At 38.7% G+C, this 144,179-nt stretch overlaps 2 protein-coding genes across 11 annotated transcripts; one reads left to right on the forward strand and one right to left on the reverse strand.

Annotated features, from left to right (window-relative positions):
* The first annotated feature begins 3,188 nt into the window (after positions 1-3,188).
* CUL1 (cullin 1) lies at positions 3,189-55,616 on the forward strand. Its single transcript, XM_039715026.1, has 22 exons — positions 3,189-3,306; positions 18,447-18,739; positions 30,941-31,115; positions 31,794-31,961; positions 32,989-33,039; positions 33,980-34,070; positions 34,783-34,946; positions 38,208-38,370; positions 41,940-42,070; positions 44,729-44,836; positions 44,936-45,042; positions 46,186-46,234; positions 46,624-46,755; positions 47,295-47,412; positions 48,406-48,482; positions 49,251-49,382; positions 50,208-50,300; positions 51,464-51,511; positions 51,603-51,685; positions 53,142-53,247; positions 53,976-54,089; positions 54,987-55,616. The coding sequence occupies exons 2-22, from the start codon at positions 18,600-18,602 to the stop codon at positions 55,065-55,067; spliced, it is 2,331 nt and encodes a 776-aa protein (XP_039570960.1). The 5' UTR covers positions 3,189-3,306; positions 18,447-18,599; the 3' UTR covers positions 55,068-55,616.
* A 1,937-nt stretch (positions 55,617-57,553) lies between these two features.
* On the reverse strand, positions 57,554-108,663 carry EZH2 (enhancer of zeste 2 polycomb repressive complex 2 subunit). Of its 10 annotated transcripts, XM_039715045.1 has the most exons (21): positions 106,325-106,953; positions 92,508-92,578; positions 86,472-86,595; positions 85,852-85,980; positions 82,951-83,067; positions 81,468-81,606; positions 79,131-79,274; positions 78,475-78,577; positions 77,722-77,885; positions 71,116-71,207; positions 69,940-70,180; positions 69,334-69,503; positions 68,859-68,953; positions 63,277-63,317; positions 61,999-62,124; positions 61,460-61,638; positions 60,496-60,591; positions 59,794-59,875; positions 58,838-58,918; positions 58,640-58,724; positions 57,554-57,884 (listed from the first exon to the last, which is right to left on the reverse strand). In XM_039715045.1, exons 3-21 carry the CDS (start codon positions 86,586-86,588, stop codon positions 57,824-57,826), a joined length of 2,262 nt encoding a protein of 753 aa, XP_039570979.1. In that variant the 5' UTR covers positions 86,589-86,595; positions 92,508-92,578; positions 106,325-106,953; the 3' UTR covers positions 57,554-57,823. The 10 variants fall into 10 exon arrangements, with proteins under 10 accessions (XP_039570979.1, XP_039570978.1, XP_039570977.1 ...); XM_039715044.1 differs by lacking the exons at positions 92,508-92,578; positions 106,325-106,953 and adding an exon at positions 107,989-108,663; XM_039715043.1 differs by lacking the exons at positions 92,508-92,578; positions 106,325-106,953 and having other exon boundaries at positions 81,486-81,606; positions 85,879-85,980.
* Positions 108,664-144,179: the final 35,516 nt, after the last annotated feature.

Here is a 144,179-nt window from a genome sequence, read left to right on the forward strand (position 1 = left end):
GTCTTTGAATGACTCAGGCTTTCCTTCTTTGCTGAGGGAGCTACCTACTTAAACTGACAGCAAGCATTGTCATGATAATTTTCTTGCTTAGTGTATGCTGATTCACTGCTGATGCAACAAGTGTGAGACCTTCAAGTTATTTTGAAAACAGGCCCCTCTCAGCAGCACCACAAATTCATTTTAGTAAAAAAAAAGACTGGATTTCTCTCATGAAGTCTGTCTGAAGAAGCCAGAAGAAATTCTGGCTGCCTCAGTCTCTAGGGGAAGCTTCTCTACTTTCATGCAAAGTATATAAATTCCATTGGAAAATTTAAAATGCATGAGCCATCCTGCTATGAGTAATTTGGTAATAGGTATTTTGGCATTCAATTCCCTGCATTCAGTTCCCTTTTCTCTCTGTGATCACTTACCCTGCTGCTGGAATTCTTTCAATGGATGTATGAAGGAGCCATGTTACGCACCATGTCCGAATTGTCTAGTGAACCTTTTTCTATGGCCTACCTTTTCAGAGTGTCAACTCAGCTACTACTACCATGAATGAAATCAGAGAACTGTGCCTTGCCTCTATAAAGTGAGCACAAATCATAATGCAGCCCTGGGGAAAATGATAAACAAATTTCAATACTCCAAACTGTCAAATCTCATGCTTGTACCGCAGTTCATCACAAAAGCTAAAAAAAAAAATAAAATATATACAGTTTAGTGCAAGATGGTGCCAATTCAGGTCTTTCTTCTCCCCTTAGTTTGCTCCCTTCCTGTCATTTCTCTTTCACCTTTCTTGCTATCTATAGCTCCCTTGCCCCCTTGTTTTAGGCTTTAAAACAATGATGCCTTTATCTCTTGCAAAGAGAATTGCTTAAAATACAGCACCAAGACCTAACTTTCCAAGACTGAAAAATCAGTCCTTATTTTTCATGATCAGACCACCCTCCTTTGGATTTGGTTCCTGTTCCCCAGACTATTTGGTTTGCCCTCACTGTCCCAATCTTTAACAAACCAGGCAGAACTAGCCACGCTGATGCCAACCCACACAGTCTTCTACTACAACTCACGTATGTCAGCAAACCAGAGATTTAGTCATGCCCACGAATGGTATTTGCAAAATATACCTACATAGGCAAAATATAAGCGTCGTGATGCCACCCAGCTGACTGAGACAGTGTCCCTGCTACACATTAAACCAGTTCCTCAGACAGTGCTCCTTAGTCAGCACTGTCTCATTGGAAGAGCTTTGTCACTGACTTTGCTTGTGTCCACTTCAGTAGGCTGGGCCATGGGAAGGCATTATTATACAGGGAAGTAATTTTTCCAGCACCAACATGACTAAGGACCATTAGCTTTGAGAAGGCAAATTTTCAGAAAAGGTGAACAGCTGGTAGAACCAGAATGCAAGTGAAGCATTTTGCAAAGAAAATAAATCTTCTGTTTCTTCCTACTGCTTCCCCATTTCTCTTTCCTTTCCCAGGAAGCTACTGAATTTCATGGGTTTAACTCTTGATACTAGTATAAAAGATAAGTGCTTTTTAAAACATCTTTTACAAACCTTGTTTTTTTTCTTCACAACACTGCTCCAGCAATATAATTCCAATGTTCAGGAACAAATAAGACAGAACTGACTCCAAAATACCAATTTTCTGAAACCCGTCCTAATTTTAGTATGATTTTGTATCATCAGTTTCATACTCTTAGAAAGAAAATATAACTGCCCCACTTCCAATACACATAATAGTGATTTATTTGATTTATAGCAAATTTGCTAGGAGGTTTGTTTTAGTATCATACATTAAAGTTATCTACAGTAGGTAGTTCTGCTTTAATTTGTTTGCAGATTGCAAACAGGTTCATGTAACTCCATATCCCTCAATAAGTCAGATCAAATACCGTCACACATCTTCCAAGCAGCTCACAGCTGAACAATGTAATTTCTTTTCTCTCAATTTCTACCCTCTTCTTCTCTCTGCAGTGTTGTTTCCAAGTTGTCTTCTTACTACTCTGAAACTCACAATTACAGAAATATTTCTACACTCTTACAAAAGCCACACTTCAATCAAAGTTTTCAAGGCAATGTTCATGCACTTAGAGGCATTTCTGAAGTGAATAATTCAGAGGAGCTTCACCGTTTGGTTTAACACTTGCTTGACAAAGACACACTGTTAACTCACAGCTGTACCATCCATTCAGACTCCCAGACTTAGTGTGGTGTCATTCAATGTGTACAGAACACTTTAGAAATCTGTGTTTCTCATACATACAGAAGCAGCTGCTTACCTATGGATGGAGGAAAGTCTTATCATGTCAACCTGAAATACATGGAATCATAGAATGTTAAGGGTTTGGAATGGACCCTTAAAGATCATCTAGTCCTAACACCCCCAGTCATGTGCAGGGATACTTCCTTGACCTTAAACACTGCCACGGTTGGGGCGTCCACAACCTCCCTGGACAACCTTATTCCCTTGTTCCAGCACCTCACCACCCTCACAGTAAAGAGCTTCTTCCAAATATCTAACTTAGAATTCCTTTTGTTGAATTGTACCTATTACTCTATGTCTTATCACTACTGTTCCTGACAAAGAGCCCCTCTCCAGCTTCCCTCCAGGATTCTTCAGATAGTGGAAGGTTGCTGAGGTCTCCACACAACCTTCTCTTCTCCAGGCTGAACAGCCGCAGCTTTCTCAGCCTGTGTTCATGGGAGAGGTGTTCCAGCCCTTTTACCAGCTTCGAGGCCTCCTTTTGGCTTGCTCCAACTGCATGTGCTTCTTGTCCTGGGGACACCAGAACTGTACACAGCACTCCAGCTGGGGTCTCACCAGAGAAGGAGAGGGGCAGAATTACCTCCCTCACCCTGCTGCCCCAATGCTGCTTTTGATGCAGCCCAAGCTCGATTGGCTTTTTGGCTTGTGAGTACACACTTGCCGGCTCATGTTGAGTTTTCCAACAACCATCACTTCCAAGTCTTTCAGCTCATCCTTCAGCTCTTGTGGCACTGGACTAACGTGGGGAGGGGTCGGAGCAACGACCCCTCGGGCAGGGCCGGGCCTGGCAGCCAAGGAGATGGCGGTCGGCCGGCCTCCCCCGCCGAGCAGCTCATGCGGGCGGGCAGGCTCCGCCGGAGGCCGAGGCCGAGGCCCAGCCCCACCGGGCCCTGCCGGCGCGGGCAGCCGCAGCCCCGGTTCCCCCGCCCGNGACGCCTCCGCGATCCCCGGGCCGCGCCGGGGGGAGGCGGCGGCGGCGGCGGATCCGGGCCCGGCGGAGGCGGAAGGGGCGGGCGGACGTGGCCCTGACTCTGCGGGACGCGCGATGCTGGTGAGTGCAGGGAGGCCGCGGCGTTGTGTCGCAGCGAGGCCTGGCCCAGCCTGGCCCGGCCCGGCAGGACGCGAAGGCGGCGGCGCGGGGCCCGGCACTGAGTCACGCCGCGGGGAACGGGGGAAGGGGCGGTCGGGCCCGGCCCGCCCGCCCGCCTTTCTTCTCCCGGGCGCGCTCCCGGCCCCGGAGCGCGGGGGCGGCGGTGGTGGCTGCCCGGCCCGCTCGTGGATCCGGCCCCGGAGCCGCGGGCCGGGCCGGAGCGGGGAGGCCGCGAGCTGCGCACTCAGAACGCATCGCCCCCGTCGGGGTGCGGGAGCGCCCCGCTGGCTGCCCCGGCCCCGCAGGGTCTGCCCGGCCGCCGGGGGCTGCCCGCTCCCTCCCTCCGTCCCCGGCCTTCCCCCGTGACCGCGGCCCCGCATGGCCAGGGCGCCTCGGTGGCTGCCCCAGCCTTCCGTCCCGCCCCGGCGGCTCTCAGACCTCGGGCCCGTCCTCCCGCAGCCCTCGCTGTGCCCTCCTCGGCCCCGGGACTGCCCACCTCAGCCATCCCGGGCCCTGCTCCTCCCATGCCTCTGCCCTCTTTTTATCCTATGAGCTTTTATCCGTAACCTCACCGGACACTGTTTTGGGGAGTTCACCTGCTCTCTGTCCCTGTGCTGCTTCCTTTCACTCTGTTCATCCCAGCAATGCCCATAGCCCTAGTGATACTCAGGTCAGTCTGGGAGCTTTTTGGTTGTACCTAGAGACATTCCTTAGTGCTCTCAGTACCATTGTGGCTGGGGGATTTTTGCCACAGTTCATCTTGGTCGACTTCTCTAGGTTTCTCTTGCTCTCAAGGAGTGTGCGCCAGGCTTCCCCTTGTTGCCATCTACTGTTGTGGTCTTACCAGAGAAGGTGCCCCCGTAACCTTTTGTTTGTCTGTTTGTATACTTATTGTCTCTATCCAGATGACTAGTCTTGCATTTTTTGTTACAAATAACCAGCTCATTTATTTCCCAGTAACTTTGTCACTGCAAACTAAGTGTGTCCTGATTGGGATCCTTTCCCCACCCTTCTTGTTTCCTGTTGAAGTAATATTCCAGTACTGCCATTACCTCTCTGTTACCTTTCCTCTTCCAGTTTTCTTCTGCCCAGTAACCATTTCCTTCTTCATGTTTTTTTGCCCTTCTGATCTTACTTTCCTGTCATTAAAATCTTCCTTGTCATCTCACCTCTTTTCTTTGCACATACTCCTTTCCTCTGTAGATTCATATGCTGTCTCCCCCACTTTGTATTTAAATCCTCTAGTTATGCCTCTGAGGAGAAAGGAATTTTACCTTATGTTATCTGAATACTTGTGTTCTGTTTCAGCTGGCATAGAGTAAAACACTGAAAGGGTAGAGATTAATTACTTGTTTTACCTTATTTTGTTTTTATTTTTTACTGACTTTTTCAGCAACTTTTCTCTTGGTGTATATGTTCATATATAATCACTTACCTCAGCCCTAATACAGACACGTGCCCTGATGCTACTCTGGGAGAAAAAATTCTCTATTGGAAATCCTTTTGGCGGGACTGGGAGGAATAGTCCATGGGGGCCAGAAATACCTGGTGGCTGCAGAGCTTGAGTTTGGCCAAATAATGTTTGTAATACAATATTGTGAATTGGTTCTTAGTTGAAATGGAGTGTATTTGGGATGCCTCCTTTTTAGGGAAGTAGCAAGATACTGTACAGGTACCATGGTACAGAGTTTTTACTCACAATGAACTGCTGTAATGTTGTGTGTTGATGATCACGTGTCTGTGTGGCATCGGCACTTTGTGTTTCTGATGGTGACTTCACCAGAAAGAAGTCTTTTCCATCTGCTCTGTAGCTTCTTGTTTTCAGTATTTGTTGTTCAGCTTCTTATTTTGTGTTTGTCTTAGTTGCTTTGGTTCTTAAGATGTGGTCATGAGCTGTCTGTGAAGTGTAACCAATGTTTGAGATGCAGTTTAAACACTGGACACACTTGTCCCATGGAGGTGTGGTGAGCACATTTAATCTCAGGATTAATTTGTACACCTAACTCTAGAATCCCAGTTCAGTGTCTTGCATTAACAACGTCTCTGGAGGAAACTTTCCATTGCTTATCCAGGGATCATATAGAAGACAGTCTTAGTTTGGCCTCCTAAACTAGGCATGTGAGTTTTGCTCTTTGGCTAACAAAATAGTGGTGGTGGTTTAGCAAAATGATTCTTCTTCCACTTTGCTCCTTTGGATGCTGGTTTGAATTGACTTTAAAACTTGGGCCTGTTGCTCAATCAGTTGGCATGAGAAAATCACATTGCTTTGTTGCTTTATTAAATAACCTAAATTCATTTGAGGTAAATGGATGCACACCCTTATTTGGGTACTGCTTTGGGGCTGCCTCTTTTTTAATTTAGCTTATTTGTAGTCTTGGTGCAAGCTCTTGGATTTTAGATATACTATTATGAAAACAATACCGAGTCCTTAGAGAAAGTTCTCAGATACTAAGCTTAAGAAGTGTTATCCTACAACCTGTGTGTTAACATCTCAGAGTACTGCTTTTCATCACTTGTGGTTCTTAGATAGTGCCTAGTTTTGTGTAGTTACAATTATTTCAGTAGGGCCTAACTTAATGATGAGTCATATCCCAGGTGCCAGTGGTTGCATGAATTGGAAATGCCTGGAATCTTCTCTCTTGCCACTGAAGTTTGATTTTTTTTTTAATTAATCAAAAACCCCACAAAATTGCAGTGAATGAAACAGCTTTAAAGATGTTCCACTTGCCCTTACACTACTCTCAACACCAAAAATTTGTATTATGAACATGAAGTGAGGGATTTCCTAGTAAGAGGTCAGTGTGTTACCAACTCTGCTGTTATATTTCCTGTGATGTCCAACAGGGTCTCTCTCTGTGCATCAGAAGGACAGCAGGGCAGATGTCCCACTTGGATGGGATATCAGGAGGATATAGCAGGCAGTTATAGCAGCCTGCAGCTTGGTGCAGTCTTCCTGCTGCACAGACCTGGAAGAAAGGAGAGTATGGAAAACTTGGCCTTGGAAGTTCTGCATGTGCTTTAGGAATGCATGATCTCATTTTGAATAGCATACTTAGGTGCTAGCACGTTTTTTAGGTAAGAGTACACTATTAGGAAAGTTTTAATTAACTGTATTTTTCAAGTTTATCTCCATATACGAAGTGGTTGTTGGAACCAACATTTAGAGGCCTGGTTACAAATTATAATCTATTCAGCATGCAATAACAAACAGCTATTTGGTTTGGTTTGCTATGGAGACCTCTGAGTTTCCCTTGCTTGATAAAGGAGAATTTTCAGTAAGAAAATATAATTATTGCAAAATTATGGAGGCATGTTTAGCTTGTCTACATGAGTAACTTACTGTTTTATTGTAAGAGTTGTAGGTTTTTCAGTAGAAGAACTACTAGGACAAGAACAGATTGGCTGTTCATGTTCCTACAGCACTGCAGTCCAGACCTGTTACAGACATGATTAAATGACTTGGTAATAAAATTGCTCTGAGCTGATGTGCCTTGCTATAGTGCTGTAACTTGTAGCCTTTAATGTAACCACAGGTTTAAACACTCCTTGTGTTATTCCAGCTTCTGTAAAGAGCACTGCTTTAGGAAATTGTCTGTGTCCCAGTGGGTAGTTCTCTGTCAGTTTTCTCTTTACCCACAGAACCTCTGATGTCACAAGAGAGAATCTCTTCCTGTTGCTGCCTTACCTCTTCTTGTAAATGATACAACTCAAAATCAAATACATTTTTTTTTTTAGTTAAACCAACTATTGATTACATTCCACTTTATTTAATGTAGTGTTTTTCAACCTCTTATTTATTTATGAATCTTAGAAAAATGAATGAAGGCTACTGTGAAAATAGGAAAATAGTAATTATATTTGGTACATGTGGGAATGGGTGTAGAGTCATATGTAAATTTTTGCCAGAGTGGTGTCTCTTTCTCTCCAAAATTTCACTACTTTCTTTGCCAGTAGTATCCTGAACTTGTAAAAAGAAGCAGGTGATTCTCACTCTCTGTTCTCTTCTCTGGTGACTCATACCTGGAGCATTGCACCCAGCTCTGTGGCATCCAACACAAGAAAGACATGCAGTTATTGGAGAAGGTCCAGGGAGGGCTGCAGAAGTTATCAGAGTGATGGAACACCTTTCCTATAGCTGAGGGAGTTGGGGTTGTTCAGCCTGGAGAAGAGAAGGTTCCAGGGTGACCTTACTGAGGCTTTCATTCAGTGTATAAAGAAGGGGGATTATGAGAAAGATGGAGACTTTTTGCAAAGGCCTCTAGTGGCAGGACAAAGGACAGAAATTTTAAATGGAAATAGGGTAGATTTAAATTGGTTACAAGGAAGGAATTCTTTGCTTTGGTGGGTGGTGAGGCATTGGAACAGGTTAACCAGAGAAGTTGTGGATGCCCCATTTCTGGCAGTGTTGAAGGCCAGGTTGGATGGGACTTTGAGCATCCTGATCTAGTGCAAGATGTTTGTCTGTGGCAGAGGGGATGTTACTAGGTGATGTTTAAAGGTGCCTTTCAACCCAAACCCTTTTATGGTTCTCGAATAAACAGTGTAACTTCCATGTGATGTTCTTCCAAAATCTCAGGGAAAAAATTACCTCATTTTCTTCCACTTTGGAATGTTCTGGTTTTGGAATCAAAGGGGTCCCTGCTTTAGTTTGGTCTAGTGAATACAAGGCTGCTTGACAGCAGGACTAAGAATAAAGCATTAAGAAAATACCTTTTCTTTTATATCTTTGTAGTTATGTGCTAGATTTGAATATCAGTTCAATACCATTGACTTCTGTTTTTCTTTAAATTAGAAGTACCTAAAGTTGATATAAAATTCTCCTTGTCTTTGGATTTCATTAGATTTGCTCTAGTTTATGTTGCTGTATGTCTCAAGCTTGGTGTTATTGTGCAGAAGAAATGGATATGTGTAGGATGGTCGGGATCATGGTGGTGGAAAGTTTCTGCAGTGCAGAGAGCTCCTCGTTCTGCTCTGATAATGTACTTAGCTTTTGAAGAGATGCACATGCTTCTCCTATTTTATTAGAGCCTGGTGACTTTGCTACTGGGACCCAGATGTATTTGATTCGTTAATATACAAGGTAGGAAAAAAAGTGAAGTGTTTAAATTTGAAGAAGGGAGCTGGCTACAAAAATTTGGGTTATTAGTAAGGTAATTTCAGCCATAGCTGAAGTCAGAAACTTCTTATATTTTTAATATGCACTTAATGTAACTTGGCTTTTTGTTCCTCTGTGTTTCAGGTTGGACAATATCTTAAAGTGGATTACAGTTCAGAACTAAGGCTGGTGGTGTGACCTGAGTTCACCCTGTTTTGCTCTGTAATTTAAACTTAATTTCTTATGTAAATTTGCAAGATCTAGTCTCACAGGCGGTGGAGACTGTCACTTGGCAGTTTTATCTAAAGTTTGGAGGACTGAATTAGGGAAAAAAAAGAGAATTTTAGGAAATAGTTCATCATTTTCAAGCTGTTAGTCTTTTCATCTTGCTTTTCATGGTAATAATTTTCATGGGTAAATGCTCTGCTTGCTTCTGGGTAGCTAAAAGATGGACTTTTCACTGTACAATTGAAAATGCTTTTTTAGAATGTTTGGGGTTTTTTTTAAGAAAACAGACTTTTCTCTTACTCTCTTTTTTTTTTTCAGGGATAACTTTGAAGAAGCTTTGTTATTTCTGAAAGTGTGCCTGTGCTAGGATGCTGTCACTAATAGTAATTGTATAAAATCAAAGTTTATATCCTTAAGTAGTTAAATTGATTTCGTTAGTTTCTAATGCAGGCTTAGCTTTAAAACTTAATGGTGCAAGCTTAATCAAAAAGAAGGAGGATTTAAATGTGGCTGTTAGGGATGTGTGGCAATTTTAACTTTTACAAAATTAAGTTAAATTGTTTCACTTCTATACCAAGGGTGCCTGTTGCAGTCATTAGAGATCAAAACTGATTAATAATTTGCTGAAAATTATACTAAATTTAAGGAGAACTAACTTTTTGTGAGGTATAAATTCTTTGCTGTAAGTTAAGGCTGCTAGAATTCAGACTTTATAGTTGAACCAGAAGAATTACATACAAATCCCCTTCTAGATTTTAATGAGAAAGTTCTCATTCTTTTTTGGCCTGACTGTAGTTAGGCATCTGGAATGAAATATATGAGAGGTGTACTGTTCATTGCCAACAGTGTTTACAGCATTACACCACAGTAAGAATCAATTTCACTAGCACATATATCCATGCACATAATGGAGGCACGATTTTAAAGGAAAATAAAAAAATAAAGAGGGAGCAGCTTTCACAGGTTGTGATTTTGTCACATGCAGGAAATGAATGTAACTGCAACAGTTCTTGATTTATCCATTATTTGTCACTTCAGAATGAAACATTAATATGAAGGTGATGGTGGGAGGAAACTCTTCAGTATTTAAGCTGTGCTCTTGTAGTACATTCAAATGTCTGCAAATATCAGACTTTTTGCAAGATTAATCAGTGTGACCATCATCTTTATTTATAAATTGAAGTGTCAAACTGGATTGCCTTGATCAGTTGAGCTCTTGCACAAATAACAAGAGGGAAGAAGTTGTAAAATTAACAAGCTGTTGGGAAGAGATTCCAGGCAGAATTGGTTTTTGCTTGTTAGTGACGTGTTAATGGTTTTTTTAAAAGTTATTGGTAAGAATTGCTGCCTTCCAAGAGCATGGAAAAACTCTGTGTGGAAATATTATTGCAGGTGAAAATTCCTGTTTGCGTCTTTAACAAGGCAGTGTGAAAGTGCATGTTGTGGTGCATTGAGTGCTGTTATAATGTTGGGAGATTTGTGTTAGGGTTCAGAGGCTTGCCCTGGATGTTCTGGCAGAGGGCATGCTGTGTCTGAAGCAAACTGTGAGATGACACTGTTTTCTTGGTAGAGATCAGTAGGATTATGATGTTTTAGCTTATTAAGTTGGATTTAGTTGAAGTTTTGATGTCTGCTATGGTCTTTTGGGGAAACAGTTATGAGTAAGAATTGTCCTTGCAGGATCATTAAGGTCTCTGAACTGGCCCAAGGTATTATAGAGTTTCCAGCCCTTCTGTTTTTTCTGTCTGAATTGCATTGAATTTAATTCCCTGATGCTGTTGTTTTGGTTTTGTGGGGTTTTTTGGGGTGGTGCTTGGTTGGGGGGTTTTTTGTGGGTTTTTTGGGGAGTTTTTTTTGCCCCTTTCTAAGGAAACAAGGCATATTACTCTGTCTTCTGCTTGACAGAAGAACGTTGGGTATCTAGCAATTTTCATGGCTTGTCCTCCCTCATTTTCCTTTTCTGCATCTTCTTGACTGATTCAAGAAGTGCATCTTCATGTGCATTATCCTTCATTATTTATGTTTCTTTGGGTTTCATTGGGCTTTGTTTAGTCTTTCCCTTTCTTGTTTGTTTTGGTTTTTGTTGGGTTTATGCAGGTTGTATTGTATATATGATTTAAGCCAGAGAGAAAGTGGGAATGCTCGAGGCTCTTTATCTTATTGTGGTGGTTTGACCCTGGTTGCATGCCAGGTATCCACCAAAGCCCCACCATCACTCCCCTCAAGTAGACAGAGGAGGAAAAATACAATGAAAGGCTCATGAGTTGAGATAGGGAGAGGGACAGATCTCTCATTCGTTACTGTCATGGGCAAAACAGACTGGTCTTGGGCAAATTAATTGAATTTATTGTTAATCAAAATCAGAGCAAGTTAATGAAAAGTAAAACAAATTTTTAAAACACCTTCTCCCAACCTCTCTCTCCTTCTTGGGCTCTACCTCCTCCCCACCAGCAGCACAGGGAGACAGGGTCTGAGGTATGGTGAGTTCACCACAGGCTGTTTCTACCACTGCTCAGGGAGAAGAGTCCTTCCCCTGCTCTGACATGGGAACTTCCCACGAGGGACAGTTCTCCATAAACTTATCTTGCATCAGTCCTTCCCATGGGCTACAGCTCTTCATGGACTGCTTTGAAGTGCTTCTCTTTCCACAGGGTGCAGTCCTTCAGGCACAGCCTGCTCCAGCATGGGTTCCCCACAGAGTCATAAGTCCTGCCAGGAAACCTGCTCCAGCATGGGCTCCTCTCCCCATGGGTCTGCAGGGCCATCCAGGAGCCTGCTCCAGCATGGGATTCCCGTGGGATCACAGCCTCCTTTCAGGCATCCTCCTGCTCTGATATGGGGCTCCTCCATGGGCTGCAGGTGGAAATTTGCCCCTCTGTGGACTTCAGTGGGCTGTGAGTGGGAATCTGCATCCCTGTGGTGCTCTGTGGGCTGCAGAGGCATGGTTGTTTCACCATGGTCTTCACAGGCTGCAGGGGAATCTCCACTCTGGTGCCTTGTCCTCCACTGACCTTGGTGTCTGCAGAGTTTCTCTCACATATTCTCATTCCTGTCTTCTCTGAGTGCAATTACATCTGTGCAGTAATTTATTTTCCTTTTTAATATGTGCTCACAGAGATGTTACTGCCATATCTGGTTGGCACAGCCTTGGCCACTGGTAGATCCATCCTGGAGTTGGCTGGCATTGTCTTTCTTGGACTTGGGGGGAGCTGCAGCCAGATTCTTACAGAAGTCACCCCTGTAGCCCCCCCTGCCACTATCAAAAGCTGCCACACAAACCCAGGACACTTCTGTAAAACTTTCTCCCTTCTCTTCAGTGCACCCATATCTTGACTTGATTCTTTTTGGTTTTTTCCTAATCTGCAGCATTCCTTTTTGCAAGGTGTAAAAGCTGAGTGTTTGAAGAAGCTATGAAGCACATTAACTGCAGGCTCAGTTAAAAAATACTATAGGGTCTGTGTCCTGTTTTTGACACAGGAATGTGCAAGACCTTGGGTATTAGAAAGGACATTTCAGTTTAGGAACAATCTACAAACTTTCTACTTAAGGATCATTTCATCAACAGCAAAGTGAACTCTCTGAAGATGGCCAAGCAAAACTTGAAATGTTTTACCTATGTAGTACTTAAGGATGTAGTCCCTTGCACTGTTTTCCACATTGATGTTGATGCAGTAAAACAACCATAAAACTTATTGTTTGTGGGATTCTAAATATTGACCAGTTTACTTTGGCTGGAGTTGCAAAAAGGAGAGTTTGCTTGAGTAGAATACAACAGCAAACCTTGTTGAGTCTAGATCTAGCCTTTGTTCATGAGGCAGCCTGTATGTGTTGGAGTATGGTTTGGTTTTTTTTGTATTAGCTGTGGCATTATTGTCGGGAGATACCTGTCAAAAGCTGCTGGAATTGTTTGTTCAAGGAAGACAAAGGTAGAGCTGTAAGGAAGAAATAAAGACTGTTAAAGAGCTGGTAAAAGAATAAGCAAAGAGAAAAAGTGGCACACTCCAAGTTTCTGGGTTTTATTCTGGTTAATAGCTACTGATATTTTAGAAAAATACTTGTATTCAGGCATACAGATAAACCACATGAGTCTAAAAGGCTTTTAGTGAAGACAATAATGGATAATTTAAGTAAATAAGAAAAGTGTGAAAACTGCAATTTCAAGTTACTTACATATATTGTGTTTAAATTTGAATGTAAAATTGAATTTTAGAGTCTTTCTAGCTGTGAAGAACATGTCCAGGCTTTATTTGTTCAGCTGGCAACTGTATGGTTGGCACATGAAGTAATGTAGGAGTGTATTAATTACAGTGCTTTAGATATCATTGATCAGAGCTGTAAAACACAGAGGAGGGGGCGTGGAGAGAACATTGGATCCCAAAATGAAGTCATCGTTAGGGAGGTACGGTATTAACCACCCAAAATTTACACCAAATTTACAAAACTTGGTCTTAAATTACTGCCAAAATACACATGCTTGCTGCTGCATTTTTTTTAAATGCTGCACAGAATTTTTTACCACCCAAAGACAACTTTTGGAAGGGAGGAATGCATGCATACATCTCTGCCTTTTCTCATAATGAACTGAATTTAACTCCCTTGAAAATGAGATGAGCTAAAGCTTTTCACACTACAGGTAGCTCAGTGTTTTATAATAATACAGAGGAACTGAACCTTGTAATTTTTGTCATTTGTCTCTTAAATAGCTTTATTGAAAAAGGAGAAAAAATTCTAGTATTTCTCTTCTGGTATCAATTTCTAGAATAACCATTTTTTACAATAGTTGTGTCATTTTGCTGGGGCACAGCAAAATGTCTGCTATAGGCAGATTCTGCAGATGTTTATTAATTACACATTTGTAGCATGTGAAGTGCTAAGGACATTATGCCTGTTCCTAGTCTTGCTTTAAGAATTGTCATGTGAAGTGCATAAATTGTCTACCTAGCTCATAGCCTTTATATTTAGTGGCCTAAAATAATTCTGGACAGAAATGTGAGTGCTATATAATGTTGCATGCAGGACCATGGCTCAGCTAAGCAATGTTACAGTGTAGAGCTCATAATGCTAACATATCAGCTGAAGTCAAGATACTTCAGAAACTTCATAATGCTGAAGGTTTTTGAACTTATTTTTAGTGACATTTGTTCCACCATAGCTTGTTAGTGAAACTTGCTTCTCTTCCCAGATGGGTTTGGGTTTAGTATGATTAAATCCGGTCACTTAAACTCAGGCTATTAGACATGACAAGAATATTTTCCTCACGTTTGAAATTAGACAAGAGATAAACTAAGTCTAGAGGTTGTGCCTCTTTATGGCATCTTTAAAACAGTGCTGAGCTCTTGCGTCAGCTGAGAAACCTTGCTCTGAACCTTTAAGTTCTTACCGTGCAAGAAGCTGATAAGTTCAAATTCTGTCTGTAATTACTGAAGTAAACTATCTTGAAGTATGTAATTTAGAAATAAGGGGTTATGGGAGAACAACAGGTGATGCACAGGCCTTGGAGCTGTAAAGCTGAAAGTTGTATTGTGTTAGGATGTAAAAATTAGGTATTTGCTGTAGCAGATGGCTTGGGATGCTGAAAATCTGGTGGGGGCCTATTACGTTTTTTAGATAAAAGCTGGGTTAACTTTCACGTTTTCCTGGCGGTCTCTTCCCACATGCACATCATTTTCCAGAGAGGTGGGATATCTTAAAAAATACTCTTTATTATTAGATTATCAACAAAAACAAGCCCAGTATTTTCTAATACAGTGTGTTTCTTTGCAATGTTTATCTATCGTGGTGTGTGTCCCCAAGTAATGAAAAAGAGGGAGTAACATTTCTTTCAACTCTTTGAAGGCTGTTTTAAAGTTTTGGCAGAAGTGTTACTTCCTTTTGTTTGGACTGTTTTAATTGCAGTACTTGAGTGCAGGGTTGAAAGATTGGCAGGCATTGACCACTATCATCCTGCTGCATCAAATTGTGCATATATTGTCTGGAAACTGCAAGGGTGATATTTCTCATGCAAATACAGCTGCTCCTGAAGCTATAATGAAGTTTGGGTTCTCTGATCCAAAGCTGCAGAGTGGGTGTTGCAACTCAGGCAGCTGATTTTATCCTTGAAGCAGGTCAGCAGCAAGTCTGATCTGTTTGGGCAAGAAAACGCAGCAATGGTCAGTTCAAGACCAGCCTGTGCATAGTCCTGCCAAGAGCACTTTGCAAGGGAGAGAGCTCACTGGTTTAAAGCTCATGAATTAATGGTGAGGTTTTAATTCAGGCAGTTGCACACAGTCTGGGCACTGAGAAATCTGGCTTAGGAACTCTTCTCCCTCTTTTTAGCAGTTGGGATGTTGGATGAAGAGATGCAGTGTAACTGCTGCAGACTTGATTTGACCTTTGGGAATTGTTTGCAGAGTAAAGAGTTTTTTGTGTGTGAATCAGAATAATAGCACTTTTCACGTGAAGTAGAATATCATATATTTGTGTATAATAACAACTGTGCCAAGTAACAAAGCCTTGTGTTACCTCTGCTCTTTCTATAAATTTAATACTATAGTTTAACCACTAAGTACTGGTCGTTCTTCTCATAAGTATGCTTTTGTAGTAAAGTATTCTTACATATTGAAATTTTATTCTTGTTAAAGTAATATACTAATAATTACCTTTCTGTTTTTCTGGACGTGAATAAATCTGGAAGAAATTGATAGTGACTTACAGAATTATTCATTTATTGCTCTATTTTCTGATTAATGTTCAGTAGTAATTAACTGGAAGAAGTAAATTTTTTGAGTCTAGGAAGTTAGCAAAATGGTACTGTCATTCTGTATTCATGTGTTTAATTGCAAAATTCAAATTGAATGCCAGCCAAAGGATAGTGAGGTAGCGTCAATTGCAGTGGAATTATGACTTATAAATAATATTTTTATATAGTAGACTGCATGTGAAAAAAACCCAAAATTAAGGTTTTTTCATAGCGTTCTTAATAGCTACAACCTGAGTTAAAAACAGCCGTTTACATGAGGGGAAAGGAAGGGTGAATGAGGAACACCTTGAGTTGAAAAGATTCTGGGACTAGGTAGTATTCATAGATGCACCAGGGTACATAAAAAGTAGGAAATGTTTAATTAGAGAGGAGAGGTAAATATTTCTATCATCGCAGAGGGGGAAACGCAACATCTGCTGGTTATGCTTTCTGCTAGCTAGCAAGGGGTTGGCCTTTTGTTAGTAGCTCTTATAGAGCAATTAAGTATTTTGTGTTAGGTACACCAAAATGTGTTTTACACAAATGCACTCTAACCCTAGGCTGTTTGCTACTGGCAGATTAATAAGCAAGTGACAGTCAGTTATTTCTTGCACGCACAGCAGTGGTCGTGGTGTTGTAGATTCAGAACCGTGTCTTCTTTAGTAGCAGATGTAAGAAATCAAAGTGTTTCGGCTCTCCTGGATTGTAGACATGGAATTAATTTTCTTGCTTTTGTTGCGATACTGACTTAGGATCACAGTCCACAGCTGTGGGTGTGTAACACGTGCCGCGCTGCTGCACAGAGCATTTCCAACAGTGGAGGTGAATGGCCACTCGTGAACCTTTGTTCTTCCTGGCTTTTGTTGCTCAGTCCTGAAAGTCCATCATCAGTAGTACTGCAGCAGGTTCAGTTTCCATAAATTAAAGAAGTTAAATACAAGCAAGGTATGATCTAGATTGCACTTCAGCATTGTAATGCATGATTGTCATGTGTCTTTAATAACTAGCTTGCTGTAATTAGAGAAACAAAAATGGCAGGGTTGAATTTTAGGTGTGTGTTTTCTGAGATGTACATTGGTTGAATTCTTGCTTTTCCACCTAATCTTCTGAGTAACTGTTTCACCTGTAAAAAAGAAAATTAGTTATGTAATCAGTTGTATGTCAGATTGTATTGAGACAATACTTGTTGCTGAGACTCACGTAATGAAAAATACTTCTTGATGTTTTTACTTAGAGCTGGAGATTTAAATGCGTATGGGTGATGGGAAAGCAAAGGACTGTAAGGAATGGTAATTTCTGTTACTTTAGTAAGATAGTCATTGACTGAAAAGAATGAAAAAATGTTTCTATCTCAGCTGGTCTTTTTAGCGTCCAGGAGAAAAGGCAGAAGAGAGCTTCAGATAACTGAGTGGCAGTCGGGGAGGGTATAAGAGAATACTTAATTTTCAGAACTCTGTGAAACCTGGAGTGGAACATGGAATATCCTAGAAGTGGCTGTGACTAAGTACCTATGACTTAACAGTAGGTCCTGAAAGAATATATTTTATTTTCTGCTGCTCAGAGATCAACAACAAATAATAGGATTTATTTGGTCTCAGCCTATACTATTCTTGAAATTACAGGAGGGTTCATATGAGCCTTGGATGAATGACAGACTTGTCATAAAGCTGTGTTGTCTGTAGAAGAATGGAAAGCCATAAAGTTGCACTGTGGTTTGAGTATTCCGGTCAGTGAGCTCTAGGGTGCAGAATGACAGAGTGGTTTGGGCTGGAAAGGATCATCTAGTCTAGTCTTGGACAGGGACATTTTCAATTAGTTCAGGTTGCTCAAAGTTCCTTTCAGCATGGCCTTAAACACTGCCAGCACCAGGCATCCACAACTTTTCTGGGCAACCTGTTCCAGTGTCTTACTACCACCCTCACAGTAAAGAATTTCCTCCTTATATCCACTCTGAACCTACCCGCTGTTAATTTAAAACCATTGACCCTTTTCCTGTAACTACAGTTACTAGTAGAAGTTTTTCTCCATCTTTCTGATAAGGTCCCTAAATGAATGGAAAGACTCCAGTAAGATTAAGTTGGTCCTAACTTAGTACAGCCCTCTTATTTGTGTGCTAATTTTTTACAGTGTCATTTTCTGATAGGTTCTTAATTTTGTTGCTTTGGAGGATAAGACATGTTAAAATTGCAAACATATTTTTATGGACTTGTGTAAAAATCAGTCTTCTCTGCTTGATGTTTTCAGTGGACCTTTCAGGTGAATGTGTTTCTTCACCATAATATCACAAGGCTGAATTGGTAGCCATGCTTTCACTATGTCCCAAAATTTGTGCACTTAAAACTCATGGGAGTACTGTATTTTCTTACTTTCTGATTGCTTCATTCACAATTCATTCAATATTTATTCTGTGTACTCCTATTAGTAGTTCTTTCTTCCCATTATTGACTGTATGTTCTCTTGCTGGTAAAATGACATTGAAGAAAGTGGTGTTCTTCTTCATAGCAAAGAAATTAATGTAAGCATATGCTTGCCAGATAGAAAAATTCTCTGCTACCAAAATGCCTTGGCCTTTCAGGTTGCCTGTAATAGTACAAGTTTGGAAGAGTTATTGATAACTGAAGAAAAAGTTATTTGTAATATCTTCTGGTTAATCTTTGACATCCATAAGGATGTTTATTAAACAATGAGCTACCACAGAACCCAGAGCTGATCAGAAGTTTTGGAGTTGTACTGTTGAATGGGAAGGAACTATTTACACTTGCCGGTAAATAGTGTCTGCTGCTTGGAAAGTTTTCTACTGTTATGTTTTGTTGTTAGCATTACAGTTTTGTTGTCACCTGCACTGATCTAAGTACCTACAGCCTTTGGATAGCTCTGGGTACTGTCTCATTTTGTGGTGAATTGCTAAATTATGTTCCTTGGTTTTGGTATTTCACATCTTAAGATGGATTTCTCATCTGTGTAAACAACAATATTTCAATTAAATAATAAATTTTGTATCTTTAGTGTGGATAAATTTAGACTGTTGTATAACATGTATATTTTCTTTTCCTATTGCAGGTTATCCTCCTGGGAAACATCACTTTTTGTGTGTAAAGAATATCGTGCTGAGTTGCAGCAGCTGAGTTTAGAATGTTACTTGACTTGTGATTCTGATGGAGGAATAACAAGAGCTCAGGCTGCTGCACTGGAAGACTTTACAGGAAATACAAAATGTCATCAAATAGGAGTCAGAACCCGCATGGACTTAAACAGATTGGTCTTGACCAGATATGGGATGACCTAAGAGCTGGAATTCAACAGGTTTACACCAGACAAAGTATGGCGAAATCCAGATACATGGAACTCTACACGTATCCTAGTGCCTATGATAGCTGGTGCTCTCACTGCTGGTAGATTAGAGATAGCTTTTTAGTTTTTTAGACAGAAAATTGCTCCATAACTATTTCACTTAATGGCTTTTAAGAATGCATGGTTTTGTTGTGAAAATTGGCCTTTACTATTTAATATTGCTGGCAAATCAGGAACATTTTCTGTTGTCTGGAAAACTGGCTTCCATAATTATTAAGGCTACCTCTGTATTTCAGGTTTGATTACTGTTATCTTTAATAGAGCACATGTTTAAAGCGATTTTATAATAGGTTGAATTTTGAGTCCACAGTGCACATGAAGAAAACAGAAATTCCTCCTCTTTTTTTTTCTGTTAGTCTCTGGCATTATGCTTCAGGTCTTACTGATAATCATGTCCAGTTACCTGGAAATTTTTCAATTGTCATTCTCTATGTAATACTTTACTCTTGACTTGTGTAATTTTCCAGCTGGAGTGAGAATATCTCCAGTGGATTTTGCTTTAATTCCTAGCTTGTACTGGAGAGTTATTTTCCAGCATCTCTGGAAAATACATTCTGGGTGCTGTTATAAGATGTTGGAAAGGGGTTAGCCTCCTTGTTTGAATGCACTGAGGTACTGTTTGGAAGATTATAGGAAACTTGTTTCCATCAGGTAGTGTATAACGATTTTTTAAAACTAATTTGTAGGAGAATTGTGTCTCTTGTATTATGGCTTCGGTGTTTGACTTTAGGTCTTCATTTAGAAAGGAAATTCTTTTTTATTTCACCTATAAGGTGCCATGTAAATGGATTCAATGACCTTTGTTTTGCATCTTTTGTTCTGTCTTGAGTCTTGTAACCTTGTATTGCTCAGTAAAGTCAGCACTGCTTAAAAAGGTGATGGTCTACACACTTTGCTGTACATATGATAGACATGATAACTAAATACATTTTGTATCATTAAGTAGTTCTGCTGCTTTTCTCTATCAGTATTTAGAGTTGGGTTTTTTAGTGAAGTCATTATTCTGAACTAATATCTGTAGCTGTTGTTGGCACTGATTTGGAATTGCAGCATATAAAATTTTAGTGTGTATTAATTTGTTTGAAAGGACAGAGCTTCAAGGCTATAAACCAGTCAATTCTGTGGTTCCCTGGACTTTCTAAGGAGATAGAAAACTTTTTCTGTGCATATAATCTTAGCATCAATGTGTAATCTTTTCTATCTGTGCCTGCAGAATCTGTGCTCCAGGCTGTGGTGGGAGAAGTCCCAAGCAGCCTGCTGAGTGTTTCTAGGATACTTCTTTAATAGCAACAGGAAGATGGAATAACATTTGTTTAGGGTCAGTACTTTTCCTAAGATTTAAAATTAGTGTTTTCTTCCAGCACTAGGTTCAACATTGGTTTTGACTCAGTGAAACAAGTCTGTAGAAGTTGAATGTCTGATAGAAATTTGACATGCAGTAGAAGCTCTGAGTTTTTTCTTCTGAGTGCCTTTAATATATTCTTGTTCATGAGGTCTGTTAAGCAGGGCAGCTGAAGACTAAGTACTGATTATAGTGGTAATGGTTAAACACTGGCTTTTTCCCTCTCCTGATGTTCTCAAAGATGCTCAGAATGAAGCTGTAAAAGGGATATGCTGTCTATTAGTTACTCATTTCCTCCTTGTTTCTGCTTTGAGGAGTTGTTGGTACAAAAATAAGGATTGTTTTTGTTAATTTCTTGAGTGAGTTAATTTAGGTAATTTTGGTGGCCAGCTTGGACTTTTTGTCCAAGTTTTTGGACTTTTAATAAAATAGTTCGCTAACTCAGAAAATTTGATAGTGATTAGGCTGAGTATTTAATCTCCTATGAAGATAGCAATGGATTTTGCATCCTATACCAAGTACCCGTGTTCAAAAGTTGTGCTTAAAAGATTACATCCCTTTCAAAGCAGTAACTGTAACATATTTGCCCAGTTCTTGTGTACAGCAAGTCTTGTAGTCTGGTAGGTTTTTATTTCAGGAAGCTTTGCTTATCAACCAGCTTAGTTTGGAAAGCAGAACAGCTGCAGATGCGTTTCAGTTGCAGCTGTAATTGGTCTGAAGATCAGCTGTACTGACAAGAATGTCTTGACAATTGACAGTTTAGTCTTTCCTCATCCTCTTTTGTCCTCTTTCTCTCTTTCCCCATCCACCCCCTTTTTTTTTTCTTGTTAGGATATTGCTCCTGAAGTGGATTTCATTTCATCCCTCTAATTTATAAGAGGAGAACTGTGCATATAAGCAAACTTACCTTCAGTCATATATCTGCTATCAATTTTTCAATCAAAATTGATTGGAAATGTAGAAGATTTTGTTGTGTCTTGGTCAAGTCCCTCTGGAAAAGAATTGGAATAGTTATGCAATTCAAGCAGTTCAGACCTCTGTCACACCTGCACTTGTTTTCTCTGTTCAGAGGTTCTCTTTGTGAAACAGTAATTTCAGTCTCTTGAGTACAGGCTGGAGCCTGTGCTTAAGGTGGGTTTTTTCCCCTTCATTTCAGTGGGAGCAGAAACAAGATGATTCCAGGAGTTTTCTAGATCTGAGATTATTGAAGAGGTGAATGAGAAATTTTGTTTCTGAATGGTGGTTACGAAGTTCCTCATCCATACTTCTTGTAATTTGGATTTATTTGTGCTTTTAACTGCAAGGTACATTTTTTGGTGAGATCAGATGATCGTGTATTTCCTTCTTATGTGGTTTGTTGTTTTGGTATTTCATTTTTGTCCCCCACATGTGAGATTCTTGAAAATGAAATGTAGATATTTTTCTGTTCCTTACCCAGATATTATGTAATTTTTAGTATTGAATTGCCTAGTTGTTCCTATAACAGTAATTAACATCATCTGACAACCAGTATTACCAGCTAGCTCAGAATTGCATGCCAAACATTGACTTTCTTCCAAGAAGAGAAAAAGCAATAAAATTAACTAGATTTCTAGGAACAGACCTAACAGTACTACTAATATTGTGATGGAAGAGCCTATTCACCCTGTTTTCCATTTAGTGATTATTAGTTTGGAGGCTGTGATCCACAGGACTCGTTTGTAAAATCGGTGTTTAGGGGTATATGTATACAGAACATCTCCTGGTGGCATTTAGTCTGTTTGGAGGAAACTTCAATTAGTCTGTCCAAGAGAGAGCTGTACGTTTGTATAGCCAAAAATCTCTGGTTTGAATTGTTGGTTGAAAACATATTACTTGGTTTACTAGAATTATTCTTACTCAACTTATTTATACTGCTGTAGGCCACTTTTCTTTATAGCCACCTCTTCTTAACTCCATTTGGCAGTAATAAAGTATTCATACATCCTGGGCTATTTTCTTTGCTTTTGGCAGAAAATGATGTCCAGTTTTCAAACTAATTGTTTGGTGAGCCTGCAATTTATTTTCGTCAAACCTCATGGTACGAGAGGATGAAGTGGGGTTTGCTGGACATTTCTATTGAAACTCAGTGGAGAGAATAAAAGGGGTTTGTTACTGTTCTTTTTTCATGTATCTTAAGATTCTCAGGCCAAGTACTAAAATGTCAGAAAACTTTGCTGCACTGTATCAAAGTAGTGTAATTTTCTACGGTGACTTAGACAAAGAGCTGAATAACTTTGCTAAAATACTTCACTTTTTTTTAGAAGCACACATCAACAATTTTCAGGTAGCATTAGTGAAGAAAGATTAGTAGTGTCCTTATATCTGTTGTATGTGTGCATTCTTTGAAATGCCAAAATTTTGACAAATTCATGCTTTCACTGCCCTGATTTACAAAACATAACCTGAGAAGCATTTTTAGAGATTCTTTTAAACAATCTAGTTAATATATGCCCATACAGAACAGATTAATCTTTTTGACCAAATTTAATATTTAAAGAAAATTTGAGAAAAACTAATTTAAAGAGTCCAGTTGCTGTTCATTTATAACAAATGAGATTTATATCTGCATGAGGATATCTTAAAATGTTGTCACTGATAAAAAGAGTTTATAATACTGTGAAATGTATGATGTGTTTGTTTAATGAAGATAGAAATTGTAGTGTTCAGGTTGGCTTACAAGGTCTTTCAAATGCTATATACATAAAAATTAAACTATTGATTTCAACAGGTTCCTAGAATATATTTGAGTAGTTGATTGGTATCATTATCATATAGGTCTTATGTGGAAATTTGAAGAAAATGAATTAATTTATTATGACTTAAAATTTGCTCAAGTCTTATACCAGTAAGTTGGATCTTACAAATCTGTTTTGTACATTATTCCATTATTAGCCATCATTAGTAAATATTTTCAAAATAATTGCTTGAAGTTTGTCAAGGATAGGTAAAGGCTATGCTGTTCTGTCACAATTCATTATTTTATGAAAAATCCTTTATTATTGTGATTCAGTTCTGTTCACTTACTTTAACAAAGCGGTGGCTACTGAATAACCATTGAATCAAATGTAAGTAATTGTATATCAGAAAAGGTTCTTGCAATAATTTTATAAAATGGGAAATTTTTTCCCTCACATATGAGCAAGTGGTACAGGAAAATACTGTGTTGAGCATTAAATAAAGTGTAGTATGCTTGCACTTCAAAAATACCCGATGACTCAGGATAATCTATCCGTTTATAAAATAGAAAGTCTAAATATATTTAACTTTTTTTTCCCCTCTGAGTAGATTCAGCACCAGTACTATATGTTGACCAAGCAAAACCATGAAACCCTTTTCCTAGCATACTTTGCCAAGATCTTTTGTAGTTGCTTCTATTGCAATCTTTTTTCCTTGTTGAATTTCTGTATTTTAGTAGGATTTTAGATCAGCAGATGCATATTAAAACTGTGAAAATATTTGATTTTCTAATCACATGAATCTGTTGTTACCAGGCAGCATGGTATGTTCTTGGTTTTTTTCTTTCTGAACAGATTATTATGCTCTTTCTATGCAGAAAAGATACTGAGGTGTTAGGGCATGCACTTACTTACAGCTCAGACACTGTTCCATTTTCTCTTAAGATTCTATCACTCTAAACCATCCTTTTCACTTCAATGTCAAATTGCTTAAGGTCACTTTGGATACATCAAGGCAGCCTCTTCTGTCTGCTAGTATTAGTCCTGCATGTATGCAATATCCTATTTCATAGGACTTCTCAAGTTCCAGTTAGTGCTTGTGTGAAACATGAAGGCAGAGGTAAATGTATTTGTTGACATGTTTCAAGGATACATAACAGACCTTTTCTTGTGTGGAAAGGTACATATAATTGTATGCATTTGTGTGTATTTACAAAGATTGCATCTTCAGTTTGAAAGAAGGGCAGAATATGTTTATATTTGTGCAATCATTTCTTTTCTTTATGCACTCTTCCACAATGATTGCTTGCTGTTCTACTTGCTTTTTATAGTAACCAATAATATTCTGTTCAGAACCAACCTCTGTCAATGCAAAGAAAGAAATTTAAAAGCAGCCTCAGTTATGGCGGTTCTTACACTCCCTGGCATAAAGAGTGTACACTTTGTTTATGCATTTAGCTTTGAAATTTTGTTTTCCTTGTAACTCAGTGCTTCTCTGTGATACACTTGAGTTTATGTTGTAGAGAGAGAAACAAGTTATCTGTTAGTGTTCAGATGGCTTTTGCTGAAAGTGTCTCTGATCTCAGACTTGTAGAAACGTGTTTGAGCTGAGTTATGCCTGGATTTTCATAGCAGCTGCATGGCTGATGCTGTAATAGCTTCTCAATCTCTTGCCTCAGTCCTTCCCCAGCTAAAATGGTTTGTCTAAAATGGAGTGTTTTAGGGGAGCAGTTGTATCAAATCTAAAGACTTAAATGTATCAATGTATCAAAATGTATCAATTGAAACTTAATTACAAGTGGTGAATGTGTGGGTTTGGGTACAGGCTCTTAATTTTGTTTGTTTGCTTTCTCTGAATTGCTTTGTGGGGTTAACCCTTACTTACTGGATGATGAGCAGAACGTAGATAAAACCTCTTGCTGATACCTCCCTGAAAAGAATGAAGGTTTCTGAGGTGTTTTACTGCTGCTCCTCACAAAGCTAAAGTTCAAAGCTCTTGTTCTGAAAAGTAATTAGGTTTTTACAAACTTATAATTTCAGAAACTCATGCAAAATTCCTTCATCCGTTTCACTCACAAATCATTAAAGTCATGTAGGCATGTCCACTTCTCTTAACATCTTCTCTTATGTCTAGGGTAATCCAACCCCAGCATTTGGATTTCAGCATCACTTCAATGGCTTTAATTTTGAAGAAAATATGTAACTATGTTCTTTAGCAAATATAATAAGCTGTGTTGTTTGTATTAGAAGTGATTCTACAGTAATACAAAGCTTCTGTAACCTTCCCTAGAAATTTTCCTATCAGTGTTTGCAGTAATTCTCTATATTATGTTCTTGCATGCCTTTGGTGTAATCTAGAAAAATACAGATTTGTGACAAAAGTGGAACTAATCTCAATTTAGTCCTACAGGCCAGCTACTGAGCCTGAAGTTAATTACTGCTTAAGGTCTGTGAAATAGCAAATTTGTGCCTAAAACTGATCTTTATAATAAAGAGACTAGAAGTAATGAAAGAAATTGTAATTGGACAGTTGTTTGGCTTGAGTTATTGTGGGCATCTCTGTGCTGTAGTTTTCTGCTGTGTTCTGTTAATTCTGCTTCCCTTTCAGTTCCTTTGATTTTACATACCTGTTCCTCACACTGACTTCTTCCAGTTATGTTAATTTTTCATAGCAAAATGAAAGAACTCTGGAGACCTGGCTGTGCTGTTGAAAGGTGAATCAGTTATGACCGCAGAACTGTTTTCATCTAAAAATTAAGACTTATGCAAAACTGAATAATTTCTACTCATCATTGTAGAGTCTGAATGCTTTCTTGTTGTGTGTTGAATTACACAACTGATAGTTTTTCTTATGTAATTTTGGTTTGCAGTTGCTTCCACAGGAAAAAACTCTGTATGGAGTACTTTGGTACTTTTCGAGGGCAGAGGGTAGATTAGAGTTGACCATGGCATGCTCAAGCTTGTGTTTTGTTGGCATACTTGCTCAGAAAATGTATGCAGTGCTGCTGAAAGAGCCTGTTTCACTTCCCCAGTGAGGGCACAGAAGTTCAGATCTGCTCTGGGGCCAGGGACCCTGGTTGTAGTGTTGGTTACTTCCCCAGGCCTCATGACAACTGCCATGCTACTGGAAACCAGGTGGCAAGTAAGCTCTCCAGCTGGATTGTGTGTTAGGAACATTTCCTCCAGTGGAAGTGATCTTATACAAGGCCATAAATCCCTTGGGGTGTGGCAGCATGGGATTTTTTTTTTCTGCTGACTATCTTCAGAAAGGGAGCCAAGGCTGTCAAAAGTAGTGTAAATTATATTGGAAACAGAGGTGGTAAAATTAATTTGGCTATTTTTTTATTTTGAAGACTTCTTGAGGAAAAGAAAGTTCCAAAAAGGACTTTTCATCTTGAATTATTTTATAAACTTTCTTGCAGTTTTCTGCTTCAAATTTATTTTAGACAAGTAAATTAAATTTCTCCTTCACTGTAGGGAAGGTGTAGAGGTTAGATGAGATTGATCTTGATCTCTTCCTCTTGTAGGTGGTTTGTCTGCTGGGCCAAATCTGAAGTTCAGCAGCCCGAAGCTTGGGGATCAGCACGGCTTCACTCTGGTTCAAACTTTTCTATTGATGAATTAACTTTTCTGCTTGTTATGGTATGCAAATTCTGTATTGCTATACAGAATTGTGCAAACACCCCCAAAAATGTTTCCTGGTAGCTGTTTGCTTATGTATATAGCTTCCAGCATACCATGCATTGAGGGATTTATTTTGCTTTCTGTAACTAGGAATTCTTTTCATAGCATTCCCCTTGTGATTCTCAGATGGACTGTCATACACTTTGTTGTAAGCAGCGCAAATCTGATTTTGTTTTGAATATGTCAGTCTTTCTGTCAGTTGCTGGCTCTAGCAGATGGGGGGACAGGTTGTAAACAAAGTGTGAGAGAGCATGCTTACTGCAGAGTATGTCAAAGTGTTACACTTGCAAACTATTGTTTGACTTGTGTGGAACAGTGAAACTAGAGCACTTTGATCAAAAGTGCTGTCTTGGACCCTTTGGCTAGCAAATCTCAAGCCAGAATTAAAGGTAAAGGTGAATATTACTAGAATTACTTTCTTGCAGCTCTGAGGTAATTACTGTCAGGCATGGACAAAAGGTCTCAGTCTGTGTTTACTTTACAATGAATCCTGGGTTTAATAGTAAAATGTATGGGGTAAGAAAAAGGCTTACATCTTCTAATCTTGGCCTTTTATTTTTCTGAAGGTGGTTGTGATTGTTTGTAGAGATTAATAGATTGTTTTAGTCAGGCAGTACTCTCAAAACTGCAAGAATTACGCTTCATCTGGACAGTTCTATTTTCAGGCTTACTCAAAGTCACTTGGGATAAGAGAGGGGAAGAAGGAGGCAAGACTGTCAAGGGGATATTTATGAATCAGCCCTTTCCTAGTATCTCGACGGAGAGTCTTTCCATAAACAATTTAGAGAAATTTATATATTAGCTATTCAAAAATTAACCTGTTGGGTAAACCTGCTTTTCTTGTTTGTGGCAAGAAAGTAAGTTGCATATCTAGAGGAAAATGATTGTGCTGTGTCTTATTCTACACTTTAACAGAGAATTCTGAAATCAAACTGTAGATAGTAAAAGTAGCAACAGTGCCAGGGAATTTGAACAAACAAATGACTAGGAGGTGGAAGAAATCATTGATGTCCAGGAAATTAGTGTCTAATAGAGATAAGAGGCTGAGTAAAAGTTCAGTTGCTTCAATTCAGTGCAAATGAAGTCTTTGTTATTGGTTGACATCATGGGAAATGTACTTACTTGGCATTTGGATCAGGTAACAGATAAGAAATAAATGTAGGCTGTATATTTTCAAAAAGAGTTAATCTTGGGCAAATACTTCTTTGCACAGAATGCAATGACTTTCTAAACAAGCATGTAAATATAGACTGTGAGTAGGCTTTCCATGCAGTTTGATGTGGAGACCCTGTGCCTTGTTCCTGGTGGAATGCAGGATCATTAAATCCAGTTTAAGGATATGTTTTGTCTATGAAGTGTTTTATAAAATGAATTACAGGGAAGTTAACTGAATATTTTGAGACTATTTTCTTCTTGAGCTTTACTACTTAGGAGCAAATCTTATGACGACTGTAAATTATAATGACTGTAATGCATCATGTATTTGTGGTTTATAATTCTCCACGTAATTATTTGTGCTGATGTCTTGCCATTTTATTGTGCTGGACTTTGGAAGGGAAAGATAAATCAAGTCTCTGCAATATATTAATTTCCTAGTTCATGGTGTGCTGTGGAGGAAATCTGTCTAGTGGTTAAAGCTGGGTCCACATGTGTTGAGGGATAAAGTACTGGAATGGTCTTCCAGGGGAGGTGGTGGAGTCACCATTCCTGGAGGTGTTTAAAAAAAAATTGGATGTGGCACTCGGTGTCATGGTTTAGTTGAGGTGTTAGGGCGTGGGTTGGACGCAATGATCATGACGGTCTCTTCCAACCTAGTGATTCTGTGAAAACGCAAAGTCAAATTAAACATTAATTTGGATTGGTTAATACAATGTTTTCTAACAAGGATGTGACTCAAAAGTCTGTCCCTGGACTTTCAGTAGAAGAGTAAATGCTCAGTAGCTTCATTCCTTTTGGCTGATTGTTGATTGTGTGAGTCATTAGGGTGATTTTTATTGTCAGATCTGAGTTTTCATTGAGTTCAATTTAGGTGATACGTAGCTAGTTTATTTTTCTTGCTTGTGGAATGCAGCTTCTTTAAGGATGCCTTCTTATTTGAAGTGTTTGGGACAGTGGGACTTCCACTTACAACTTTGGAAGAATTCTGAATATTTGAGATTTTTAGATCGAAAACAGAATGTGTTCTTGAAATGTTACATTAACAGTTAAAGCAAGTCTTCCAGGCTGTAGTAGTATAAGAGGAAAAAATATTGCTGCTGCTTGCTAGGGTCATCTGCTGCATCTCTGATACCTGGCTTTAAGATGTAAAAAGCAGACTTCCTATCCTGGGGCAATTCTGAGACTTTTCAGGTAGAGAGCAGTGAAGTTGCAACAAGAGCTCTAAAGGTAATCAAGAGACTTCAGGGACTTGGTATGACTGGTTAAGAGATCAGAAGCTGAAGTAATTTTCACACCTTTCTCTTTCTAGTTCCAAGGAATGATGAAGGAATAAACAGGAAGAGCTGGCAGATCAATACTTGGCTCTGAGCCTGGTGTCAGTGGCAAATTTTTTTATTATTATTATTATTAGTGCTATGTTTATATGACATCAGGCCTGCTGGTGACAGACATGCTACACCTGTCTCAAAAAGGGAAAAGTCTTTGCAGATGCTAGAGTTACGAGGTCTTCTGGAGAGAGCTTTAATTGAGATTGGAAAAGGAGAAGGGATAAATCCAGGGGAGCATGCCAGTGTTTGAGGGATGGTGTGCTGGTGAGGTCCTTCAGTCTGATATTTCAGTGGAGATATCAGGCGATGGAGATCCATGTGGTGGCAAAGAAGAAAGGGTCGCTGTGTTACAAACCACAGAATTGCCTGGTCACATAGGAATTAGGGCTTATAGCCAAAAAAAAGGTGGTGGGATCAACAGCCCAAGCAGGTGCATTTGTATGAACACATGCAGCAAGGTAGCAAGCAGGCTGCCAGTCACAAGCCTTCTTCCAAGGGCTCAGTGCTGGAGCCAGTTCTGTTGAGCAGTGACTGAGACAAGGGGATCAAGTGCACCTCAGTGATTTGGCAGAGGACGCCAAGTTGGCTGAGGGTGCTGATCTGCTGGAGTGTGGGTAGGCTCTGCAGAGGAGTCCAAAGAAGCAGGACAAGTGAGCTGAGGCCCATGGTATGAAGTTCAGCAAGGCCAAGTGCTGGATCCTGCACTTCAACCACAACAACCCCAGGCAGTGCTGCAGGCTGGGGGAAGAGTGGCTGGAAAGCTGCCCCATGGAAAAAGACCAGGGGGTAATGTTTGACAGCTGTCTGAACATGAGCCAGTGTGTGCCCAGGTGGCCAAGAAGGCCAGTGGCATCCTGGCCTGTATCAGCAATAGTGTGGCCAGCAGGACCAGGGCAGTGATGGTCCTGCTATAATTAGCACCTCAAATCCCGTGTCCAGTTCTGGCCTTGTCACAACAGGAAAGACTTTGAGGGGCTGGAGTGTGTCCAGAGAAGGGCATGGAGTACAAGCCTGATGAGGAGAGGCTGAGGGAGCTAGGACTGTTTAGCCTGGAGAAAAGGCAGCTCAGGGGTGACCTCATTGCTCTCTACAACTACCTGAGAGGAGTCTGTAGCAAGGTGAGAGTCATCCCCTTCTCCCATGTAATAAGCAGCAGGACAAGAGGAAATGGCCCTAAGTTGCATCAGAGGAGATGTAGGTTGGATATTAGGAAAACTTTCTTTACTGTAAGTGTTGTCCTGCATTGGAATGTTGTGCCCAGGTAGGTGGTGGAATCAATGTCTCTGGAAGAATTTAAAAGACCCTTAGGGTAGTTAGGGAGATGGTTTAGTGGTGGACTTGGTGGTGCTATATTAATGGTTGGACTCATCTTAGAAGTCTTTTCTGATCTAAAAAATTCATGACTATGATTTTACACTAAAATTTTGGGACTAATTTGTCTAAAATTGGGTGTTAGTGAATCTCATCTTATGGTGTGCATTTAAATGTGTGTGTCTCACCATTACTGCTTTCCAGGTTTGTCCTGTGTGCCAATCTTAAGTGGCCAAATCTTTTATAAAGTATTCTCTTGTGTTTTCAACTACTGAATGTTGCCTGAGGCTAGTACTGAAACTTCTTTCAGTTCAAATTAAAGCTTATGTATTTGTAGAAAACCAATAAAATAGGTCAAATAAATTCCATTTAAATAATCTTATCTGCAAATTCCACTGCTTTGTTTTCATGATGGTTTTGTTAAGTAAACATCAAATAAATTTAATGTTGGGGTCAGTACTTGCAGTGCTCAGTCTGACACAATTTTACTGCAGATAATTCTGCTGAAAATTACTTAATTTTCTTAGCTGTGATTTGATTTGATGTGGGCTAGTGCATCTTGTAATGCATTATGTTTAAGTCATTCACAGTTGTATAAATAATAGCTTATTGAAATTAGCATTGTTTTTCATTGTATTTTTAATGTCTTATGGTGGCAAATGTATTCCTTAACTTTCCTGTCAGTCATGTTTATAACTACTGTACCAGTGTACACCAGTCTAATCAAGCACGGGGAGCTGGAGTACCTCCTTCTAAATCGAAAAAGGGCCAGACACCTGGAGGTGCTCAGTTTGTTGGCTTGGAATTGTACAAACGGCTAAAAGAATTTCTGAAGAACTACTTGACTAATCTCCTTAAGGTAAGATGGGGTATGAGATTAATCTGCACTTGTAGTAACATAAACTGGGGTGAGAAGAAAAGCTGTATCAATAAGCCTAGAGGTTTTGCAGCCACTGGAAGTAAACTGAATGATCTTAAAAGGTGCTTTTGTCTCCATAGCCATTAAAATGTTTTGTTGGCTTTCCCTCAGACATAGATCAGTCCCTAAGCTTGTACCTCTGAGCTGCTTTTCCTCTTCAAGCCGAAACAACATTCTTGTGTTTTATAGAAGTAATGTTACATGACATCTTAAGCTGTCCTGTATTTGAGCAAGAATAGCTAGACTTTCCAAGCAATTAACCAGCATATTAGGAATGCTGAAAAAATGGATGCCTGTCATATTGAAAATGCCTGACGGTAGCCTTTATTTTTTTTAATAAATAAACTACTAATAGAGATGGATGTTGTCTTGCATCCAGAGGGACAGGGATGTCTTCTGGAGCTTTATCTGTGCTATGCATTTTTTCCAGCCTTTTAATTTCAAAATCTCATACTTCGTGCTTTACTAATGTAGATCTAAATGTATTATCAGTGTGTTTTCTGTAAATACCATTTGTGTAAATGGTGTAGGTTTATTGCACAGTCAGTTTTTACACTCTGATACGTCTTGGTTTTACCTCAAAATTGCACAACAGTACTGGCAAACTTGTAATTTCAGGATGGTGAAGATTTGATGGATGAGAGTGTGCTGAAATTCTACACTCAACAGTGGGAAGATTATAGGTTTTCAAGCAAAGTATTGAATGGGATATGTGCCTACCTCAATCGACATTGGGTTCGTCGTGAGTGCGATGAAGGTCGTAAAGGAATATATGAAATTTATTCAGTAAGTAGCTTTTTGAAGTGAGTGATTTGTCCATTCCATCTGCCATGTTTGCATTATCATTCTGTAGATCACTCCTTGAATCTTGTAGGAGGTTCATAGACATTTTGTAGAAGTGGCATTCTCCCTCCTTACCCTACTCCTACCTCAGTATATTTGTAAAAATTCCAAGGGTCTAAGTCTGTGAGATGTTTAATGTGCCTTTCATGTTTTGGGACTTCAGCAGTAGACTATTGAGGGTTGTCTGAATATTTGCTGCTTAGTGGTATCTGTGTGCCTCGGAGTGGTCTTGTCATCCCACTTACAATTCAGCCAAGCATTTCAAACACCAAATAAAGCAGTAAATAATATTTTTTTTCTGACTTCAATACATTTCTACAAATTTTTTAGCATCCAAGCTGCTAAGATTCAGACAACATTTGGTTTGTAGCACAAATTATTTTGGTGCAGTTCTGAAAGACTGATATGATAATTTTTTTTGTAACGTGAAGTAATATAAATAAGAACTTAACAGTACTTCTGTATTCCAGATAACTAAAAGGGTTTTTTTTTTAATAAGGGATAATTATTGTCCTTACTGCTGAAGCATTAGGAAAGTGCTGTGCTGTTTTTCTGCTTCACTAGAATAATTCTGCATATGGTAGAAAAACAGTTGGTATCCTTAGTTCCCTTCCTCTTGACTTTAGTAGCCTAATGCTAAGGGACTATGTCAGCTTGGAAACTGCCAACAAAAAAAAGCTGTGTGTTTTCAAAGTCACTCCAAGTGGGTTTTGTTAGTTTCCAGAGCTGGCAGTGGATCCCCTGGTAGAAAAAGAAACAACTTAGTAAAGGTAGTGGTAAACCCAGTTGTAATTTTAATGTGAAACAATCTCATTGCTTGAGAAATGTGTGCGCCAAAATATAGTTTTAGAAGTTCTCATTAGTTTGCATACTACATCAGCTTTCCTTAAAGGGAGTTACCCTACATGTATATGTGTATATATAAATATTTTCTTTATTCCATCTTTCTTCTCCCTTCTTTTACTTCTAGCTTGCCTTGGTGACCTGGAGAGACTGCTTATTCAGGCCATTAAATAAGCAGGTATATATATGTATAGTATTGATATATTACAACTATAGTGTTATTTTATAGGGTTAATTTCATATATTGTAAGTAACTGCTTCAAGGAGCCTGGGGGGCATGGGGGCATTCACAGACCTGGAAAATAAAATGAAGCCTTCTGCTTCTCCTGTGTGATATTTTAAAAAAGACATGTGTTTGAAGGAATAAGCCTTTTTGTGTGTGACTGAACCTTGATACCAAGACTGTTCTGTTATCTCTCTGCTGAGAGGACCGTTGGCTTTTTTTTAAAAAGCTAAGGGGACTTGAAGTGCAATTTCAGTGGTTACTAAGCTAAGCAGGAGTACAGGCTGATGACAGTCATGTCTTAAGGTTTGGGAGTCAAGACTGGCTGAGAACAGATAGGAACAGGCCAGGATTTTGGTCTCTCCTAATGTTACTGTAAGTTGTTACATTTACACTGATGCCTGGGAGACTCAGGTCAAAGCCAAATGTTTAAAATGAGTGAATCAGCACAATATAAAACAAGGCATTCCATCACAATTTATAGGTACATGTGTAGGTTGATTTCACTTCTTACCAGTACTTCACGATGAAGTAGTTGCAGCAGATTATTTGTCCAAAGAACAGGTGGTTAGCTCAGGTCTTGCTACAGTGTTTTGTATTTCAGGTATAAAAAAAGAGAAGTTTGGCTTTGAAAGTGTTTTTTTAAAATTAAAGAAAAGAAAAATACTTCAATACCCATATACACCTTACCACTAATCAGACTGTAATTATGTTGTATGAATTAAAGGAGTATCATTCTCTGTATGAACTTTATATGTTCAGATCTCCTTAAATGTTGTTCTCAAGGTGCCTGACTTTTCTTGAATATGGAAATACACTCATAATTAAGTATGGTACTTGATCTACCAGCTGCTTTCTCTGTGCTTGACTTAACTTTTAATCCCTGTTTTCTAAGGTAACAAATGCAGTGTTGAAATTGATTGAAAAGGAAAGAAATGGTGAAACTATCAATACAAGGCTGATCAGTGGAGTTGTACAATCCTATGGTAAATGTGATTTCTTTAAGATTCTGTTACTTTCTTGAAAATAAATAAATTTATATACCCTATCAGAGCCCAGAAGTAGCACCCCACCTCCTTATATGTCCAGTAAAGATTTTTTTCAGTAATGTAAATGCAGTTCTGCATTGTTTAACTTCACATTTTATTGACATTTTATACAATAACAGATGATTTTACTGTATTTGTGAAACTTGAGAGTGCAACTGATAGACAAGAGTGTTCATCAGTTACAAATAAGTTATTAAGGAGCTAAATCGGGAAGTGGGGAAGGATGGTAGTTTGCATAGCAGAGTGGGGTTGCTTTTTCCCTTTTGTGTAATATTCAGAGCATTGCCATCCAAATTACTGACTAGTTTCATTAATAAAAGCAAAACCATATAATCTGGAACTCCTAAGAAGAAAAAATGAAAGGAGAATTTGAACTACCATTTGAGAAACTGAAGTTTTCCAAATCCCGTAATCCTACATTTAAGAAATGTATCTAAAAATGTAGTTGACATTAGTAGTATCTTGTGCTGATATTTTGAAAATGCAAAATCAATGTACTTTTTTTAAAGTGGTGCTGATGCAGTCCCAATTGATTGCTTTCATCTAAGTTAGAAGGAGTGTCATTGTTTATTTGCAGGAGATGACTTCATAAAAACCAGGTTTTTTATTTCTTGGTCTTTTTTGTTTGGTTGTATTTTTTTTCCTTTAGTGGAGCTGGGGCTGAATGAAGATGATGCATTTGCAAAAGGACCTACACTAACTGTCTATAAAGAATCCTTTGAATCTCAGTTTCTTGCTGACACAGAGAGATTTTATACACGAGAAAGTACTGAATTCTTGCAACAGAACCCAGTCACAGAATACATGAAGAAGGTAAATTACTTAATCTGCTTTGTGATTCTTGTTTTTGTGGATACCAGTTTTTTTAGAGACAAAGAAATATAAATTCTAGGCTTTTATTATCAGTTTCTTGAAATGATGGTTATTTTACAGAAACAGCTGGTTTTCCCTGTAGTGATTTGTTCTGTGTTTATCTGGTCTGAAGTTTGTCGCCTTACCACATTTCAGTGAGTACAGTGAAAGTATGGAACTTTCTGAACAGTTAAAACAGAAGATTAAGTTAAAATAAATTCAGATTTTTTTTAGACATCAAGACACCAAAACAATAATTTTGCTTTAATACCACAAGTTTACCATTCCCATACAAGGAACGGTGTGTTGTTGACACATTTATTGAGGTACCTTCCTGAGCAAGCTGGCTAAGGAAATACATCTCTAATTAGCTCTACTTCTCTTAGAATATTTTAGTGTCATGAACCCCTACGAAGTACTTCTCATCAACAGAGGCCAGATTTAAATTCTTAACTTGTCTCTAGTTTTGGGGATCCCAGACAGGGTAACTAAGGGCAAGGAGGATAAACACTGGCTATTTCTGGTCTGGTTATTAGGTCAGTCTTACTGACCCGGTAGTAGATAGGTCATCATCCACCTTGGACAAGTGCTGCTTCATATGTTTTATTCACAGTACTTTTCTTCACTTTCTGAATTGCTGCTTGTTTATTCCCTTTCAGCTTAGTTAAAGAATAAGAGAATTTTCAAGTATGTAATGTACAGATACACATCCCTCCCTGCAGTTTTCTTTGTGTAATGCTTTTTACCTCAGAACATATCCTTTCTTAACTCCTGGAATTAAAGTCGATGAATTACCCAGAAAGAAAAGAGGAAGATTGGAGGGGAAGTCCTAGAAATAACACAGTAAAAGGAATTGTATCTCTAGTAGTTTCCCAGTAATTACCAGACCAACCTATGTTTACTTTTCTGTTGTTGAATTAATTATTTTTTGCTATTTCCCTTTCAAGTTCGTGTTTTAACTTTCATCCTAATGTATGTATAAAGAGAAAGTAAGGAAATTTCAGTCATTCAGGACCTGAATGACTGGCTCATCCAGACTTCCTTGGTACAGGACAGTAAGAAGCTGTCTGAAGGTCATTGCTATTTCAAGAACTAGAGATTACAAGCAAGTAGAAATAACTGATTAGTCCCCAAACAATCCTCAAGGCTTCAGAAATCCACAAAACAGCAACTTGCTTTGCTTGAAGCTGATGTCGAGGATGAAAGCACATACAAAGTTAGCAGACAGCAGGGAAATGTTCAGCAGGAAAATGTGTAGCCTTATGTATCTGTTCAAATTAATGTATTAGGGATGTATACAAGCCATTTGGGCTCTCTTGGCATCTCCTTACACACTAGTGGCTGGAAGATCTTACAAGTAATCTGATGGAAGCATGAACTGTGAAGGGAGTAATCTGCTGTTAGTACACTTACTTGACATTCTCACTGGAGCACTGTACTTTGAGTTCTGTCTGGCAATAAATAGCATTGCAAAACAAAAAGAAACCTTGGAGTACCCTAGGGCACACCAGCATAGCATGACTGTTACCATGTTCAGTAGAATTGTGGTAGTGTGTTGTAGAACAGTCAATGAAATCTTAACTAGAGCTAGGATTTGTGTATGTAGTTATACAGGCAGACTTACTGAGTTTAGAAAGATTGTGAATTTTTCTTCTCAGGCTAGAACTCATGAGTAAAGCTGGCATAGCGTGATGTGCTGTAGGGAAAAAGGTCAGTATTTCTTAAGACTGTTCCTTGAAATATAGTCTTACACTGAACTTTTCATCTTTATATTTGAAACAAGTGAAGATACTCTTGTGTGAACTAATTAGTTTTCCCTTGTTTCTGAAATATGACTTTAAAAGGAAAATGGAGCTGTAAGAACACCAAATAAAACAGAGTGTAAGGAAACGTGAACTTAGAGTAAATATTTTTTTTCATAGAAGAGCTCACAATGAGAGTTGACTGTTAGCATTAAAAGTGAAAGTCTAAGAAGCAGCACCAGAAGTGGCAGAATTTCCTGAACTACAGAAACGCAGAATTGATTAAATACAGGCTAAGTAGTTCCAATGTTCATAAGGAAGATTTGCTGCTATTTGCTGTCAGTAAGGAAGTTGTTTGTTATTCCTTACTGGTAAGAAACTGGCAAGTACTTTGGAGCTGGAGCTTGTATCCCTTCTCAAGTTGCTGATTTAATTTCCTATATTTTGATCAGTACTGATTTAGCTCTAGGGGACAGTAATCCAGGACCATTTCACAAGACCTAAGTGCAAAATCATTGCAGAATGAGTGAAACTAACAGTGACTTAGATGATTTAAAGCTATGTGTGATGCAGTGCACTTGCAGTGTAGCTGTTCCTTTTTTATTGTCCGGATACGATCTGTCATGCTTACTTGTTACTCTGGCATACTAGGACTATGAATTAACCTAATTCCATTTTCTTGATGATGTTGTTAATTTAAATAATTCAGGCTAATAAGAGGACATACGCCCCTTATCCCTAATAATGTGCTGCAGTTACAAATGGTTTGTAATGCGAATCCTTAACACTTTTGCAAATGAAATAGAGGTAATTGTTATGTAAACAATTTCAGTTTTACATTTAAGCATAAGTTCTATTCCTTGAGTGACATTTAGAATTTTCATTTGCCAGGAAGATGCGCATATGTAGCATTTCATATGCCAAGTTAAATGCTAGTATAATTTAAATTACTGTAGTTGATTGAGAAGCTTTTCTGTGTAAAAATCTAGATGAGACTATTCAAATAAATTTGTCATGGCCATAGTGTTAAGTTGTAGTTTCCTGCCTTTTAGTTTTGTGGAGCCATGAAATACATACATTCATGTTTGTCTTAAACATAACTAGCTCTGTAGCTGGAGAGCTTGCTGATCCTAAAACTGCCAGCATCTCATGTCAAAGGCTTTCTCTTTTTCTGACAGCAGATTTCCATCTGTAAACTCCTTATTCACAAGCAACAGGAAAACAGTTTTGCTGTGATTCTCCCCCGCCATTTAAACAGCAAATTGTATTTTCATCAACATAAACATCAATTCCAAATGTATATTATGATTCCTGGAAAAATAACTGCTAAAGTAGGTGGTTCGCAATACCAGACTAGAGAGAAGTTTGCTTCTTGTTGTTGTTTTCTAGAAGAATTGACTGAACAGTCACCTGTTTTCTGCTGTTAGATTTGTGTTCTGTCTTCCCTGTGGGTTTCATGTTTATCTCTGTGTTTCTGTAGGCCGAAGCTCGCCTTCTTGAGGAGCAGCGTAGAGTTCAGGTATATCTCCATGAGAGCACACAAGATGAGTTAGCACGGAAGTGTGAGCAAGTACTTATCGAAAAACATCTGGAGATCTTTCATACAGAGTTTCAGAATTTGTTGGATGCTGACAAAAATGAAGGTAAGGAGTTTCAAACACTGGCTTTAGGCTTAGAGCTCTCCTCCCTGATGAATTGTGAATAATGTAAAATCTGGTGCTAGCTAAATGTCTTTTGTTCAGGAATTAGATTAAGGGAGAAGATAGTCACTAAACTGGTGGACAAGCAGGTTTAATGAAATTGGGATGGCTGATGATACTGCTTCAAGGACCCTACCCCAATCCCTGATATTAAGGCAGAACAGCACTAGTTTGATTTCTCTTAACATGGCTGGAAGAGTTTCAAGAGCACTTGAGCCATTTTTCCAGCAGGAGCTGAAGCTTGTGTGGGAGAGATGGGAGGTGAAAAACAGACCAGTACTCTTTCCAGCTCTTTCAGTTTAATCTATGGATCTTCCTGAATCAGCACTGAGAATTTTAAAATCCAGAGTGATCAGAAGTATGTATCAGAAATGTTAAAAGAGGAATAGATGCAAACAAGTAGCTTTTAAAATAGAATATATAAAATACATAATATTGCATAGATCACAAGGAAAGGGTGGAAATTATTAATTGAGTTAAATTTGGCTGTGAAAATGATTCTTAAGTGTTGCTAATAGATCAAATTTATATTGTCATAGAGAATACATAGAGTAATGACTTCTTCATTACTATCAGAAATATCAGAGTTTAGGTATCTTTAAGGAATTGTCAATTGTATTGCTTTGTATGAGTTTCTTCAGGAGTTTATAGACAGCACAAAATAACAGCCAGAACTAATTCCTGTGGATCATGCAGATGATAAGGGTGAATCATAATTCTGATTTCCCAGTTGGGGAACTAATTAAATCTGTATTTCAAGTCTGAATCTGGCTGTATAGCTAACATACTGCTCTTATGAAAAGGGGCAGAATGAAAGAGATGCTGTTGTTAAGTTACTAATGATAAAATTGTTCATTTGAGAGTTTTAAATTGTAACTATGACTCTGTCTCTTTGTATATTGGTATTAAAATAGCAACTACGAATTATTACTATCTATAGTCATCGTGTTGATAATGAATAGATGCTTTGAAATCAAATAGGGCAATTGAGCGTGATTAGTAGGTCAGAAGTTAGCTGATTCAAATGTAAATAATCTACTAGTATTTGAGTCAGATGTTGTTTGTGTTTGTAAATATTTACTCCGTAATTGGAAGAGATTTTAATGGGTGTTGGTTTGTGAAATTACTTCATAAATGACTAAAGGATTTCTGACAATTGAAATAGCAATAGAACTAAAAAGAAAGTTTTTCTGGACTTGGGACACCTTCACAGACTTTTATTTTTTCCTCCTGCTTTATCAAGCTCATGGGTTATGTGAGCCCTTAGTACAATCACTTACCGTAGTGATGCAATTCCATAAGTTTGTCTGGGTAAAAAAGAAAAGAGGTATCTTGTGTCTTGGGCACTGTCTAATTGTGTCTTTGGGTTTACTTTCATGTGGATTATTTCTAAGATTAAGTAGACTTTCTTTAAAATGCTTGATTTTTTTCTTATTTTTAAAAATATTTTCTCTTCTGTTATCAGGCTTCACTTATGCCAATTGTAGCAGTTCCCTTGCTCTTTTTTAAGATTCATGAAGTTTCAAGATTAGAAAATTTATTTTCAGTGACAGTCTGATAATTCATTCTTTAACCACAGTAATCAGTTCATTCTCCAATTTGTGGTATACTAGCATAGCCTTTGTTAGACTATCCTAGTATTTGCTTTGCTCTCTTGAAAATACACTGGTTTTGAGGTCCTTCCATGCAAACTGTGTTTGAGAATATCATATTACAGGCCACTCCAATTGGTGTTCTGTAACTTTTTAATCCATTGTGTCACTAATGCATAAACTGGTTATAAAGGTTGTGGGACACGTTCCTCATGTGTTACATACATCAGTATAATACCTGTAGGAACCAATTGGGTTTATTGGGAGAAGGCTGTAATGATGTAGGCAGTGTCACCATGCAAATATTCCATGAGACTTTGTTGCATCTCTTCCTTATTTCACCTAACACAGACATCCTGGTAGACCAGCTCGTGAACACTTGCTTGTGGGTAGATTATAGCAGCAGCTTGTTGTATCTATGCATGGCATTATTTTCCTACCTTTTTTCTAAAGTTCTGTATGGTATTCTTATGTTCTTATAAAAGTTAACATCAGGTTGCAATTGTGGTTTTTCACAGAAAAAAAAAATGCTTTGTTTTCAAATCTGCAAGTTTAAGCTGGACAAAGTGTTAAGGAAAGGAAAGTGTTATACAGAAACCTAACTGAACTGAAATGTCACACCTTCAGTATTAGAAGGCATCAAACTCTGTGGTCAGAGTTAGGTAGAGTACCAGCTCTTGCTCTTGTTTTGTTTAATCTGATAATCCTCTGGTTGTAATAAATTTCTCACAAGCCCTTCAGAGAAGTCCTTGCACTTCAGAAGAGCTAGATGTAGCTGTCAACCTTTACATGTGTTCCACAAGGTGAAATATCCTCCTTAGTTTACAGTAAATAATCTGATTGTTTACTGTTTCACTGGGGTGCCTGTTCAGTGAGGGCAAGATTGCAAGAGGTGACTGGCAGGTTTGTGAACGTGGTTTATGGCCAATTCAATGTTTGCCTTTTTTTTTTTTTGTTAAAGAGTTCTGCTCTCAGAAAATACAAAGTATCTATCTTGTTGAAACTAAATAATAAAAACCAAAACTCTCTTCAGTTAGACTTTCCAAAATTGCTAATTGATTTGAAAAGTCTTCGCTGAAAACTAGTGAGGTTTTAATAGGAAGACTTAATATGCTTCATGCATGACCCAACATGCAGTTTTACCTTTATTAGTTCTATCGTAATGCTTTTCAGAACCTCTTTTTTCTTTTAGCTACAACTATTACTACTGGTAATCAGTCACTTAAAGTTGTTTTTTTGAAAGAGATGTCTTTTACTGACAGTGCTTTATTGAAGGAAATTTGATTTATAATGTTTCCATATCTGTTAAGGTCATATCAACATACAATATTTTGCCTTGAATTTCCAACTGTTACTACTGATGCTGTCCAAAGTAAAAGTGTTGCTATGCAAAGGGCTACAAGTAATGTTAGATGCCTGAGAACTGACTTGTTGAGAATAAGATTTAAAGGACAGTGGTCAGCTGGAAAATGTGCTTGTAGCACAACCAGCAGTAACATTAATAAGAGCCTCAAATTCATGGCAGCACTTCAAAATGTTACTTAAATAAGAGGGGTTTAGCACCATTTTTAAATCATTGCTTTAAACCTGTGAATACTAAAAATCTGATGTAAATTTTCTACCATTCAAATGGTGGGTTTTTGTTCTTGAGATTTGCTACATTGTGAAGGTAAAACATAGATCCTAATATAACAGATTGTTTTCTCTTTAACTAGTGTTAGCTTTCCAGGTGAGTGCAAAGGTTTGCTGTATTGGATAATCATTTAGTGTAGTTTTTTCTGGCTTTTTAGGAGCAGTTGCTTATGTGTTTTTGTTGACAATGGATGTTTAACTCCTATAGACAACTAGTAAATGAGAATTTGAAGTAATAGCCAGTACAGATGGGAAATGCTACCTTTCCTTTTATTTCCTCTTTTACAGACTTGGGTCGCATGTATAACCTTGTATCTCGAATCCAGGATGGCCTTGGAGAGCTGAAAAAACTTTTGGAAACCCACATTCATAATCAGGGTCTAGCTGCAATTGAGAAATGTGGAGAAGCTGCACTAAATGCAAGTATCTCATCAAAACAAGTCTGTGTGTGCTGCCACTTCTACATTAGAGGATAGTGAATGCTTCCTGATAAAACTTCCAGTTTGTTTGTTTTCCCTCTCACTAATTTGAAAGGACTTGGTGATTCTCAAATGTTAGTAGAAGGTTTAAAACAAATTTACATTGCTCTGTTTCTACTCCTTAAATTTTGGGGTTCTTTTGGGTGGTTTTTTATTTTCATTTGGTTTGGGAGGGCTGTGGGGGGTGTTTGTTTTGGTTTGGTTTTGAGGGGGAGGGTGAATTTCCTTCTGAGAGTTTGCTGTCAGGATGTCATGCTGGTTGGAAAGCTGACAGTGCAAATACAGCACCCAACACTTACAATACAAGTACACCTGAAAGTCGACTGTTTCAAGAAGCATTATCTCCAGTCAAATGTATTTGATTTCATCATTTTAAGGAATTCTGAGTTGGATGGGATTATCTAGAGAAAGTTTGTTGGTTTGAGTTTTTTGATAGTATCTTTATCCTGTTTGGAAAAGCATGAGAAATAGGAGAAGAAGAAGGAACTGAAATGGTTGGAAAGGTCACAATATAAGGAGAAGGTCAGATCTTTGGAAAGGCTGTTTTTTTAATTTTTATCCCATAATTGTAATTTCAAACTTAGTTTTGTATTGATTAGGGTTGCGTCTTGGCAACATGAAGTTTTTTAAACCCATTGCCAACCTTCTTCTCTATAGACAATATTATGTTTTCCAGGGGAAAAGAAAAAATGAAGCAGTGCACAAAGCAAGATCAGGATAGAATATAGATTCTGGTAAATTTTATTTAAAGTGGAATTCAAGAAGCACTTGGAAAATGCTCTCAGGCATTGTCACTGATAATACCATCATTAGTGTGATTCTCAGGGTGGTCGTGTGCAGAGTCAGGGGTTGGACTTTGATGATCCTTGTGGGTTCCTTCCAACTCAGGATACACTATAATTAACTTTGATTTTTGACAAAGTTTATTTTAACTTGTTGCTTTCCTGAGAAGTTCTTGAAATAGCTTCATATTAAAGCAGTAATCTGTATTGGAGGGTGTAATGTCAGTTGTTCATTTCTATAGTTTTAAGTGCATAGCTTTTTAGCAGTGTTGATCTTTTGTGAATGATAAAGTAATCATGAAGCAAATTCAGGAATCTTCAGTTTCATTTGTACATGTCTCTGTGAATTTTGAAATCACATCTGCTCCATGCTTTGCACATCATTCTTGAGGTTTTTTCCTGCTTAGGCTTTAAAGAACTAGGCCACAAAAAAAAAAAAAGCTCTTTCTCCAGGAATTATTTCATCTTTCAGGGAGGGGGATCCAAGATTTGTATGTATTAGATGACTCCAACCATTTACAAAACTCTTCCTGCCTCTGACACTTTTGATTTCACATCTTTCTCTTTCGTTCCTCACTCCACACATTTCTTCTTCATTTTCATAGCAGTATCTCTAGCTGTTCCTTGGGAACCATCTTGCCTTTTCTTGCAATATCCCACACACTGGTGTATTGCTATTCATCATTGCATTGTTAGTCCTCTGTCACACTTAGGATTGATTTTTGCTAACTTAATTTACCTGTACTGTGTCTAAACAGATAATCAAGTAAGCAAATGCTTCTTGCTTTCTCTGTAGTCAGTGCAGAGAAATAGTCATACCAACCTGACTCATTTCACCTATTTTATACATTAATGCAGAAGGAGTTGTGCTCTAGTCTCTGTTAACTGTATTAACAAAACTGCTTTTCAGTCAGATTGGCTGCTTTTTGTGCCTTTTGTTTGTTGGGTTTTTTAGCCTTTGTAATCAGTACTTTTCTGAATATCCTTTAAATCTATTTGCATTCCTTACCTCAGAAGTTCTCAATAATCTCAGTTCTTTGTCTCAAGCGTAGCATTAGATTGGTGGTGCATGGTAGTCTGTGTCTGTCTTCAGTGGCAACAGGAAGTGTTTTTCAGGATCGTGATAAAACCCTGCCCATATTCCACCACTTCTAGCCAACAAGACCTTCTGATCTCCAGATTGAAGACTTCCAGCCTTTTTTAGTCTGTTGTATAGTAGCTGTCTTGTGTGCCTGATGATTTACTTGCCCATCACTGTCCCTACTCCTTGACTCCACTCCCTCTTTATTGAGAAGTAAGGATCAGTAACTGCACGAAGAACTCAGTCTGAGTACAGTAACTTGATGTTTATTGGCATTTGGCTGACACTGGGTGCTGAGCACGTAAATTTTAAAGACTACCAATGACTGAGGTGTCTGTACTAAGTTGTACCTACTGGATATACACCAGTCACATTCTTACCACAGAGATTTTCCTCTATAGCAACTGCCATTTTATGATTGTCCAGCTCTTTCAAGTGTGACTTGAAATAAGTTTTAAGTCTTTAAAAATGTTTGCAGTGGTTGAGTAAATACTTTGTCTTTTGTGTGCTGTGGTACACTCTGCACTGTGATTGTTGTTAAATGGGAGCTTGCATTAGTCAGTCCTGGACATAGGACCTGAACTAGTCTGCCTACTAGTTTACCTTTAAAATGTTTCTAATACTTCATAGACTTTCTCCACACAAATTTTCTTGGGCCAGTGAATAGCTCCATTTTGGAGGAAGTAGAAAGCAGAAAGTCAACAGGTTGCAAAAACCAGTCTCTCCTTATTGCAGGATCCAAAAATGTATGTACAGACAGTGTTGGATGTCCATAAGAAATACAACGCTTTAGTTATGTCTGCATTCAACAACGATGCTGGCTTCGTGGCTGCACTAGACAAAGTAAGTGCATGTAGTGGCAGATGCTGGATTTGTTTTTAATTTCCATGCAAAATAAAAAAAATTGTCTCCCAAAATTTCACTGTCTTTTGTGATTTATAGGCTTGTGGTCGATTTATAAATAATAATGCAGTAACAAAAATGGCTCAATCATCCAGTAAATCCCCAGAGCTACTGGCACGATACTGTGACTCTTTACTAAAGAAAAGGTATGTCCTCAAAGACAAATAATTATTTCATGTTGGCTTTTATTTTAAAAGGTTTTAGCCTATGAAGTTTTATACTGTCTTCCGAAACAGAACTGCACTTTGCAAGAAATTAATTTTATCAAATTCTGGATACAAAAATTTCAGTAGGACCATTCCTAAAGGTTGTGTTGTTTGGTATTCTTTTTAAGGAAAAGTGGAGGAAATAAGCAAACCTTTCTTGCCTTATAGGAATCTTAAGTTTTTGTTTTTCAGTAAAACTGAAGGAGGGGTTTTAGGTAGGGTTTTCTACACTGAAAAACTTAAATTGGATTGTCTCTTGTAAAGAGATGCGCATTCCGTTTTCCATTAAAACTGTTGCTTTCCTCCTTTTGTTTTTTCTGTACCTTCTTCTATCTGGGCAGAAATTGAGGAGGAGAAAAACTGCTTTCTAACCTTTCATAGTTCATATTTTAATTCAAGGTATTTAGTTTTAAATGGTTCAACAGCTCATACACTGAGTTTGGTATCAGTTCAGTTCATACTAGATTGGTGTTAGTTTTGTCCCTGGCAGCATTTTTAGTTGGTTGTCAGAGGGGGAAAAAAGCCACCACCAAACAACCCAAAAATGGGAGAACTTGCTCAGTTTGCTGAATGAAGGAGATGGGAAAGAGAAAAGGGTTTTATTTTCTACTTTTCACATACTGACTGTGTACAGGGTAGATTTGGGGTTTGTCTGGTGGACAAACTTGAGATGGAGGAAGACAATGTGGTGCCACCTGAGCTTTCACCCAGTCAATCCCAGCTCTGTGAGCTGTATTCTTCTCAATGTACTATCTAAGGTAAGAAATAAAGATAGCATTTAGCAGCAGAAAGAGAAAGGTCCATGTTTAAGCTCATAAATCCTGAGCAGTACCAGCCTACCAGCAAGTCCCAAGCAAGTCATGGTCCAGGACTTCAGGCTGTGACATTTGGGAACTTCATAATTGCTGACAGGTGGAGCAGTGAACTGTTCACTTCATTACATTGTTTTCTCTTTAAAGAGCTTTGGATCCCAGAACTAATCAAATTTGCATTCTTTTATTTCTGAAGCTTCCATATGCATCCATATGTTGGTTTAATTCTGCTGGGTTAGTGCTCATTAAAAATGCACTTCTTTAATTGCAGCTCAAAGAATCCAGAAGAAGCAGAATTGGAAGATACACTCAATCAAGTGGTAAGATGTCTATAAATACATATGAAATATAAAGATTATTTTGTTTATTAAAAAACCCTTTACAGCAGACTTAAAGTGGCTATATTGAAGCTATGCTTTTGCTTAATCTGTATATGCATATAAAATGTATAATTTCCATGACATCTTTTTATGTCATTATATATCCACATATATATAATATGCTCTACATGTGGAATACACAGTTCTTTTTTAAAATAGTATCCATATTTAAAGCAAACACACCACCAGTCTCTCTTCCCTCCCCTAAAAAAGACAAACAAAGCCCCCAGTCTTTAAAATTTAGGTGCAAATCAAGTAGTTCCTGCTGCATCTTTTTCAAGACAAATGTTTAAATATTTTTCCCTTACAAATTATCTTGGCTCTTCCAGATGGTTGTCTTCAAGTACATTGAGGATAAAGATGTGTTTCAAAAATTCTATGCTAAAATGCTGGCAAAGAGACTTGTGCATCAAAACAGTGCTAGTGATGATGCTGAGGCAAGCATGATCTCCAAACTAAAAGTGAGTATTCCATGACTGCCCCATAATCTACTGCCTTGCAGGTCTTCACACTGTTTTGGAAAGCATTGATGTACATCCTTTTATTTGTTTATTTTATGCACAGAAAAAGAAACAACAACGGGCTTTTTGTCTGTTTTTTTTTTTAAATCATAGGAACTTCTACTGCATGTCTGCCTGATGGAGCTAAGCTTAATTATTCTTAACCAAATGAATGACATGGATTTAATTATTCAAGGGAATGAGTACTGAAAAGTAGCTTAATTTTGTTAACCCATATTTATGCAGAATTAAACAAAATACAATTCACTACCCTTTGAGTAGTCTGTTTCATTGTGTTTTGCTTAATTTTCAAACAAAAATTTCCTCAGTCTTCAATGGCAGTTAAAGGTCACATTTCAGGGGGGGATCAGCACTTTGAGTAAGGGAAATGCAGAACTTTGTCCATCTTCTAATGAGGAAATAAGCTCCAACACTTTGTTCTTCTCATTATCCAATCTCTAAAATGTGTCTTGCTGATGTATCTGTGCTTTTAAATACAGCAAGCTTGTGGTTTTGAGTATACCTCCAAGCTGCAGCGGATGTTCCAAGATATTGGTGTAAGCAAGGATTTGAATGAGCAGTTTAAAAAGCACCTGACCAATTCAGAACCATTAGATTGTAAGTAACACCTTTACCTAAGTTACTGTTGCATAGTATAGCCTCCTCCTATATTTGACTTAGTGCCACAAATTAGAGTTAGTGTTTTGTTGCATAGTATAGCCTCCTCCTATTTCTGTAGAACTAAGTGTGTGAGGGAAATATTTGACTTAGTGCCACAAATTAGAGTTAGTGTTCTTCTGACCATCATAGCTGGGATGTTTAAATCAGGTTTTAAAAGTTTAGGTCTGTTCTTTGTCTTCTAGTAGCTCTTTATATATTTTCTGAGTAACCTCTTCCTGATTTTAGAGATCACATTTAGGTACATAACTAAATTAATAATATCTCTTTTTTCTTTTTTTCTTTTTTTTTATGTTTGATGGGATGTTTTTCCTTAAACAGTTTTGATTGTTAGCTGTTTAATACTTAGATTTACATGGTAGTATTAAGGATAAAAGTTTATTGTGTTCCAGGTTGTTTTTAGATGCCCCTATCACCTTTTTTATACTTTTCAATTGAAGCACATTGAACCAAATTCTGTCAAGAATTGATGATTATTTCTTGGATTACAATTAGAGTTGTGTATCATCAGGTTTAAATTTTACTTAGTTTTTGTATTATTCATTCTTGACTTGACCAAAATGCCTTACAAGTATAGGTGTGAAAGGTCTGTTCTTGCAGTTGTGTACTGTGGAATGATGATGAACTTTCTCTTTTAACACCGAAGTGGGAAAATTGTAACTCATTGTAGAGATAGAAACAGAGTAGTAACTCCTCCAAATAAGAGAAGATTGAGTGCCTGTAACAGTAAATCTAAAGTTCTCCAACTGCAGTGACATCTCTCATGAGCAGTTTTGGTTATGATCCGACAAAAATAAAATAGTGCTTAATGATTTTTTTACCATGTTAGTTTGACCATGGGCCAGACATGTCTGTGTTAGAACTGGGACTGTTTGAAGAGGGAGGGAGGAGAAAGTGGGATAATGCAGCTCATCCTCTTCACCTCTCTTTCAGTGGATTTCAGCATCCAGGTGCTGAGTTCTGGATCGTGGCCGTTCCAGCAGTCCTGCACGTTTGCTCTGCCATCTGAGGTGAGACACTTGCACTTGGTTCATCTGAGCATGGAATGATCATGAGAGAAATTTTTTTACAAGGCTGGTGTTTCCTTCCATCTGTTGTGTTTCAGAGAGGACTATAAGTGTCTCTGGTATTTGTCTATTTGGCCTGAGGATATTTGGAACAAGATAATTGAGTAAGGTAGTAGGAGGGAGCTGTGTGAAATCTGTGTTTTCTTGTCTTCCCATGAAAACTCCCTGGTTAATAAATCTTTCTTCAAAATATTCAACAGCAACTAAAGCAAGTCTTTGTTAGTGCATTTTTCTGGGTATACCTAATTTAAGACACCTTTTCATACCACTGCTTCAGCTTTACCCAGTAAAATCTTTAGATATTATAGTCGTTAGTTTTCTGCTGAGTGTTTATCCAGAGAAAAGGCATGAATATTTAACTTGAGAAGTAAAATTAATGTTGTTACCTGGAGGATGAAGGTGGTTAAAACAAATTGCTTTGCTAGCCATGCTAAATGTATCCTAAAAGGAAGAATGAACCTTAAATGCCTATTTACATTTGTACTGTTAATGGTACTCTAAAGGGGAACCCTGTAACAGAGGGAAATTTTTCATCCAGTCTGCCGAATGTAAATACTTTGAGTTTCCGTTTGGTGGATTTAGACAACATAGTGGTTGAGGGTGATCAGATTTGATACTCCCCTGTTGCTTCCATAACATGTTCTAATAATGCTAAATGAAGGTAAATAATATTTATTTATTTATTTATTTATTACTTATGTGTTTATACAGTTAGAACGGAGCTATCAGAGATTTACTGCATTTTATGCCAGTCGTCACAGTGGAAGAAAATTAACATGGTTGTATCAGCTGTCCAAAGGGGAATTGGTTACCAACTGTTTCAAAAATAGATACACATTACAGGTAAGGACAAGTCATACCAATAGAAACACTTGGTGATGGTTGTTTTCAGAGGACTGGATGCAGCCCAATAGAACCTATCAGTACAGTAAATAAAGATACAATAAAGATTTGTGTTTAAAAGAAAGTTGACTTAAGAAACAGAACACATTGCCTGTGGTTTAAACAGGTGTTGAAATGCATTTTGTGAGATAAATACAACCTCTCTGCCTAGGATCTTATGCTGCTTATACTTTGCTGTCTGCTTTGTTTCAAAAAATAAATGAGATGGGGAGTTCACAACAGCAAGAAGAAACAAGATAATGTCAGAATTGACCGTGTCATCAACATATGTGAACCCTGTGGTGATAGACATGGATAAGCCACCGATAGCTTCTTGGTGTATAAATTTGGTTTCATTATTCTGCTGGAGTTGGGAGGGTTGTGAGGATGAATTCAGCAGTCTGTATTGGGTGTAATGAAGACTAAATGTGAAAGAGTTGGAGTGACAGAGGAAAACAATTTGAAACTGTATTAGCAAATAGAAGGATAATGTTTTGATGCCATAATAGAAAATTTGATCAAGTGTCTGAAGCAAGCCAAATTGGGGGTTTAATCCTGGAGTTTATGTTTAGATAATTCTGGAAGAGGGAGTTCTGGTTGTAAAAGCAACATTTGATTTATTTTTTTTTTTATTAGCACCACTTGGGTATTCTCTGTTGTCCAAATATTCCAGTGTATGTGTTTAAATGATGAATTTCAGGCTGTTCAAATTCAGGAAGTGTTTGTAAGTTCTCATTTTCTGATTTCCCCCCTATCCCCTCTGTTCTCTGTTTTTGGATCTGTCAGGCATCCACATTCCAGATGGCGATTTTACTGCAGTACAACACAGAAGATGCCTATACCGTGCAGCAGCTGACAGACAGTACTCAAATAAAAATGGTAGCGACTTTGCACGTTTTACCACACTCTAGTGAGCAAGTGTTTTGGTCTTCAGGGCTCTCCCTGCTATCATAAGAAATTTGGATTACACATGCTTGGAGTCAGAACCAGCTTCTGTCCCAAAGGAGACAGATGTGCTCTATTCTTGGTCAAGTCACTTTCCTGGTTTACTTTCCTGTAATCATAACTGCCTGGTTTTCTGATAAGTCTTAGTGCATGTACATTCCTGTTCATGACTGGAGTGAATTGTCTAGCTTCCTGCTGAACTCTGGGTAGAAGTTTTCAGTGTTTCAATGCATACATTTTAATGTTAAAAGACAACATTCTAGCAAAACCAGCAATTTCCCTAAATGATTGATCTATGCATCTGTCATTCTTTTATATCTCAAGGCTTTTTTACATGAACATAGTAAATCTGCAGTTCATTGGCTAACTATCTCCTGTGGAAAAAGTTCCCTCCTTTTCTTCCCAAGCAGGCTTTATGGCCCACAATTTGACATTTATTTGACCTTTAGCAGTAGGTTTGAATCAAGACTGCTCTGACTTCTGGAAAGTTAGGTATTCCTATTCAGTAGGATCTTTACTTCTAGAAATGCCTACCTAAAAGGTTCTTGTTGCTGATGGATTACAGCAAACCCAGAAGTCTTAGGGTTTGCCATTTATTACAGACTGTGGTAAAAGAGCAGTTTTGCAGGCCTGCACAGAATATTGCCAGTAGCCCTCTGGGTGAGCAACCAGCAACAGCAACCAGAAGGGATCCCTGTTAAAACAAAAGATGTTAATCAGAACACAGAGAGTGCTTGCTTTCTGAAGTTTAAGCTTGCCATGGTATATATATTTGCATGGTTTGGGAAAAATGATTTCTTAGGCGTATAAATCTGCTTGCAAAATATTACCTAAAGCAGCAACTGGAAAGATCTCTTGTTTGGAATTAGTATTTCTCAATAATTTTATATTTGACCAGCCACAAGGGGGATATGTCATAACACCCAAAAAGAACATTGTTTTATTTCTGTGAATTAAGTTTTTACTGCTTTTTCTTGCCCCCTCATTTTGCAATGTTCTGCACTCATTAGTCTAAACATGTGCATTCTTTTTCAAGTTTTTAAGTTAGACAAAGGTGCTGTCTATCTGCACTGATAATGTTTTCTGTAATTTTGTAGGATATCTTGGCACAAGTTCTACAGATACTGTTGAAATCAAAATTGCTTGTAAGTACTCTTGCTTTGTTATGACCTGCTTAACATACAGGGAAATATGTAAGACTATTTATTTATTTATTTGTTTCTTTGTTTGTTGCAGGTTTTGGAAGATGAAAATGCAAATGTTGATGAAGTGGAGTTAAAACCGGATACTTTAATAAAACTGTATCTTGGTTACAAAAAGTAAGCAGCATGCATCACTTAGATGTAATGAGTAGCATCCTCCTCTGCTTTCAAAATCTGGGTGAAATCTAATATACTTGGGATGAAAGCTTCAGGGTTCAAGTGCCAATTCAAATGTAGATCCAATGTGTACCAGCATTAAGGGAAAGGCGAGTGGTGGGGGATGGGTGTGATTTCAGCTCTTTGACTCTGGCTTTGTCATAAAATAAAGTCAAGGCCTGACATATTTTTATATGTCCTTTTTGTTCCTTAATTCTTGTCTAATTCTTGGATAACTGATTCAAGTGCTGCCGTTTCGCCAAGGTGTTACTTGCGTGCACTCGGCAAATCCATGATATTTTACAAGGTTACAGAAGTGTCCAGTAACCAGCAAAGGTCAAAGGCAGAAATGTTCATCCACTACTGCTAACATGAGAAGATCAGGCTCATTTTATAACCACGGTGTATAGAGTGATTTGAAGACTTAATAAACACAATTTTCAGTAGGTTTTATTACTTACTTTAAACAGTTGTATATTTTAAGCTGTTTACAGCCCTGTGGTATTTTTATCGTGCTTTTCAGAGCATAGATATAAACACACACAAATTCAGTGAGGAGTTCAGTACTTCCCAAAGATAAGATCTCAGGTGAAAGAAACATTTTAAAACCTTTCCTTGTACCTCACCCTTTATCTGCTTTCTGTCCCCCTTTACCAAATTAAAGGTTTGAGAATTCATGGTCTGTTGCACTAATGCAGTGATAGAAACAGCTCAGTGTTGCTGCATTGTGCAGCAGCTGGTTCCCAATTTGTGATGGAGAGCACTGTGGTAAATAAATAACAATCCTCTCTCCAGGGCAGCTAACAGGTCTGAGGAGAGCCCTCTGCTCTCTGGTGCTCTGGTGCTGAGGTTTGCTCCCCGCTTGTGACACAGGACCTTGTCTTGAGTGGCCACGTGTGGCAGTGGGCTCACCTCAGCACAGCTGTCAGTGCCAGGGAGCGTGTGAAAGAAAGGCAGAGCTCAGTTCCACAGAACAAAGAGATTCTCCACATTATGGTCAGAATCCAGTCTGTAAATCAGAAGGGTGATCTATTTCCATTGACTTCCTTTGTCTCCTTCACTGACTCCAAATTTCTTACTACAAACAGAAATATTTTGAATACAGTGTTAACTGTACAGTGCTAGTTACACAGATCACTAGGATGGATTCAGTAAATTGTGAGATACCTTTCTGGTGGGTGTCTGTGAATTTTGTTTCATGGATTGGTTGTGGGCATTCTTTATTTTTATTTTAATTTTGGTTTAACTTGAATAAGTGCATCTAAAATTTTCAGAAGAGCCAAAGTCCTGTGTTGTTATAAAGTAATTATGGTGCTGTGGTTTTTATTTTGGAGTTGTGTTTTGTTTGGAGTTTTTTCTGTGTTTCTTGGGTTTTTAAACAATCTAATTGTTCATTAACTTCTGCTTTTCTTTACAGCAAAAAATTAAGGGTAAACATCAATGTGCCAATGAAGACTGAACAGAAGCAGGAGCAAGAAACTACACACAAAAATATAGAGGAAGACAGGAAACTACTGATTCAGGTGAGTTTTATTGCAGAATGCTGACACAAATCTTTGTAATCATTTAATGAAGCTTACTGTAGGGTTTTCCTAACTTTTACGAGAAGACAACATGCTCTAACTACATTAGAGTTCAAAAAATGTATTTAAAATATTCTTAAAGGTGATTTGAGTCTGTAGTAGAAACTGGAAGTAGGCACTTCTACAGACAGGATGTGTTCATTCACATTGTTCTAACCTGATGTTGATGAGCGTTTGGGTTCCTTGGATACACATTCACCAGACCTCATCCTGGGTGAAAATTGAATAATTAAAAAATAGTAATACCCATGTAGTATGAAATCAACAGTGGTTTTATATCCATTCATTTGGAATCCACTTGAGAGGCAGAGGATGGAAGTACAGATGTACCACTAAGTGTCACAGTAAGGTTAAATATATAAAGAAAGCTTTTTGCTACACAAGTAGTTTTGTGTGGCTCTTGTTACCAGTTGGTGCTATTATTATTGTGACTGACTGTAAGCACAGTTCTAAAAATTCATGTGTCAAAACCACTTTGGATGACTGTGTGCTGTGGAGTTCTTGAAGTCTGTGTGAGTAGCTGACACCCATGGGCAAAGCTTCTCCCCGTCTGGTGCTTGAGTTGGTTGTGGTGGTTCTTCTGCACAGGCAGACATGATCTAGGGGAGTTAAACAGCTTTACACAAGGACTTTGCTCCTAAACACACCTTCCCAACTTTGCTATGCAGGCTGCTATTGTGAGAATCATGAAAATGAGGAAGGTTCTAAAACACCAGCAACTGCTCGGAGAAGTGCTAACACAGCTGTCCTCAAGGTTCAAGCCACGAGTTCCTGTAATTAAGGTATGTGAGACCCACATCTCTGAACCTGGATTCCAGGAGGTGAGAAGGATATAGACACAGACAAAACACATGCTTCTGAATTAAAAAAGGAAAGCTAAGGAGATGGGATGGGCAAGGACAGATTTTTTTGAGTTGCAAGTAGGAAATACTTTAACCAGAAGTACTGCATTTCTCTTAGGGAAGTATCCATGTTTCGCATTGTTGGCAGTGGTGGTAAAATAGTAACTGGATTGCATCTTTTCACATCAGTGTCAGCTTACCATAGCCCTTGATCCAGGCTTACCTTTTGTTCCTGCTCTCCCAGTTGGGGTTAGCTCAATAAACCAGTTTCCTGCTTTCCTTTACAGTAAAAATGGTGGGATGGGGAGCATTGTATTTAATTATTTACTCATAATTATATTTATTCTATTAATTATTCATTTATGTATACTAATTTCTTCATCAGTTTGTTTAAGTGTGCTCACCAGCAGTTTTTATATCCACAACAAAGGAGTAGGTGAGGCAAAGGACAAGCAGTGAGAGCAGTTGCATAAACTGGCACCAGTGCAGGGCAGTTACACAGCCCCTCACTGCTGCTGCTGTCTTTTGTGACCTTTGCATCTTGGTGTAATTCTTTATTTGCTATCCTACTGTGAAGTTGCTCAGCATGGTCTCCCAGTCACACCCCTGGAATGGCATCCAGTAAGTGCAATTCAGTTTAGTGGATTAGCAAAGCCTTCTGCTTGGATGTGATCAGAAAGGGGAGAGTGAACTGCTGTGGTTTGTGTCCTTTGCCTATTGCTGTCCTCTGCTTGGCAGGGAACTCCCTCAGGGGTCAAAATCAAAGTTTGGAGCAACCTCAGAGAGAGCTTTTATACCCATGTCCCACAGCTTACCTCTGTTCTGTTCCTCCCACAGAAATGCATCGACATCCTCATTGAGAAGGAGTACTTGGAACGTGTAGATGGTGAGAAGGACACCTACAGTTACTTGGCTTAGCATTTTTATTAGCAATTACCTGACTGTGTGACACTCGGCAAGTAGGTATGTGATGGAAAGAATGAAAGCGACAGAACTTCATAGCAGCCACCCTGCTGCCATTTGGACCTCCCTTTTTAATGACTGAGACCAGGACTCCATCAGCCAGTCTCAGATTTACATCAGAACTGCTCAGGATTGATACATTTCAAGTATGTAAATATGGACACCAATGCCATTTAACCTAATTTAAGAACAGAAAGGAATCAGACCCTTCTCGTTTAAGGGTTGCATGCTACTGCATTTAAATCAATACATTGGCTATATGATAAACAGCTGCCATCACAGGCAGCACTTATACATGTTGGCAGCACTTGGAGAGCGAGTCTGAATGGACCCATGTGTAATCTGCTATGAAATACCATTTGTATAGTGTGTTTCATTTTTTAATGTGTGATAAATAATAAAAAAAATTTAAAAGATTTCTGTACAAGTTGCATTTGGTTTTATTGTTTTAAGTTTCATGACTTATCTTTCTAAATGTAAATAAAAGGTATAATGGTTATGAAAGCTATTAGAAATTCGTTTTGCTTTTCCTCCCCATTTTCTGGTGGTTTAAGAACATTTTGTTCTCTGAAGATACTGTCATCTGTCATTATCTGTGCATGCTATTTCTTTTTGAAGAGGAAAGTCTGCACTTTGAAAATAAAAGGAAATTGTGATGATTTCCCAAGACATGCAGAACAGAAAATGCTCAGAATATATGGCAAGGCTTGGTCATCTGAACTTGGAGCTGGTTTTAATATTGCTCATTGTCCTATAAAGTGCATCACACTTGCATAAATGCTGCCTAGAATAAAGGAGGTTTAGGCTGCCCATTTCTTTAACTGGAGCAGAAAATGGAGTGTGTTCCTGAAGAACAATTCCCATTAAATGCAACCTGTGATGGGAATTAAAATACTTTAAAAGTGTTACTACACATACCTTGAGTGACCAGGCTTCATTCCATTCTTCTCACAACATTTTATGAAATGACTATTGGCTTTCTATTTGCTACGAGCAAAATGCTGCCACCCTCACAGGTCTCACTATTGGTAATCTATATTTTCTAATCTTGATCCTGAAAAGAACTTAACTTCTGCAGCCATTTTACCCTTTATACAAACTGATTTTGTTCAGTGTTTCTTCTTGGAGGAAAGGAGCCAGGTTTTGTGTTGCTAATGTTTCTCTCTTGAGGGAAATGGTTACAGTTGAACTCTGGGTTAAAAAAAAATGAGCACTACTAGAAGGGAGGGGTGTCATCTGCACTTGAGATTTTGTACACTTCCTATTTCTGTTCTGAAAGAGCTAAAGACTGCCATTAGGGGTAATAAAAGCATCTTGCTCCTCAAAGTTGCTTTTGGAAATTTAGAATGGGGGACCTAATGATGCCTCTTAATTTTTTTTTTCCTAAGATGCTGTTTTGTTTTTGTAAACCCTTCTTGCAGAAAGTTCAGGGGTAATATATTTCTTTAGCAGGATGTATGTGCTATGCTAACAAAGAAGCAGCCTGACTGAACTCCTTTCTTGGAAGGCCAGGAATCACCTGCTCTGAGCTTCCTTTCAAAGCCCTTGGCTGGTTAAAGCAGTGCTTTATGTACTGTGCCTCCTTTGGACCAGGAGCTGTGCTCTACCTGAGGAGGGAGAAAATCAGGTTTATACTTTTGGACTGTTCTTTTCCTCATGAACTCTTAATTCTTACTTGGGCCACCACCACAGTGGAGGGAATGTGGCAGCTGCCTGCTGTACATGGAGTGTGGAAGCAGAAGAGCTGAACTCAGGCCCAGGCTTGGAGCCCCCTCAGTGCAGTAGGTAACTGATCACCATGGATAGGATTTCATGGACTCAGTTCTGCAGTAATGCTACCCTGTGCCTGCCCTCCCATTCCAGCTGGTTTGACCAGAGCATTGTGTTCTACTTCACAAAAGGCTGCAGAGTCCACATCCACCAGCAAGTAAAAAATAAAGGTGGTAGCCCTGTACAGACATCTACCTGCTGTCTAAATGTTTCTGAAGGAAAACTTTGCATTTCTCTTCTGCATCTCTTCAGTTTTTAATATAGGTGTAGTTACTGTTGTATTTGTCATTCAGTTTGGTGCTTCAGAGAAGCCACAGCAAGGGCACCTTTTACCACAGCTTTGTCTTGAAAGTAGCGTTTGTCACGGAAATCACAGCTAGTCCAGCAATTGCAGGAGTTTCTGGGCTGCAGCCATTACTCCAGAGGACATGGATGTAGCTGCATCCAAGGGAGCTGAGAAGCTGAAAGAGCACACCTGTTTCGCTGAGGCACAGCAGCACCACAATCACCTGACTGCCATCTACACTGTTTCCATCTTCACCCTGATCTTAAACGTGACCCAAAGTAACAGGAGACAAGTACGGATCTGCCTTTGCACAGAAGTTACAGGTTAAGTTCACATTTCTTTCTCAAGGGGCTGACACAAAATTCCAACTCAATTCCAGTAAAAATGAAGAAGTTCAAGTATCCTTTATTCAAGGTTGAAAAATGTACCACACCACATTATTGCAAAAGTTCATAGGTACAAAACACTTTGCAGCTGGTGAGAAGGCAATAAAAAGTTGGTTTTTTTTAAAATTTGTTACTATAAATTACTGTTACAGTACTTTGCAAATACAGAATTTCAAATTGCATCATTTGTATTTTTCTAAAATTGCCCACAGTACTAGAAATTCCTGAAGATAAGGCAGCTGTTTGTTTAAAAGAAGAGGTAGCTGGTGTCAAGGGATTTCCATTTCTCTTTCAATGCCCACATACTTAAGGGCATCAGCTTGGCTATATCTGAAATTAAAAAAAGAAAAACACACGATCACAAAAAAAAACAGTATCATGGAACATTTCAGCTTCATTTTTCTGACAGAATGGCACCCCAGCCTGGAATACTCTCATACTTAGATTTCCCATCATTTCCTCACCAACTGAGGTGTTTCCTCCTTGTGTGAATTTGCAGGTGCCTAACACTCCTGACCCACTCAAGAAACTACTTTCAGAGGTGTTTGATCAAGAGGAGATGAATCACTAAAATTCCATACTTTTTCACCTTGAATCTCAGAGTCCTGAAGTTCATTTTCAGTACTGAACAGCAACTGCATTTCTCCAGGATGACCTACACAGTATTGCCACTGGACAGCCTACTTTTTGCCAAGTAAGATTGTAGAGGACAGTAAGGACACATTCTTAACAAACATTTGTCTGTAGTAATTCTGAAATTTCATTCTCTGAAATTCTTGCCTATTTCTGAATGATGGGGGAGTTAACTTGTACTGCTACCAAGGTAACCCAGCCAGAGAAAGTCTGTCCCCATTTGTCACTACAGTTTGCTCTATACAAGCTGCTTTTCCAAGTTTGTAGGTTCTTAGGCAGCTGCATTGCTCAAATCAGTCCTGCTATGGCACCTGACTTAACAAAACCAGGGTGGGGGGTGCTGCTTCTCAGCTGCTGAGACCTGAGGCTTGCAGGGGCCAGGCAGGCACAGGAATTAACTCTGAGCTGCAGAGATACTGAAAGCTAATCCCATCTGAAACCCATCTACCCACCTGTAGTCAAAGAACAGTTCTTCACCAGTCTGAATGGCTCTTTTAGCAAATATTCCTATTCTGTGATCACCATTAACCATCATAACTGTTTTAAAAGAAATCAGGTATGTTAGTACAAATACTGATAAAATGCATCTTAAGAGAAATATCTCTCAGTATTTCATACATTGATGAAAAGCAAGTAAATGTGAAACTTACCTTTTGCATAGCAGTTGGGATTTACTGAATGGTTTGCAAATCTAATTTTGTTGCCCTTGCGTGTTGCATCAACCACAAAATCTAAGGGGACAGAAAAAACCAACAAAACCCACAAATGTTGGATGGGCCGAGTTTCATACCTAGTGTGCTTGGATCTTAGTAGATGAAGATAACTGTACAGCTTCCCCCATGGAAGAGCTCACCCACCACCCTACAACAGCTGAACTCTGCTGTTCCACACTCTGCTTTTCCTTTACCTCCTGCCACAGTGGCACCACCTTAGCTTCTCATTGAAGTTTCTCCATTCCACAAGGACAAGCTCCATAAATATGCTGAGTCAACACTGACATAAAGCAGCAGGGTTTTTTTTCCTCATTTCAACTATTTTATAGTATTTTATGCTTGACACAGTGCAGTCTGTATTTTTCTTTTCAAGTGGCAGCAGTCACCAGTTTTTTTCCTCATTTTCCTCATTTTTTTCCTCATTCCTCATAAAGTATTTTATGCTTGACACAGTGCAGTCTGTATTTTTCTTTTCAAGTGGCAGCAGTCACCAAAAGTGGCTTTTTCCCCCCAACACCACACCATCATAACTTACTGCTGATTTAATTCAGTAACATTACTTTAGACAACACCTGGCAAGCTTTTTACATTCTTTAGTCTACTTAATGTCCGCACACAATTTTACCCCATGAAATTCTACTCCTCTTGTACAGTTGCTTGTGCAACAGGCTCCATCACTACATCTAGCTACCTTTAGAGAAAAAACCCCAAAGACTAACTATCAACAGGATGAATCCACACACTGACAAGGAAAGATGTGTGGAAAAAAATTTTCATTGTTACCTGCTGTCTGCAGAAGAACAGGGCTGAACAAAATGCTAAGCATACATATTTTACTTATGCTGCCAAGGGTTGCAACTAATGCATACCATTATGCATACCATAATACATACCATTATTCAAGTTAAACAGAAAGCTGCACATGTATTTGTCATACACTTTTCCTCTTCTGTCTGCCTCATCCTGAGAAATAATCTGAAAAAAACACCACTTGTAAAAAAGAGAAGCACTCCTCCATTGTGTAACCACAGCAGCTTAATGTCAACCCCCCCAGCCTTTTGAAAGACAGATGGGAGTTTTTTTATTCTCCGGGATTCAAAGTATTCCCAAACAAAGTGTTGTTTTTAGCAAGCATTCTGCACTTACCAAACATCCATGCTTTGCTTTTAGCATAAATAAACTGTTTCAGAGCAGAAGAAAAGCAAGAATTGCTTCTCCTCTCAAAATCAGGACTGTGTACTGTACTCAGGGTTTTATTGCTACAGATTAGTGAAAGCTCCTACTGACTTTCAGTACTATACTAAATAATTTGCCACCAAATTCCAAGCATGTCTGAACTGAAATTCCATCTAAGACAAAAAGAACATTCCAGCCTCTTTTTCTCACAAGAATCAGTTTCAAAATTTTTGTGACACTTCAATTGTGTCGCTCCTGGGGTCTGAGCCTGTGCCTGGAGATACAGCCTGTGACACTGAGTCAGCCACATGGCTCTGTCTGAACGTGGCACCAGGTTACAGACAATGGCGCCCATGGTTGGTCCCTGTCAATGCATAACTTCACCAACTAAGCTCATATCCAGTGTTCTCCATCCTTACCTCACCACAGTATTCAGAGATGAATTCATTCTTCTGTACAGGATCTTTGATAAAAATTCCCCAGCCTGCCACATCTGAAGGTGCCAATAGTAAGTGCTGTGGAATAGAAAAACCAAGAAGTTTTGATATGCCTGGCTTAGATTTGGGTTCAGGGTTTTTTTCCATTTTGTTTTGTATCACTTAGTGAAATGCGTATGTTGGAACTCCAGGAGTGCAGACAAATCCAGAGTCTTCTAATGATCAGATACACACTAAAATTACAGCTTGTGGATCAGAAGATGTATGTAAAAGAAAAATGACCAAGTATTTGAAAACTACTAAAAATTTTAGTTTAACCAGCTCAAGACACCTTGAAATGAGGGGGTTACATAAAAATTCATTTACTGAAGACTTCAACCTCAAAAGGTCTGTAGACAGGATCCCACTCCACATTAGCTCAGTAATCAACTATTTTGTGAGAAAACGTTCCAAAGTAGAAATAAACTTTGGTTTACTGATTTATTGTTTTATTTGCCAGAACTGAATGGGCTTTCAAGACTTTAGTAGACTGTATACAAGTTTATACATTAGAATCAACAACTGAAGAAAGAAACAGCTTCTAGGCTCTGAGATAAACTTCTTTATGCTGATCTGGGGAAAGACTGCTGAGCTCTTTAAAATGGCAGCCTATTTGCAATTAAGAAGCAAAGCCTGAATGGGGAAAAGGAGATATTCTGCTGCCTTGATGCACAGAAAACACTGATTGGTACATGACAAAATGTAGATAGACTTAACAGCAGCACATGATCAAGCTAACAAGCGACAACTCCTTTCCTTGCTGTTTAGTTTGGTTTGTGTTTTTTTTTTTGTTTTCTTTTCCAGTTTGACAGTATGAAGGCAAAGAAATTCCATTCTCTGGCTTGAAAATATAAGAACACCTCAAAACCCAGGCAACAGACATGCAGTTGTCTAACTCTGGACATACTTTTTTGGATCCTCTCTGAATGCTGCAGTTCTTGCAAGAAACATTTTTGCTGTCCCAGTGGTCAGCTGCTCCACAAGTCAGGCAGAGGTCAGGATCACACTCACGCACAGCCAGGTAACAGGGGCACTGCTTGGTGTTGCATTGTGCTTTACAACGACACCCAGGAAAACGATTTTGGCCTACAAAGGAATGTGTGGAATAGAAAAACAGCAAGTATGAAAAAATACAGAGTAAAATTAAGACTGTGCAGATTATAGCATATCAGAATATTTAACACAGCCACTGATATCTGCATAGGACATTCAGGAGTACTGCAAATTCTTTCCCTCCCTGATTTTAAGAACTCTTTCTCAATTTTAGGTCTGAAGGCTGCTTCTGACTTCATGCAATGGCCAGTTACAAGGGCCAAATTAAACTGAACATGCTCACAGAATTTGCTGCTCCTGTAACTGCCTGCACCACAGACAGACTGGTAGTACAGAGCTCAGTGGTGGGACAGTGAGAGAACTTTATATATAACTTTTAAATGTTTTACTTACATTCTGAGCTGCACTGACAAAACTTCTCACAGAAGTTTTGAGCAATTACACATGGGCATGAGCTATCACAAGGCTGACGTGGGTGATCACATGGCTGATAGTTGTAAACGTGATTCGATGACCCATCTGAATAAAAATAGCAACATTTTGTAAAGTTGAATGATGCAAACAAACAATATACAGTTCCCTTCACTCTAAGGCAAAAATTCCCTTTCAGTCGTTTAACTAAGAAAGCCCAAACATGAACAAAAATCCCAAACCCACAAGTGGGATTAAAAACCCCAAAGACACAAAAGCAGAAATGTAACCTTAGTGAGGTGTTTTACACCATTAGCTGCCTTCCTAGTGCACCTCGTTCTGCCATTGCTCAGCTGCTTTGAGTATTCAGAGCTGAAAGCTGTTTACGTGGAAAACTGAGAAACGAAACTACAATGGTATAATTTCCTGTCTGAACATGTTTTGGAATAGCACTGGTATTATTCAGCAAAGTAAATTTGCTGAAATACTGAAAGCAATTTTTAATGTGGAACAACAGTCAACTTTCAAACAGGTAACACTGGCAATGTAATCCCATTATTATTATTACTATACCACTGTGCTTTCCCAAGTCAATTTTCCAGTACAGACAATGCTGAAGTCTTCTAAGCAAAAAAGGAGCTACCAGGGACAAATCTAGAGCTTTACCTATACATCAGCTAGGAGAATTTGTTGCTATAAAAATTATATTTGTATTAATACTCCTGAGCATGTTTTGGGTTTGCCTGAATTTGTGAATTTGTAAAAATGCTCAAGTTAGCAATCAGCAACAAAAAATGAGAGAGACAAACTGATCAATTATTTATATTGCTAGAAGTCCCAACTATTCTCAGCAACTTTTTAGAGAACTACTTCTAAATTAAGCTGGCTTACAAAAAAAAAAAAGACACTTCTTAATGCAGCTCCTATCCTTAATACCATTTTTACCTGTGCTTCAATGAAGCCATACTGGAAAGACAGTAAACTCAGCCTTCTTTCCTTTTTATGGACTTATACAGAGCTCTTCCAGCTATTTAAACCAAAGAGTACCTTTTGTCCCTACAATACGTGTAAGTGAGAGTTTACATTTTTAGTTTTCATGCCCCTAAATTTTCTAGCTCCCCACGGAACATACACAATGGCCTAACCTTAAAAAAAACCAAATAATCAGCCCTCCCCACAAACAACCAAAACAACAAAAAAAAAAAGCAATAGTAGAATCTTTAAAAGTTCAGGACATAAATTGAATGGAAAGATGCTAACCCTTTTTCAGCTGTATCTTTCTGCAATGAGCAGCCCACAACCTGCAAAAACACAAAACAAACAAGAAGGTTGACAGGAACTCCTCCTGCAGTGGGCTGGGAAAGGCAGCTGCATCTTGCACCCACACTTGACTTAAGATGGGAAAGTTTCTGGAGATGTGAACACCTGCTAACTGCACACGAGTCAGAGGGGCTGCAGCAGAACCACCCTGTCCCAGTCTAGGGCTTGACAAGATCAGAGCTCTGCAGGCTGCTCCCCCCGCTCCCCACACCATTCCTCTAGTCCCAGGATTGCACAGACGAGCAGTCCCCACCCAGCCCAGCCTAGAGATGCTTAAATTCAGATGCCCTTGAAGGAAGCCCTGCCAAGAGCAGGCTGCTGGAGCTGCTTCTGGCAGGCAGGAGCAGCAGCGAGGGAAGGATACAAAGCTGCAGATCTGGAGGGTCATGCCTGAACAAGGGGATCAAAATGGGACAGCTGTTTCCTGCACAGGACTTGGCCCCAGCACCACTCTGGTTGTCACCTACAAATCACAGCCAGGTCCTACCCTTCACCTGAGGAGCTCCAAGTACTTGACAGGAGACAGTGTCTGCCTGGCACAGCCACACTGATGGGACCTCAGTATTCCTTCTGGCTGGACACACTTCCTCAGGTGTCCTGGTTGGTGGTGCTGCACTGAGCCTTTCCCCATCTGCTTCAAAGTCTACACTCCTTTCTCTTATGTCCTTACAGTTTTCCTCCAGTGTCCCCTTTCTCAGGAAGCTCGGCCAAGTACACCCTTTGCCAGAAGTGGTGTTCTTGTTGTGTGGTGGATTTTATTGTTTGTGTTTGTTGTTTTCCTGTGTTTTTTTTAAGAGTAACATGGCTTTTGGTTAGCATAACATAATTCACTGTACTTGAAAGTTCTTCAAATTGCATTTACCCCTTCATTTTGTGTCCATTTCAGATTGCAAGCTCTTTGGCCAGGGAACGTCAGCTATTCCATAAATGGTGTGTCAGAAAAAATCAAGCTGTCTGGACCTTTAGTACCAAAAGGAAAACCAGACTTTTAATTTCAGTAGCCTTAAAATTAAAGGAGAAATCAGTTGTTTTATTTTTTCTTCAATTAGATGCATTTTAGTTACTGCTTGTATTTTAGTGAACACACATAACAAAAAAATTAGACTAAGGATTTGCAAAGTTTATACTTCTGGGACTTCCTTAGTATATCATGTAACAACATGAAGACAATATGGGAGAAGCCTCATTCCCTGGCCAAATAATACATTGCCAGCTGCATCAAACAACCTCACTTTCTCTGCAGATTTACTGAGCTGCCCAAAACACTCATGAGCACAGGTACTAGAAGCTTCCCAGCACAGAACACCTACAAAAGCTATTCTGCCTTTCAGTGAATACAACACTCCTCAGAAGTTTGCACTCTGAAAAAATAGCTCCCACTGTAACTGCTTAAATAGGACTTTTTAGCTGCTACTTCTTTCATAAAAGCATAGCAAGTTTTACTTCAACTAAATGGTGTGCAGCGCCCTCCAACAGCTTCAGATAAATAAGATTCTCTATAAAATTGCCCTTCTAAAGCATTACTATGAGATTTAACTCAATAACCAATTTTCTTACAAGCACTGAAGAAGCCCATACAACTTAGAAACATACAAAGGCAAACTTGTCCAAGTAACTAAGGCTGAGAGGAAGAAAGAAGCCCAGAATCACAGAGTACTATAATAGATGACATTCCTATTAAGAGTTATTCACTCTAGAATAAAAGGCTACCAACATGTATTTATGAATTATGAGACATTGACCCTGCAAGAAGACACTTCCCAAATGCCTGAAAGGAGTGCAATTTTGACTAAATTACTCTAATGCACACCAAACTACTCTCTTTCTTGTCTACCTGGTGTTTGGAAAATGTAACATACCATATTTTTGAACAAGTCTTTCACAGAAACTTGTCTGCCACCCCAAGATAATAAGTACCTAATAGCACAGCAAACTTTAAAAGCATTCTGTGGCCAGACTTCTTAAAATACTCTTTCATTAGCAATTAGCAGCTTCATTTTTTCTCCCAAGGTAAGCATTATCATAATGCACACAAATGTGCATACACATCAACAAAGCATCAGTAGCAACAAGTCAAAGCAGAAGGAAAACTACAGGTGGCAGTCACAATGGAAAAGGCATCCATCTGCTCTGCCCCTCTTCTGGAGAGATTGGTGTCACAGGAGGGAGAGGGGGGCTGGAGACACACAGTGGCAGCATGAACTCTGGGAAATGACACAAGACAACACTGACCAGCTCAACAGGAGTTTTGACTGCCACAATCCAAGAGTACATTCACTGCCTTTAACTTCCAAAAACTGCCACAAAATGCTCAAGTTCCCCCAGTTAGTGCACAAAGCTGGAGCCTGAGCAAGCACTATACTAATGGCAGAGTGTCATTTTTGTATCTGCCCTATATAAATCTGCCATCCCAAACAGAAGCAAAAGGCAAGACCTGGTCCCATGCAGCAGAAAGCAAAGGCAAGGAAAAGACAAAGTTAAGAAAGCAACTATCTGGTTGCTGGCATCTGCAGGAGATGCCAGCTTAGAAAACAAGTGTTTCCAGAAGCATCATGACAGCGGCTGTCAAAGATATTGTTTTCTTTCCTAACAACTTACTAGACTTCTAAACTTTGCCAGTGGTTTTAGGCAGCAGCAGTGTCAGCCAACCAGCACTAAAAACACTCTTTGGAAGCAGCTGCTCCAGCATTTCTTGCTTTGCACAGGGATATTCTGCTATCAGAAAGAGCACTAAAAATTCAAAATACATGCCAATTATGTCAAATATGTAGTTGAGTCTTTGCAGTGTTTGATTTTCTGGCATCACTCAAAGACTTCAGTCTCCCAGATCATCTTATCCACAGCCTCCCCACCACTCCAAGACTCAGCCTTCCAACCAGGTACCACATAAGAATATCCGTGCCAATGCCTCAGCTGCACCTTTTGTCTGATAACAGTGAGACTTTAAATCCCTACAAAAAGGTATCCTGAACTCTTGGCAGAACTATATAAGCTATTCAAACACATGCAGTGAACAGCAGTCCAGCAGAAGGAGGAGGAAAATGAGAAAGTGGGGGGGAAAAATATTTTCAAATAAAATTACTAAGTGGCCTCTGAAGAGGGGATGAGGGAGAAGAGGAAAACCAAAATAATAAAGCAGCAGCTTTAGATGGCCTTAAAATCAGTACCAAAAAAGAGGAAGGAATGCTGATTAGTTAAAACAAATTGAACTCAGCTCCCAGCAATGGAAGAAAAATATATACGCGAAAGAATTATCAGTACTGGAGTACACTCTCCCTCCAGCATACACCCATGCTTTTCAGAATTCTTTCTTCATTCAGGTTTTTTACTGGCTTCTATGCAAAGTACTCACTTCTCCTCAAGACAGAGTTTTCTCAAAATAACAGGTTAATCTGATACAAAGGCCAGGCTCTGACACTTACTGGTTCTCCAAAAAGCAATTATATTAGAAGTTGTCTTCTCCCACTGATCAGCCTTATTACAGCTACCTTAACAAAAATGACACAGGAAGGAGGGAGACAAGACATTTCATTATCCAAGAGGAGTGCAGTCTTGTCAGCTAGTTGCTCAGTATGTCCATAGGGCACCAAGATAATATGGGAAATAGGCAAAGTCTTGCAAGAAAAGACTTTATCTGCTCTCAACTAGGTTACAAGAGGCCAGCTTTTTTCTGCTGCTTTTCTCTCTGGTGACGCTGCCTTAGCTCAAAGCCACATGCACACATGGAAAACCTGCAGACAGTAAGAGCCCTGCAATGGAAAAGGGCAAAAGGAAAGGAAGGGCCTTCCTGGCTCTAGGACTGGATTTACCCTAAGAGTGAGTAAATTCAACTAAAAGAAAGGTAAGAAACAGAGGAAGATTTTCAGATGGTTGTCCCAATTTCTGATTGTGGGAGAACTTCAGAGTGCTCAAGTTACAGCAGGATGTAGGCAGGCTAAACTGCTTTCCATTTTAAAAAGGCTACTGCCATAGAAGAATGGAGACAGCATGATTGCCACATATTCTGGGACATTATAGTCGTAAAATTATCTCCTTCCTTCAATGAGAGTTTAAAGAATTAAAGGGCATTTCAAAACTAAATTGCTACCAATAAAGTTTTTATATTGGCAACTAATAAGAAAGCAAATAAACTCCATGCAATAGAGTGTGCTTTCATTGACTTGGGGAAAAAAAAAACAACTTCAAAACTAAAAAAAAAATCTGAGAATTCTTCCAAAACAACATCAGCCTGATAATCATACAATCCATTTCAGCTGCAAAAATATATTTGAACCTTTTAGATGCTCTTTTAAGTAGATGTAGTGGCACCATTTTTACAGCAATTTCTGTGAATCTGACAGCAAGCTAATTCTCAACTACATATTCCAAACTTGCACCATGGCTAATAACCTAAATTTAAACAGCCAAGCCCACCAAATGCCCAAACACTTGAAAACTGTGCCAAGAGCATTAAAATCAATAGCTCTTGCTGAGAACAAAATCTTTTCCAGATGCTCACTCAGTCTTTTCCCAGCTCACATTGCCTGCTTCTATGCTACAAAGCAAAAATATTCTGCTCCACGTCAACAGGATCTTTGAACCAGTTCAGGAATTTCACTAGGCCTGGAAATAATAAGTAGGCAAGCAAAGACAGAAGCAAAAAGGATTGATGGGAGAAGAACAGCAAGGACAAACTTGAGGGAAAATAAGGGAAGTTAAAGGGAATAAAAATAAGGGAAATTATATGGGAAAAAGTGTACTTATTGCTTGCTAAAGAAATGTTTTTGCTAATTTTCAGTCAGCTTTTAGTCTCCTATGTTCTTATCTCTCAGAATAAAAATAATCAATGCAGAGGTGCATTCTCCAAACCTCAGGATTCTCAAAGAAAAATGCATTTCACTGATAGACAGTAACCACCAAGTTTTGCAATTTTAACAGAAATTGTGTCAAATAATCATCTGTTCTTCATTGCAGCTTCACTTCAAATAACAACTTGTTAACCTGGTTCTTTACTTGGTGTTCTAGGTGCTAATGAAACTGGGGTGCTACAAAGGAATAGTCTCTCCTAAAGGCAATCTACTAACTTGCTATCTGAAGCTTGCTAGAATGCACTTCATCATTAAAAAACATAAGTTTTAATTTTAAAATAACATATAATCATTACTCAATCCTATTGACACACTTCTGAATTTAATGTTTATCACTGTAAAAAAATAATTATACCACACTATCTTGTTGCAACAAGCTGCATAGATGATTTCTAATCTAAACAGGGTTTTGACTGCTTGCATCAATACACCTACAAGACCCTGGCTGTTAAAGAGATTAAAAAGAAAGGAAAGGGAAAGAGAAGAGGAAGGTTATAGTTGTCAATGCAGTAACATTTTGTCTGAAACTAAAACACCATTTTGTTTTATTGCTGCAACTTTTGGTTTTGGAAGCAAAAGTAGAGTTGCACAACTTTTCCTCCAAAACACTTTCTGTTCTGATCCCCTGTATCTCCAATTTATTGTTATGCTAAGGGTATTTAGTAACAGATTTACCTGTGTTTCCTTTTCTTCTTTCTGGGAGGAGTATCAACATCTTCAGCAGGGACTGGTGCAATAATACTAGATTCCTTTACTCTAAACTCATACACCTAACAAGAGATACCATAACACATCCACGATAAATCTCTCACTAGTACAAAGTTGCTCATATTCTAAGTTAGTATGATTTCCTCCAACCAACAACTTACAGATTATATCCAGTCATAGTCTCTTTTCAATACATTTAAAGTTGATTATTTTTGCCATTTAAGAACTGACACTCTAATTTAAACCTCCTGAAAATTTAACTTAAAAACAGTTTTAAAACTAACTTCTATGTATTTGTGGTATGAATTCTGGACCATAGCATTCATGGGAAAACCAAGAAAATTAATTACTTTTCCCTTTTAGCAATCAATACTAGTATTTGTATACTTTAGCTTTAAAAAGTAAATTGCTATGACCCTTAGCAAGTAGCTTCCCTTCTTACCTGTCTGCACGTTTTGGTCCCAATCAGTCTGGCAATTGCACAGAAGTTGTCATAGTAGGTGCCAATAAGAACTCTAAACATTGAAGCTTCTGCACCACTCCATTCCACGTTCTCTGGAGGCTCAATATTTGGCTTCATCTTTATTGGTGTTTGACACCTAGAATTTGCTTCTGTAATAAATAATTGAGAGTAAGGCTACATATCAAAATTTACTTTGCCCTTCACATTATGATTAACTGCAGTTAAAAAATATCCCGGGTTTTTTGTTGTTTCCTAAGTGCCAGAAGAAAGAAACACTCTTCAGATGCCTCCTACAGAAGCTAACAGCAGCTACTCAAATTAATGACCAACATGTAAATTGAGACAACACAGACATTCTCTTACAGTTTAATTCAACTCATATTATTATTCTGTCTTTTCACTCCATGTACGTGTTCCACACATTCCAAACACACATTTTCAAGGATTACAAACAGCATGAACTTTCTAGGATTACAAATGGCTTGACTTGTTGTTTCTGTTGCGTTGGTTTTTTTGTGGTTTTGGTTTTGTTCATCCTCTCAAGCACCGCAGCTCATTGAGCGCAGCAGCACTGCCCAGCCTTACCAGAGGAACTGGATGTTTCATCTTTCTTCTCTTCTTCCTCTTTATCGTTGTTCTCCCCGCCAGTCTCGGCGCCGGCCTCTCGGTCGCTGTCGGTGTCCTTTGACTCCAGGACGTTGATGGTGGGCGTGCTGGGCCGGCTGGTGTTGTTGGGCAGCCGGCCCCTCCGGCGGCCGCCGGGGCGCTTCGGCGGGGTCTTGATGCGCTCCGCCGTCAGGGCGGCCGCAAACTCCTTCGCGCCCTCCTGAACACAAAACATCGCGGTTACGGCACACGAGCGGAGATGTGCTTCCACTTGTGGGAGAACACCTTCTGCTCGCATCCCAAGTAACTTCCCACTGTTCTACAAAATAATCACCTGCACCAAGTTCCAGTTAACTAATATATAACTCCAACCGTGACCACGAGTACTTTTGATGCTACCGTGAAAAAAATCTACACTTACAAAGTACTCATGTCAGTATTTCAGTTCACCTTTTACTTTGGCTGCCAAGAGAAAAATAATTCAGTAGTAAATTTCTATTTTCCCAGATGACAGAAATAAATTAGAATTTCCCACAGAAAACACCCATAAAAATATGAGAACTCTTCTTGCACATGGCACTTACACAATACGTGTTCTGCATTTTTTAAAATGCAAGCATTGGTAACTTGTTTTCTAGTGAAAAGGGGTATGATGAAGTGTAGCAAGTTTTCAGATGGGAAAATTGCATAGTTTCCCATACCAAAACATTTAGGGGAATTATGAGAAAGATTTGAAATTATATTATTAAATATTTCACTTTATTAATTTCCATCCTATTGCTTCTTAAGAGCACAAGTCCCATATGGAATCAGCCTTTGGCAAACTAAAAAAACCTTTATAATTTTTAGTTGTGATACAATTTACAAGAGAGTGAAGTCTGCAGTTTCTTGACTAGATTGGACAGAATAGCAGCAACACCATTATTAGGGGACAGTAATATTTCTTCTCTACAAATATCTCAGGCTACATCTACAAGTATTCCTACTCAAGATGACTGAAAGTTAAACTTTTTCTCTCGCAGCAGCAGACTTGACTGCAAATGACCCACAAGCAGATGCAGTATCCTAGATCCAGCATGTCCTTAGTTTAAGTATCCCCCTACAATGCAGCCAGCACTAGCACCCAGTGAATTGTGACATATAAAATTATCTTACCAAATGTTGATAACAGTGAGGTCCACAAGGCTTATTATCTAATGCTGTTTCTGTATTCTTTCGCTTATAAGTATTGGGAGTTGCATGGAATGCTGTTGAATCAAAACATCACGTTTTTAAGTTTTCATATAAAAATATGTTAAATATATAACCTCAAACTGTACCCAAAACACGAGGTTACCAAGACTTTACTAAAACCAGAATAAAATACTAACAAATGGAGTAAATAAATAATAAAATAAACCCCATTTAGTGACATATGACTTACCACTTAAATACACAGAGACAGCACATAGGTAAGTTTCACATATCATGGAATCGTTTGGGCTGGAAGGGACCTTAAAAATCAACTCCTGTCTGCCATGGCAGGGACACCTTCCACTAGACCAGGCTGATTAAACCCCATCTAGCCTGGCCTTGAACATTGTCAGGGATGAGGCAGCCGCAGCTTCTCTGGGCAAACAGTTCCAGTGTCTCACTTCCCTCATGGTGAAGAATGTCTTCCTTACATCAAATGTAAACCTATCCTTTTCCACTTGAAAGCAATTATGCCCTTTTACATCAACAAAGGCAATCATCACATTTGTTTCATGTATCAAGAAAGATTTGGTGTATCACCCTTTCCAACAAAAGAACAGACTTTACTTTGCTGTCATGTTAAACAGAATTATCCAGTGCTTCTCCTATTAATGACCATCTCTTCAATGTGTAAGATTCAGTTGTTAAATTTCTATCTTGCCAAAAAATCTGACCCCGTGCACACTTTGGAAAGGTAATAGGACCCACTTCACATTTTCATCAGTGAGAAGGACACAAAAGGATTTTTGCTCTATTAGTTTATCAGCACTCCAGCTAAACTGACAGGATTTAAGAATTCAGTTCCTGTATCCCAGCTGCAGGGTGAAAACAAGTTAGCATTGCACAGTCACTCTGGATAAGTGAGCCAAGTCTCTGCACCACGCAGAGAAGTGTCTGGTGCTGTATCTGAGGGACTCTGTACAGCTCTGACAAAGCTGCAGAACAGTGACTCAGAAAGGAGCAGAACTGGGATGTCACACATGCAACACGACCACCTTGATAACAGGAGGGCAGAGTTTCCTACCCACTCTCTCTGCCAGAGCCAGCTCTCCTCCCGGGCATTCCCTGTCTCCCAGCAGAGTGTTTTCAGGGAGACTGACTTTTCACAGTTTTCTGGAAGTCTTGGGAACTCCTCTGTACCCCTACAGAGCTTTTCTGAAGCCTGGAAAACCTGCCACTAGACGCTCACCACAACTCATACATTCAAGCTCTCACATTATATTAGGAGCTTTTTGAGACACTAGCATTAGTTTTCTGCAATTGTCCTTTTAAAAACAACTCATCTGTGCTCAAGGAAAAAATACTTTGTTTTTTAGAGAGAGAGAGAGACGGATATCAATAAATACTTTTTCCCTCTAAATGTGTCAACAGTGGCATACAGAACTGCAAGGAACAGAAAAGAAGAATTGACTGAAATTTAAAAAAGTAGAGAGTACTCAGTGCTAGCTGTCTGTTTGCTAATGCTCCATGAAGGCCCAGAAAAGATGCTCAACTTAAAATGTGCAATTTCCAGGCTATGCAGAAGCACTTATGCTGCAGTTTTACCACAGCTGTGGTTGGATAACTGTAACTTACAGTGAAGGTAAAAATTCAGTGAATAAAAAGTGCTAATATGCTCAAAATTAAAGCAGAAATCCCTCCCCTCCTACCCATATTAATCTAAAAGGGCTGTTCCACACCACCACTTCACACATCTCCTTCATTAAGCCATTTCCTAGTCATTTTATTCCCAGATCATACTCGAGGCTTCTCTTTTTCTGTCCACTAAGCTTTAAAGACTCAACTTTTTAAATGCTCTTCCTTCCTGTTAAAGCATGTGGGCAGAGCTCAATCTTCCCAGACAAGCTTTTAAAAGCAAACTTCATTTCAGTGGTCTGGTTTACAGCATAGCTCTGCAAACACCTGTTTTGGCAGCAGTGGGGAGGGTGACCAGTTCCATCTTGGAACCTTGGAAACACTTCATGTTTCCCTCCCATAAAGGAGGGTGAGTTGAAAAATCAAATAATAAATTCTATAATATTGTGCCTGTATTAACAACAGCAGAAGATGGGAGCCCCCCAGGAAAGCAATGTACTCTTCCAAGGCTTTCTTAAAATGGCATAAACAAAATAAAAGTAACAATAAGTAAATATTGCATTCCTTTCTCCAGACAAATACATTATATTTTATAAATGTGGAAACACAAAAAAATTTTAATTTGCTACATATGGGCATATAGATATGTAAAAATTATTTACAAGCGAGTATAGGAATGTAATTTATGTATATTGTTGCCATTAGTGCTCTTTCATCCCCCAGATTTAGTTAAAAGCTTTTATTGCTACACCACTTCTCAGGTTTCACCTATCCTTCAAGCATTCATATACTCTGTAGATAAAATATGTTACACTTTGTTACAGTAAGAAACCATGCAATTTAATACCAAGTTATTTCACCTTTTTCCATCTTCTAAGAAACAATGAGATGATGGGAGTCCTTTACCCAAAAGCAGGGGGGAAAACTCCCATGTTTTTCAATACTGCATCTTCAAATTTGCACAGTATACCATTTCAGTCAAGATTTTTTCCACTTAACTGTTTTGCCTTCTCTTCATACCAGAAGGAAAATAATTTTTCAGCAAGGCAACAGAACACTAAGGTGTTTGCAAGCCATGATCTATACCAGACTGCTGCAATGTACAGAAATCAAAGGTATGCTTTCTACATATCACTTGAAGATGCAATCATTTCTCTCTCAAATTCATTTGTGCAAGGTCCAAAAATGAGTATTAAAAAAAAAAAAACTGTTTTCCTTTATAAAATTAAGAAATTAACTTGTAATATAATGAAACAAACCAACCTTTGTTATTTTTAGACTCTTGAGACCTCAAAACCAGGCTACATATGATACTTAAAATTAGGATACTCTTGTGTTCAACTATTTAAATAACACCCAACATGTTACAGTAAAGACAACTACAGTAAAAATCTACCACATCTATTGCGAAGTATTTTTTGGGAAGACTTGTTATAAAGAAAGGACCCAGGATAAGAATGAAACTATTTGTATAGCTGTATTATGATTTTTTTAAATATCAGTAGTAATCTTTTTCAAAAGAAAAATCACAAAAAACTTGGTAGAATTTCCTAAACCCCTAAAATCTGTATTTCTTTAATGATTTCCTTAAGAGAAATCATTCTAACATGGTATCCCTGAGCATGTTTTCTGTCTTCAAGATTTATTATCTGTCTCATCCCCAATGGGCTCAACTCTCATTTTCCATAATGTGAAAGTACACAGGCAACAGTTTAGCCTGAAATGTACATTTGCTTCATAGTCAAGCTATTTGGGAAATTCTCCCTACCTGATATTTTTCCTTCTTCTAAATTCTTTGTTAGTCCAGACATTTAGGCATAATTCCTTGCTGTCAGCAAATGAAGTCGGTACACAAGTTTTTTCAGTTATGTCATCACCTGCACATAAAGGGATTGCCAGGTCGTCAAGGGGACTTGACACGTTAAAAATCTAATGATAACTTTTCCTATATTTAACTCAAATGTTCTAGAACAAAGATTGGAAACTCCACAAAATAAGGCTAAACTTAACAAAAATGGAATCTAAGAGGGGGAAATACAAAAAGCAAAAGCAGACCTAATAGAATTCCTGTATTTTTTTTTTTATTTTTTTTTTTTTAGTTCTCTATGCCTTCTCCAGAGATTTACACCTTTCAAAGGACCAATGTGATCACTGTAGCCCACCACATTACCAAAGTAATTCATCAAAAATGTCATCTGCAGAAGCCAGGACATCATCCCACAGCACTTGGCAAGTGCATGAAACAGAACATAGAGGCAACTGTCGAAATGCAATAAAAGTTAAATTGTTGCAGAGACGCTGAAAATTGCTACTGCAGCCTTCCAATAACCAAAGCATTCTTTTTAACTTTTTTTTTTTAATGAGCTACTTATTCCAAGCAATGAGCTGGGTGAATTTTGACCAGCAGTCTTAAAATTTCACAGAAAACAAAGAGGCCAAACAACTGACTCTCTCAGTTTTTAACAAAAAGATTCCGTGCTCTAGACAGACACGCAGACAGACAGACAGACACGCAAACAGAAATATATCCTCTTTCCTTGGTGTAACTACAGACAAAAAGAAAAGGAAGCAATGCATCCAAAGCAGTGAGCAGTCATTGTTGCAGTGGAATCTGGGTATGATTTCAGGGAGTGGCAACTGAAGCATCAGTTTACTACATTCAGGGTCCAGCATTGAGCCCACTCAGCGAAGGCCAAGAGATCTCCTTGTGGTGATTACGTATCCAATACGTTATCATCAGTGACAAGGAATGAGCTGCACAGGCTGTCACAAAGAGCACTGTCATAGCCAGCCACTGCACCCTCCATCTGACACCAACGTAAGTCCTGAATGCTTCCACAGTGAAAGTGCTATGCATCCCTCTTTCTGTCATGGCTCGTCCTGAAATTCTGAAGGGATGATTTCAAGTTTGGTCACTTTTAAGTAGGAGGCACAGTTTAAATAAAGCCTTGGACATACACCACTTTGGAAAGAACTCCAACTTGCTTACAGGACATATCAAAAGTCACCAGCAAGAAGAACTTAGGTAATCTTTTAGTATAATCACGTTGTCTTTGTTCTTAAGATTATGAATACAGAGAAGGGAGGCACAGTGCTTTTGGCTTAAAGGATGCTGCTGGTATGAGAACTGAAGTCTTTCAAGCAGTGACATGGCTCTGGACATCCTCACTGCCTGAACTTGCAACCCAAGAACATGTCAGAAAGTCCAAGACTGTGAACCCATTCTTCACAGCACTTTTATAAAAAAAGTCTCTCAGAACTGGTGCCTCAGAACTGTGATCTGGTAAAGTAGCAGGTACCCAACAGGTAGTCAGCAAAACCTTTCAGTTGGACTTCTATCAGTCTGCAAAAATGGCCATGAAAGGCAAATATATTTGTGTTTTAGAAGAGCAACCAACTCCACTGAAAAACTGTAAGTTTATAAAATCATTGAGAAAAATGCCTAAAATCACTGCAGCAGAAATATCTCATGTCTTCAGAGGTGCCGCTACAGTAAGCCTGTCCTCACTATATCCAGACAATGCCATTTTGTTGAATTAATCAAAATTGGCCCCCAATCTCTCTGCTAGACTATTGAGAACATCAAGTACTCCTAAAACCCCTGCCAGACAAACCAATTGCTAACAATCAGCATACAACCCTGTCCCACAGACTAGGGCTGCACACAGCACTTCTTAGAACGAGCATCCAGGCAACTAAGACAGCACAAGACCTACAGCTTCACAGAACACACTGTGTTGAAGCTGGCTGGTCAAGGCAACAGCTTACTCCAGAAACTTACTGTTCCTGAACATTATGGAGAAGTAACAGCTTCCTTTTATTTTTTTTATTTTGCATTTTCTAGCAAGGCCTGGCAACAGAATATAAGGAGAAAGTGAAACTAACAGACCTAACTCCAAAATGCCCAAGTAGTAAAGGAACCAGGAACATGAAAAGCTTCCCCTCTCCCCACCATCTGAGAACAACTCCAATTCCTCCTCAAACTGAAGGGCAACCAAGGGATATGAAAAAGCAGCAGCACTGTGCAAAGCCTTCAGTGTGGAGTACAAACACAGGCAGATTGCATGTGTGTCGGATGAGGAGCTGCTGACAAAGCACAAGGATTCCCAAATGAACATGCATGCGCACTCACAGTGGAACATGCAAATGAACAGCTCAGTCATTAAAAAGCGAAAATTAATTTGGTATAGAGGGCATCACAGTACACTGCTACAAGCTGAAACCACTTCATATTTGGCTGTTAGTTTCCCCTTTATATTTAATTCTCTGTCCAGAATAACTGTCTCAAGTAGCACTTCAGAATCTCTTCACACTTTGCAAGTGAAAGCCAACATCACTGCTAAGCTCTTGTCAGCTCGTTGGCCCAAAACAATGGGGCAACATAAAAGCAGTTCAGGGGAAAGGACATCACAATTTCTAAAACTCAACTCTCTGAAACTATTGTTCAAATAACCAAGTACAACTAATGTGGCTAGAAAGCAACATAGTAGAATAAAAAACTGTTCATGAGTGTTCATTCTCCCTAGAGGAAAACGAAGCAAGTTTGATGAATAACCAGGATTTTTTACGGAAAAATATATCCCATTCTCCATGCGCAAACTGAAAAAGTGTAACACATAAACAATAGTAGAAAACAATGCAGTTTTCTTGCAGACTATATAAAAAGAGAAGTGATGTTACAGATTGCTCCTGGACTCAGGAATTCTATACAAAGTCCTAAATGCAAAAAGAATAACAAACTACCCACACAGGTGCATTCATTTTTCTGAGGTATAGTTTCCACTGCAAAATAATGTCAACATGTACAAGCTGTTTTCATAAACTTTAGAGATATTCCTGCTTTTATTTTTTCTTCTCTTTCCTTCCTTCTGCATTGAATCTTATGGTACTTTTAAGTCTCCTGACTTACAAAAAACAGTAAGACGTTTACAAGCACACTTTAATTGTACTTACGATGTAAGAAGCAATCGTATTTAAAACAGCGCCTACAGAAGAGTGTGTGAAAGGAGTGCAGGCTTTGCTCCCTCTGAACAGATTTAGCATTTGGTCCATCTATATTCGGTGTGCACTCAGGAGGAAGAGCTCCAGGAAGCTGCTGCTCAGTAAGTTCTTTGTATCTTTAAAGCAAAATAATAGAAATTATTTATTGATTTTTTTTTAATAAAAGTGGTTTTTATTCCAGTACCACTCTGCATTTTCAATGACAACTTAAAAAAAGAAACTAAGAAATTTATGTGTCAGCTGAAAAGGCCAATCTGCTAGTGACATGACAAGTTATTCATTCCATACTCATTGATACAAATCAACTAGGAAATAATGCATTTGTTTTCAAGACCATCACGACATAGTATCATTAAAAAGGAGTAGTATGAGCATCATGGTATCATCCAAAAAGGATATAAGATTTTTTTTACCAGTAGCTTTTATTTTAACACCTCAAAAAAATAACAGATTATTAGACAAATATAAGAACCCACTTTTCAATATTTTAAAGGGAAGGCTAACAAACATTTCTGTATTGTTTGACTTGGGGAAAAGAGCCAAATCCCTTTAAATGTCACTTGCGGAAGTTACACAAATGCCACAGAACTAGCTGCAAGGGGAACCACTCCTAATCAACCAATATTTAACGAAGGATTTATTTTATAGAGGGATCTTTGTTTCATAAAGCAACACAGCAATATACTCTAAGAAATACATTCTTACTTCTCTTTCAATTCTTCTGCTGTACCCTTGTCTGGAAACATTGAGGAAATGGCTTCAAATATTTTGTCAGAAGGAAATCTCCGAGGTGGGTGGGTTTCTTTCTCTGTCAAGGAAGAAAAAAATTTTGAAAAACAAAAAAAAAAAAAAACACATTTCTGCTCCTTTGCTACCTCAAGAAGGTGTTCAGAGAAGGGGGTGTTTGCCAAAATTCTAATGTAAAAAAGAAGTAAAAATTTTTATTTCCAAATCACTTACAATTTTAACCGTGTTAAGTGATCTTTCCTGATGAGAAAAACCTACTAATAAAATTCAGATAGATCATTATTTCACCAGCAGATGGAGATGGAAATTCAGAACTCTGCCTGCTCTAGAATAATGATACATCATTTTCTGAGGAGTACCAAAGCATTTATTAGACAGACACCTGACTGATTTTTGGTGCATGTGACTGCCTCAGTATGCCAATTAACAAAAATGGGCAAAAGTGCCTCTCATGGTGTTCTCAATGTTGAACTAAATGACAAAGGAAATTATGAAAATTATTTAGACCTACTTTAGACCTGAGAACTATCACATAGGAAGATGGGTCTGAACAAATTTATTAAGTGGTTAAACAAAACATTTGTTTAATTTTTAAAGTCTGCAGATAGACATACCCATCCTGTTACCTTCCCGATCTTTTTGCTTGTCATCTCTTTCATCAGGATTGTCATCTCCATCATCATCATCTTCATCATCACTATATTGACCAAGGGCATTGACCAACTCAACAAATATTTCATCATTGATAAATCCACATTCTGAAATCCGGCAAAATTGGGAGTGAATAAAAAAAACACAAGGTATATATGAGGTATTTTTAATCCTCTCTACACTTTAATTAAACTAAGGCAAATACTGTCATTTATGAAAAGCAATTTTGTAGTTTTCCCCTCTTAAACAGCAGTGTATAAACCAAGACCAGTTTAAAAAGCTCATTATTCATTTCTTAGACTAACAATAGGGAATGAAAGAAGAAAAATTCCCACAATTTTTTTCCCAACTCCATGTGCTATGTACATATATAAATCTCTCTTCCTTGTAAGATAAAAAAATACTACCAGCTACATCATTTAAAAGATTTTATGCCAGAATTCCAGTCCCAACATGGTTAGGGTTAAGCCCGTCTGGAAATGCACGCTAATAGTCTATAAACCAATCCTTAGGCAGCTAAGGAATCTCCAGAGAGATTTTTGGTTGATCATTCCTTAGCATCTACTTCCCATAATAGACCCCACTGGCTGGGTGATAAAAAAAGAGCACATTATATACAAAAAATTCAAGAGAAAAAACTGAATTTTATATATCTATTTATTAGATTATATCCTGCATATATCTATTTATCACTTTATATTCTGCTGTGTCATTCAGATGGCAAAACAAATTAAACAATAAGGCATTTCTGCACAAAGGAAAAACCATAGTTAGTACTAGCAAGAGACTATTTTTCAAAAAAAAGAAAAACCAAAAGAAAACATGAACTATGTGGGAACTGTAGTGCTTATTACTGTCCTTTTGAACCTGGACTAGGTTTGCATGTCAAAATAACTTGACAGAAAATAAGACTTTTATTACTACATAGACAATGAAAATACCACTTGGATGTTTTAAACAGACTCTTAATATACACCCATAGGTTAGTACAAATTATCTCCCAAAAGTGAAATTACAGAGCAAGTTTAGAATTCTGACTCTTACATGGGAATGCCTCTGGATTACAGATTCCCACAGTATTTACATTTAATTACATTCACACAGCACAAATTATTGCGAGACTAAAAAAAGTCTATTTCTAATATATTTTATATAATAACATAATAACAGTAATCACCATCATAAACATGCATCTCAGGATGCTCTAACAGGATTAATTTTAAAGCTAAACTCCTTTAATAATAAATTAATAATAGAAGTCATTTAGTAGTAACATCATCATTTTGACATAACCAGTTTTCTGACAGGGAAATCAGCAATCAGTAAATGTGTAAAAATATCCAAAGGCCAAAGCGCACAAAACATTCCATGTTTCTTATGAAATACAAAGGCACCAGCTATAGTGAGGACACGTACAAGTCTAGCAGGGCTGAGTAGCAGTTATTACTGAATCACAGGCTTAACCTTCATGAATGGTACATGATGAACTCAAAAAGTGTGGTTCTCTTTCTCAGACGCGTCAGCATTAACAGGAATATGATTAATTTTAAGAAGCTGTTCTCTGTTTGAGAGAAGGGGTGGAGTGTGTGGGAAATATCTCTGAGAAGGGGAAATCACAGTAGTCAAGAGAAACCTCTGCAAGGGAAGCTGAGGCTTGTATAAGCCAGTTCTGAGGAAGCCCAGAGCAAGTGAAGTTGCCACTTCACTGAGACTTTAGCAAAGTGAAGGACAGATTACACTGCAGGTAGTCCAGCTCCCACACAGGAGAACAGATAAACTACACCTCAGAATAAGTATATGTAATACTTCTATACCAACAGAAGGATACAACTTTGCTCTATAAGCTGATTTACAGAGAGGGGGTTTTTAAGTAGCTAGCAAGTTCCTTAAAGAAAGGAAGGAAATAAAACCCCACAAACTTACAAGAAGTTACTCTGTACCATCACATTTGCAAATGTTGTCATTATCAGAGTTTTGCATAAATCATCCTGCCACTTTCTACTAGGCAGGACATATAACCACATCACAATAATCATATTCCAAAGCTCTGAGCACAAAATTGAATACCAAGAACCACTGTATGGTATAAGGAAAAAGTTAACGTGCTTAATTTCTCCACACTACTGCCTAAAACTTTGCAGCCTAATGAAAATGCAGAACAATACATTTAAATAAGGAAGCCTGTTATATCCAATGTTTACACAATGTAGAAGTTCTAGAGATACTACTGTAACAATCACACATCAAGCCTTAAGCAATACTACAACAATAATTTATATAGGAAGAAATGATTAGTATACCTGAGTGTTTGGGCTCACCTCTGTCTCCATGCACCTTCCCATCATAATTCTTGATCAGTTCTTCAATAAATGTACCATCCTGGTCAAGAACTTCATCTCCCATATACGGAATGTTATGTAAAACAGTTTCATCCTCTACCTAGGAACAACAGTGATAATCAAACCACTTTAAATTGTGCTGTCAAGTGACCATTTCTGCATTGTTTTTCACTATCTACAGGACTCTGCCTACAACAGTAAATTAACTAGCTTCACTGCTTTAGCACATTTACCATTAACTAGAAAAACAAAACCCTCAATGACTTTCAACAATTTTTTGCATTCTTGGTAGCTGGCTCAAAATATTAAAAGTAGCTCCTAATCTTAAGGTTAGCAGAGCATTTCCACAAAGTTTCTAATATGGAAACTCATTAAGTTATCTGGCTTTGGGAAGCCTGCATTTGGTAAATTCATTTGTCCTCTCTTGGTTCTCTCTTACAGTAATGTAGGAAAGCACAATGGAAACCACCCTTTCATTGTTTGGCCAGAGATAAGAAAATATGCTACAAAAAGACTCTAAATTAATGTTGTCTAAAGAGCAAACAGAGAAACATACCTGCAAATTTAATCTGAACTCCACTGTCCCTTTTTTTGACTGCATATAGACTAAATGCATTAATACTCCCATGTTTTATCAATAGAATTTACGGACCTGGATACTCAGCATCTTCCAACAGTACAAAAGAACCTTCTATTGTTAAAAAAAAAAAAACTTTCCTGCTGATCATGATTCTGTACCCATCCAAAATATCCAAACACTGTTGAATTGAAAGCAAGGAGAAAAAGGTGTGAAAAAACGATGTATACTGATTAAAAAAATGTTGTTTAAACCACTTCATAATAATTATTATCAAAATAACTAGTCAGGAAAGGTGGTCATAAACAAAATGATGTGACAAAGATTTGCAATAAGCTAAGTTTTTCCAAAAGTCAAATACCTATATCAGAAATCTAATGCTATGGCTTCTGCACACAGTGAAGTTAATCTGGAAAAAAGGGCATACTCAGGTATGAGAATGACCATTATGTAGGGTGACTATTTCAAGATTTAGTTCCCTTTATTCCACAAGAATTACTATTCTGTTACAAATATGTTGGTTGATTGCCTTACATTAAGGCATTCATATCCCTCAGAAAACATTTCTCACTACACTAATTTGATGCTTTCCAATAAAACTACATTTGTTTATGGCCACAAAAGACAACTGCTCTCCTGAATTAAATAAACTTTACAGCAAGATTTTGGAGATACTTAGGTACATTGAGGACAAATTCAGTTTGCACTTATCTTCCTATTTATTTTATTGGGGGAGCTTATTACTGCCCTATTACCAATACCTAAAGTAGGGAAGGTAATTGGCAATAGATTTCGCTGGCATGCTTCTAAAATTAACACCTCCCTTTTCTCCATACCCTTCTCCTCCCTACACTTGTTTAAACTTACCATAAAATTCTGTTGAAGGGGAGACCAAGAGTACATTATAGGCACAGAAGCAACAGCATTGAGAGTCTTCAGTGGGATGACTTGTTTTGGAAAATCAATGTCACTGGTAACAGAGCACTGAAATAAGAAGTTGAAGTTACACTTACATAGCAATATCAAGAAAAAAAAAACAAAAATAAATCACAGAACACTCCACAATATAAAAAATTCAAAGAGTTTCTCAAAGTTAGCAATATCAACCTTTGAAAAATACATCAGTTTTTTAAAGCATAATAGGAAAAATAGTTTAGCAAGAGAAAAGAACCTCAAGAATTATTTCTATGTCAATATATTTGCTAATAAATCATGACTGCATTTTTCCACTTACTATTAAGTGGTTGTGATAGTGTTTTACTCAGACTATTCAACCTACAATACAAATTAGTTTTGGTATCTCAAAACAGATTTAATACCTGTTGCTGCTGCTACACTGATGTTAGTGTATTCACTCAGACCATCTGAGGGGCAAGTGAATTCCCCTGGCTTCAGATCAATACACTGCAGAAATCATGTATTATTTATGTTATAAAAATAAATAAAATTTTACTTTAATGCCAGCAAGACATCTTATATAAATAAAAACTCCATGTCTTTTTAATTCCTGCCTTGTTTCCCAATTACTGTCTTTTTATCCTATCCTCAAGCCTTTCATTATGCTCTCTGCTTGCAAAGGAAAAATGAAAATTAATTCTTAGTATGTAACTCTGGATAGATCAATGAATTTTTCACCTACAGGACTTCTGTTTTGGATATTCAGAGATTTGTGTAGCCTTCAAAGGATAAACAGTCCACAGAAATACAGACAACAATTACATTATTCTTGCATCTAATAATCAACGGTTAACAAACACAGATCAACTTTTCTCAAATACTTGAACTGCAGTATGAAGAACTCTGGGAAAAAAGTTACAAGCAAAAGCAGACAGGCACACACAGAAAGCTAGGGGATGTACAACAGAGAAGATTTGGAGGTAGGTAAAACAAAGTTTAGAACAGCTATCATAGCTACCTGAAAGGAAAAAAGGAAGTGGAGACAAAAGATCTTTCTCCTTTCCAGAAGGGAAAGATGAACAGAGCTTCACATTTCTAAAGAAATACACAAAGTAATGTAACAAACAATATACAGAGACAGTACCCCAGCAGAATGACACAAGCCAGATTTATTTCTTTTCTTTTTAATCTGCAGCAAATGAAATTAGATTTCTGCTGTGTATATTAATATTCTAGGCACCATCCGATGCTACCGCTCCATTCCCATTTCAGCTTAATGTTTAATTCTCTAGCTAGCAGCCACCTAGCATATTTTTCATGTATTTTTTAAAGCAAAATACAAAAGTAAAAGAATTAATTACTTTTCTCTTTGGAACTAGAAGTCCCAGGTTGACAAATGGGCTACATCAAAGTGACTCAGTCTGGTACTATGGCTCAGTTACACTGCTCTGTTGTTCTGGTATGGAACTCAGGTTGATGTCTGGTAGGCCTGCACAGGGCATGTTATGGTCTCCACTTGATGCTGACTGTCACCAGCAATGCCCTGCACTCCTCACCAAACACAGGAAGGCTCTCACACAACCTTTCTATCTCTAGCCAGTGTCTTATGCAACTCTGAAGAAATTCAGCATAATAAGAAGATTTTAAAGTAATCTCTTAAAGTCCCCAGCATTTTTTCATCTCACTTCTCTCACTATAAATTATGGCAACCTTAAATCAAGCATTAGAGTTCTGATTCATGAGACAGAGACTGGACTGAATGTAGTAATTAGTGTGCTCTATCAATACAGGCAGGAAATTAACATAAAGAATAGTGAACACGCTTGAAAGAAAAAAAAAGAGGAACAGTCTTCTACCAACAAAAAAAAGTGAAAATTGGATGTGTACCTGTGTCAATTATTATCAGTTCTAATCCCACACAATAGTTATAGAGCTGTACACGAGTAATTGCACATTCAAGAACATTTAAAAGATAACACACCAAGGTCCTTCTTGCATTTGAACATACATGCACAGAAATGCACTTCTGTGACACACTCCCATTCCCCAGTTCTCCACTAAAATTTTAAGGAAAAGAAACTCTGCAAATTTATTTGCAGATAAAGTACTTTAGTTTGCGTTTTTTGACCTATTCACAGCCAAGTCTTTTCATTCTCGCCCTACTGAAAAGAGTTTATTTTTCAGATTATTACAGATAAACATCTTCAAACGTGTTAAGTGTGAGGAAGTGGCTAAGAGCAACTTAAAAATAAGGTAAATTAAGCTGGGATGAATATAGAGAGCTAGAATGGGCTTAAATCACTATTGAAGCTACCACAATACAGAATATAATCCTGAGTAACATCTTCTAGGATGACCCTGCTTGACCAGGAAAGCTGCACTAGATGACATCCAGAGGACCCTTTCAACTTACCAATTCTGTGGAAACCATTTTAGATTTAGGCATTTAGCTCAAATTATGCCACAACTATGGAAGTGTTTTTCACAAATTTAGCATCCAGTCTGCTTGTGCAACACAAGGATTCATTACTCTAACTCCAACAGGAGCAAGAGTAAACTCCCAGTACCACGGAGATAGAACAGTTTTATAAAAGGATGCTGAGGTATGATCCAATCATTATCAGAAATAAAGTTTCACTTTTGTGTGTCATTCAAAGCCAGGTAGCCTGCTACATATTTATTCCTTTGCAAAAGTCATACGATCAAAGTACACAATAAATAAATTCTTTAAGACACTCATACAAAACACATTGAGCTGCCAAGTCATATCATGCTGAAAAAAAATATAAAGAACAGCCAACTTTCCAGTAATAAAATGAAAACGTGCTAACAACCTTGTAAGTGGAATTACCACAACACATGTTAACCAACCTCCCTGGTCCCGCGCAATGAGCTCACAGAAGTCATGATGTGAACAGGCTGTATCCTACGTTGTTTCCATTCTTGATTTAAGATTTCAGTTCTTTCCAGTATCTTCTGACGATTAGAATTAAACATACTCTAAAAATTAACCACAACATTATAAATAAATGAAAGATTCTAAATTTATCTGCTAGCATCTTAAAGCATTCTAACATTTAACCAGACATGTTATAACAAACAAAAGTGCTCAAAACATACAAATTTAGTTTAAATGTCAGGGAAGTTCAATATGGCTCATGATCTTTCTTCAATTCATACCATGTTCTCACATTTAGAGTCGCACATATAGCATGGAACTAAATTCTAAATTGAATTTGAAAGAGTATGCAGCTAAAGAAGTTGCCACATAAGCTCTCCACAACCTCTTCTGATACTTAACATTCTCGACCCAATCACACATAAATGTATCATACACGTTTATAAGACCACAGAGTTAAGACAAGTTCTCAGTGGGTTGACAAAGTATTCCATGAAATTGTTATAGCAAGTATTAACTGAAGGACACAAACTACAGAAAATAATCAATACTTGTAAAACTTAATAAGCAATAGAACTAAAAGACAAAGTACCTTTACTTCATCGGCACGTCGGAACCTCTTGAGCTGCCTCAGTCTCATGTATTCTGATTTTACACGTTTTCTCCAACAAATTGGTCCCTTCTCAGATTTTTTTCCGGTTTGACCCATGATTATCCTACAAGAGACAATGTCATGTTTGTGTTACCAAATCTGACACTGCTGCTTACAGAAATTAGATAGGAAAGAAACATTCCTTTAATATCTTTCATATTCAATTCCTTTAATTCCTTTTCAATCACACACTTGCAATACCACCCCAATCCAAGAGAAAAAAACTGAAAACTTATTTAAGCGATAGGCACCAGAAAACAGTCATTTTAATTGCAAATCAGTGGACCCTTCACATTTGCACTTCTAATGCCTCTATGCAAAAAGGTATCTGATGGAGTTAAAGGGTGAAGAGGAACAAATCAAGACTCCCACTGCAAAGACAAATACTGGAATGATTGCAAGTAGCCTTGTAAATTAACTTCTGGAGAACTATCTTCATGGCAGGCAAACCTTTTCCTCCTTGCAGCTTCCTGCAAGGTTGTCTTCACTAAGACACCAACTCCTACAATAGACTTCTTGAGCTAACATCAAGTACAGAGGTACCCCAAGGAGAACTCAGTCCCCCACCCAGCCACTCAAGCATGAAAAAACTGTAGAAATTCAGGCAACGAGTTTTGAAACAGCCAGAATAAGAGACTTTGCTCTTTTCTCAAGTATTCTATAAGACCACAAGCTGCCCATTGATTCCACTTTACTGATCACCCTCCTAGTGCCAAGTGGTTCATTTTTACGTTACAGGACTAGGACTGTTGGCATTGTATTTTTATGTTATAATCCAAATGCCTTGCTAGAATATGCCAATCTGCTCTGTATTTTTCAAAATCAAGGACCGTATGCTACAGCTATGCTGGCAATGACTATTTTGACAGCATCCTGAAACTAAACCACTACATCAAAGACTGGCTTCTTCTCAAGAGCTGCATTTTATTGTAAAACCTACAATATTTCACTGAATAGCTCAAAATGTCATTCACATGGACTCAAAGGCTGAAATATCCAGTTGCCCAGGGCTAATACATTCTCAAACAAGCACAATCAGTTTGAGCAGAAACAATTCCAGCCCTTCCAATTATCAACGCAGGTCAACATGAGCAGAGGTGTCATCTTTGGCCTCAAATCTGATGCCCACTGCTTCAGGGCCCCACACTACAGCTCCCCTAACTGTTGTAAGTACAGCTTTATTCAAGTTACTGGAAGCTTACTGCTCTATCTTCAGCAGTTCTGTAGAGGTCAGATTTGAGTTGTATCAGATTTTATGATAATGATGAGAGGGAGAAATCAATACAGAACCTGTTTATTCTCAAGACTATGCGTTCATTTACAGTGAACAAAAAGGTAGTAAGTCTGTAAAAGCCTGAACTTATTCTCATGCAAAACTTGATAATATTTAAAATAATATGAAGAAGAAAGAAAAAATGTTGGGGTTTTAGATTTAGGATGAAAAAATAATCGACAAACAAATAGCAGAATTTCCAACTCAAATCATGGAAAACACCCTTTGAGGAAAAAAGACATGGGATACAAATAACTACATGATGCTCCTGACTAGACGGAGGGTGAGGACATTTATCTCACCATGGGGAGATAAATTTAGAGCAAAGCATCAAACACAGTTGCCCCACATCCATGCACAAGACAACAAGTACAACCCACTTGCACCTCATTCACTACAACCCTAGCAGTTACAAAAGATAAAAAATGAAATGATACTTAAAAAAATAATCCTAGACCATTCATGTTTGAACACAGACAAGATAATCAGTGATTCAAAGTGCATTATGATACTAACTAAAGAGCAGCACAAAAGCATTATGAAGTATGAAAAAAACACTATCATATGCTGAACTAGGCAAAGTAAAAACATTGAAAAACAATCCGTTAACTGGAAATAAATTAGACAGAATAAGTACCATTAAATAACAGACAACCTCAATTTGTAACAGTACAGAACATCAAAATTGCTTCAGTTATGATTCAGCCAAAAGACATGGAAAAAACATTAATGAACTCAAAAGATAAATGAAAGCTCAGCTGATGATACTGAAATAATATAGCCCATAAAACTGAAACACAAATTACATTTACTTGCTCTAATACTGCCCCAACCACAGCACTTCCTAGTCTAGTTTCCTGGATAATAACAAATGACTGCAGCTTAAAAAAAAAAAAAGCTTTCTTGACTGAAATTAAATTACCAGATAAGCCCTGCTCATCAGAAGCAGATCTATACAGAAATCACATATAATTGGATTAAAAACAACAACAAATAGACAAACCCAACAGAATTTCTTTCTTTCACACAATTTAAGTACAGTCCCAAGACGACCTGAGAGAAATACATCCCTTTAAATTACAGTTTAAAAAAAAAAAACAAAAAAACCAATCTATTCAATTTCCCAGCAATGAACATCATAGCTACCTGTTGAATTGAAACAGTAACAAAATAATGCTTCATAAGATAAGCACTTCCTTTAAAACAGCATAACTTACACTAGGGTTATTCATCTGAAAACAAACATGACTTTTAAGAACACTGTCCTCTTGCACTAGTTTCCAGTTGTTATCTGAGGTACAGCACAGACAACTAAATGGTCAAGTCACTAAATTAACATGTGATAGAAAATTAAAAAATCTGCACTGTTGCTTACATCAAGTGACAGCAAGAAAAATTCTCCTACATAAAGCCAAAATGTTAATGTACAACAATCAGTGGGATATACATCATACCTTAAGTCCAATGTGTATAAACAAATTAGAAACTACATCTTAAATGGTAAGCCCATATTAAGAGAAAAAGCACTTAGTGGAAAGGAAGCTTATGCACAGAGAATACAGAAAAATTACATCTAGGGGGAAAAACATGTCTTGGATGCATGTTTGTAAAAACTTTTCAGAGATTGTCAAAATTAATATATTACTGGTATCTGAACAGCAGAGCCAAGTGAAGCGTGTCTGTACTTTTAGGCAGTCTAACATAACCAAAGCAGAATTTCTGTGTTGCTAACGCATGTAACTGCGGTAGGAGACAATTGGTTTTGTGTCCCAAATCTCAGAAGATAGTACAGAATAAAAATATACCAAGGCAGGGGAGCAGGGCAGGAAGAGCATATTCAGAGAGTTAATTCTCATACTGCTATTGATAATCTTCACATTAGGACTACAGACAAATGCCATTGATGATTTCTCATGTCAGTTCAAAGGTCATCCCCAAAACTTTAAATTTAAGAAGCTAGACCTGAGAAACTGGGATAAGTTTCCCAGGCAAGAAGAGCCGGTGTTGGGGAGCAAAAAACAAGACCCCATCCCCAAACTTTAAATTTAAGATGCTAGACCTGAGAAACTGGGATAAGAAGTTTCCCAGGCAAGAAGAGCCGGTGTTGGGGAGCAAAAAACAAGACCTGTAAAAGTAGGGTGCTGTACTCTACTTCCCATCCCTGAAAGCAAAAGTAACTTGGAGAATTAAAAGACTTCAGGGAAACATCAACAACATCTCTGGGGCAAGTTCAGGGTGGTAGATGCTGCCGCAAGCCTACTAGTGGTGTACTTGCCTAGCACCTGTGTGTTAGACAAACCTTTCCAAATCACTTTCTTGTGCACATAAACAATGGAACTGGTACTCTGAATTGTAACAGACTACACAGTTCCCACTTTGCTAGATAGGACAAAAAACCCGCACATTTTCCTTAAACTACTTTGTATGGGAGTCACAGCTAGAACTGCAGAGCAGAGAAGCTAGTGAATGTTAAGATCAATGTCAGAACTAGCCAACTTTTCAATAAAGTTTCAGAATACTCCCTACAGGAGCCGAAGTGGCACAAACTAAATCCCATCTGTCTGAGAATGGTTAAGTCTGTCTTAAGACAGCACAGTTTGAAACAGTTTCCATTTAATAAATAAAACATGATACTGATTATCTTAGTGCAATGGTCTGATTCCAAGAGCCCCTAGGCCTTGTCCCTCTTCTCCGTTCCCATTTCCCCTTCTGAATCCCACCAGCTGTTTGTATTGTTTTAAAATCTTATTCTTTCCCATTTTTTAATCCTTTTGAATAAAATGGTCCAGAGAAACCATCTAACTGCCAAAGGGCCAAGTCCTGAAAGTTCTATCCAAAAAAAAAAAAAAAAAAAAAAAAAAAAAAACTATGTAGCAGCCAAGTAAGTTATTCATGGGCAGAGTATTGCCTCTCCAGAGGAAATACAAAGAAAGCAAGCATAACTCCAAAGAGCAGTGATACTGTTTCTAGAGAAAGATCTTCTCCCAAAGTGCACTATCACTTCCATGCACAAACTCAACTAACCCAGACAGATCTCACCTGGCATCACAGGAAGGATGGAAACTTTGCCGTAACTCCCTGGACCTCCTTTGCAGAGGAGGGAAAGCTGTGGGCTGTCTCATTCCAACTGGACAATCACCCCAATGCCATAAGAAAAAAGGAAATAATTCTACTAATGAGAAGACCAATGCTATTCCAGACACCCACAAAGTACAAAAAACAAAACTAACCCCTCTTGAGGGGAACAAAAAAAGGGTACTAGGAATGAGAAATACCAAAGCCACCTAAACACAAATTTAAAAGAAAAACCTACAAGAAAACAGAAACAAAGACATAGGTGTTCTTGTCAGTTCCTACTCATACTTGCATGGCTGAAAATGAAAACAAAAAAATGGCAGTGTCCTAAAGCATATACATTTGTTTTTTAAAGATACCCTGCTGAGCATTTCATAATTCTGTACAAGACGCACATCTTTACCTTAAGTTTTTAAGAAAATTCATGCCTATTAGCTTAAATCAGGCAACCTTTACTTTCAGCAGACAAATGGTGTACAATACATCTAGGATTCACAATGAGACAAAGAAGTGTAGAACCATTTCAGCTCAAATTGCTCCTGTTTTGCCTACAGAACATAGAAATAGCCTTATTTAAAGACACGTTCTATTTTTCTTTGATCATTTTGGCAACATCCATCAGTGAGAGACAAGCACACAGATAATTCTCTAAATTAGGCAGACTATTCAAACAATCATACAGCTGTCAAAAACTATATTTAAGCTCCTCTGGCTACCATGCCAAATTTCAGGAAAAAAGATAAATTAATGAAAATTTTCAACTATGAAGCATGGGAGAACAAATGAGGGAGCCTGCCCTTTTAAAAGAACACTATTAGTTTGCAATTGTACTTCATATTACACAGTATTTTAAACTGTAGAAATATTACATTCTCTTCCCACTACTCAGGATCCCTGTTTGGAGGTATTTATGAATCAAAACATATTTTGTATAGTACAGTATAATTTACAAGTTTTACTTTTGTGAATTAATCTACACTCTAAGATTATTCACATACTTCAAATATACGCTAATGTAATACAGCACTTCAGAGCACTCTTAACCACCAGTTTCAGTGCAGGGGGGAGACAGTGAGGTTGCAGAAGAATCTAAAACCCAGTGGAGAAACTGCATTTGAAATCTGATGCAAATAGAATAATGAAATAACTAATCATGGGGTTTTTTGATGCCTAGAATAGTGGGAGAGTAATGAAGGTATAAAATAATTCAGATGGGGCATGGGCAGGCAGGGGAGAAGTACTGCTTCTACCTCCCACAAAGCCAAATGCTTTCACACATGCTTCTCTAAAGCGGATGTCCAAAGGAATGTGTTTAACTGCAGGATCCAGCTCTACAGTGCTGCTCCATCTCCCTTCCAGCTCACCTCCAGCACTGCCCACTGAAGCCCTGTCTGCAGTGACCTACTGCCACTGACTGGAAAGCTCAAAGCCTGCACTGCGCTGGCTGCAGGAGCTGGCATTTCAAATATGTGCCCTTACTAATTTACTAATCAGGAAGGTACTCACCAAAGTGACTTCCTCAGCAGCAATGGCACCTTACCATCATCCCACCCTTCCCAACTCTTTTTTTTCACTCCAGTAAGGCTCATTAACTAGATACAACTGACCAATGATAAATAAAAACTCACAATTGCAATTGTTTTCGGAAACACAGATGAGTTTCATGATCCCATCCACAGCTGTGGCATCCTCTGCACAACTGTAAAGCAGGAAGAATTTTATAGAAAATCAGGCCAGCACTAGCGAAAAACTAGTACAGGCAATGAAACCACAAACAGGCACTGGTTTCATACATCAGTGTGCTCTGGAGTGGCAGGCACGCTCTTTAGCTGGAAGCTGTTATCAGATCCAGACAGCATACAAGTCTTTCAGCCTGAGCTTATGTAATCTTACTAATGGACAAATTATTATATAATAAACCCTACCTGAAGTCAACACAGAACTCTTTCAAGCATCTACAGAACATAATCAGGGGAAAAAAAAAAAAAAAAACCAAAGAAAACCAACCACACCCTATCACACCCTTCTATGTTTATTCACAAACCAAAAAAAATTTTTACTTGGGCAGCAGAATTTAGGGCAACTTTCACATTCAACTGAAAAAGGCAGAATTTTCGCAACAGAAAGGATTAACAACATTTTGCCACAAGCCTGCAGAAAAAATTCAATACTTGCTAGAAAACAGGAAAAAACCAAATACCCTCACTAAGAATGCATTTCAAGTACAAAAATTCAATGAGTTAAGCTTAGACCTGAAGTTAACTTTACCAAACCACCTCAAAGAACTAATATAAACTTTTTGTTATAGGATTTTACACAGCACAATACAATAAAATGATTGTTCAAGTGCAGCTAACTATTTTTCAGATATGTTAAACTAAACTTTACTGCTTAGAAACTCTTAGAAATTTCCTTTTAGTATTCTGTTTTGAGCACTCTAAATGCCAAAACAGATAATACAGTCCATGAACCTATCCTAAATCTTTCCAGACTAAGCAGTTTCCAGCACACTTACTACTAGTACCAAGCACCAGGGAAAAAAAAAGCAACAAACCAGTAAAACACATACATATAGCCAAGACTTCAAAAAAACTAACTTGAAAATAAATTCTAAATTAATGCTTTAATCTACCAGATCTGTCTTCTACATTTATATCAAACTTTTAAAATAGCACAGAGATTCACAAAAAAAAATGTTCAAACCCCAATATCCTTTTTTTTTGATTAAGTAAGACAAATTGTTCAGTTGTGATTTCAGAGCTGCTAAGTCTTTCCATATTAAGTTATGCAAGCTGTAGGTGGGTGGGGGGGAAATGACACTTACCAAAACTCAAAGGGCTTTTTACCTGTGCTATTACAGCAAACACACAAAAAGATATGACCAGAAGTTTTACAGTTGCCACTCTGCTTTCTGGATTTTCTAAAGCAAAGCAAAACATGGTTTTCTTTCAAACTTATCTATGTAAAATACCACGTTCTCATTTCCATGGGAAGAAAAATATTCCCAAGGCCACTGTCAGCCGGGGTATTTCAGAGCCCAAACTAGACCAACTAACAAAAATCTCAGTCTCTGAAATACAACATAGGAAATATTAACACTGTTTATTAATAATATTTCATAAAAACAACTACAGCACATTTAATCTTTTACAGAAGTAGTCAGAGAAATAGGTATAAACTGTAGTGGTTTTTACTATTTTATATCACAGAAACATGGTATTTTAAGTATGTAGTACAGTTCAACTTATTTTAAACAAGAAATACCTAAAAATACTTATGTATTAAATTTATGTTGTTATTCCATATGCTGAAGTACAACATCAAAGGCAGTTTAAATTTCAAGAAATAACTTACATCAAATGCTACCATCAGTTCAACTACCTTCCTCAAATGCTATTTGGTGTCAGTTTCACCTGGAAAAGACATCATCTGTCCACTGTATCAATGGTCACTCATTTCTACTTCTACACAGCCTTCTCTACTGTGAGTGCTTAAGTGCTTACGATTCTGTAATCAAACTAGGTCAGGCAGGGAAAAAAAAGAACCTGTCTGAACAGCCCAGAAAATGAACATACTTGGTTTTTAAATATATTTTTTCAACAAAACCAGCTTCACATGCCAGTTTGTTCAGCAGCTATGGATTTGTTCAATGTGTTCAAGCCATGAATTCTTGAATCCACACGAGGGACAGAGAGGCAACATCAGGGCAGAAACAAGAGGCAAAGAACTAAAACTGGAGAGAGCAACAGCTCAGACTTCAACACAAGCATTTGTGAAACCATGCCATCCCTCTGATACTCAGTTTTACTGGTAGAGAAAAATTATTCTTAAAAAACAGAAGCAGGAAGCATTTATTAAGCTATCCATGCCAGCTGTGCTACTCTTTGGGCAGATAAAGGCTAGCAGCTTGTATTTTTCTACAAAGGCTTAACCAGTACCAGGTTCTCTTTGGGAGTATCTAAAAGAAAAGGATCAGTTAACTAATCTAAGCAGGTAACTCCAAACATTTAATCTAGTCTTCCTCACCCTGAAAGGCATCAGTAGTTGTGGACGATGTAGATTAACAAAACACTCATGATCAGTTCTGACAAGATGACATGCCATGCAAGAATGTTCTTGATCACTCAAAGAGATGGAAACTTTTACAGGTTATTATCATCAAAGACAAAATTATTAACTAATTAATCTGATGGAAGGAGGAGAACCATCAACAGCTTTATATGTACCAATGCCAACCCCAAAATGAGGAGCAATAACTGTGTGTGAAAATTCAAAATATTTCCTCTTTTTCCTTCTCAAGTTAGCAGAAAACCCCTGGCTTCCAAGCAGAATTAAAAACCTGTTCTGCAGTGTGGGTAACAACCTCATCCAAGACATTTTAGTGTCAGCCTTCACACCAGCACAGACTGATGCTGGCTATAGGCTTTCCAGGTTATATGGCAGCTCCAAAACCAGAAGGTCTGCTGCTATAAATAGTCATGCTTTTAGTCTCATTACAAGTAAGCTCCTCTTATTGTGACAGCTATTTATTTGTAATTACTATTTGCAATGCTAAAATACACTTCAATTAGTAGAATCCCTTTTACGCTACCCTGTCACTACAATATTGTGGGGTTATGTATCACCAACCTGAAGATTTTGTCTCCACTGAAACTGCTGTTAAATCCAAGGCCAGTGTACTTTCTCCTTTCTGATGTAAACAATGGTTACTAGCTTATTAGTAATTACCTAACAGAATTTCACTTGGAAGAACAACATTTCAACCAAAAGTAAACAGTACATACACTTACCTGTTTGCTTTTGGAAGCTGATGACAAATACATCCTAGTGTACTGCTCAATTAGAACCAGGAAAGGAAGTGGGATCTTAAAATGGCATTTATTTCCTCTCTCCATTATCTGTCTACACGACCTCAGCATCTCAGACTTTACATGGCAAATATGGTACGTTTGATTTTGGTGATCAGTTACTTCAAATTACATATTTTCTGCACTCAAAAGCATAGTTTTCTAACTGGACCAAAGCTGTTGATGCTGGCATCAGAAATATCCAAACTGGCAATGAAGAAGTGGAACCATGAAACCAGAGTCAAGGGAAAGCAGAAAAAATCTCTCATCTTCAATGCAAGCAAACCATTCCAGCATATCATCCACTTGTCTTAGACTAGAGCATTTATCTTCCACACCATGTAAAACATATCATTCACACTGTGTAGTTTTTTCTTCTTTACAGCACTTTGCACAATCAATGCAGTCAATGCATTAACTACTTCTGCAGGAGTAGCTTTCGAGAAGCTGTTTCCTGCTATCTCTTGATCAACTAAAGATTGTTCTGAAAAGATGTAGTCAGTGGCAAACAATAGCAGCAAACTTGTCTGCATCACTTGATGTGCGAGACAGATGAAAAGCTAGTGTAGGTTCCTTCAATTGCATTCTGCCACGTACGTCCCACTACAGCCACTCAACAAGTATTAGCACAAGTCAAAGGCTTCAAGGCACATTCTATTTATTCCTACAAATATTCTTTCAGAATACCACATGTAAGCTCCCCAAACTGCTGAGCACACTCTTAAGAATGTGTCATATTTCTGTCTGTTTCTAGGCCTTATCAAAATTGGACAAGTCACTCCGAGAATTACAACCACGAGTTAATTTAGGGAATTAACTCCCTGAAGAGCTTGCTTTCCTACACAAATTGGAGCTAAACCCAGACAATCACAGAATGTGAGCACTGTTCTAGCTCTTCTACTGAAACATGTTAATCTATGCTAAAATGAAAATATAAGAGGCAACAGACAGGACTCAGTAAGGGATTTCGTTTCAATACAGGAAGAAAATTCTTCCCAGTGAGTGTGGTCCAGCATAGGAATGTATTAAACAGAGGTGTCAGAATCTCCACTCTTGAAAATATATTAAAAGTGGTCTGGAAAATATTATTTCAGTGTTGGCCTAACGCAATCTGGAGACTGGATCAGAGGACTTCTAGATCTAAAACTATTCTACAAGTCAATAGATCTCTCAGCTGCGCCCATCATCTCAAAACAAGGACCACACAATTTCTTAAGCTCATGCCAGGGAGTTTGTTTGCCTTTTAAATTTCAGTTAATATTCAAAAGATGAAAACAATGAGCACTAACACTCTCAGTATTTCAATCTGCTACAGACACAATGTGAAAAACACTACCATTAAAGGAACAATAATTTGTGAATTAAAATGCTTAAGACCTTAATCAGACTAAACTCTTGGGTTTGGTGTACAATCACAGATTCTCATCATCAGTAGAAACTTTAGTCTCCTTTAACAACCCCATCAACTAGCTAGTTCACACACTCCTTCCCACTACCACTCCATGTGTTGGTTCATTTGAGAGATGCCTTGTCTGGTTAACAGTACAGTTAGAACTTTCAGCTCTCTCTCTCAGAAACTGTAATTAAAAAAGATTGGAAAACTCTTCACTAATTACAAAAGCAGTCTAACTAGAATGCTTGAACTGAACATTATGTTTAGAATAAATAAAAGGCCACATATAAGGGCTGTTACTTTCAAATTAGTTGTCTTCATATCCTAATGGGGTTCTGCTTCTCTTAGAGCCCAACCTTTGTGCCTTTGAAGTGCCACTTTTATCAGACCTTTTAACTTTCTGCCATTTAAGGGACTACAGCCTTAGCTTGCTCTTAGGATATTTAAGATCAGAAAGCTGATCACTGCCCTGGTATATTAAATGGTTGGTTGTCTTCTGGTTCGGGGTTTGTTTTGGCTTTTTTTCCACCTTTTTTTTTTTAACTTAAACATAATCTCAAAGAAATCACAAAGTGAGTCAAGTGGTAGAACAGTCACAACAAGCAACTATTCTATTATTTGCTTCCCCAAAATGTGTTGAAACATGTGCCACCTCAATTACTTCTTCCCAAACACAATGGTTTTTTGGGCCTTGTTACTACCCCACTAGCTCTTTAAGTTAATAGCCACCAATTCATATTTCAGGATACTCAAGACTAATGGGATGCTCTCCTGTATCTTTAGAGTAAGAACTTCAGCTAATTTCAAAACAGGCTTATAGAAAAAAAATCCCCATTTTGTGGCAATTTCTCACCTGGCCATGGCATGCTACCTTGATCTATGATATATAAAATGACTGTGCACAGCCTTTTCTCTTAGCCACTTGTACATAGCTATATTTCAGTGAACTAAGAGTACAGTTTCATGACATATTTCATCCAATTAAACTGCTTATTTGTAGTAGTACTACTATGAAACTAACTTATTAACTATATTAATGACTATATTTTTATTTGCAAGACTACTTCCCAAACCAAAACTAGTTACCACTGGAGGGGTTATTAAAATATTATAACACAGCCAATACCTTGAATCTGAGCTAAGCAGTGTGTCAGAATTTCCTCTAATGGCTGATTTTTAGCCTTCTTGTGATAACAAGGCTGATGAACCCTTCTGCATACCTACTCTACAGGAACTTCTGATGCAAATGGTAAACATAAACCAAATGTGACAAGGTTTACTGTCCACTAAGTTACATTTATGGTCTGTAACAGTTTCATGAAGGACTGTAAGTGCTCTGGCATTACGAAAAGCTTCGGCATGAGCACATATTCTATGAAAAATAAAAAACTTAAGAGATTGGGGAAGTCATTAAAAACTAAATTACTAGGGAGAAACACCATTTAGGAGTGCAGACCCTGACATGTCATCAGAGCAGCCCCTACCCAAGCAACGCTACCGTGCTACCGCAGGCTAGCAAAGACTCACTGTCACTGCTCTCTGCTCCCGCATGTAACATAATTAGATACAGTATTTTACAGCAGCTACGATCCTGCACTGTACACCTAGATGTTGCTAGGGAATGCTCCTATCTTAGATATTAGGAATTCTAACCCTCAGTCCAGATTTGCTGGGAGTACCTGCTTGCCCCCTTGTATTTAACCCCTGACTTAGGCTTGCCTAGATCATAACACATACTTTTCTTCATCAATTACTGTTTCCAGTCTGTTTTTAACAGCTGAAGTAATCTCTCCAAACACAGTTCCTCATTACTGCCCAAACATATCAGACAAAAACTGCCAGCTTTGACTTTCAAGCATCACCCCTACTTGATGCTGGCATTTCTACAAAAAGAAGCCCTTTTACCTGTGCTATCATTTCCCTCCTGACAGCAGGAGCATTTTTGCAGCCATTGACAGAAGCGAGGAAGTTCTCTGACTGAAAATATCTTGCTGCTTTCGACTGAAGAAAGTGAGCATCCAGTCATTCTGGCCCCACCTAAAGACACTGAGCCACGGCCTTAAGCCTTCCAATTTTCAACTCCTTGTGACAGTACTAAATGCCTACGTCTGCAGATCAGTTTCTGGATGTGCTCAGTTCATACCACTTATTTTTTCTAAATGCTCTCCTCATTTAGTAAGTCAGAGTAGTTCAGTTTTCCTGACACACAAGACAGGAGGGAAATATGTCAGCTCAAGGGCTCACAGAACTCACATTTTCTTCAATCATGCTCTCCATCTGATTTTTTTAAATTATAAATATTAGTTCACCTCCTACAGCATTTTGTTTCTTGCTTTCTCCCCTAACAGTTCATTCACATACATGGTTTAACACTATGTTGCATTAAAATCTTTCTCAGGAGTTTCTACCATTGTTATATACTGACCAGGCAGATACTAAAAACTCCCGCAGACAAGGAAGAAAGAAAGGAAAGAATGAAGTGTCAAGAAGCTCTTGGATATTAAATAGAAAGATATGGTCCTTCACTCCCTTTTGCTTCCTGGAAAAATATAAGAAATCTTAATTTATCTTCTTGCTCTTTTTAAATCAGAATCTTCTATTTTTCTGCATTAGAAAACTAGCAAAGCAAAGCAACTGCCAGTATTAAACACTCCTTACTCTATCTGCCAGCATGTTAAAAACTTTGCTGCTCAGAGTTTACAAGTAACTCTTGATCTTCCAGAAGCATTTCAGAAAATAATCAAATTCGTGATCCTTAACATCTAAAATAATCTTAAGCAATCTGCTTCAGAAATTTAAATAACAGCATTAAGAAAACCCACAAGAACTCACCTGATCATGAGAAAACCCCCCAACCATTTTAAAAGTTTTTGTAACTAACTATAGGTTGATCTGAGCAAGATCCCACAACAGCACCAGTCTAAAAATCAAGCTTATTTCAGATTTTCTATGAGACAGGGAAGGAGAGCATCAATTTGATGACTTTTTTTTTCCCCTAAGAGCACAGTGCCTTTGGATTTATTTTGACATTATCTCACTTTGTGGGAGTTCTTCATTTAGAACATTTACTCTTCAAGAAACACTGGTATGGATGCTTCTCAGTTTCATTCTCTTCAGTAGAGAAAAACAAAAATGTTATGTCTGTTTATAAGAAAACAAGATTTCAATAAAAATAATTAGTTTTTCAATACATTTCCTTAAACAATTCAACAGTAGAATACAAAAAGTAACAGAACATAATTTGTGTTCAGACAGTCCTTAAAAGAAAAAGATAAATCCATACTGGAGCATTCTATCTGCATAAGCAAGCCTGCAACTATCAAAGCTATTCTTCCCTTCAAAAAATCCTTCTGTGTCCCCACTTCAGGATTTAGAGAAGCAAAAACAGACATTAAATCATTACTGAATACTACTTAAGGACTAAGAGTAACCCATTTAAAAGAAAAAAACTCCTGAATTCCCTACATTACCACTTTCTTCCAATATATTTCAACATGATACTTTTAGAAAAATACCCGTTTGGAAATAAAAACAAGAAGTTCAACTACTTGTCCATTTGGGTGGGGGGCGGGGAAAGGGAGAACAGGGAGACCATAACCAAATATTTTATATTAAAGACTGAACCAAATTGGCAGTAACTGAAACTGACTGCCATGTCACTTCACTTTGGGCAATGTGAGCTGTACACCATGCACCAGGTAATGCAACTATTTGCTTTTCACTTGGATATCTGCATCTATAAACACTTCTAACATTTGCATGGATGAGTAAGATTATTTGGCTCAAAAAACAAATAAAATATTTTAAAACTCCAAGCAGCACCGCAGCAATGAAAAGTTTCAAGCCCAAATATGTTCACATTTTTTACAAGTCACAATTAAAACCATCCCACGTTCCTTACAGCAAACCAAGCCTGGCTATTTGTCAGGAGAAAGAGTTTGATGCATAAAACTTGAACGTCACCTTTGAGCTGCTCAAATGCATACCTCCAGAATTTCTCTTTTCACACTCATTCACAGACACCCAGAGGAGTTAGATGACTCCCACACACATTCCAATTAACCTCTGTTGCCTAACACCTTCATCACTTAAAAATTTAGCTTTTTGATATCCTGGATAAATCTGGCAGAAAAAGTAACACTTGCTAGAAACACTTCAGACATGTCTCCACAGGAAAAATAATTTATGATAAGAATTTGAAGAGCATAGTCTATTCCACCTGAACTTGTTTTGTGGACACACCTTTTATACTCTAAAAACTAAAATAGCCACAGGTCTTTCTGTTCAACCCATACTTGCAAAAGCAACACACATTCCACACAGGAAAAAAAAACCCTGGTGTACAACCATTCAGGTTCAATAGTTATTCCATACTCCTTCCCTGCTTAGGCAAATAGCCTAAAAGCTTAACTTTGAAAGACATTACACTTCCACGTATGCAGAATTTACTGTAGAGCAGTCTGGCAAATTGAAGCTGAACTAGCATTTGCCATTTGCCTGAATAATTCCAAAATGAGCTTCAAATGATGAAAGTAACCATAAAAGTTACTTGAAAAACCAATCATTTAAAATTTCGGAAAATAACTGGGTCTAATGTACATCATCCTTATTCTGTAAGATATACAGCAATAAATCTACCTGCAAATTATACTAGATGTTGCTTAAAAAGGAAAATAAACACATATACTACTTTTCCAGAAGCTTGACTTAATATAGAAAACTAATTACAAACAGTTTATCTTGAAAAAAAAACAAAAAAACAACATGCAACCCCCAAAAACTCCACCACCCTCCAGTGAAAAAGAAAACATCTCCCTTTGGCTGTGGAAGAGAACTGCAAATACTAAATAAGGTCTTGGGACCTTATGTCCCCCTGCTTCAAAGCAACCATGTACATACGTTGTTTTATTCTTAACACAGTTTAACCACCATGAATGGTTAAGCTATGTTAAGACTAAAACAACATATGTCGATCTCTTCTTCCAATAATTACTGTATTTAGATTTGCACTAAACACATTGGCAATAAATACTCACTAGAAACATGGCATAAACTAGTGGACACACAACAGGAAGAAGTTATCACAAAGGACAGAATTTACACTGTCCTGGTTATATACGCTAACATTAAAAAAGAGACAATAATACCGACTTTAATTCACTTGCCATGGTACAGTTCCACGGGTAAATCAAGTATCTATAACACACATCCATATGTCTTCTTACAGAAGCAGCAAAACGAATTCCAGCTCTAGAATTTTTTTCTTATTAGCAAGAACAAAATCAGACTACACACTAAAAATATAAAGCTTGCCAGATCCACTCATGCTAAGAAACATGTAAAGGAAACCAGCACACATTTAAAAAAATTAAAATTATATATGAGTTATAAGATTTGAGTTTCCTTCCTTTCAAATACTTTGTTTCTTTAAATTACATCTGATGGCTTTGGGATTTAAACCGAACATGCAGGCTGTGAATAGAGAATGCATGGCAGGAAAAACTGAACTAACCATGTAAAAGGCAGAATGGAAAGGAGCCAGATACAACAAATAACTGACAAGGGAAATAGGCCTGGTTCTAGATCAAAAAACAATTTAAAAATATAAAGAAATCATACCCTCCTGTAAAGATTTATTTTCAGTTCATATCCAAAAAACCCTAGGATGTGAACTGCAATTTGTACTACCTTGCCAGCATAATTACACATACAATGTTATTCAAGCAGGCACCATATGTATATACAAAAAAAGCAAACTAATAGCAAATTCTGGAGTATTCTGTAATTGTGTATCAAGGAAGTCTATATTTGCACACAGTAAGACACCAGTTTTACCTCATTTGCTAATGAAATCTTATATATCCCAATTAGAAGCTTTGGAAGTACTACATCACATTTTCAAGCAAATGACAACACTGTGCTGATCCACTCACATCATTACAACGTTATTTTTATCCACAGCATTCAGATCACGCACAGTATGTATCTAAATGTCCAAATGGCCCTCTTACTTTAAGAGTACTACTGATTTTACCACTAGATAGGAAGCAGAGAATGCATTATAAATCATTCCAAGTCAACAGCAGTTTTTACAAACAGGCACAATAAATGAAAAATCCTATGTCCAAGCTTCAGCCAGGCAGCCAAAAGCTTTCTTATATAAGAGTGTGATCCACACAAATTTGGGGGTGAGTGCCATTTTTTTGGTGGGTTTTTTTTGTGGACACAGCAATAACATTAATAGACATTCTCTTCTCTCACAGTATTTTTAAATCACAATCCATTTACAAACCTGTGGCTAAATAATTGATTATATATTTTATAATTCCTTTCTTTTTAAGTATTTTTAAGAAAGCTTAATTTGTCTATTTCATATGCAAATTACATCTTTCATTCTTCTTAATAGTTGTCTCTACTCAAGTTTAGTAGTGTTACTTTACCTCTTAATTCAGAACCAAGTCCACAGTCTGACCTATCTTAGTGGAAATCAAGGCATATAATCAAACTGCCTATTACTATCAGTTACAGGAAGCAGCATGTTTTAGAAAAGTTCCCTGTTTCTTGCTTGGAGCGCAATAGAACCGTCCCTCAATAAATTTTATTTTTAGTTTCACCTCATCCATAAATAGACCTACACACTATCATCCCAAAGTCTTTAACTGATCTCTGTGAGAACAGACAGAATACCTGCTTAGTAATTCTGTACATTGTTTTCCTTTTAATCTTTAGCTCGACAAAACCCTTGGGCATATACTCAGCTAAAAAATAAACCTGAGCATTTGACTAACTTGTAACAAGTGTTGTCACCATTCCCCTGTGAAGCACACCTCTCTCTTCTGCATACAATTTTCACTAGGTTTTGCTCGTTTGGGTACATTTTATACAAGATTTTAGTTTGCCTCACTGTTCTCCTAGCAGACATAGCCACTTTAACTAAAATTATTCCTCAATCTATGTCAGTACAGGAGTAACTCATCCATTTAAAGACTGACCTAGCCACTCCAGAACAGTTGTACAAGTCATACACTTAGGTGTTAAATGTGTAGATACATTTATAGATAGATACATTTACAGATGCTGTCTTCAATCAGACACCACTTCAGCAGGCCCCGCACAGCTCTCCATGGACCTCGCTGACGGAAGGAACAGAAGGCTGGAAGAAACTTCAACATTAAAATAAACCTCCTGTTACTGTCCTACAGCTTCTGTTAACAGTGGTCTTGTTTGTTAATGTAAGTGTTACGCAAACGCCTCCATCAAATCATTAAGAATTGTATTTACAGTATGCAGCCCGTTTCCTTCACTCTTTAAAAAATCTGGTAAAGTGAATTTTGCTTGGATAAGTAATACTGCCAAAAGGCCTTTATCGGCTCAGTGAACTTCCTTGCTTAGCAAAGGCCAGGTTCTGGTTCTGTTCCTGAGATTTTCAGCATCCCTGCTGAGGAAAATGTTATTCCCCCTAAAGTTTCACAGGTACTTTTCCTCAAGTCAGCTAAGATCCATCTGTAAGTCTTAAAAGTAGAATTACAGAACTTCCAGATTACAGCCAACACTAAAGTTTTTCCACAGCACTTTTGCTCAAACACAACGTAAAGCAGACATTTATTAAATGTGCCTTCTGTCAGTATTGCAGCCATTTTTAAAAAAAATTCTCACTGTTCAATCACATGAATATAGAACCATCATCTCAAATTGTTATTCAGTTTCACCATTACAGCTGTGAACTTACTAAAATTCATCCATGATCTATACAGCTACAGAAGCCGAACTGTCTCATGAATGGTGACAGAACACTTCTTTTGACTAATTGCAAGAGGAATTTTAGAGTGCACCAACTTTCCTGGGAGCACCGTTGGCCTGCACTGGATTCTAGATGTAGCTTATTCTGACATAAGCTTCTTTACAGAAAGGGACTTACACTCTCTCTATGTCTAATACAGCTCATGCATTTAATTAATACACTACAAAAATTCCCTTCTCCCCAAGCCAAAGTTTCTTTGCAGGTAAGAAGTAGCACAGGAATATTTACATTTCACCTATGATGGTTGCAATGTTACAGAACAAACAAAAACCAATTTGAAAGCATGTCTTCAAAGAAATCGCCACATTTCAGCTTGTTAGCAGTTTTAGCAAGAAAGGAAAAAAACACAGCAGGGGGGGGAAAAAGTTGAGCTTGAATTTCAAGTCTCTGGCCTAAACTTACACACCACCACTTCAGCTCATTTTAAACTGAGCAGTGACATTTTATGACTATTTGAAGGTGTAGATTTCCAGTGTCTGCCACTTTTCAAGGTGAAATTACATATTAAAAAAAAAAAAATCTATGAAAGAACCCGAAAGTTTTTCCCAATTTTCCTCCTAAATTAAAATCTTGAATCCTTCCAAAGTTCCAGACAAAAATAGCAGTTGGCATCTCATGGAACATTATACTGTCACAGATTTCTGCACAGGTTGTTTAACTTTAATTGTTACTTTCATTTCTCATGAAGGCGGAGGAAGGAAAAAAATATTTTTCCTTTTTTTTTTCTTGTAAAGGAAACTCCAGAACAAGAAATGTGACTTTTTTATCCAGTACTTTGTAAAGTACTAGCTCTTAAAAACATTCAACATATCACAGAAAACTTCTGAGTCATATCTCCTAAAATACTGGAAGTGTGTTTTCTGAAAGACTTAGCAGCTTTCAAATATGCACATTTTAATAATCACTAGTGAGACTAGCTATAGTACACTATGTACAAGTAATACCCACCCTTCTGCAGATGCTTTATTGTTACCACAAATAAACATTCCTCAGACTCTCTATTTGATATGGACATTGGGGACAAACAAAGAATGACCTTTAAATTTTTATAAACTGCATAAAGAATCTGAATGTGCCAACCCCTAAAAAAATATTAACCCATCTTTGAGAAAAATCCCCACTTAGATGCGAAGATTACACTAAATGTGCTGGTAAAAACTCTTCGTTGAAATCTGTATTAGTAAGAACCAAACTCACAATAGCTGAAACTAGAGTTGCTGGACTTAAGCAAAGACAAACCTATCCTGCTAGAACTAAATCACCTTTTCCAAACTGTTAAATGCTTCTCATCAGAGAGAACAAGAATCTGAACTTCCAGCTTTAAAAACGAAAAACTTTTCTCTTGCTCCAATAAAATCAGTATGGTGCTTTGTAAGTTACAAATAAGTATCTCGAGTAACATACAAGTTTTTTGTCCCACTCCTGCCGCAGATTTGTGCACGCACTGCTTTTCTTTCATGTATGAATAACAATCTTGGAATCACCACGAAGACCTGGTAATGTTAAATACATGTGCGTGATGCCACAAGACACCGATTTCTTCATCCAACCACACATTTGTTGCTCACAGAGGGCTCAGCCCGGTACTCTCCTTCGCACCTCCCCAGACACGCTAGCTTTAAACAGTGCTCCGTATCGCCGTGTTTGGCGACATGAGACCCAAAACTCCCGAATTTTCAGCTATTTATGAACTTTCTTGCGGCGCTCTGGAAGATCGGGACCGCACGGTGTTCTCCACCATTAGGAAGTTGGCCGGAGCGGCCGCCAGACTGAGCTCCCCCCTGGCCCCTCTGAGCTCCCTCCCTGAGCCTGGAGCCCCCAGCCCAGCCCCGCCGTCCCGCGGCCGCGGGCGGGCGGCCCGGGGCGCGCTCAGCCTCCCCGCCCGGCCGGCCCCGGCTTCCGGGAGCCCGGGCGGACCTGTCCCGGCCTCCCGGGAGGAGAGGGACGAGCTGCGCGCCGCGCTGCCCACGGCGGGCACACGGATTTCCCCGGCCCGCCGTGCGCCGGGCTCACACGCAAGCACACACACACACATAACACACACGCACACACATATAACACACACACATAACACACACGCACACCTCCCTCTGCCCGCGCCGGAGCCGCCGCCGCGTGCCGCCGGCTGGAGCGGAGACGAGGGGAAGGGAATCGCCGGCTCCGCGCCCCGTTCTCTCTCCCGCCGCCCCCCGCCCTTCGGAGGAGTGACGGCGAGCTCGCCCCCAGCCCGGGTCTGCGCCCCGCCGGGCGGGGATCGCAGCCGCCGGCCGGGCTGGACGGAGCCAACTTAGACAAAGGGCACTCCAGACTCCATGTCTCCCCCCTCCAGCTGTCACCGGCCGGGAGCCCGCGTGTCTGCCCGCCGGCGCCCCGCGGGAAGGGGACGCGGCTGCTGCCCGGGAGCCGCCGCCGCCGCCGCTCCCGCCGGTGCCGCCGCCAGCTCCGCTCGGCGCTCCCGCTCTGCCTCCCTCCGCCTCCGGCTGCCGGATTCACCCTCCCGGACCGAGCGCCAAACACGCCGGCCCAATCGCCATCGCGCTCATTGGCGAGCGCCGAGCGCCGCCCCCATTGGACGGACGGACGCGGCCGGGGCCCCGCCGGGCCAATCGGGCGCGGAAACTCTGGGGCCGCCTCACGTGGGGAAGGGGGAGAGGGAGGGGAAAGGGGAGGGAGGGAGGCAGGCGAGAGGATTGGCGGGCACCGGGAGGGGCCGCGCTCCCGCTCCCGCTCGGCGCCGCTGCTGCCGAGTTTGAATCGGTGCGAGAGCGGGAGAGGCGTAACGGCCGTAACGGTCCCGGGGGCGGGAAGGTCCGGAGCGGGCCCTCCGGCCCCGCCGCCGCTCCGCCTGTTGCTCCCCCGGCAGGAGCGGGAGCTCGGCCGCTGGAGGTCACTCCAGCCCTTCTCCGCCTTCAGCAGGGAAAAATGGAATTGCCAAGATAAGTTTTCCCGGCGGGTACTTAGCCCTTCCCTTGGGACCGCATCCCTTTCCGTGTGTCCCATCGAGTGCCACTTCCGAGATACGCTGGAGCCGTACCCTTACTGCCACGAGTCCCGTCATCCTTCCTTACCAAATATCACCTCTCGTCTTCCCTGTGGCTCCCTCAGCGCATCTTCAGGGCCAGAAACGAGCAGCGGCCGCTGTGAGGGGGTTCTGACTAAGGAAAGTCTCTCACGGAGGAAATAAATCACAAACGCGCCCACGCTGCCAAATCACGCCGTGGGCTTGCGTGGCTCACAGAAGTGACACGTAGAGAAGAAAAGGAGGATGTATCAGCCCCGGAGGCTGGGGACAGCCCACGCCCGCCGGGCAGCCCCGCGTCTCCCCGGCGGATGTCTCGGCCGGCTGAGTCACTTCGCTGCCTCTCTGACCTTTGCTGGCCCAAAGTTTACCGCCGCCAGCCCTCCTTCATTCACTGCAGCGCACCGGCGGCTTCCTCTCCCTCGCCGCTCCGCATCCCGCGCGGTTTCCCCCTGTCGTGGGGGGATGTCATAAATCGCAGCAGCAGCAAAGTGCTCGCTCCGCGTCAGGCTCGCATCCTGTTGCTCGCTACGTGCTGTCTCCAGCCCTCTAAGGTTGCTGTCGTTTTCCTTCGTTTCTAATCCACGAACCGTGCTCATCAATCTTGTTGCCGAGGTTGTGTTTAAACCTTGAGGGTTCGCACACCTTTATTCTGCTGCTCTCTGGTCGCTCCAGCCTTTACTCGGCTTCAGCAGGGAAAAATAAATTTGCCAAGATAAGTTTTCTAATGATACTCTCCACCTCCCTTGTCACCAGATCCCTTTCCCATGTGTCCCACATCGAGTACCACTTCCGATGTGCACTGGAGCAATTGACATCCTTGTTTCTGTCATCCTTCCTCACCAAATATCAGCTTCCCTCTTCCTTGTGCTTCCTAGTGCTACCTTAGTGCTTCTTCAGGGTCAAAGTTCAAGAAATGAGCAGTGGCCACTGTAATGAGGTCCTAAGTGATAAAAATCTCTTGCTGGGAAATAAATTACAAATGCACCTTCATCCCCAAATAATGCAGTTGGCTTATGTGCCAAGTGAGGCTTGGTGTTCTTCTACTTAAAGGCAATGTACTTGTGTGTTTTTATAGTCTCTTTCTATGTGAAAGCACTTAAAATTTCCGGACTTCATTGTGTATTAAACTTGGAGTGAGGTCTCAGGTGTTGGCATTCCTACACTGTATGTTCTTGATTTACCTCATGGCCTTGAAAAGGGGTTTCTAATAGTAGTGGGCTTTTTGTTTTTGGTTTTTTTAAATCTCTGGGATTTCATGAGTTATGAGCAAAAAAACATGCTGCAGAAATTATTTCCTCTTACAGTTACATGTCATATTGTGGTAGATAGCTATAACCTTCCTCTAATTCTAATGGAGTAGCTGACAATTGGGAAGATTATCTTTAAAATATTACATCTGAAAAATATTAGTCATTTCTGGAAATTCAGCTATTTTGAATCTATTCTGCCCCAAGATGGCTGCCACCACCAAAATGGCTACCCAGTCCCTTCACAATTTAGGTTTTGTAATTTATTTTGATCCTTCAAGTTGCACTTCATGAGATCTGGTTTTGGTCGACAAGGAAAATAACAATTGCTAGATAAGGGTGAGGTAACTCAATGTAACAGGTACACTCATCCACAAGGTAGAAAGATCTGCATTACAGAACCTCCCCTGTGAACTAAACCTCAGCCCCGATCACATCCTTTTCCTCTCTTGCAAAGAAGATTATTCATCTGCTATACCTGAAACTGATGCTTACTAGAAAACGTGCATGTTTTGAACTGAGTTACTCTTCCTCCTTTGCACTGTACAAAACAACCTCTCCACCAAGGCTCCATTCCAGGCTGTTAAAGAGATGAGCTCCTGTCGAGAAACTCCAAGAGGTGCTGATTTCCTGATCCATAGTTCAGGCTGCCTCAAACATCCTGGAGAATTTTAGTAACAGTTTGATTCTCTACACAGGAGTTTAATGTTGCAACGAGCTCCCTACAGACTTTCTGTTTTCACAGAGTAAACCACCAAAAGTAGTTTTCTGTTTCTTCTGTATTTCTGTGATTAAAGAGCAACTATTTGAACACGGATCTGTGTTATGCAGAGACACTCAGATTGGATCTTTAGGCAAAAATAGTGTAACAATTTTTGAAAGAATTACAAAACGAATTATTTTGAGGAGTGCTTCTCAAAGGAATGAATTCTGGCGGCAGAATGGAACAGTACTTTTGAGAAAAGTGGCTAACATTGAAGAAATATGCATGTGTTACAGGACAATGAAATAAAATCAGGCTAAAGAAAAAAGTATCTGTTTTAGACTCTTCTGGAACTGTTGAAAGCATTTGCCCTTTTTTTATGGCTAGCACACTGTAGAAGAGCTTTTTCTGTGTTCCCAACAAATGAATGTAACAGGTACATTCATATTGTATGTATGACTAAAATAACAGAATAAGGATTTGTCAGTGCTAGATCACCAGCATCAATTACACATAAAAATAACTGTTTGACAGCATCAGAGGATGCTCCTAATTATGATTGCTTCTGGAGGGGAATACTTATGTGCCTCTTTTCACTCTTTAAAGAGTGACATTTGAGTCCAGGAAAAAGAAAGTATGAACAAAATTTTGCTACAAAGCAAAATTAACAGTTAAGTGGTTTATTTTAGATATTTTTAATATCTCAAGTAAGGTGGTATTTCCAAAGCATAGGTTATTCTTTATGCACTATTATCCTAAGATTTCCTTGTAGTCAGAATCATATGGTATTTTTTTCCATCAGGCTGAGGGAACCAAGCCAGACCTGTCTGGGAGCTACCTTGGCCTGGAATAACGAGAGATGTTGGCCAGTTTTCTCCTTGCCCTCCCGGTTTTATTTTCAGGAGAGTCACAGCAAGGCTGCCCCCAGCCCCGGCAGCTCGGAGCAGACACACCGGTAGCTGCATCTGTAATTCTTGTAGATAAGCTGGTGACTTGCTGATGGCAGCGTCGCTTTCCTTTGTGCTCCGGAATGGCAGCGTAACAAAGCTGTGTGCGGCTTTGCGCTGCCTCTCCTCCGTGGCGCGGGCTGGTGGCTCCGCGGATCGGTCACAGCCCCGAGGGGCTCAGCCTGCTCACGTTTGAGCTCCCTTGCTCGCTGGAGGGGAGGGAAAGAGGATGCACACCCTGTCCTGGTTACACCTACCCCTACAATCAAAGCCGGTAGCACTGCCAGTAGTGTTTCATCCAGCAGAACGTTTAGGAGCATGATCTTTGTTTCTTTGTGTTTTCCTAACCCTGTACTTTTCCAGAGACCTCAGCTTGCTGTGTGTCTGAAATTCTGCATTTTGGTCCATGTGAATTTGATGAGATTTTACAAAATGTTTACATACATGGAAATGTAAGTACAATCTAAAATCTAAAGTAAGTGAAGTCTAAATCTGTAATAGCATTTAGCACAGCAATGATTACACAGAAATCAGCATATAAAGTGGCATATCATAAAAAGGCATATCAGAGGCCTTTTTGAAGTATTGGCCTCTTGTAACATTATTATAAAAAAGCAGGGAGTTTGTATTAACTTTTAACAAGCAATTAATGACTATGTTTTGTAACTAGCCACTTGGAGATCAGCTATGTTTTAAAATGTTTTACATTAATATCTTACTGATACTTATGGACCAATTTCCCTGAAAGAAATGCGACCTCATGAACAGTTTTGCACATCCTTTCTGACCTCTTTTTTTTCCCCATTTGCCATATGCTTCTCTGCAGAATTGAATTTAATAATCAGAAAATAGGCCAGCATGACTGTGGGTATGGTGCTCATTAGGCTAAAGGAGGAGGAGACGAGTCATTTCAAGATATAACGTATACAACAGTGGCTGTCAGACCGGCCATGTCTCAGCAGTGGTGCTTGGGGGTCCTTCATGGTCTTTGCTGGCTTCCTCACACTCAAAAGCAGGGTGCTGTGGCCTGGGGCTTGGAAATGACAGCAGCACAGACCCACAGCCAAAGGTGTGCCCCTGAAAGAAGCACCACGCCTTGCTCTTAGGGTCCCTGCTAGCAGAGGTTACTCCTGCTGTGGACTCTTTGCCTCCTGTGCAACTGAAGGCGTGTCTGCCAATTCTCTTGATGCACTTTTCGCAAGAGCCAGTACCTGGAAACTCACCCAACCAAAGGAGAGGTTCTCAGTGCCAAATATGTTCCGTGGCAAGTGTGGGCATATTGTCTAAGAATGACAATTAAACAAACTGCATGCACAGGAAAAAAAGGTGCAACAGGGAGTACCTTGCCAAACATAGCCAGGGTTTGATGCAGCACTATTACAGGAAAACGCACAGATTTCTGTGCCATTTATGGGCTGCCTGCATCTGATGCTGTGAATAGTAACTCACGCAGCTGGTTCCTAGCTCTGCAAATGCATCAGTGGCACACACACACCTCACACACATTCCCAAGTAACAGAAAGCTACCTCTCCTTTCACTGAGTGTTTGCCTTATGTGTCATGATAAAAGTATGTAATACATTTTTTTACTGGGTATAAGTGTTTTCACTATGCTGTGCCACCTCAGCTCTGTCATACTGTGTTCAAGGTTTTACAGAGGATGCAAGACAAATAAAGATAGGAGCAAGAGTGATGCAAACAGCTGACACAAACTATGGTTCTATATTAAATGCAGAACAGTATCCTTTTGGCTAAAGAGAAATGTTGCTGAAAGGAAAGCTTCATTATTGTTTTTATGCAACAACTTAAGCAGCAAAATTATTTCGGTTAACTTTTTTAACACGCAGAGATAAAGCTTATTGCATGTGATCATCCATTTCAATTTGTGAAAGGGGTTAATTGACTTCCCCTGCCTTCAACTGGAAATGAACTTGTTTTTAAGACTGTAGGAAATTCTTTCACCTCAAATAATCTACTTCTGATTATTTTGTGGTCACGGGAGCTGCTTAAACTGTGTGAGAAAAATACTTTCTCTTCCTTTTCTGCTTGCATTTTCCTTTTCTTTTTATTCCTTCCCTGACCTGCATTTACTCTTATATTCAAACTACTTAAAGGTCTAAATGGTATAATATCACAAAATTGCCATGAAGACATATGCCTGAGAACTTAAATTGCAAAGCCCTGGCCCCATTTCCAGGTGGTTTTGGCAGTGTAGCTGTATGATACTGCTGAGTGTGCCACTCACAGGGGAGAATTTTGCTGCAAATTTAAAGGTTCGAGTGGGTATTCAATAAGTGTTGATGGATGATGGTTTCCCATCAGGCCAAATCTGAGATTAAAAGCCTGAGCTCTATTTGAATATTGTGTTTCTGATATGTCAGAGTTCTCCAGAGGCGGTGGCTAAATTACCCTGGCAGATGGACTGAGTTCACTGACTAGAATCAAATCTTCATGTTTGGCTGCAGAATGTACTTCTTCCAACAGCCACGTGAAACATACATGTAGTGATAAGTCAGCCTGTTTGCAAAAGCAAATGCAGTTGTGAAATCATTTACCCCTCCTCGTTTTCTCTTTGATATTTATGTCACGTCTACTTTCAGCTTCTTCTTTGTAAAGGTACTGTCCTGTCCTGTTCTGTCCTAGAATTACACAATCCTGACATCTAAAATAGTATTTGCTCTTAAGGCAACCCTACATGCCTGTTTTGAAATGATACATATTATGTTATGTATATACACATAAGATCTGACATATTCAAGGTTAGTAAATTCATAAATGTAAAAATGAAAATAATGTTTATCAACATAGACTTGATTAAACTGAATGAAAAACTGAATGCCTTTGTGGAAGAAAACTAGGAATGCCTATAGTTTCAAAGTGGATGTGATAAACTGTTAAATCTAGCCAGGAATGGTAAGTTATATCATCAAAAATAAGTATAAGAAGATGTATGGTGAAAACTTTACAGTGAAAGTAAAAAGGTAATGATATTCATCCAACCATTAAGTAAACTAATACAAGTCATAAAAATAAAATGTTCACAAAAGTTTATGGAGATGTATAAAGTACAGAATATCTATCACATTTGTACCTCAGGTTTTTTCTTTTCTAGTCTTAGCCCTTAATAAAAACATCCAAAAATCAGTGCAAATTTAGAAAAGGGATTACCCAGACCCATTCACTATTGTGACATTGTGTCAGTGAGTTTACTTCCTAGGTATAAGGATTTCCAATTATTTCTAATTATTTCTTTTTTTTTTTTTTTGCCAAATATGCAGTTCTTTGTAATATACACATCTCTAAAGATCAAAATGGTAAAAAACAAGTATACTCTGCTGTTGATCTGAGAAAGCTGTTACTGGCAAAAGAATCTATTTCTGGAATCAGAAGACAATAAGCTTTTCATGCTTTATGACCATGCTTTATGAAAGGATCACCATTGCAGTGATTTATATGCATCTACAAATACAGACAGACCTGTGCATTAAACTCTGTCATGCAGTGATGCAAGACTTGGTCATGAGACTGACAGACAACATTACATTTTATGTGTCAGCTGAATATGCTGGTCAGATATCTAATGGAAAGAATGACCAATGTAAATTTGTATCCAACTTGTATCATAGAACAAAAAAGGTCATTGGTTTAACAATTTAGAAATGTTACATATCACTTTCCTCTCTGAAGCCTTCATGATGGGTATGAAACATACAATTAAGAGAAATTAAGGGAACTGGACCTTAGCCAAGAAAATTATGAAATAACTGAGTGTCTATGCACACTGATGCTGGGAAATGTTTTTTGAAGGATAGATGGCTGACAACTACATAAGTGTTGAAACCTTGTCTATAATTTACATTTTAAAAGTCAGATTTTGCTCTCAATAGTGCTTAAATAATACGGAGGGCAGAAACCGATCTTTTGCTTTCAAAGCAAGAGAGTTAAAGTTGAGAAAAGGAGAATACTAGGCAAGGCCTGTGCTGCACTAAATTTCTACTGAAGATCTTAAAATATGCCAAGTCACATTGAAGGATTGCTTCATGAAGTTTAGTATCTGTCAGACTGAGGGTGTAATTCTGATTTTCTCAATCTATGTGGGCCTTAAGTGAATTTTAATTGGCATTACTCACTGGGAAAGTGAGATGAGATTCTAAGGCTGTAAGTAAGAAGGACTGAGTCAACCAAGTGAGTGAAACAGTGACTAACTAATTAAGTGAATGAGTGAGCACAGCATTGTTTGCTTTTGTGATCATTTCTATGCATGAGTGAATGGCAGGGCTATTACATGTGTGTGAATGAGCGGGTCAGGGTTGCTGAACAATCCATACATTTGTGTGGTCTTCCCATCCCTTGATTAGACTAATGAGCCGAGTGTTTGGAATATTAATGCATGTAGACTAGAGCTAAACTTGTTATGTAGTTGGGAGACAAATTTAAAAAAATATGATCTATAGCCTGTCAAAGTCTGTTTTCAGTTTCATACCTGTAACTCTGGACTGGGTAATCAGCTGCTCCCTGGCAGGTTGCTTCCAGCTCGTTGGTGTCGGGGAGATGAATGATACACTATTGCTTCTTCCAGGATTATTGTTGTAAGTGACATTATCAAATCTGTTTGTAGTTTATTGCAAATCTAATTGTGTCGTATAAACTGAAGCATTATCTGACAATGAAATGATTTTCTGTCTTATTACACTTTCATAAAAGAACAGATTTGGCTATCCTTATGTCAACTATTTTGCTTCCAAAGTAGTTAACAAGGCTAGCAATAATTTTTGGCACCCTGAAAGCTTATTCCTTCAAATAGCACAAACAGAAGGAGAATAAAACCTTGTTCTCTTATGTCATATATAATTTACGTTCTGTTGTCACTTTTCATTCAATAGCTGCATGCGGTTAAGAGAATAGGAGTCAACACCATGCTGAAATTCAATCAAATTATAGGTATGATGAGGGGATATAAAGAAATGGTGTAGAATTTTGAAAAACTTAGTGTTTTTTTCCCCTATGTTTTTTTTGTTCTTCCTGAAGACTTGCTTATCTTTCTATTTTTCTCAAAAAAAAAAAAAATTAAAAAAGAAAACATGTAAATTCCAGTAGCAGAAAAGGTCAAAGAAAATATATTAAGCATTAGTCACTACCAGCATTTCAACAACTCTGATGTCTTGACCTGAGCTGGAGAATGCTTTTAATTATTGTAAATTATTCTGAATTTGAAAGTCAAGTTTATGGGAAACATATGTATATTACATAATTAATCCTACAGTTTTTGTAGACTCTTTCTTTCAGCATGTTGGCTGATTGTTCCAGTACAAGATATTTCCTGATCCTAAGCCAATTTCTGCCCTCTCATCTGCACTACACTCTTTTAGAATGTTTCAGTAAACTGAGCAGCTGGCAATATTTTTTCATATATCTTATGATCTGACAACATTTTGCCATTCTTTAAAAAGCACGAATCCTTTGCTTTTTGCATCCTCCAGGTTTGCATGGCAGTCCTCCAGAGAAGGACATGATTTGGCAAACAAAGTGATTTAGCAAAATGCTGATGTTCTGCATATGCTGCCATATTTTCCAAGTGTATTTGGTCTTGAATTAAATGCCTTAGACTACATGGCTAGCTTTACAGAGAGTAACATTTTAGGATTCTTCTGGATTTTCCTAGCCAAAAAAAATCTGATTTTGCAAGCAAAATTGTCACTGATATGTGCTCAAGCCCAATGCCAAAGGTAAAAATTTGTGACTTATGCTCTGATGGAAGTCACATAAGTATGTCCTAGTTATCCAGGCAGTGGTAAAACCAGGGTAGAATTTTATTCAGGTCTCACGGCAAAAGTGATCAAACTCAGGAACAAACAAAGGTTTCAATTACTGAAAAAGTTTTAAATGGCAAACCTGTTTTATAAAAAACAGAGAAGTATCAGTCTATGTTTTAAATTTATGCTTAAAATGTTTTAAAACTTCTTCAATCCAAATGTGTCTCCCTATCTAAAGCTACTGTTAGTAGCCACTTTATTAAGAGCAGAAAATTGGCTGATGTTCTTCTGAGACTCTGAGTCTCCTTCTAACAATTCCAAACAGTGATACTGAATAGAGAAGGCTGAACAACATTTCTATGAAATATACTGTGTTTCAAAGAACAGGGTTTATAGGTTATTTCAGTCTAGTTCCTTGGTTTATGATTAACTGCTGGGAACTTGAAGTGTGAGGAGTAGATTGTCCAGGGAACAGATGTGATTTACTCTTCCTTTAGTTTACTTTGTGGTTTATTGCAAACTACATTTGCATGTGCTAATTCTCACATTTTCAAAATAAGGATGGGATTAATGAATGTTAATAAAGTTCTTTTCATACCAATAGAAAAGGAGGCTTTAGATCTCGGGATATTATTGTTAGAGTGGAAATTTACTTGTGAAACATTTAAATTATTTTCAAAGTACATTCCATATCAGATGATCCGAATGCAATATTGAAATACAGTATTTGAAGATAAGTAGGAGTTAAATCATGCCATATTTGTTTTGGGTGGCCAAATACGTGGAGTCAGAAACCTTGCCCACAGCTGCATCAACTTTTCAGATAAGAAGGGGCAATGTTCCACCACAGAGCAAGCAAATGCTTGTCTGCATGTAATTCTTGCAGATCTCCAAAAGATCGTGTTCAGGCCATGGCTTGACATCTACCACGGATCACAGAGGTTAACTGAAGAGCATTTGCTTCGTGAAGTTATGTCATGGTTTAACCTCAGCCAGCAGCTAAATACCACACAGCCACTCTCTCACTCTCTCCTGCCTCTCTGGTGGGATGGGGAGGAGAATTGGGGAAAAAAATGAACCCATGGGTCGATAGCAATTAAAGAATTGTAATAAAGCTGATAATAATGGTGGTGATGGTGATGATGATAATAATAATAATATGGTAATGAAAATGGGAGAGAGAAAGAGAGAGGGGAATAAAGTCCAAAAGAAACAAATGATGCACAACATATTTGCTCACCCCCTCTTGATTGATGCCCAGCACATCTCCCAGCAGTGATCAGTGGCTCCCAATGTTTGAAGGCTCCACCATCCATTCCTGTGTTTCATCTTTAACAGTCCAGTGTGTCAGTAGATTTTCTTGGAGGCTGGCACATTATAGGCAATGTGATACAGCCACTCCATGCCATGCTCTTTAGCCCAGGTGTCCATGAAGTTCTTTCAGAAATGAGTCCCATTGTCTCTCTTTTTTTCTGGAGCATCATGTCACCACAGGCCTTGCTTTTCAAGGCCCAAGACAGCATTCTGGGCGGTGGCTTGGGACACAGGATCTGTGTCCAGCCATCCAGCGGCTGCTTCCACCACTGTAAGCACATGGCCCGGCCCTGGTGTTAGCTTCTGGAACATATAATTACAGAATGATTATATGCAAGTGCCTTTATTGAAGAGCTCTGGGTGTCAGGGGTACAGACCCAAATCTGACTCCCACATGGGTTCGTGATACGCTTATTGTTATATAACTGCATATTAATTGTTAAACTTATATTGTTCTATTGTATACATTGATCTCATTTAAGTGTGGATTTTGTAATTTCTATCAAACCCCCTAAACGTCGTTTCTCATTACGATTAAACAATAATCATATCCAATTACCAAACAATTATTACATTTAAAAATCATATCATTTATTATATAACAATCATATAATTTATCATAGCCATTAAATTATTATACAGGTTCAGTTTCGCATGATCCAGTAAAGCCCAACATTTTCCCAAGGACTACCCTAATATTTTCCCTGGGACTACCAAGCCCAACCTTTCTTTCCAACTCCCTTGAATATCCCATGTTTTTAGAAACATTTTATCCCTATACTATCACTAGTGGGTTGGTGGGACTGTGTTACAGCCACCCTGCCAGGCCTCCCATGGTTACACTGCAGACACCATCCTCCATACAAGCTTGTCCTGCTTGATTGCAGCTCATATTTCACATTCATGGATAACCTTTGTGAGAGTGTCCATGGATAAGTTCCACCCCTTGGTCATGAGCCCATCTGTTGGTTACATCCCTTCCTTATGGCCCAAGGAGTCATGGGCCCACTGAGCTGAAAATAACTCACACTTATGTTGCCAATCCAGATATACCTGAGATACTTTTATCTTAGCAGCCTGATCCATCTGCTGGTTATTCTGTTTTTCTTCAGTGACCCAACTCTTGGATAACTGAGCCATCTGCATGATGTATTTTCAAACCCAGGGTCTCCACCCAGGCATCAGTAGCTTGCCACAGCAGTGTCAATGCCACGATGGCAGTGCTGCCAGTTATTCTGTTTCCATCACTGCAGCCACTCCCATAGAGCATTTGCCAATATCCATGAGTCAGTGTAGAGATAAAATGCTGGCCATCTCTCTCATTCAGCAATGTCTAAAGCCAGCTGGATAGCTTTCACATCCGCAAACCACCTTCTTCAGCAGTTTCTGTGACTTGTCGTAGGGAAATCCTTAAAACTGCTTTCCATCTCTTATGCTTCCCTACTATAGGAACAGAGATGCTCCTTACAGGACCCACCAGTAAACAGGGCATTTTGCTTCTCTCTTTCTGATAATGTATTATGAAGTCAGGCCTCTTCAGCACATGTTGCTTCCTCCTCTCGTGACAAGCTATCAGATTGCCCTCTGTTTCCTAAACTAGACTAATAGACAAAAATAAATCAACATCTTAATGATTAATTCTGTATTTTATATTTGGCTTTATAATATTGCCTGCACAAAAGGAGAACCTTATGAATACTTCTGTGCATGAGGTCACAAAAGATTGTGGACTGCCATCTGGAAGTGCTGCACTTTTCCACCTTCTTAGCCCATCCTTCTGAGCCTATTCAGAATTCTCCTCGTGCTCTCTCAGAGCGTGGAAGTCGAATGCGTAGGCTTTGCACATCACATACTCTCTCGCAGTCCCTCTTTCACAAAGTGCCTCTCACAGGTCAAGAAGTTCACGTCACTGTGAAGACAGAGAGGATCAATAATAAAGAACTGCTGTCATTTGACAGCTGCTCATTGACACATATTATGAGTATCCAAATTTATTTCACCAGCTTGGGCTGCCATTCTCTGTGTGTAGACTCAAGGGACAAGAAAACAGCTACAGAAGCTGCATCATTAAAACCCGTTTGTACAATGCTGTGGGAATGTCCAGTGTGAACAGCTTCAGATTCATGCTTTTTTTGCATGTTTTCAGAACTGCAGCTCAATTATTTATAGTATGTACAGTGTTTTCCTGAGAAAATGAATGAAGGCAGGTAAAGAGAAACTTTATTAATCCTGGGATTCAAGCTGTATCCAAAGGATACTGGCAGTTCAGAGGACTTTTCTAAACTGCACAGCTGAGAAACACTTATCCCTGTGTGCCTTACCCAGCACACAGAGAATACCACATCAAAAGCACCAAATCAGCTTCATTAGACTGCATAAACAGAAGGCTTTGTGTTTTTATTTGCTTTCCTTCTTATTTAAAAAAACATCAAACTTAGGAAATTGCATGCAAAATTAAATAAATGAAGCCCTACATTCATACATGCATACAGTTACCTAGTTAAAATGTAGGAAGTCAGGAAATGCAAAAGTTAATATTCTTATGTCAGCAATGCTGTACTGAATGGAGACAGTTTTCTCCTCTTGTTTTCTTTGTTATATTTATTCAAGATTGTGGCCCCTCTCAAACTGCAGAAACTTCACAGTTTTTGAGAAAAAGATAGTAACATCTGAATCAAACCAAGTAGACTGCTCACACTTGTCTGTAAAAATGTGATTAAGCCTTTGTTTAATAATAAAATAAAACTCTAATAAAATTAACTGAATACATTAATTGCTATACTTCTGCTGTTTAATGTATGTTAGATAAACCAGATGTACACTGTGACCAAATTAATATTATTATCAAGTAGAAGCTTGATATTCACATTCTGTGGTTGTTAACATCCTACATTAGTGAATTAGAGAACAATTCTGTGCTGTCAGATTTGGGTTTTTTAATGATCTTCTACCCATTAGTCCAAAGTGACCAACATTTAGCAAGTTACTAACAAAGAGAGGAATTCTAGCACCTCTCTGCTGAAGGAGCTTCAAAATACATATCCTTCTAAGGACTACTGAAATATCTTTATTAATTAGCATGTTCCTAATTTTAAAATGTACAGTATTTGGCAATTTATTAGCTGAACAACTTTTCAAGCACAATAATGTATAAGTAAATGTTTGAGACCTGAGTTAACTGGTTAACAATCTTTCTGAAGCATATTTACAATATGATTGATCACCAATATTTTACAATGCTAAATATACAAACAGTTTCAACTGGTTTAGTCCAGTGCATACTGTATATTTATAAGTTACTGGGGGGGAAGGTGTCCCCTAGGGAGAATGTGGTCCCTGGTTTGGTTTAATTCTTTTAAGGGAGGAAACATCTGAACATTTACTATTTGCTATTATTATGAATTTGATAATGAATATTTCATTTGACTGAAAGGACCAATAGAAACAGCATGTACAAAAAATTCCCAATTATTTTAGGATAAACATTGCTCTGCTGGTCCCAAAACCTACTTACAGTTCTGTCTTCTAGTTGAAATCAAGTCCGCCAAGAATCACATAATTTTGATCTGTTTAGAAGAAAAAGTCATATGTTAGAACTGGATTTGCAACCTAGCTTGCAAATAAACCTACCCTGAAAATGTGAATATTTCAAATTAACAGCTAGTCCCAAGCTTCTTGTGCAAGTCTGCTGTGAATGCTGAGTAAAGAAAAATGCAGCTTGTAGAAGCAAATGGAGACCTTGAGTAGCTGTTATTTGGCCATTCAGTATTCATTGCCCATAACCAAGGGCAGTAAAAATGTTTATGAACCCCGATCATTTCCCATGGGATAAGTAACGTCAGGATTTGCACAAGAGCACTTTATCTTCCATTTATGCATCATACTATAGTTTCTGAAGTTATAATTATCTGTGCATTTCAAAACATAATGTGTGTGTAAAGGAGTCGTTCCTTTTTATAATGCATGTAAGCTATGGAATACACCAATTTACCAACAACAATGATTTTTTTATCTGTTCATTTCAGAAATATGATCTGTTTAATCTTCTAGAATTCACATTTATTGAAAGAAAAGAAAACTAAAGCCTATATTCTTGCTATCCACAGAGTAGCAGAAGGAGGGATCAGAAGAGAATTTAGTCCTAGTTATTAAGTAGCTGAAATTTAGATGGTATCATCAGTACAGGCTCCTTTGATGGGTTGAAAAATGCTCAGATTTAGTCCCAGTACCATACAAAATCAATAATATATATACAATATCAAATATGAGTGTAAAAGTGGATAGTTGGGTGTAATTGAAAAATTATAGAGGGCCCTGTTGTGACTTGTTTATGAACCATCTGCCACATTAGACATATGTAATATATGCAATATAGAGATAGTGTAGGCCTGCAGAAAGTAGACTGCAGTTTTACAGGATATTTTTCCAGTTTTCAGTCATATTAAAAAGCTGTTTGTTATGAGTAAATTCAGGGAGGACAGAGAACATCTGCTCTGTAAAATTTAACTCAAGACAAATTGTGTGTGGCTTGCTTTATTTTTTTTTCCTCTCTATATGTAAAAAAACATATAAACAGATTTTTTTTTCCTAGCAGTGCAATCTTTTGACAGAGGCTGCAGAAAGGCTTGCAAACACTTAAGATAGTAATCTTATTTTCAGAAAAGCAGTGGTTGAACTGAGTATATTTTTTGGTGAAGCAGTGGTTCCCCAATCATCACTTGGTCATCAGTTCACTGTGCTGTGATGTTTAATGCCCTGCTCTGGCACTGAAGCCTTCCATGCAAAGTTCTTCATCCAAGGCCGTGGACACACTTGAAACATTGAGAGAGTTTATATTGGCCTGGTGTTTCAAATTGCAATGGCCATTGTGGTTTTCATGCAGCACTGATCTGTGTTAAATTCAAGTTTATCCTGTCATGAAATCACGGTCTGATTTTAAATTCATTTATTATCGCATATGGCACTGAGTTGTGATCCTACTTCATAAGCTGCTAGTGTCCTAATTTAGGAAATAATGTTTGTCAGAGATCTAAAATGGATTAGACCAAAATGTTAACACTGGGAATAACCAAAAATAATGCATGTTTTCTATCCTTAGAGTTAATAACATTTTTTTGAAGCATGCATACCTAGTATAATAAAAGAGGCAGCTTATTTCTAATTACTGAACCTATTTCTAAACAAAAGGAAAGCAATATGCTTGCTAGTCAAAGACAGCAAGATAAAATCTGAAAAGGACTGTGCACCTCTTTATTACTGGAAAACAGTTATAGATGCAGCAGTTTAGTTCAGCATCTTTCAAAATTTAATTTAATTTTTGGTACCTGTCTTGCTTCAATTAAGCCACAGTGTTGTGTAAATTGAACAATCCTAATAATTTTCTGGATTGTTTCCAAATGCCTCCGTTTTGGAAGGAGGTCAGCCAGCTGAAATGTCAAATTTTTCAAAATGACAGACATACTGTGTCCAATATAAATATTTGTCTTCCTTGATATGGCACAGGAGTTTTTATAGTGTAAGAATACGATATTTCACTTCATCTGAGTGCTTTGTGGGTTTATTGGCTGGGTGGTTTGTACTAATACCTACACCTGTTTTATAAGTATTAATTAATTTAAAATTTTTGGATAGCAAGCAGTAGTAACTTCCAAGATATTAATAAAAGTATTTTTAGTAGCATTTACCATTTAACAACTTTGTTTTATATATTACTCTCTTCAAGTGCTTTTCCACTGTTAGACCCATTTCCTGGCAGGCTTATCACACCTATGAAAATCTCACACACACTGTTTTGTACTGGAGAAAGAGTCAAGAGGAACAGTATTTATCATTAAAAATAAAATTTTCCAAACCAGTCTGGTCTGAAACTTTGAAAGCTGTGACTTTGTCAGATTGTATGATGCTCTCATGAAGGATTTAATCCTAGAGTTAAAAGAGGATGATGGACATAGTTTTAGAATTCCTGATGCTTTTCACTGATTTATTATTTTATTGAATTATTGTCCTTTCTAATCATTGGTTTCCAGTTACTTCTTCCCAATTTTGTTTCTCATGTGTTTTATTTAAGCTTACCCAAGCATAGCTGAATTCATTCTCTCTTGCTTGAGTATCCTCACAATCAGCTCTTGAGCACTACAAGTCAGGCTTAGCAAGACCTTCAGGACCACAATGATGTGATTACACCATGGTCTGAAACAAGGAATCAACAGCTATTTCTTGTTACCATATATTGCATGCATATTCAAAATATGCAATGAAACCTGTAAGAAACCAGAAAAGGTTGCAGATGTTTGTAGTACAGCTGGCCAGCTTTGACATTTTACAAAGTGTATAAACTGTAAACATTATTTGCCGTATAAAGCACACATTTGCTGTACAGCAGATTTAAAACAGTCGTAGGCTGTCAGATTTTGTTGGAAAATAAAAGAGGTATTTACCAGTTGATTTGCTTTCTGAGGTACAGAATCAAGGTTGTTTGCCTTCATCCCTTTTTGTGGAAGAGTCAGCCAGTTCCTTACTCACACGCCCAGAGTTTGGGCTCCAGATGCTGAGAGATGCCCAGATCTCTGCTAGTCCCAAACTGATCAGGAAAGGACAGGAAAGTTGCATACTTGTAGGGGATCAGGGAACAATAATAAAACTTGGGTCTTAATGTTAGAGAGAAATTATTTTTAGCAGAAGCCATGCTTTGGTGTACCTGGATATATCAGTGAAGATATAAACAGAAAAGGACATTTATTATAGGCCCTATTTTTATAGTTAGTAGATAAACTAGAACTCTAGTTTCTAATTTAGTATGAATGCAAATAAATTCTAAATAACATCTGTCTTTAACGGATGGAATAAAACTCTACTTAGAAGTAAATTAATTCATTTAATAAATCATAAGACTATTCCGAGGTAAATGTGAAGTAACCCCCCTACTCTGGTGAGCCCACAGAGAGCTGAGATATCACTGCAGCTGCAAGGTGTGCAAGGAAAGTCACCTGAGGTAAGTTTTGTCTAGTACAAATACACATTTAAGAATTAATTATGTAGCTGGGCATTTCCAGGGTTTCGGTTTGTGTCAGCATTTTTAAGTGACTTTGGTGTTCCTGAAATATATTGAAGTGTTAAATGTTATGCAAAGCTTTCCCTGAAATGGAGCTGCCCTGGTGCAACCAAAAAGGGGTAAGGACAAAAGAGAGAAGTAAGCAGCAGGAGGAAGGGAGGGTTTTCTCTGCACCCCTATCAGGAAGTCAGTGTGGAAAAGAAGAAGGAAATAAAAATATCTGAGTGTAAATCAGTCAGAACCTGAGAACGGGGGTATGCACAAAGCAGGGAGGGGAAGGCATTGAGATGTTATGTAGCCTGTAAATAGGCAAAAGGAGAAGGAGTTATGGAGTCAGCTAGGGTTTAAATATCAATTGCAGGATGTAGTGCTTGTGGTGGCCACTGTTAGACCTGATGAGCTAGAAAAAGCCTTGAAGATTTCTGTCCTAAATGCAGCATTTTAGTAGCACTGCAGTCTTGGGGGATTACTTTGAGGGGTATAGCACTGCTTGGTTTTTTTCTCTTTGCTTTTGGTCTCATTTTCTCCAGCTAATAATACATCTGTGCTGACAGGCTTTAGGAAAACCACCAGCTTATTTACCAAGCATAAAGAAAATCACTTCCAGCAAAATAAGTTTACTATTACCTCGTATTCAAGTTCACTCATAGAAGTGTAAAGCCTATATATCCTTTTTGTCTCTTACTGGTGATGGTTTCATTGCTACGCAACAAAGGAGATGGATGCAAGTCAACAGGCTTTGGGCTTCTTCTTCACTTTCCCAGACATATTTGGGTTTTGGATCAATTCACAGTTTTAGCACCTATTTATTTTTATACAAGAGAACTGATGAAATGCAGACTTTTATAAAACACCTCATGAGCCTTGGCTGGCAGAACATCAGATATAATTAGCTTAAAAATTGGCTGAACTATTAGCTAAAAAATTATTTTAATTTTCCAACATGATTTTTTAATGCCAAATATTCCCCACAAAAATAATAGTAGTAGTAGGAGTAGTAGTAATAGTAATAATAGCAATGATGATGATGAAAATTCACAGCTCATTGCACTTAATTTTTTTTCTTATTGTTATTTTTATCTTTTTAAAATGAAAGTAAAATTTAGATATATGTCAGAATGTAAACGCTTGGACTGGCTTCATATAAATTTTGGTTACTGGTTTATGCAGGAAAATTAAGCAGAATAGTATAATTATTCCTTCTATACTGAGTAGAATTTTTAACATATACAGTGAATACTGCAAGTTATGCAGTGGTTATTATGACAGGGGAATAAATTAATAATAGTGGGTTTTTTCTGGTTTGAGTTCTGGTTAGTGCAGGCAAAAACATAGTGTTCAAAAATTATTGGGAAGCAGGTTTCTACTTAGAAAAATAATATTTTCAAAAAAATGCAGTTAAAACATTTGTATTTATAACTAAAATATTAGTTTTAGAACACTGTATTTATAATACAGATATTTAGACAATAGAAATTATTTTAAGCATTTGTTCTCAATGCTTTAGGGAAAAAATGTTATTTTGCTGTATGAAATATCTCATCTCTCCCTGAATTTTTCATGCTTGTACTGCTGACAAAACTACACCCTTAACTACTTGCTAGCCCTCACAGAGCTGCAGAGCTGATGGAGGTCAGCTGGGCTTTACCGATGCCCAGGAAGCCCCGATGGAATGGCCATTGGAGCCCGTCCCTGCCCTCGGGCGGGGCCGTGCGGGGACAGGGACGCTCGGCTCGGGCACGTCCCGGGCGCAGCCAGCCGGGCGCTCCAATGGCCCTTGGCACGGGCACCGCCGCGCTCCCAGCGGGGCTTGTGGAAAGGCCATCCAGCAGCCCGGGGCCGAGGGAATCCCTGCCAGATCCTTTTTTGACCGAGAGAAAGCCCCGGTCGTTGTGCGGACGGGCACGAAGAAAATCTGCTCGATGTGGGTTCGGGGGAACTGAGAGCCGAGAGGATCCATGTTTATCCCGGTGTGCCGCCTGGGGGAACGCAGTCATGTCAAATCCAACCCCCTCCTACTCAAAACTATAGATTTTCCTACAGTTCTTCGCTTGCAATGAATATCTACTTATACATTCAAATGCTAATTATAAATGTCCATTGAGACTACTCACTTAACATCTTGATTTATATTCAGGCTTAACCGTCACTTCTAATTAATATTCTGTTTAAGCCTGTATAAATAATACATGCCATGATTTAAAGTAAAATAGTTAAAACGGTAATAAAATAAGCAGGTAAAATTCCATATGATGCTTACTTTTTACACCCACAGAACAAACTCTTGTAAGCCAATGTGTTTCCTGGTTTTTATTATCTTTCCCTGCTTCCTGCAGAGTAGGAATAAATAATTTTAAATACAAGAAGAACATATACTCTAAGATCCTATTTTTTTTTATTTGACATTTGTTGTTTCATGGTTTGTGAGTTTTTATAATCCTTTTGGTATTTTGCTGTATTTAAGAGAATATATTCTCCCTCTTTGAGTCACCATTTCTTGTAATTATCCTTTCTAATATCTCTGCATTCATCTGCAGAGGAAATTGAGAACTGCCTTATTTTTTACACACTGAATGACCCAGAGAAGCTACTCTGCAGTATGGCTTATCACTGGCAGATCATTTCTGCTTTACCATATGCAAAAGAAAGCTTAAATTTAAAAAATTTTATTTAAAAAATTGAAAGCCTTTAGACTATGAATTTGTCTCAGATACCTCTTTGAATGTAATTCGTTGGGGTTTTGAGAAAACATAGTGTAATACCCCTCATAAAAATAAAAATAGACCATAAAAGGACACTAAAGTTAAGTGACATGCATAACTTGAAATTAAAATCCTGAAGATATGGGAAGAGCATTTTCTCTTAATACAGATGTACATCAGCATTCTGCCCAGCAGCAGAAGATCGTGCTCTATATGCCTCGCTGGCTAGGAAAAATGGGAAGATTAAATTTTATGTTAAGGACATATCCAAGATAGCAGAGATATGTGAGTAATCTTCATATCTTCTCTGTATTTGTTTGATACACGATATAGTAACATCTTTCTTGTAAAGGCTAAAGAGCTGCTGGTTTAGTTACTGTGAAGCCTGTGGATGATTTCACATAAATGCTTCGATATTCATTCTGAATACAGCTCCAAACAAGACAGGGTTGTACATAATTTCAATTAATTTATTTCACAGCCAGTAGTATTGCTTTACAACCATCACAACAGTGGCAGAAATTAGAGCTTTGCTTCTCTATAAGTGTGAATAACATTACGGTGAAATTTTAAAGCAAATAACCTCCAAAGAATAAAAGAGGCTATATGAAGTAATTAGATGGGATGCCAACAGGCTGGCCTCCAGGTTATTGTTAGAGTCATGAAATAATTACTTTCATTTTCATTGACTAGTTTGTTCCAGAAATTGCTTTTCTGATGAGTTGCAACCAATATGTAGATACATGAAAAATAAGACTCATTTTAAGAACACTTTTTGATTTTATTGTGACAAGGAAAGTGTCCACACTCCACAATGAGCTGAACTGTCAGTGTGTGGAGCTGATGCCAGACAGACAGAAAAGACACACAGTTTTCTGTGCTGGACTTTCTGGGACTGGGCTCTGCTTGGTTCCCTTCTGAAAGGAATTGAATTCTGCAGGACTATTCCAGATCAACTTCTCTTCATCAAAGCATTTTTGCTTAAACTTAATTGTAAGTATTGCACCTACTAGCGTTGATAGACCCAATGAAAATGGGCTCTATAATCATAAGTTTTACCTGCAGAATAGTTTCTGTTAGCATATCTTAGTCACTACTGGGTTGCAGGAGATGAATGTTACCATCTAGTGATTTTAATTAGTTCATCTATTTTGCAGTGGAGTTGGCTGGTTGAGTCAAAAATTTCTGGATGTAATTTTAAAAAGAAAAAGAAACGTGGTATTTATTTACTGTTCATTTGTTTTCTATTAATTTACTTTCCTGACCACTGATAAAAGAGAAGGATGAATCAGTGTTCCTTAAAAAATTAAATATCTGCTCAAGAAAGACAGTGACCAAAACTGGTTTCAGTTCCAGGTGTTAAGGCACTTTACTCAAACGGTGGTAGCTGATGGCATTGCCAAGAGAAGAAAGTCGAAGAAACCCTGCAGATGGGCCACAGGAACACTGAAGAGAGGCAGGGAGAGAAAATTAACTCCTTATGGGTGTTTTTTAATGACAGCTGTGATTAACAGTGAACCTCATCTACCTAATTTTTTAAAGCTCATTTCTTGACCTCTTGGTTAAAATGAAGGGCAGATTCATTGGCGAGAAGCAAGGGAGCTTCAGTACTCTGCAATAGGTGCTGCCTGGGCTTTGCCAACTCACAACAGTTTGTTTCCATCCTTAACACAGATAACATCATGCAGCCAAAGAGGTCAGAAATATATGCAGTATATACAGTTAACTCCTTTCCTTCCTGACTCCTGATTTCAAAGGCATGTTTGTGCTTTTTTTTTGAGACAGATAGGTGATGATTGATTTCTGGGACAGGTCACAGGGACTCCTCTATGGGGAATTTTGGGCACCGCTGTGCTGATGGCAAATGGCTCCCAGTGCAATGAGATCACAGTGGTGCTGTGAGATTTGCCAGGGTGTAAATCACAGCCAGTTGGAAAGGCAGCTACAGAGGGGCTGAAATCTGAGCACACATAAGCCCATAATTCATGATTCCTGACAAGTCATGTCCAAGCAACCTTGCAACCCATCACCTCTGGCAATGCTGGCTCTCTCCCCTCCACAGCCAAATCACCAGGGTGGCCACAACCCCCTTGTCACAGCCCAACATTTAAACACAGAGCATCACTGATCTCAGGTTCAATATGTATTTCAGCAGTGGCTGAAAATCAGATGCAGCACCATTCAGATAGCTCTTCTAAACCTGTCTGTAACATAAAGCTGAGTCTTTGTACTGCTCCAGTGAAAGCTGTGAGGTGGAGCCCAGAGTTATTAATCTGACAGAATACAGAATGAGCAGGGATAGCATGGAAACTGGGAGTGGGAATGCCTTTGGACGCCTCCCTGCTGAAGGTCTTCTGAGTGGCATCAAAAGGAGAATTTCTTTTTTTCCCTTCATTTTTAGTCAAATATTTCTAAAAATTATGTCATAATCTCCCCAACACATGTAATTAATACTTACTGCTTCTCTGTAAGACTTGCCCTATTTTGCTGAATATTATTATGCTTTTTTGCAGGAAATATGTGATGAAATTCTGTAACTGACAGCATAGAAGAGAGCTGTACTGGTCTTTTTCAAATCGGCATGAATCCATGACATTCTGCTTTTTAAATGCCATAAAATTGAATTTATCTGCTTCACCCTTTTAATTGCTGGCCCAGGTGCTTTAAAAATATCAAAAATAAAGTCTAGATGGCATTCTTTTTCTGAGTAGGTGTGTCTTAATATCAGCAACTCTTTTTTTTCAGGCTATTTATTTATAATGACATCTTCGCAGTGATGTTCTTTCCAGCTTGTGAAGGCATTCAGCTTTGAATCTTCCTGTCTGACTCTTGATTTAGAACACTTGCTGACAAATAGACTGGAGCGAGCTGAAATCCAGAGCAGTACAATGGAGACATTTAGCAGCTCTAGGGCCAGGCGGTCGGTGTGAGGAAGGGTGAAATCTGCGTGCTCAGAGTAATCCTGAGATAAGCCGAGGGCCGTGTTTCCTTTGTACATTGCTGCCATCTGCTGCATTTCACCAGCAGGCTCCTGGAGTGGGTTTTTCCATAACCATACACGGAAGAGCTCCGAAAGAAGAAGGAGCCCCACAGAATCCGCCTCTCGGCAGCAGTTTCAAAGCAGCCTGGATCCTTTTTAACCCGCTGACTAAATCTCCCTCTCGGTCCTCGCCCAGCTCTGCGCTGTCCCTCCAGCACAGACAGCAGAGTTTACAACTCGGTCATTTGCTTATATTTCCCATCATGCAAATTTGTTGCGAGCCAAAAAGCAGTTCTGCTCTCTGAACTGCCAAAGAAACGTGGAGAGGGGACAGGGACACGGTTTGGCGGTGCCCAGGACACAAAGTATAGGCTCTCCGTTAACCATCGTCTTTGCTCATAGTGCTCTGCCTGGGTCACCCTAACCAGAGAGGAGCAGTGATTTGAGAGAGTTATATAAACATCTGTGAAATCAGAGCACCGGCTGGTCCGATGGTAGTGGGTACACAGAAATTATCACTGTTAGTTACACTAACCTTTCTATATTCCACCCCACTGCTAACCTTGACTGGTCTTTTCAAAGCCTTTGAGACACCAGCTCTGCTCTGCACGTTGGCAGCTGCTGGGCTTAATTACTTATCTGTAGTTATACTGAGGTTGAGGTATTTTTGGTAAATTCTGTGCTGCCAATGTCAATTTTCATTACCTATTGTGATACTCACTGAACCAAAAAAATTCACTATGTGGTACCACGTTCACCTCTGCAACAAAAAAATAATAATAGTTATAGTATGGTGTAAGGAGCATTGATTTCCAAGTGTTTATGGTTTTTTTGGCAGAAGTAAATACACCATCATGTTAGGTACTTGGCCCATAATAGTCAATAAAGGAGACTGCCTAAAAACAGAGATGATAAATCTGGCTTTGTGACCAAAGGAGAATTAGGAGTATGACACTGATCTGGCATTTAAGTGGGTAATTATCTTGCACAGAAGGTTTTTGATTTTGTTTTGTTTTAATACAATTACAAAAAGCTGAGGCTTGGAAAAAAAATCTTTTTATTGATTAGAAATTCTTGCCTGCTTCTGTAGGAACTGGTCTCTAGATTGTTCGCCTGGTATGAGTTATCATACCAGATAAATGTTCTCTGCAAATCTCTGAGAAAGATTTTGCTTGTTTCTCAATATATTTGTTTTCTTAGACACATTTTGATTTTTTTTCCCCGTAATTTTTAGCTGAAAGATTCCTCAAAGTGTAAGTGTGTAAGAATTCCTAACATTGTTCTCCAGATTTTGGGAAGATTCAGGGACCACTATGTAAAATTAATGAAAACTTCCAACTGTCCCTAGAATGAGGTGAGTATATTTATTTTGTTAACCTGGTTGTCCTCACAGCAGTTGATTGTCAGGTAGCATTTGCTAGGTAGGGGGGGAAATGAAATACAAACACATAAAAGAAAATTATTTGTGGTTAGTAGTCTAAAACATATCCAATATCTCAAAGTTTTGGGGACTTTTTTCCCCCCCTTTGCAGCAGTGGTGCAAGACAGCAGAAATCACAATCGTGAAACTCAGAAGGAACTTCAATTTCTCATTCTATTTGATGTAACTTATCTGGAAAAAAAATATTTACAGTACAAGGAAAGAAGTCTGGAAGGAAAAGCAGAATAAAGATCTCTGGCTCAACCTTGCATAACAGTCTACATTACTACAAAAGTAAACTGAATCCAAATGAGGCCTCCTTAGGTCATTCCTGAGTGTTGCAGCACTATAAACATTACTTGTGCTTAAATATATGCAGTAATGTGTGTGTGTGTGTGTGCCTGCTCAATGCCGTTCAATGCTTTACTAAAGTACATTCGAGAGGATCACAAAACTTTTATCTTTCTCAGGGACCTTCAACAAATACTAAATTTCCTCATTAGCCTTGACTGACTCCTTAGAATAAAAACTTTTTAAATGAAGCTGCTGTTTTAAGGGTACATACTGGTTGTTATTATTTTTCCCCTGATACAAAAAGACATTAGTATCTTACAAAAATTTGAATCCTTCCTTGCTAGTGCAGTCTGTCAGAATAAATTGTTTTCATATTCCATAGTACATTCTTGAAGTGTAGAAAGTAGCTATTATTTAGGTTTCTATAATACTGGATGTCTTATTTTTGATGTCAACATTAGACTTAAGGGTTTAGGTAAGGTGAAAGGGTGAAATAAGAGAAAAGGCGAAATAACAGTTATTTTTGTTTTGTTTACTTTACAGCCACTCAGGAAAACACTGGGGCCCACTTTTGCAGAGACATTTAGCACACAAAATTTAGGAGGGACTCCACATCTGCCTCCTAAGGACTGAATTATCGTAATTTTCTTGTGTCTCTAAGCCTCAGTCTTTTCTAACACAATGGTTCTGGGGAGAGATGCTGTGAAAACGGCAAGAGGAGGACTGGTTTCCACTTGTGGTACAAATATGCAACATGACAAAGCCTTCGCAGGAAAACATCAGTAACCAGCACAGAGGAAACATTATTAGGCCTTGATTCAGGATTAAGCTCATGCACAATATTTTCAAAACTGAAAGGGAAGCTGCATGCTTACAGTACTGGTAATATTTAAATCTTTTGCTGACTTCAGTTGGCACTGTTGCCAAATGAGATTTCATTAAGCAATGCTTTACCATAAACCATTGAATGGTTCTCATACGGTCATGAACTGCCTGTAAATAAAAGGTAGTTGCTACAGTAAAAGGTGGCAACTTTAATAAGAACATGCACTGTAAATAAAACAGCAAATACATAAATAAATAATAATGCAAAGAGGCATCCATTTGTTTTTTAATTGAAAGCCAGCTGAGTGCCAAGTACTAATAGTGGAAATTATTTGAAACATTAATTTAAAACCATTATATACTAAGCACTTCTCTAAGACAGCCCTAAACCTTTATTAGCTGGAATAGAGATATTTTGAAACATGATTTTATCAGCATCCCTGCCAATCAATTATATTTTTGTATTTAAATTCCTATTCTCACCACAACAGTCTTATTCCCTGATCAGGCCCACTCAAAGCAATTCAGCTGAGATGTTCCAAATGGCAAATGTAATTGATGTACCAGTTTATACAGGGCATTACATTACTACTGCATTAAGATTTCAGCATCTGTAGGTTCCTGAATAAGATGACATGACATAATAAATTAGGAAATTGCAATATCAATTTAGCTTTGGAAGAACAAGTTGGATTAGAAAGATGAAGTACAGAGACTGTCAAGAGACTTCTTGGTAGGCAGTTTAAACTGCAATAAAAATTTCTGAGTGGATTTGGCCAGGGCTGTCAGAATAAAATAAAGAGCAAAATCATTTTCCTGTTTGAAATTGATAGAAATCAATTTTCAGGTGACATTTCCTAAAGTTGTCTGGACAGAAGCAAATAAGATTAGGTTTAATCCTTGAGAAAATAATTTTCAAGTAGTTATTAATCATGAACATCACAAGCCTTTAAGTATTTTGCTTGTGATCTCTTGCCTGTAGAGGTGGAAAAACTTGTTGCTCCATTTAATACTCTTAATAAATTGTAACATTTAGTTTACTCACCTTGCTAAATGATGCTGTACCTTTAAAATACAAAGAGAGAAATGAGAAAATAATTTTTCCCCATGTCTGAAAAAGCTTGAAAAGTAGTATTCAAATTTCTAATTATATAAATGCCAATTAATAGGTTTTTTCCCTAAGGTGAAATAACAAAGACTCCCTGCCCCCATAACTCATCATGTCCCTGTCTGATCACTCCTTCAGTCTCTGAAATATCCTTCATTTTACTGCATTTATAGACACAAAGCAAAAGCAGAAGAGCAGATCAGTTGTTGTGCTGCTACAAGTGGCTTCTGATGATTCTGTAGTGTTGTGGTCTCACTAAATCTCCTGGGACAGAGGAAGGAAAAATTAAGTTATTCAGTAAATCTCTTTGTCTTCAGTGGACACTTGCAAGTCTGCAGTGAATTAGAGAGCTTATATTACAGAGAACAAAAAGAAGTTATTTTAAAGAAAATGAGTGCCATACTGTAATATTTAGTTGATTTCAACCAGGAAGCCCAGTCATCAGTGGGAAATTTGTATCCCCAAACACTTGTTTTACTACTGCTTCTTGGCTACACTTATGATGCCTTTTAAAATGTTATGAATCCAAGGACATTCAGGAAAAAAACAAACAAACAAAAACCAACCAATCAACCAAAAAAACCCCACCTACAAACCACACCATATTTCTGTTAGGAATTATAAGGTAAAGGAAAAAAGAGATGGTTTTGGGACTTTATCTCCACTCAGTGCAACCCTATTGCCAGATTAGTTCACTTGGAAAAATCCAGAATAAAAATCCAGTGGGGTCATTTGACTCCTTTATTTTCTTAAAATAGATTAGAGCTGTATGGAAATTGAGGAAGTTTTACTTCTCAGTACTTTGAATGAGTATCCTGATTAAATAAAATTCCTTTCTGAGACACCAGCTACACTATTGTTTGCTAAAATCAGCAATATTCATCAAGCATCTACTTTCATTGAGGAAAATGCTTTGACTAATGTAAATTACTTTTCCCTTCCTACACAGTGGAAGGAGGCACCTCTCATTCTTTATATTGGCAGGCGTAAGGATGATGTGAAGATGCTCATGGAATTATATGTCTTCTTGCACTCCTCAAACACTCCTAGGAATGTTGCTTGCAATGCATATTGAAGTGTCAAATGAGGTTATTTTATAATGCCTGTACCCCCATCACTAACATTAGATTTTTAGGTGCTGTGTAGCACACTGTATTTGAAACACATTTTAGAATCTTTGTCACCTTCCATGCAGTTTGTAAAAATTAATTAAAAGTAACCTTACAGAAGTACTCCTAAAGGTTCCTGTAGCAACATTAACCCACTGACTTAACATGCCAAATATTTTGGCAGTGTGTTTAGTCTCCAAAGACACAGCTAAACACAGAGAGAGTGGGTCACAAGAGAGGAGAAGGCAGCATTCAACAGGGCCAGTCAGAAGAGCAGTTGTTCGCAGCAAGCAAATGAACACAAGCCACATAAAGAAATCCTCTTGAGCTCTTATCAAAAAACCTGTCTTATTACATCCAGAGGAGGTCTCCACTCTACAGGGGCTCTTCTGGAACACGTAGCAAGGCTCTTGCCCATATTTTCAAATGTACATTCAAAAAGGTAATATAGAAGATGACACATACCCCAGAATTTTTCCCTGAAGCCCAGCTCATGCTGCTGTGTGATAAAATAATACCAAATTCGATACCTAAGGGATGTGGCTGGAAGGAGGACAAAGATTAAACCCTCAGAACAACCCTGTGGCTGATTTAAGGTTCCTGTTTTCTGCCAGGGTTTACAAACATTTCGGGGTTTTTCCATGATTATTAGATTCAAGGATTTCATCCCTTGTGAATCTCTGCAATAGGTAAAATATGTGTCTGTGAAGTAGGGCCTTGTGGTAAAACAATACACATGAAAAAAGGGGTATGAAAACTCAGGGAAAATACACAATTCTTCTTAAGGGGAAAAAAGATAACTTCCAATTATATTCACTGGCTGGACCCACTGTAACAATGGCAAAAAAGCATTGAAAGGCAGCTGAGAGTGGTCCAATTTTGCAACTTTATTGAAGAAAATTAGTTCCAAAAAAAAACCTACACAGATTTTGAAGTAATAGCAAGTAACGTGGATTCCAACTGTGATAAAGTCCAAAAACTTGTTGTCAAATTAGGAACTTGTTTAAAGAAGCCCGGATACAATATTACTGATGTAAAACATGTGCAAACAGACTGAGTTGAATAAACAAATCCCTAACCAAACATATTTGCAGCATTACCAAAGTATTTGACAAAAATGAGAGGTAGCAAATAATCTCAGGAATCATTCCAAATGGTATGTGCATCCCATGCACTGCATTTTGACTAATTTTCTACAGTGACATGCTTTTTCTTTTCCTGCCTGCCTTCATGCTCAGTAGGTTTATGCAGCCAAAAAGAACTTTGCAAGACTTAAAAAAAAAAAAAGAGGAAACCAAAAATCAACCCAAAAAAAACCCCAAATCAAACCAAAAAACCCCAAAACCAAAACCAAAACAAAAACCAAACCAAAACAAAAAAACCCCAAACAAACCAAAAACCAACCAAACAAAAAAACCCACCAAAAAAACCCCAAACAAACAAAAAAATAACCAAAAAACAAAAAACCAAAACCAAAACCAAACCAACCAGGACCCCACCACTTCTGATTTTCTGATAAATCAGGAAAGGTAATAATGTCTTCAGTATAAGAAGGAAGACCAAAGACAAGAGATTTGGCTGTTGGTGCTGTCTGGAAACTACATTCCCATGAAAGAGACACTGCTTTGGTGCCCCCAACTTGTTTTATTTTAAGATTTCTCAGACCCAGGTTGAACCTTCTGGGTCTCAAGCACAACAGAATGTTATGCCTTCAAAAAGAACAAATTGGATGAAGATTTGACTCTTCACTTCCTGGTTTATCTGGTTTCAGAATATAAAAATTCTGGCACTCAATGGGTATTGGAATGAAATCGCAGCACTGTTCTGAAGAAATTCATCCATAAATCATGATGCCATCAGGATACCAGTATTCTACAAAAAAACAACCAACCTAAAACTTTTTCTTCTGGTTCCACATTAATGCTATAAATACAGAGGCAGAATAGCCCAAATTTTGAAATTCAGACATTATTCCAAATTTTTGAAAATATCTCAATTTTCTATTCTCATTTTGGAGCAAAGAATGACTGTATTTTCACTTTTTATAGCCCAAAGGAGCGTGATAGATCACAGACCTCAAGCTGAATTGAGTCTCTGGAATATTTAAAGCCAGTATCTCTGAAATCACTAGGTGTGATGTTTACTCTCTTTAGGATTCTTAAACCTACTCCTGAGATGAGACAGTGGGTGCACACAGCAATTTGAAGACAATCTAAAATCAGGCTCCTGGAGATTTTCCAGGGCAATTCCTTCTTTCCTCCCCACTGCTGTGTGCACTCCTGGGCTGAAAAGGTAACATTTGATCTGCTATTTGTCACTGTATCACTTTCCACAATTACCTGTGCCAAAACAAGGGGGATGGTGGGATTGCAGGTGGGAAATCGGGAACCAAAGGTGTGACCTCAGAAGTAGGACCTGAGAGGTAGGACCTGAGGCAGGTCAGCAGAAGAGGCTGCAGAGCTGCTCAAAAGCAGCTTTCACCTTTCTGAGGTGAGCAGAAAGGGGTCGGTGAAAAGAACTGCAGCACAATGAAACACCAGTGCTGATTTTGGAAGATGGAAGAACTTCTGTCCCAGTGCTGTGGTTTAACCCCAGATGACAACCAAGAACCACACAGCCACTTGCTCACTCCCCACCCTTCCACCCCTCCCCTGGGATGGGGAGAATGGGAAAAAAAACCCACATAGGTTGAGGTAAGAACCACTTAATAATTGAAAAAGTTAATAAAGTTAATGACAAGGAAAAGAAGAGAGACAGAGGATAAAGAAGTCCACTGACTGATATCCAGCCCATCCCCCAGCAGTGGTCAGTGGCTCTCTGTCAACTGCCCCCAGTTAATGTGCTGGCATGGCATTCTATCCTGTGGAACATCCCTTTGCCCAGCTCAGGTCAGTTGTCCTGGCTGTGCTCCCTCCCAGAATTTTGTGCCTCTGCTCCCTGGTGGAGCATGGGAAGCTGAGATGTCCTTGACTTAGGGTAAGCACTGGACAGCCACAACTAAAACATCAGTGTGCTATCAGTGTTATTCTCACACTAAACCCAAATCACAGCGTTGTACCAGCTGCTAGGAAGAAAATCAACCCAATCCCAATCCAAACCTTTACACCCAGTGCATTGCCCTGGCAGTTGTGCTCTTTTGGACTTTAAACTGTGTGGCTGAGCTGGTCTGCACTAACCAGGACCCTCCACATATTACATGGGGTTTTTGTTTTGCAAAACTGAGACCGCTTTCTCCCAGGGCACGAGGTTTGCTGCAGAAGTAGCTGCTATGGGGCAGGTGGGTGTGGGAATGCCTGGGCCAGGAGGAAGAGTCTTCTTCGGGTGATTTTGTCTGCTTGGAGAGCATTTCACTGAAACTCTGCCTTTTGGGTTTGCTTTTTCACTGGGGCCCTTTGCCTCTAATATTGCCAGAAAAGAAAAAAAAAAAAACACCAAACTAAGAAACCGACAAACTAAACCCAACCAACCACAACGAAAAAACTCACCACGACCTTTTTTTTTTTAATGTGTTTATTTTACTCCTAACATAAAAGTTCTATTTTGCAGCAACAGTTTCTTAGTAGCTGTTGAGATCCGGATCTCTCCTGGCGCGGAGCAGGGAGCCACGGCTCCGGCATCCCCTCCCGAACGGAGAGAGGTGCGTGCTCTTTGTTACTCGCTCCAGCAGACGCGGCTGAAAGAATACAGCAGCTCAGATATACGGGAGACGGCTTGTTTGTGTCTGCCCACGCAGTAAACTCACACAGTAACGCTTCTCCGGTTAGAGATTCCCTGCGAGCAGCCTTTTTGCTGCCATCAGGGATGGCCCGGATGCCGGGAGGAAGAGCCCCGGCGCAGCCTCCTCCCCCAGCAGCCTGGCGTATTCCATGGATCATCTGCATAGCGCTTACCCAGCAGGCAGCGGTGCCCGGGGATGCTTCCAGGAGAGTTCCCACACGAAATTTAACGCGTGTGGGGCTTTAGGAGAGACAACAGCATGTTGTTTCCGAAGGAGAAACCCACAACCATTTGGTTTTGTCAGACCAGAATATTAGCAACACCATCATAACATGGATAGTATATCGTTCTCGGAGCTATAAATACTTACCTTGCAACCTTGTATCTTGGCTGGTCCGATGGCAGTGGTATTTATAATTGATCACAGTCAGTTACAGATTTCTTTGTTCTTTCTCCACACCCACTGCTGCACTTGACTAGTCTTTTCTTCCTGAATGTCCACTTTTTTTTTTTTTTTAAATTCCCTTTAATTTACAAGCTGGCAGTCTCTTTTGACAGTCTCAGTCTTTTTTTTTTAAACTCTGATTTTCTAGAATAAATGAGGATCAAGTCAAACATACGTATTTTAATCTTAATTCCTCATGGAACAGCCAATACCTGCTACTTGATTTTTGCCATTGTTCACAACACAGGCACTGTGCTTCAAAGGCATTTGTGCAGCCACAGCTGAAAGTGTTACTGCTGGGGACAGAGGAGGAAAGAGGAGTCACTCACCTGAGATTCTGCTTTAATTATGTGGTTTTCATTTCTAATACACAGCATGCTTTTCAGTGATTACTGAAATAGTCAAAGGGATAAATAGCAGAAATATATGATGACTGCCTAAACCTTTCACCTACAAAACACAAGAATTTCTGCTCTAGGTGCTTCAAACCAACATGCCATTTGACTTCCTAAGAATACAGCAACTGAACAAGGCAGAGGTCCCTGTTTTGTGCAGAAAGCTGCTTAATTTTTAGTTGTTTTGAGCCTGAAATATTTCCTTAATGATCACTCCCACAGGTGGCGGCTCAAAGCTCATTTCCTTGAGCCATATTGGGCCCTACTTTCTACACTGGGGGAAATATGCAAGGGATTTTTTTAAGTCAGCTGCAAGATATTAATTGCTGAGAGGAATATATCCTCAGCCACTACTTCCTGTAGGTTCTCTAATCAGAATTTATCATTGATTTGAAATCTGCATTTATTGTTTAATTATTAAATCTTTCTGACTAAAATGCTATTGTTCCTGTTGACCTTTCTCTTCCATTTCTCTTTGGGTTTTTTCCACTGCCTTCCTTCCAGCTACAGACACCTCATAAATGCCTTACAACCCCAAAAATGCATAGCTTGCAAACAAAAGTCCTTTTGTGGACTGAGCTGCAAAGTTGCACCGTGTGCTCCTATCACCACCTCCACAACCTGCCTCCAACCATGCCCACAGGCTGAACATGCCAAGGCACTGACAGCTCTCCTGTGCTCTCACACTGCGACTGCACCTCAAGATCTGCAGGCACAGCTCTGGAAATTGAGAGCCATCTACTTCTCCATAAACCCAAATGACATGAATATCCCTGAATATACTAGAAACCTGCATGCTGTCATCAATTAAATTTTTTTTTCCCATTCTCCACCTTCAGGATTTTCTTTACCAATTCCAAATTTCCCTGTTACAGGTATGCTACTACAACCCTTCTCCAAGGGTGTAGAAGCTTTTTCCTAATGAGGGATAAACATAACCTTCCAATAACACTCCTTTATCACATATTAATATTTAACACTGTTAATCACAGTGGTAATAAGTGTGCTACCTTTTCCTTTCCTAATTGTGCTCCCTTTCCTTTCAGTGGGTGTGGTGGATGCAAACCTCAGCTCTGCCTGAATCACAGAATGAGCCCTCCCATCCCTACCACAGGGACTCAGCCCTTCCAAATCTCAAGGGAAATGCACTCCAGGGATATTATCTCAGGATAATGCTGAGAGCCGGGTTAAATGATGGGAATTGGTATGTGAGGCATCCCCCCACCAAGCCATTTGTCACGGATTCCCGCTGGGATCCCAGCAGAGAGCCTGCCTGCTCCCTCAGTGTTGAGACACTCACCTTTGCCTAGCAGGTGTCCTGGAAGGTGTTTTGCCAAGTGGGCACAAGTTATGAAGCTGGTTCCAAACCCAACATAGGACATTTTTGGGAAGGAAGGGCTGCAAATGCCAGGAAGAGCCCTTTTCTCCCTCATTCCAGGCCCCGCTCCTTTAGCTGGCACTGCCGGCAGCCATGGCCCAGCGGCCACGCGTGAGGGCAGCCGGGAGCTGAGGGGCCTCTCTGTGAGGTGCAGGAAGCATCCACCTCTGCTCTGGAATTGGCTTTTTTTGCCATCATGCCTCCTCCCTTGTGTCAGCAGCCCTGCTGTCCTGCTGGCAGCCCCCTTTGCTCTTGGGCAGCCAGGCCTCGGTGCCACTTTCTCTTTCCTGCCTCATCCCGGCTTTCAGCCATATATTTGGCCCTGGCTGGAGCCTGTCCCAAGCTGAGGTGCTGCCTGCCTCCCCACGGTCCTGCAGGAAAGGCACCTCCGTTGCTCATCACTGCATCCAGACACATTTATATTTTTATGTTATATTGCATTATATGATCCTAGTCTGCTCTGCTTTCATGAGGAGTTTTCTCTTGGTTTTCCCGCTTTGGAAACCGAATCTTGATTCTCTTTTCTAAATACTTCTTCCTACCACTTGCTGCATCCTCCAGGCAAGCACAGCCATTTTAAAAGAAATCTTTTAAATAAGCAAGATGCAGCAGACTTTCTAACTTGAAGTATTTGGGAGTCCAATAAGAATGTGTCAGCCAGCTCTGCTTATTATGTCTCCTGTTGGCTTTGCAGTCATTAGGTCAGTAAACACACTCCTACTAAATACAACTCTCATCTGAAGGCATTTTAAAACACTGTACTTAATGTGAGGAAGTAAAAATTACAGCAAGTGCTTTTGTATATATGTGATGACTTTTTTTCTAAAAAATTCCTTGCCTTCATACCACCTTGAACCTACAAATTTTGTATCTGGATGCTAGGTTTCAAATAAAATTTTATAGGCTGGTTTCATTAATCATCCAGGGTATCAATTAACAGAATTACCAGAACATTGTAAAGGAAATTCTAGTGAACTTTTTATTACTGTGATATAAACTGCAACAGCCAAGTCTCATATAAATGAATGTGACAGAAAGGTCAGTGACAGTGGTAGCAATCATCTGCTCTTAGTTTGATCACCAAAAGTGGAATTTTCATTAGAGATTTTTAATCACAGGCTCATAGTTCTTTTTATGATCAGAGCAGCTTATTTATGGAGCCACTGTTTTTCCACATCTCAGGCCCATCGAGTTCAGCAGACCAAGAAAGAAAGGTTAAGATAACTTAATTAAGACCAATGAAATTTCCACTGGGAAGACAAAATCCAGTCAACAGCAATCAGCCCCAGAGGTGCAAGTCAGAGAGCTCCTTCCCTATGGAGAAGAGGAGATATCCTGCCTCCTGCAGCACCAGGAGTCTCACCACACTGCAGCAGAGCCACTCTGCCTGCTGGGGCAGTCACTCACTGGGAAAAGCCCTTGTACAGGGTGATGGCCTCCTCAGACCTAGAGCTGATGCTTTCCATGCATCCCTGTCCTCCCACACAGGTGTGGCACCTGCTGCAATTGGCACAGTACCTTTACCTTCAGCTGGACAGTCTGTGACAGAAACAGCGCTATGTTTCTGCCAAAAGTTTGTTTACACCCATGCAGGAGGGAAGAGGATTGTCCCCAAAATAAGCTGCAAAAGGAAAACTGTTGCCTTCCCAGCTCCGACACCAAACTATTTGGTCACATCTACACCATAAACCTGCAAGAGTCAAAACTGACAAAAGAAAATACATAAAAATAATCTTCCTTGCAACACTAAAGGCAAAACAAACATTTTGAAGCGAGCACAGTTCAAAGTACAGTTAGGGAAAGTATCCTCTCTCTAGGCAAAGTTATCCTTTCACTACAAGTTTGTTTTGTTGTTTAAACTGAATTCTGGAAGTATTAACTTAGATGCTTAGTGTAAGAAATAATAATTGCAAATATGCAGCATTGTTACCTCTGCTGAAAAAGTTGAGCTGTTTTTTAGCAAGTGTTCCCTAGGGAGAGATGTTAGAAGGCTGAATATATAAATACCTATAGTCTGCAGAGATTAAATAAAGTCATTTTAATTAATTCCCAAGGGTGAGAGAGTCTTTCCAATCTCTAAATTTTATGGAAGATCTGCAAGAAAAAAAGAGACATGGTATGTAATTTCAGCTACTTCACAGTTTTTTTCCACCCCAGAAAACACAAAACATTTTCACAGTGATACAGGTTATCTTTCTTAGGACTGATACCCTGAGAAGGGGAAAACCATGTCTCACTTGGCCTCAGAAGGAAGTGCTGCTAACAGTGTCACATGAAATAATTTTCTCTGTTGTCTTGAAAACACAGATCTATAATTTAAGAAGTTGTTCCCCACCAATTTATAACAATGTCAGGTTACACACCTAAAAGAGATGTGCTTTCAGAATGTGCTGCAATAAGTGTGTATCATCCCCTGTCACTATCCTAGCTCTGTGAATACTCCAAGGACTGGAGCTGCTGTAAATCAGAATGCATTAATTCTATGCCTTAAGGAGCTTGCAGGGAAATGTCTCTTGCCTGCTGTTGGTACTGTCATCTGTCAGAAGGGGAGCTGGTTTTGCTGAGGCATGTGGGTGCTCTTTCCGTGCCAATAAGAACTAACAGTAATTCATATTAATAAATCAATACTCTTTTACACTTACTAAAGGCATGGACCTAATTATCAGCAGCATAAAAATAAAACAAAATGGAAACTCATCATACATGATAGCTAGAATAGAGCAGCTACAGTACATTAGGACATCCCCTTGAAAAAAATCCCCAAGTTTCAGAGAAGCCAAACTATGGATAAAATAAACCATTTTGCAAACAATTTTTCTTTCATGGAAATTTCTATAGCCACAATGAAT

The sequence above is a fragment of the Passer montanus genome, unplaced genomic scaffold (assembly GCF_014805655.1).
Source record: "Passer montanus isolate IOZ18808 unplaced genomic scaffold, ASM1480565v1 scaffold32, whole genome shotgun sequence".
NCBI lineage: Eukaryota > Metazoa > Chordata > Aves > Passeriformes > Passeridae > Passer > Passer montanus.

What these genes read in the sequence shown, in the direction of transcription:
- CUL1 (XM_039715026.1), top strand. Translation starts at nt 18,600, where the DNA reads ATGTCATCAAATAGGAGTCAGAACCCGCATGGACTTAAACAGATTGGT. An exon ending in GACTCTTTACTAAAGAAAAG is followed by an intron (nt 45,043 to 46,185) that starts GTATGTCCTCAA and finishes CTTTAATTGCAG; the next exon opens with CTCAAAGAATCCAGAAGAAG. An exon ending in GCATGATCTCCAAACTAAAA is followed by an intron (nt 46,756 to 47,294) that starts GTGAGTATTCCA and finishes TTTTAAATACAG; the next exon opens with CAAGCTTGTGGTTTTGAGTA.
- EZH2 (XM_039715044.1), bottom strand. Translation starts at nt 86,588, where the DNA reads ATGGGTCAAACCGGAAAAAAATCTGAGAAGGGACCAATTTGTTGGAGA. An exon ending in CATTGCGCGGGACCAGGGAG is followed by an intron (nt 83,068 to 85,851) that starts GTTGGTTAACAT and finishes TTCTTATTTCAG; the next exon opens with TGCTCTGTTACCAGTGACAT. An exon ending in GCAGAAGAATTGAAAGAGAA is followed by an intron (nt 77,886 to 78,474) that starts GTAAGAATGTAT and finishes TTTGCTTTAAAG; the next exon opens with ATACAAAGAACTTACTGAGC.